The 144,179-nt window shown below is 41.8% G+C and overlaps 1 protein-coding gene across 3 annotated transcripts; it reads left to right on the forward strand.

Annotated features, from left to right (window-relative positions):
* The first annotated feature begins 5,349 nt into the window (after window positions 1-5,349).
* Window positions 5,350-97,291, forward strand: PAX3 (paired box 3). Of its 3 annotated transcripts, none has more exons than XM_084891397.1 (9): window positions 5,350-5,794; window positions 7,080-7,315; window positions 8,604-8,733; window positions 9,810-9,944; window positions 65,977-66,182; window positions 75,129-75,294; window positions 76,250-76,464; window positions 95,042-95,288; window positions 95,783-97,291. In XM_084891397.1, the coding sequence occupies exons 1-9, from the start codon at window positions 5,710-5,712 to the stop codon at window positions 95,815-95,817; spliced, it is 1,455 nt and encodes a 484-aa protein (XP_084747523.1). In that variant the 5' UTR covers window positions 5,350-5,709; the 3' UTR covers window positions 95,818-97,291. The 3 variants fall into 3 exon arrangements, with proteins under 3 accessions (XP_084747523.1, XP_084747524.1, XP_084747525.1); XM_084891398.1 differs by having other exon boundaries at window positions 8,607-8,733; XM_084891399.1 differs by lacking the exons at window positions 65,977-66,182; window positions 75,129-75,294; window positions 76,250-76,464; window positions 95,042-95,288; window positions 95,783-97,291 and adding an exon at window positions 15,495-15,583.
* The last annotated feature ends 46,888 nt before the right edge of the window (window positions 97,292-144,179 follow it).

A 144,179-nucleotide genomic window follows, 5' to 3' on the forward strand; every position in this document is an offset into this window, starting at 1 on the left:
TGAAGCTCTAGAAAGGAACTTTATGTCATTCAATTATAGAGATTGGAAGGGATGAAGCCTCTGTTTTGTGTGTGTGTGTGTGTGTGTGTGTGTGTGTGTGTGTTTTGAGCCCCCCCCCTCCCCTCTCTCCCCTTTACCTTCCGTTCTGAAAGGGTGGCGGGGTCACAGGAGGCAGACGGCCCCTCCTGGCTATGCACCGTGAGGTCCTGGGGCCGGCAGACAGGCTGGGCGCTCTTCCTACATCCTCCTCCAGCCCCACCTGCGCTCCTCCGGGCCCGGAGGAATCCCACCGGGTGGGCTGGCGACGACCCGACTCCTTCAACCCCCCCACCCCCGCCACACCTGCTGTGTTTGCTCCAGGGGTTTGGCCGCGCGCGTCTCCTGCTCTGAGCGCCTTTAAAAGGACGTGGGCGCTGCTGGTCCCGGCTCAGCCAGGCCTCTGCGGCCTCCCGCTCCGGGCCTCCATGCCGCGCCTGTCCAGGCCCAGCTTCAGACCCTGGGCTCCACCATCCTCCCAGATCTCTCTTTCCTGGTCCTTCTGCCCCCCGCCTCCTGAAACCCACCCACAGAGCGATTTCCCGCGGGATGGAAGGGATTCAGGCGGGGAGGCGGCGGCGGCGGCTCCGGCACCAGAAAACGCGGAGTCCCACAGAGACCTGGCCCAATCCAAGCCAACGGCCTCCACTCACTCTTCTTCTCCCCACCTCCACTCACTCTTCTTCTCCCACCTTTCCTGCCCCGCACTCCCCGGACCTCGGAGGGAGGGGGACCCAGTGTGTGTGTGTGTGTGTGTGTGTGTGTGTGTGTGTCCGAGAACGGCCCAAACACCTGCGTCAGAAGTTCAGCGTGGTCATTTGCCTTCCCTTTCACCCCAGACTTCAAGGAAACCCACAGACCCTCCGCTTCCCCCAGTGATCCTATCCATGTCCCCAAACTCCTCTCCCGCCTCCATTCGGATTCCTCTATTTCGCAAGTCCGAAACTCCCCCTAATACAGCCAACTCCCCCCTTCCCAGACCCCTCAATTTTTACCCTTCCCCACCTCCCCCTCCCCCCATGGGGCTCACACCACACCGCTTACACATGCTAGCAGGGCAGTTACTGAATTTCCCTCATGGGGTCTAACCAAGTTGGGCAGAACATTGTTTAAAGATTGGAGAGGGTTTATTTAAAATTTTTAATGAACCACTCCCCCCCCCCCCCCAGAGTCAGGCTGGGGCATCTTATCTTCCATATTTGCATAAAAGTAATTTTTGCAGAAACAAATGAGCGTCTGTAAGCAACAAGTTGTCCTGACACCCATTCTCTCCCTCCCTCTCTGCCTCTCGACAAATTTTCTTTTCCACCGCTCTTCCCCTCCCTTCCTTTCTCTCTCCCCTTCCTCCTCTTCTCTCCCCACAAACCACATGCTCTTTATGGAGAACTCGCTCAGATGCCGCCCCCCCCCTGCCCCCAGGGGCAGCGGCACCGCAGGGGCAAAACCAAGGCTGCCGCCTCGCAGCACATTTCGGTGGGGCGCCCAGATCCCCATCTCATCCCCAAATCCTCTCATCCCCACTGAGTTTCCAAAGGAGAACCTCGGCGCCAACGCTTTTGACAAATAGCTGCGGGGGTCCTAGGATGACCATGGCTGCGCCTGGCTAAGACGTGCGGATTGAAACCCAAGCAGTCACCAATCCGGTGTCACCGGGCATCATCGCGCCCAGCCCAGGAGCATGGGGTGCCGGACCGGGCGCCTTTATTTCCTCCGGTATACACGGGAAAGCCTTGAGAGTGATGCCTGTGACTTGGTGCTGGGCCAGGCGGGTCCCTGCCAGTCGGAGCCCCGCCTCCAGACAGGGGGGGGGGGAACAGGGGGGAAGGCCTGGGTGGCAGATGCCACCATCTCCAAGGTCAGGGATGTTATTTGACACGGATTATCATTTTCCCGTAAGGCCTGTGTCCGGCTACACACGATGTCATCTCTCAGAGGCTGGAGAAGTCCGTGGGCCGTGAAACGCCTGGGCTGGGGGTCCCACGATTGTGGGGGCTGCGTGTTGAAGGGTGACACGCAGCCCAAGCTGACGCCCCTCCCCCAGGGTTTGGACTGTAGGTCCGTGCAAGCAACCCCGCAGGGAAGGAGACCCTTCAAGTAAAGAGGCAGGACCCCCCTGTGCCCCCACCAAACTCGAGCAGGCTGCGGCTATCTGTTTCACCTGCGGTGCCAATGAAGCCGGGGCGGAGGAAGTCCTTTTAAAATCAAAGGATGCTATGAGTGCCTTCATTCTGCACGTGCGCAGACAGCGGGGTGGACGGCCCGGCTTGTCCACAGAACTGGCCCGGGGACTCTCCTGGCTGCTTTCCGGGTTCTGTGTCCGCACGGAGAACCGCTGCCTCCCAAACCTGGGCTCCGGGTGCAGGGCCAGGCGCTTGCCTTCCGAGCCGCATTACCGGGCAACACGGTGGTGGTGCCAATTAGCTCCAGATCCGGCTGGGGGACGCTGTGGTCCCCAGGCTCCGGGCGGGGAAGGTGGAGACCCCCTCCCTGCTTCGGGGGCCGGTGCCTTTGGCTCTGGAGAGGCTTGGAAAGAAGTAGGCGAGGCCCAACCTTCGGAGATCAGGAAGGATGGTCTGGAAAGTAGAAGCGGAGATGTGCTCTCCGAAGCAAATCTGGGAAATCTGGGACCACCCTGCCCTCCGCGACCTGTTGCGCGAGAAAGTGCCCCGCTGGCTCTGGGCCGGTCTGAGCCACCGGCCCGGAAGCCGCAGCCAGCATCGCCTCCCTGGCCCTCCTGGCCAGACCTCGAGGACGCCAGCCCCGGGGAATCTGGACTCCCGAGGACTTTGGAAGTGGCTCGGCAGCCGCACCGGCCCAGCTGCTGGGCCTCCGGGTCTTCTGGCCATTGTGGGGTGGGAAAGGGTCGAGCTAACCTTCTGGCTGCTGAAACCTCAGAGCGCTAGGGCTGGGGAGAGGCCGAAAAGGAGACAGCCCGGAGCTGCGGGTCCTCACCCCCTCCCCTCCCTCACACATACCCTCGGGGCCTATAGTTGCACGTTTTTATGGCAAGCAGTGGTGGTTTTGGATGCGCGTGATCCAGAACCGCACTAGAGATCCAGATCCACCGTCAGTACCTCGATTCAAAGGTCCTCCCGGCTCTGCCTCTGCGGCGAAGGGAAGGGCGCGCAACCCGGGAGGACGAGTCCGCAGCCAGCGCGCCCATTCCCCACCTCGGCTCTCCGCAGAGCGCAGGCTGTGTAGGGGAGAGAGGGCGCGGGTCTGCGCCAGGAGGGCCCCATAGGAACCGGGGGCTCAACAACAACAACAACAACAACAACAACAAAAACCCCAAAAAACAAAAAACCTGTGAGACTCGCCCCAGGACAGTTTTTAACCGCCCACCGCCGTCCTGGGTTCCTTTTCAGCGCAATTTGGAGTCCCTATTGCCTCTGGAAATACACTTTCAGTACCTCCCTCCCCCAACAATTACCGCTGACCCCAGAGAGTGCTCTGTCTGCTTCACCCAGCCTTTTGGAGACAGAAAACCCAGCTCCCGAGAGGCAATCCCCTGAGAAGGGGCTTGAGAAACAGGGACACAGACTTTGGTGGCCCCATGTGTGCACAAAGGAAATGAGAAAGTTTCCCCCTTGACAAATTGAATCATTTTTAATAAAACCGGGTTGAGCCGGGCCCCATACTCAACAGCATCTCTCCTTTGTACTATGAATGCACATGGGGCGCTATCACCCTTGGGTGGGTGTAGGGGTGTCCAGAAGTTTTCGGGTGCCTCCAGAGGCTTCTCGTAGCTGCTTCCAGGTCCACCAAGCCTTCTGACATTGGGCCCAGCCCAGAGCTGCCTGCTTTCCCGCTTGTGAGTGGATTTTTAAAGGGCCAACGTGCAGACGATTGAGCAGCTATTCTTCGAGACCCCCCGCCCCCCCTTCCAATCTTGCCTTCTGAGTTTGCCTTAATTAGGGGGTTGGGAGCCCGAGTTCACATAAAATCTGTCAAAGGAGTTGGGGGAAGGGAGGACCGGGAGAGAGGGGTGGAGAACTCCAGTGCAGGAAAAATTCAAAAATCGTAAAAAGAAAAGGGGGAACTTGAAGCCCAGAAGTCATTGTTTCCTTTATTTCAAAGGGAAAAACCTGCCCGATTCTCATCCTTTTGATTGATTAAGGCCCTGAATACCTCGCAGCCCCGGAGTGACAGTCCCTGAATAGACGGGAGCGCATAAAGCGCGGTGCAGAGCCCGGGGCTGGCACTGGGGGTGTAAAGGAGGCGAGTTCGCTGGCACTTACCAAGTTATAAATAAAAGGCTGTGCACAATGGTACCTTCTCTGGGGACAGACAGTCTTTACAACACTCCTGGCGTCATATCCTGCTGGGGACACTTCAGCTCCTAGCCAAGACTCCGCTCCTTTTATTTTTCCAGCAGTTTAGCCTGAATGCCATAATAAATTCCTGAGAACAAACGCGGCGGCCGGGCAAAACCTGAACGTATAGACGCGGGTCTGCCGGCGTGTTGGGAATCTATACATTGAGATTTAGAGCTGGGGCTTCGCAGTCCCGGTTTTTCAATAAAGAAGAGGAGACCCTTTTCTTCTCCTCCCCTCCCCAGACTTCAAGTAGCAGTCTTGCGGCCTCCTCCCCACCTCTGTCCGCCTGCACAATCCCCCCCCCTCTCCCCAGCGGAGAAGACAAAAGAACTGGTCAGCACAGCCTGGACTCCTCCTGAGAGAACCCCTTAACAAGCCTAGGCCAAGGGGCATTGACCAGAGGAAGGAAGGCCACGCATGTCTGGGGGTTCCCAATGCCTTCTTATGGAATTGAGCCCCCTCCAGTGGCAGCAAGCCAAGTAAAGTGTGTGTGTGTGTGTGTGTGTGTGAGAGAGAGAGAGAGAGAGAGAGAGAGAGAGAGAGAGAGAGAGAGAGAGAGAACATAGACATAGTCACGCAGAGAGAAATAGAGTCAGAGACAGAGAAAGACACAGAATACTGAGAGAGACAAAGAGATAGAGAAATAGACAGCCAAAGAGTGAAACCCATAGAGTGACAGACAGAGACGCAGAGGCTGGGACCCCTCCCTGCTCTCAGCAGCTGTCACCTCCCTCAGGCTCTCTCTCCCAGTTTCTATGAGTCTATCCTTCTCTCCTGGGGCTGGGGCGCAGCGCGGGTCCCTCTGGGGCCGGCCGAGGTCCCGGCACCTCCGGGGATGGGAAGAGAAAGTGGCCGCTGTCGCCCAATCAGCGCGTGTCTCCGCCACCCGGGACGGTCTCCCCGTCGGCCAATCGCAGCTCAGGGCTCTTGACCAAGCTTTGGGTGAAAGAACTAATAAATGCTCAAGAGCCAGGATCCCCGCACTCGGTGTCACGACAGGAAGAGACTCCGGCCGGCCTTGCTCCCGGCCCCACCCCCTTCCCTGGCTCGTCGCGGCGCGCAGAGACCCCTCCCCAGCGTCCCAGGCGCGGGGCCACTCGCCCGATTCCCAATAAACTTTCCCACCCTGGGCTCGAAATCCTGGACTCGGGCTTCCCAGCCTGGTTCCTTCTCGAGCCCCCCTCTCCCAGGACTAGAAGCGAGCAGTCCCCCTCCCCACGGCCCTCCCTCCGTCTCCAGCCTCTTTGGGGAGGGGCTCTCCGCGCTCCGGGGGAGTTCCCGAGGGTTACCAGCGCCTCGCTCGCCTCCCTATCTCGCCTTTACCTGGATATAATTTCCAAACGAAGCTGCCCCCAGGATGACCACGCTGGCCGGAGCTGTGCCCAGGATGATGCGGCCGGGCCCGGGGCAGAACTACCCGCGCAGCGGGTTCCCGCTGGAAGGTAAGCGAGGGCCTCAGCAGCGCGCGGGGTCCGGGTCTGGGCCAGGGCTGCTCCCGCTACCAGGGTCCCTGCAGGCTCCTTGAGCGATCCAGGGACCCCATTCCCTGGGCACCCCACCCCAGGGGGAAGGAAGGAACAGTTGGGGCGAGATCCGCACCCGGTTTCCTCTCTGTAAACGCAGCGCGATTCTCTCTGAGAGCTTTTGCACAGCTTGGCGGCCGGGCCTGCGCCAGGCGGGTCCCCTTTGCCCTGTTGTTTTGGAAAAGCCTTGGCGGGGAAGGGGCGAAGGGGCTTCTGAGCGCCAGAAAGCATCTTCTCCGTAGTTTGTTCAGGCAAAGGCGTCTCAACATTTGTCCCGGCTCTGCCCATATTTGCTAAGCTCTTTCTTGTTAAGTTCCGGAAAAAAATTTCTTTCCTACGCACAGTAGTGGCGGCGAGGCCCTGGGATTTTTAGTATTCATTATTTATTGAGTCTCACTCTTCTTAAGCGGCTTCTTGAAGTTTCCATAACCCGTTTGGGAAACTGACAAAGTCAGTTGGAAGGTGCTGGTCACTCCAGGGACACAGGAAGTTATGCAAGTCCCAGTCCTTCTGACAGTTTGAGAGGTTGGGGCGCCCCAGCGGGTCCGGTGGCTGCTACCTTAGGACCTCGGTCCAGAGTAGAATGTAATACCCAGGACATGGCTCGAGGCAAGGGGGGCCTGCGAGCAGATCGGGTTTGTCCCTGTCCCCAGATGTAACAGGTGACATGCCTGCCACCTGCAGCCTCCTTTTGGGTCCCTCTTTGATCCTTGGCTACCGCGTTCTTAGCTGGAAATCCCAAAGGCTGTCAGCTCCTCCAAGTCCCTCAGCAAGGGAGCAGGCCTGCTTGGGCAGGGTTTGGTGTGAGGAAGGTTCCAGAAAGCTGAAGCCTGGGTGAACTGCCTGCCAGGAGGCTGTTTCTTGAGCAAGACACACTCTGTGCCAGCTACAGGGTCGCCGGGTTCCCCAGAGTTGCCACCTTACCTGGGCCAAAAGGGAAGACGGTTTCGCTGGTCCAAGTTATTTGCCCTGGTTGCTCCTTCCGCACAAGATTAGGTGGCCCTGAATTGCTTAATAGTTTGAACTAACGTGATTGAAAAGGGGGCCTGGGGCTGGAAGCTGGACGGAGCCGGTTCATGGCAGAGGCTGTCGCGTTAGGATTGGCCCAAAGAGCGCTAAGTTAGAGGCTCAGCCTCCCGGTGGCTGCCCCCCACTCCCCTGAAATGACATTTCGCTTGCCTCTCTTTTCACCTTCTGTCTCCAGTGTCCACCCCCCTCGGCCAGGGTCGAGTCAACCAGCTGGGCGGTGTGTTTATCAACGGCAGGCCGCTGCCCAACCATATCCGCCACAAGATCGTGGAGATGGCCCACCACGGGATCCGGCCCTGCGTCATCTCCCGACAGCTGCGCGTGTCCCACGGCTGCGTCTCCAAGATCCTGTGCAGGTACCAGGAGACCGGCTCCATCCGGCCCGGCGCCATTGGCGGCAGCAAGCCCAAGGTGAGCTCTGGAGGCCTCGGGCCTGCCATCTCCCGGTTAGGGCAAGGGCAGGCTGGGGCAAGAAAGGGTGCCTTCTGGCACTTTCCAAGAAGAAGTTATTTTTCAAGTCTGGGGAGGTGTGTGTGTGTGTGTGTGTGTGTGTGTTGTATCAGGTGTGTGTGTGGGGGGACTTAGTTGCTGCCCAAGCCGAGATTCCTTGATAAACACTAAAAGAAAACCCCAGCGCTTCTGTAAAGAAAATATAGCATTTTTAAATGCCCAGAATCTCGTAATTCCTCAACACATTACTTTGACAGGCAACCGCCAAACTGTCCGCATCCACTTGTTGCTGGTTTCTTCCTCAAGCATCTCCCCAGCTCCCACCCGCTGCCCTGGCCTTCCCAAAACTAATCTAAGGAGCCTCTGCTTTTTTTAATGGCCGCTTTCCCAGCCCCTGTCCCCAATCTCTTCCAGTGCAAATTGTCTTCAAGGAGTCAAAAGCGGAGTGATGTGTTTTCATTGTAAGGAGCCCATGATTTGGCTTTTAAAAAAGCAGTTTGGCGCTCTCCTCAAGTGATTCTGGTTCCCTTTAAAAAAAGAAGAGAGAGAGAGAGTCTTCCTGGCGAGGGCTGAGTGGGAGGGGGTCGGTTCAGGGCTGCCTTTTCTTTTGGGTGTGGGGGAAATGCAATATAGTTTTCTGGTTGCCACGGGGCACCGTCAAAGGGAGCGTTCTGGTAAATGTAAGACTTCTGAACACCCTCCTCTCCTCCTGCCTTCTCAGTGCCCTTTGCACCCTTCCTAAGAAGCCCTGGGAACTCTTTTAATTGGAAAACAATTAAGAGCCAGTTGCCTCAATTATGCCTATTTGTTATCCACTCTCATTCTTGGAAACCTCATACTCACCTTTTGCATTTCACTCTGCTCTTTAGCTAAAATCCGGGGCTCCTTTGGGGAGGCGACAGTTGCGCATCTAATTTGATTGCTCTGCCCTTCTTTCAAGCGTTTCTTTTTGTTTAGTTTCATTTTCGTGTTGATTTTGTCTAAGGACTTCCCTCTCTGTATTTCCCGGGATCCAAACACCTCTTTTTCATTTATCCTGATTGTCGGAGCTTAGCTGGCTGGGGAGGAGGAGGGTACCCAGATGGCTTTGGGGTGGGTGACTTTCTGGCAGGCCCTCCCGCAGAGTAAACTGCCTTAGAGAGGGGGGGGGGGCTCTGCTAGCACCCCCCACCCTGCCTTAGAGAGGGGGAGGCTTCTCAGGGGGCCCAGAGGACTGGGTAGCAACACCTGCCCGCCTGTTCTCTTAAAGCAGGTGACAACGCCTGACGTGGAGAAGAAAATCGAGGAATACAAACGAGAGAACCCCGGCATGTTCAGCTGGGAAATCCGAGACAAATTACTCAAGGACGCGGTCTGCGACCGCAACACCGTGCCCTCAGGTACCCGGCCCGCTCGCGTCCCCTGCGGCGTCCTCAGCGCTGTTTCCCCGGCGGGTCCTTTCCCTGTATTCACCTCAATGATCGATCTGGGCCACGGGGACCCCAGCTCCTCCCTGGGCCCCTGAAATACTTAGGAACCACCGTTTTACGGTGGGAGCGGCGAACCGCTGGTCCTGAGGCTGAGACCAACCCAGGGGGCCCCCCAAAGACGATTTTTTTTTGTCGGGAAAACGCGGCAGGAAACCCGAGGCGGAGGCCAAGCATTTATTAATATTGATGTTCTCTTTTAAAGAGAAACAAATGTTTTGGTGAGCCCAGTGGAAGGGAGATGGGGCCGGGCCCGCGGAGGAGGCTTCGCGGTGTGTACGGGGGCTGCAGTGTCCCCCGGGGTCCCCGGCGGAGGGCGCGGAGAGGCCAGCGCAGCCCCAGCCCAGGGCGCGCGGGAAAGTTTGTTTTTAATTAAAAGGCAACTCCCTCCCACCCACCCCTCACTCCCCCTGCGAGAACGAGATGTTTCAGGGCACGGATTTGTTTACCACGCTGGGATCTGGAAAAAATAAATGGGGGGAGAGCGCGTTTTCTTTTGATTTTTACAATAGGAAACGGTCCTGCAGCTGAAATGGAAACCCTTTCTAGTCTAAAAACAGTTGAACTGCAGGGGAAGGGGCCGCTGCCGTTCTGCCTCCCTGGCCGGGAACCGCGGGGCCGCCCAGTGCCTGCAGGTGGTGGGGGTGGGGGTGCAGGGTGGGCTGCGGGAGGCTTCTCCCAGATCGGAGGCCTAGACCCCGCTATGGAATCCAGAAGGGAGGCAGAGAACAGCGGCTCAGGCCCTGGCTTGGAGGTGCAAGCTTCCCAGGCTCCAATCTCCCTTTCCCTAGATGGGAGTGGGGGTGGGGGGTGGTCGAATGGGTGGCTGAGAGGTGGAAGAAGAAGGTGGAGGCCCCAGGAGCCAGGAGGAGACAGAAGTTGGCTGTGCCGGGCCGCGGGTCCGGGGCGCAGACTGGGGGTGGGGGCTCCGTGCTGCCCAGCCCAGCACCAACTCAGCGGTCTGCGCTCCCCACTCCTCCCGCCCCCAGTGAGTTCCATCAGCCGCATCCTGAGGAGTAAATTCGGAAAGGGAGAGGAGGAGGAGGTCGACCTGGAGCGGAAGGAGGCAGAGGAGAGCGAGAAGAAGGCGAAACACAGCATCGACGGCATCCTGAGCGAGCGAGGTAAGCGCGCCTCGGGCCTGCACCGGGCGGGCGGACTGTGGCTCTGGCGCTGTGGCCAGAGGCGGCCGGCTCCCGCGGGGGTCCAGGCCTCCTGGCTCCTACCCCCCGCCCCCTAAGAGCTTTCCAGTGAGGGACGCACTTGCAATTAAAACGAACGTTTTCTCTTTTGCTTTCTCTATGTTAAAGATCTTTCTTTCGCACCCCCTCCCGCCTAAAACTATAAATTGTATTTTTGGTGCGGGGCCGCCCTCCTGCCTTTGGGCGGGGACTGGGCGCCTAGAGTGGCTGGGGATGAGGAGACAGTCTGTGATATCGAGGTTGAAGGGACTTTTGTGTCCTCAGGAAAGCCCCTGATCTCCAGAGTTTCTAACATCAGAGGAGGGAGGGAGGAGGAGGAGAGAGGAGGGAGCGAAGGAGGAAGGGAGGGAGGGAGAGAGAGAGAGAGAGAGAGAGAGAGAGAGAGAGAGAGAGAGAGAGACTCTCAATGCTTTGATAGGCAGTGAGCCTGAAAGTTGCCCCTCAGCGGCTACCCTATAAATATATATGTGTAAGCTGTCTGCTTTCTCTTGGTTTTAAATTGGTTTGCAAACGTGATGGGGTCTGGTTTGTGTGTGTCTGGGAAGTAAAACCGAGGGGACCTGGGCTTTGGACCCTTAGTGCCCACCCGTTCCTCCTTGGCTGCAAACTGGCAGCATCTGGAGAAAATCTCTCCCTGAGAACCACGAGTGCAGCCTGCCTGCCTGCCTTTCACTGGCTGCGGGTCCTCTTCAGACTTAAGGTGCCCACCCGCCCCCTCCCAAAGGGCCCAACCCCCTGGAGCCCAACCGGAAAGGGGTGACTGCATCGAGAAGTCTCAGAAGATTTGCACCTCAGTGGTTCTGGCCTTGGGGTTGGTTGTATGTCTTCAAATTGGAAAAGGTACTGAGTCCCCGCCCCCTCCCCTGGCGTCCTCTGCTCTGACCAGCTGGGTCCATGGCCCCCTCAGCCCCGGACTAATATATAAACCAAGGCAAAATCTGTACTCAGAAAGCACACTTAGATTTAGATGCTCCAAATCCAAATGGCTGCTTTTAGATGCTCTGGAACCATCAGGCAATGATGAAAAAGCACCGGAAGCCATGGCAGGTTGCTTCCCTCCCTTAGAAGCAGGGCTCTCACAGGGGCTCGGTCTGAGCTTCTCCTTTGAGAGCGGTGCTTCCCTTTTCAGTCTCTGAGAAGACATCTGAGCTTTTATTCTAGCCTATATACAGCGTGGAGGTGCTGGGGAGGGAAGACAGTGAGAAACCAGACACCCCCAAACCCATCGGGCCCCTTGGGGCAGGGTAGTGGGGCCCGGAGCCCAGAGCGTCCCAGAGGCTCCAGAAGGACTGGGAGGAGGCACAGCTTTGCTACTTGTTGCCAGAGGCGCCAAGCGAGGCCGATCCGAGGCTCCCTCACAGCACAGGCAACCGAGGCCCAGGAGACAAAACGCCCCAAATGAGCTGGTCAAACATTTGTACAACTTTTCCAGCTTTTACAAAGAAGGCCTTCTCTACACAAGCTACACTTGGAGATGAACTTGGGAGACAAAGCCCGGAGAGTCCATTGAAACTCACACTTTAGCTCGGCCCAGACAAAGCTCCGGCTCGCAGCAGCTTGATGTGAACAAAGGAAGGCAACCTTTTTATAATTCAAGGAGAAAAGAAGAGAAAACAGCCCCACAAAGGGCGGCGAATAGACATTATGGGCTTGCAATGAGGGATGAATTATTCAATGAGCCCCAATAGCTGCTGCGCCAGGAAGTTTTATGGACTCTCCAGCGTGAAAAAGTGGCCATTTCACCTACAAAATGTTTCTAGTCTTTTGGGCCAGCTAGCTGGAGCGGGCTGCCATTCAAGGGCAATTGCTACCGTTTTAAAAATCAGAGAATTCTCCCCAGCGGGGGTCGCACGGTTGCAAACACACACGCACACACCTCCGAGGCTGGAGCCTAATTTAATTTGGGGTTGTCAAGGATGAAGCAGCCACAGTCTCTCGCCAGCGCCTCTGGCTCCTTTGCCAGATGAACCCTGCAGGGCAAGAAGGGCCCAGGGAAAGGAGAGGGAAGTGTAGTTTGAAGGAAAGTTTAGAAACCTCAAACCATTCTCTCTGCTGTTCGGGTATCACACGCCACAGGCCGCCCGGCTTGTAAAATAGAAGGCAGCTGGCTCTGAGCGCCCAGGCGGAGGAGCGGGAGGCTGGCCGACAAGGGGCCTTTGGGTGCCCTGACCAGGGCGCTGTGCTCTCTGGAGGTTCCAGCTTCCTTGTGGGCCTGAGGGTGCCGCTGAGACTGGTTTTCCAGGGGACATCTTTCCAGGGGATATAACTTTCCCTGGCCCCTCGCCTAATCCAGGGGCAGCGCAGGGTGCCCACCCGGTGCCCCCTTGCTGGGTCCATCCTTCCAACATCTTTGCGGGTGGAAGGGGAGGAGTGGTCGGTCAGGGCACACCCAGCCCCACCACCCTGGCCCCTGATGGCACAGAGATCCGAGCTGATGCAGCCCGAGGAGCCAAGCCCTGGTCGCAGCATCAGGGGCTGTGGGGATGGCCTGCGCTGCGGCCACTCAATGGTAGCCTCTGTTCCTCCCCCAGCGCGGCCAGTGGGCCCCGCGGGCGCTGCCACAATGGGCCGCCCCTCCCCTGCGCCAAAGCTCCGCCGCCCCCTCCCCTGCGATCCGGGCTAGCAGCTTAGCTCTCCGGGCTGCAGCCGACTCAATTGCCTCCTTTATGTCCTTCTCACTTTCATCTAGACACAGCCCGCCCCCCCTTCTCTCTTTTTTTTTTTCTTCTCTCCCTTGCCTGAGGCTCACATTAGTGAAATTTCTGCAACCTCCCCCCATTTTTTTTCTTATTTTAAAGAAAGCCCTTAACACAAAAGCAGTGACTAATCAATAGAAACTGCTCCTTCATCATCATCTCCTCCTCCTCCTCCTCCTCCTCCTCCTCCTCCTCCTCCTCCCCCTCCTCCTCCTCCCTCCTTCCCTCCCCCCTCCTCCTCTTACTCCTCCTCCAGAAGGGTGACGCTTTTCCTGTTTGGGAGTTTTGGGAAACATTTTTGCTCCCTATCGTAATGGAATTAGAGGACAGATGAGGCCTGTAAATGGACACGCGACTGCAAGATTGTCGCTTAAATATTTAGATGCAACGTTACAATCACCGACTTGTTGCAGCGGCTTTGAAGTGGCGCTCGGGGGTTGGGGGTTGGGGGGAGAGGCCAGATCGCCACATGGATGTTTTGATTGGGGCTGCCGATGCGCTTCCACGGGGCTCTCCCCGTTTCCACAGCGCCAGCGAGCGAGCGTGGGAGGTTTGCAACGATCCCAAAGGTTGAGCTAAGAGACCCCAAGCGTAGGTCGGTTGGGGCTTCTCCTCCTTTCACGTCTCTCCCTTCCTTGTTGACCATTTTTGAAAAAACAGTGCTGCTTTTTTTCTTTCTTTCTTTGAGAAAGTCAAAGTGACAAAAGTTTTGCTGGAATCCTCGCCCGGCCCGTGTGCGCACTTGAGCTCTTCTAAAATGAACGAGATTCACGCCAGCTTTTTTTTGGGGGGGGCGTGAGATAAAGCAATCAACATGCCAAGGTTATAGGTCCTCGAAGCATTTCATTTCCAGGGGAATCATGAAAAGGCCACTTCCTGTTTGACGGCAGCGCCACTAAAACGGAGGGAAAGCGCCTCTTATCCGAGCTATCGCCCTATCCGTGTCCCCCCCCCCCCCCCAATAAGCAGAGAAGGACAATTTGGCGCGAGGCTAGGGGGTAGAGGACGAACTTTCCCACAGATTAAAATCACTAGGTTATCAGATCTTAGGTTTGTGGCATCGGAACCGTTCTTGGAGTGCACAGCCCACTCTCTTTTGTCAGAACCGCGAATCTGACCCCAGCGTCATCATCGAAGTCTTGGGCAGACAATTTCCTATTTCCCCAGAGATACACTGCATCTTAACACATGCATGAGAAATGTCAGAACTCGAATTAAATTACAACACCACACTGATCCCTCCCCCGAACCCCCTTAAGACCCTGGAGCGGATTTGCCCGTTGGAAAGACTGAAAAGGAAGCAGCCCAGTTCGGAGGTCGTTTTTTCTCACCCGCTGGTTTGTTTTCGTCCGGGGGGACTGCTGTATGTTTACTTTCTAACGTTATTGAAAGCATGCAGATTTCCCCATTAATGCTTGAAATCGTATGTTTATTTGGTGGCTTGATGGGATTGCCGATAGCACCGGAGCGGGGACGTGGGGCCTTCGCGTGCGTAATGATTGCTGGAGGTGATTTAAGAGTCCCCAGGGCTGCGCCATAAAGCCGCCGCTGCTGAGGCGGAACCGGCAAGTTCGCCTGGTCCAGGGGGGTGCCCGGTGCAGGATCCGTCAGGTGGATGGGAGCGTTGCCACTCGAACCAGTCTCAACATCCACGAATACATATATTTTTAGGACAAAAAAAAAAAAAAGTCCTCCCTAGCTAGGAGGTTAAGTGTTCCGCTCCTCCATAGGTAAATAACGGGTGAAAAGAAAAAAGAAAAAGCTTCGCAACACCAACCAACACACACAAAGGGTGTGAGAGCGAGAGAGAGGCCAGGGCTGGCGCTCAGAAGGTTCTGTTCGGTGGGGTTCCACCGCGGGTTACGTCTTTATGTGGGTAAATAAAGATTAAAGAACCATTAAGAATGTAGATATAGAACTAACAAGACCCTAAAAGGCAATCAAGCAGCCAGTCTAATGCCTTATCTCACTGGTTGCTCTGGGGTTGTTTTACAACTAGGAATTAAAATCTGAAAAGGAAGTTTTCAGCGGCTCTGGCCAAATATTGATTAAGTAGCTGTTTGTTGATGCCATTGTGGCGCATTAAAAGGCCCGGATTGCGGCCCCTCACTGGCCATCTTCTATTGTGAGGGATTCTTAACCACCGAGATCAAAGCGGGATCACTTCAACTTATCTGTCTTGGAAAATCCTCTTTTTCCTCTGAAACCTCTAAGGAGGATTGGCCAAATTCTCTTTCAGAAATAGGAACCGAAACCAGTACATGTCGTGGTTTTACAGAGAAGAAATTCGTGGGGTGTTTTTAATTATCCTATGGTGATTTCTTGTTTAGAACTTTGGTTACGATGGGGAATGTATCATCAAATAATTTTTTTTTTTTGGGAGGTGGTGGGAGGCATGGAAGCTACTGTCTGCATGTGCATACATTTCTAAACATGGGAGTTTCACTGAAGTTGCCTTCCCCGCTGAGTTGATGGAAAGGAAAGATGTCAGAGTTTTGCATAAATCTAAGTAGGGAATAATTAAATACACAGGACACGGAGAGTTATGTTGACTACATTTCTCTACTTGTGTTTCCATGGTTTTTGTGTTTATAGACTGTTAGATGTGTCTCGTGCATATTTTTAAACTCCCTATAATGAAGTAGATGTGTTTGTGTGTATAGTTTGTGCATCACTGGAGTTTATTTGTAAGTTGGTCACTAGGAATGATGCTGGCAGTAAACTCTATCCAGTTGCACAAATTAAAGGTTTATTTTCCTGTGGATTATACTTCTAGACTCATCAGGATCTGAGGTAACAGCACGGCACTCAGCACTGCTGTAGAATGCTAGGAATGATTTTACGATTTTTGTTGTTGATTATTAGAAGAGCAATTAAAAACTTTTTGGATAAAGAAATTCAATGTACTTGGAAAGACTTTTCTATTAATATGGGAGCTAAAATTCCTGCAAGGGCTTTTTTGGAAACACCACCTCTGTGCTTACTTAATTTGCGAATTCCAGTGAATCACTCTAAGTGAGTTTATTAAATGTATGCCAGATTCAGGCTTTGGGTACTCAGCTGTGCATCATGGGTCTGCCTGCGTGTGGGAGTTCTAGGATCTTCTTCACTGATTATGCTCATGTCAGCACTAAGTAATTGTGCATACGGTTTTATTTGTATTTCACTTTATTTTCTACTCTTTCTATTCATTCTTTAATAAGTTGTATTTTGACTCATCTCTAACTCATCTCTATTAAGTCAGACTCATTAGTGGATATTTTAAAAATATTTTCTATTATTATCTTCCAGTTAATGGATCATCTACCAATGCTCAGACGTTCTTTGAGACACTCCCCAGCATGGCAATGTAGAGCAAAGAGCAGCTGCCTGAAATAGGTTAAGCTGGAAGTTCGAGTAATCTGTTATGATTACCTTCTCCTGGGTCCAGAGGCAGTATTAGGCAGTTCTTTGTTGTATATTCCACACGTACATGTATATTGCATATACATACACAGTTAAAGTGACTTTTCTCTTGACACGCTTGGATGCCAGGCTATGTGTTCCTGTACTGCCCGGGGACAGCAGAATTGAGCTCTAAGTTTGGCCTGATCTCAGTACCAAGACAGAATTACTGGTTTTAGAACCAGTTTATGTCCATTATATCTTAATAATGATGGGGGAAAATAAAACTTTGATATCATGGCTCAAAAAAATAAAATAAAAAAATTGCCTGCCTTTAGCTGGGGGGACTGTGATCAGGGAAAGTGAAAGGGAATTTCAGAAGTTGCCAATCTCTTGGAAGATGCACACCAAAGATTTTCTCATCCTGTTCATGCCAGTCTCTGGTAGAGCATGGCTCTGCATTGCAGGGTTGGGTTAAGCACTGAGCTCCAACAGTGTTGTGCTTTTGCTGGAATCTGGATATGGATACCTCTCCCCACAAATTATCTGACTAGGATTATGCTCCCAAATGAACAGAAGTTATTTCATTTCCAGTTTGTAACTGGAATGTGCTCAGTTATCAACATGTCTGTTAACATTATAAAACATCTGCTTAATAAAGATGAGTTAGAAACTTTGCCATTACCAATGGGAGATATGAAAACCATGGAAACTATTTGTTGAAGACACTTGCAGAATACTAAGTTTTATGAATTCTTACCTTTAATGTCTATCTCCTTTTTTCCTGATAAATCATTTCTGCTATGGAAGTGGCCACTTCTCTTTAAAAACAAAATTGTATTTTAATAAAGGGCAATGGTATAAAATTTAGAGTTTCATTGGAGGCACATTTCTCCTAGAAAGAAAAGTCTTGAGAAAAGTCTTGCCTTATACATTACCTATAGCAAACTTTGTAGCATTTAATTTTTTGCTGCAGGATTTTAAGCAAATAACAACAACCACAAAGAACCTTTTTTTGGGGGGGGGGCTGAAGCGACTTGATCAAAGTAGTTTGAGTTTTCATGCTCTTGTTAGTGCAGTGATTGGGAAATGAATCTTCCCCCATATAACAAATCAGAACTCATGACAGGCAGCGACAAACTAGTGTATATTTGTCTCTCTAAACCCATTCAGTGATTTGCTGATTCTTATGTACTTTTCTTTGGCCATATTTAGTGCATCGACAACAGTTTATTATTATGAATTCTCAATTTGAGCAGTTAATTTCTCACTCATCCTGGATCTAATTCCAGTGACCAAAATAGCTGACCAAAAAAAATGCTTTGTGAGAAGAATGACAGGCTCTTGTTGGCTGACCAGTATAGGATTAAGTGAGAGGAAATAGCACTGATTTTCAGCATTTAAAAGTTTCCAGGATCACATCGAAACTTCAAATAGTTTAGTTTTATGGAGGCTTAAATGTAAATTTTCAAAAATGTTATAAGTGGATGGTAGGTTTATGGAAACAACTGCTGAATTTAATGTACTTTTCCTTATGTCATTAGATGGAAACATAAGTAAGTTAGGGTAGACTTATGTGAAAGGACAGTTATTACTGTGCATTTTATATTACAACATGGAGTTGCGCTAGTTTTTGTGACTTTCATAGTAAATGCGTACATAGTCACATACAAATTTGCATTTTTAACAGCCTATATTTGTAGGCTTGTGATATTTATAGGTACTGAAATATGTTAAAAATATAACCACCTAGCCTTATTATTATTATTTGCAAACCCTAGTGCAAAGCATAATTTACCCAGTCAACAGGCACTTATGAGGGTATTAATATTCTTTAAAAGAACACACTTTATTTTTAAACAATTAAAGACTCATAGAGTCTATCTCCAAACATGTATTTTAAAATTCTTATTTTCAATATATATTTTATTTAAAATTGTTATCTATTAATTTGAGAAAGAGAGAGAGAGAGAGAACGAACTATGGATTTGTTGTTCCACTTATTTATGTATTCATTGGTTGGTTTTTGTATGTGCCCTGCCTCGGGATCAAACCTGAAACCTTGGTGTATCAGAACAATGTTCTAACCAACTGAGCTACCCAGCCAGAATTTCTCCTAATATTTAAATATATTATTATGGTTAAGAAAATCTTGCCCAAAGGGTGTGTGCATGTGTGTATCTCTCAATTACCATGACTGAGATTAACCTGAACTAAAGAAAATTAATTGGTCCAATTCATTTTATTATAAGAAAAACAACAGGCTTCTTCTTTCTGAATCCCTGCTTGACCAATTCCCTGAGAGAAGTTCTCTAAAGCAACTGAGTGTTTCTTGTGTGCTCGGACTTAAACATGCCTTGCCTAGGAGAGCACAGGCAAGTGATATGTTCTTGACCAACAATTTTGCTTTAAAATTGGCACCAAGCGCACTTCAGATGTGACCCCTTGAACTTCAGTGTGGACACCTGTAAGGTGGGCACATCAGAACAACTTCCCAGGGTGATATGAGGATAAAACGAGAAGGTGCAAGTGATGTGCAAATTACACCTGTCCTGGGAAAACTCAAAATCTTGGGGGAAAAGAACCTCTGAACATGCAGAAAGCGACCTGATTACTGGCAGATGGGCTCTGCCCAAGGGCAGATCCAAGCTGAATCCAGGGCTTAGGAGCAACAATGAAGACCAACACACAGGCCCCGCAAAATCCACCCACTTTCACTGAGTCAAAAAAAAAAAAAAAAAAAGAGTTTATATACAACCATTTAATGTAATAGATCTTATTGATTTAATAGATATGAAAAATAATACAATTCTAAAACCATTCACTGAGATGTCAAAAGATATTTTTAAAGAACTTTTTATCCTAGTTCTAGGCAGAGCACTTTTCTCCCTGAGATGAACCTGGCTTTTAAAAACTCCCCCAAATCAACCTCATTATTTTCTTTTACACAAGTTCTCCCTCCCTCCCCACCCCCACAATCAGAGATTGACAAACAAGTAGTCTTTTGAGAAAAAAGTTTCATATGGACTTATGAAATCCTGCCACAATCTTGGCTTTGGGGAATTTTTCGGTATCATTTCTCATTATGTCCCTTCTTCAGCCTCCTTCACTGTTCTTTAATGTCCTCACAGCTCCCCACATGACATAGTGTGTGTTTTCTGTGTGTGCATGATTCTTCCTAATCCCCCTCCTTTAAAATTTGAGTTCAGAAATCTTAAGGAAATTTTCCAATTTGTTAAGCCGGGGGATCCATTTCAATGACCTTTGCATTCGGGTTCCCTCTATCCAGTTTCAATGGGGTATCTGTATTATTGGGGTACCAGGAGAGGACGAAAGAAAGAGCTTGGCTTTGGAGGGTTGGAGAGCCCCTGTCCCGTGCCCACCCCTGCTTTTCCCGCCGGAGCAGTTTGCCCGTGCAGCCACTGGAGGAAGGGAAGGTTGTTTTCTTATCCCCACATGCACTGCTCTGACCTGCCTCCGAAATAGGTCAGGCTGGGGCACAGCCAGTTTATGCAGCTGTTGTGGCTTAGGCGTCACAGCAGGCGGCCCGGGCCCCTTGGCCAGCCGGCCCCCGGTGAAAGGATAAAAATTCGCTGGCAAGTCCTCGGGCCTTCCTTCTGGACTGTGCTGGCCCCTGAAGGCTTTTAGATTCAAGGGGACTCCTGGATTATGGGGGCCAACTCTCAGCCCTGAAAGGGAAGCGTTCTTGATCCCAGGATGGCTCTCTTGTCTGTCCAAACATTCAAGTGAAGTACATGCTTTGTCAGATTTCATTTTAAACCATGTTTATTTTTGACTGCATAAGACATTCACTTTGTACATAATTCAAAAGCTATAAGATGGTGTACAGGGACAAGTTTTCTTCCATCGGTGTCTCCCCATCTCGGCTCTCTTTCTAGAGTGGCCATAAATAATCAAGCTCGTTTCCCTCTCTCCCTTTAAAAATATTTTCTTCTCCCCTTTTGCACAATGGTAGTCTCCGTGGAAACTGTTTTGTGCCTTTTTCCCCCCACCTTCCACTTGAGATTAAGTCTCAGCGATTACTCCATACAGGAGTCGGATGGTCTCCTCAGCCTGTTTGTATAGCTGCATAGTACTCTGTCTAATGGCAAGCAATGATTTCTTTAACAACATCAAGCTGTTTCCAACCTAACAGCACCATTTGGCACATGTGTGCGTTTATTTGTGAAATAATTCCTCCTTGGGAGGGACAAAGGGAATGGCATTTGTAATTTTGATAGCTCTGGTGGATTCGGGTTCTGTGTTGGGAACAAATGGTGGAGGCATGCCTGGTGAGCCTGGGGTGGGAGTGTGTTTGCCTGTGGTCACTTGGGCAGGAGAAAGAGACACCTTTCTCTGCCCCTGCTGTGTATAGAAGCATAGTGTGTGAAATTTTTCCTTCGGAAGATGTTCTACCAACAGTGACTGCCTTCTGCAGAATCCTCTAATAGTCACCTATTTCTGGAAAAACTATGGATAGTTTTAGTATAACAACGTAGAGGCAACGTGTTCTGATTACTTAGTTACAAGAGAGAAATTGTCTTTCAGGGTCACCAGGTTTGATCCAGTGAGAATCCTAAAACGTGGTCTTGCATTTCTAATTTTTGACAAGTGCTGGCCCGCTGCTCTAGAGCTTTCTTGAGTTTGGTAAAGGTTGATTTTGAATTTGATGAACTTTTGAGGGGTACTGTAGGCATTCCCTTTGGAGCACAAAAGACTATTTATGTCCTTGCACATACCTTGCCTCCCTCAAATCATTTCTGCCTATTTTTTCTTAAATCTGATGCTTGGGAATTCGGTCGTTGGTGCTGCAGACTACCTGGCTTTTTAAGCTGGAAGTTCGAGTCTGTGAAACGAGCCAGGAAGAACTGTGCTCCAACCACAGAGAAAAACAACCCACTCCAAACCCTCCTGAGAAAGCTAGAGATGCGAGCGCCGATAGCAAAAGGTTTTGAGTCATTCCTTCTTAGGAATGAGCCTTTCAGAAATAGGAGAATAAGTCAGGGGCTACAGATTTATTTTTGAAAGTAAAAATCTTGATTTGGTTTTAAGAACAAACAGAAAAATGAAAGCAGGTCTTTTTTTTCTGGACCGTTCTGGCTGCCGGGCGGGCCCCAGAGCAGGTCGCAGGCGGGAGGCAGGAGGCAAGAGGCAGTTCTAACGCTAGAACTTTGGTTTGTGCTCAGACGGGAGACAGTGGTTCTCTAACAGCCCCCCCCGCCCCCCCCACTTGCTTGTGGAAATCTGAAGGAGAATGTAAACAGACCTGGCATTTAGACCAGCTGCAAAGAGCTGAGAGGAATTAAATACAGCCCCCTCCCCCGGCCCCCACAGCTCTGTGCATAATTTGGATTGAATCAGGCCCATAATTTGCACCATCTGATTACTACCTGCAGAAGTATGCGGCTGTCCACATAGGAAGGAGGGTGCAGGGAGAGTCAATCCCAATGAGAAAAACATTGATTTGTCCGTCAGGTGCCTGTGATGTTCTCCACAGAAATGTAGAGCATGGAAACTCAATGGTTTGCAGGCCCGGAAGTGCAAGCAAACTCAATTCTGTGGCACGTTGTCACCGTGCTGTCACCCACACAGGTAAAGGGAAGTAGCAAGCACAGGCCTTCTCCTGACTCGATGTCGGAGAGCAGGGAACTTGGAGGGAAAGCTGCCCTTTCTCTCCTAGATTGGCAACTTTTCCAAATAAGAAGGGACCCATGAACGCATCGGGCAGAAATGCTTCACGTTCCATTCATTGCAAGATCCCCGAGCAAACGGGATCTCAGTGTCTGGATTTGTTGGTTATATTTTGGAAAAATTTTGGAGCTTCTCAGAGCCTTTCAGAGCATTTGTAAAGGGGACTGGGGGCCCTTCCACTTCAGAAAGTCGAGCATACCAATGGGGGTCTCCTCACAGCGCCTCGGGGAAGCCGGCAGAGCAGGACATGCTTCGGGCAGCTCTCCAGCGTGGAAGCTCTCCAGGTGGTGGACTCGCTTGTCTTCTGTGCAGACAGGGCACATCCGGGGCTTGTGTGGGCGCGACACACATTTATCAGGGGGCAGTAGGAAGTCGACTTCTACAGTTTCTCACCAGAAGCCAACGTCTGCTTGTGGTCACTGGCCCTGCCAAGCTCTGAATGCTTGCTGAATTTCTGTCTGAAAGAAGAGGGCACACGGAGGACCGGGCCCTTGGCATCAAGTTAGAACTGCAGAGCCAGGCTGTGAGCGCAGAGGCGGGATGGAGGGGTGGAGGTGGGATGGGGCAGGCAAAGCCCCCATCGTTGGGGGATCAGCTCCTGGTAGAAGGCCAGGGTGGACCCCCAAAGCCTGGCCTACGTTGGGTTCATCTTCTGGGCTTTTCTCAGTGACCTTCTGGGGCTTGACGCCTCTCTGTCTACTCCTTGCCGGAGGAAAATGTCAGCTGGGCCTCTCAGGGAGTTCCTGAGCATAAAACCACTCGGTCGCTGGAAAGGCCACCTCGTCTGGTTTGCACAGAGCCTCGCTGTGAGTGGGCAGCAGAGAGTGGGGACCTATAGATCTTCTGTAGGTCAAAGCAAAGGCCCCATTACTGGCCACACCCTTGTGCCTTGCTGTCCTTGGGAGGAAACTTGAAACTAAGCCCCAGCAGAGGCTTCTGTTCCTATTGGGGCCCAAGCATGTACCCTGGGAAGATAAGGAGAGTAACCATGTCCTTATTACAAAATAGCAACGGGATTAGAGAACCGGATTTGGTCTGATTCTTTGTTTGCTGGCTGACTTTTGTCATTTTATTGAATTACTATAATTTAATGTTTCTAGCTCAAGCTAACGATTTCCCCTGAAATGAATCCTTTCTGTTATTATTTTTTAAAATGCAAAACCCAAATTAAATTCATTAGGAGGGACAATGACAATCTTTTACATTCAAATTTATGGTTCTTGGAAAATCCTTTTGGCGAAACTTTAGGAAAAATAGAAAGAACTGTCACTCACGCTGTAGTTTATAGGAAATGATGTTACCAGAACAAGTTTGGGCTTTTTTATAGGGATGTTTGAAAATCTACCTCCAGTCCTCCTCCCCCAAACTGTTTGAAAGTGCCACCCCCCCTCTCCGCTTTCCTTTCACAAAGGTGACCTTATGTTAAAAGAGGGAGGTCAATCTTGAATGTTGACCCCCTATCCTTTTCTGTTCCCACCTTCCCCCCACCCCTCATCTAGCTTCCATCTGGCTCACCTTCCTCTTGCGCACCCCAGCTCCACACACAGATATAACATTGAGCTCTATCTCATTCTCATTGTGACTCAAACAGTTACCCTCCCAAAAGGACCCTGGGAGCTGACAGCTTAGTAAGAAAAATGAATCCCTATTGCAGAATTCCAGTATCTGTGTAGCCAAGGTTTCTGGTGGGGGCAATGGATAGTTTCTCCTGTCCCCACCCCCAGATGATGCCCCAGAGGATTGTATTTTCCCTGTGAACAGGCTGACTGGTTCTGTGATGAGGGAGCTCCTTGCTGGCTTGATCTGCATGGTACTCCATTGAGCTACCCGGAAGGAGGTGGGACCTAGGGCATCCTCAACCAAAGGCCTGGGCTTGTGTTCTTTGGGCTTCTTGGCAAAGAGCAGGCCCAGAAGAAAGACATGAAGGGTCTGGTGTGACCTAGAACCAGCAGATGGGGAGGGCTGTGTGGGGCACATTTTGCCTCAGAGCTCAAAACCCTCCCTAGGAACAAATGTCTGATCTGAATTCTTAGCTTCTAGTGGCCCCTGAACAGTTGTCAGAGGTCAGAAGAAGTGAGGCTGCCCTCCTTGAGAGGACCAGGGACAATTGGCATCTGTAGTGGATCCATAGGGAGGGCTTCTGGAAGGCCAGACTCTGGACTCTCAGGGCTGGGGCTGGGAGAGCCTCAGAAACGTACTGCCATGGAGGACGTAAGCCACGAGGGTCCCAGTGGAACAGCTGGGATTTATTCCATCTGTGACCTATGGGACTGGGAAACAGCTCGTGATGTCTGTGGACAATTGAATGATCTTAGAACCCTGCTCCACCCCAGCGTTGGCACTTAGACTTGATCAGTGTTTTCTAAGCATTAGGTAATGGTGGTGGGCACATCTGGAAGCAGCCCACTTCTTCCCAGACCCACTCAAGTGGAGGAGTCATTGTCAGAGGTGGGCTTACCAGGGAGCAAATGAACCTTAGGCTCCAGGGCCTCTCACCTGTGGGCCCTTGCAGGCTCTGGGAGGGTCCCTGACAGTGTCTTCATGTCATTGGGTTTTGGCAAATGTTGCAAAATTAAGATATGTTGAGGGGCTCCCTAAATTATAAAAGCCTTAGGCCTCTCTCTCTCTCTCTGTCTCTCTGTCTCTCTGTCTCTCTCTCTCTCTCTCTCTCTCTCTCTCTCTCTCTCTCTCTCTCTTTCATTTAGGGTAAAACAGGTAGAAGTGGGTTGAAGTGAACTCCTTATAAAAGGAGTGTGGGCCTAGCACAACCATGTGTGAGAGCAAAATAATAATAATAATAATAATAATAATAATAATAACAATGCTCAGTTACCCTTCATTTGTGCCTTGGACTTAGAATTTCCAGGATGCTTCCTCATTTTTCTGTCTTGTCTTGTGTACTTTGGAGCCAAAGTCTGGGTGTGGCGCAGCAGCCTCAGTTTTGCAGGGAGCTCCCCAGAAGGATCCTGGATCGACCCCTCCCAGAGGATGAGGAACGTCCATCCGTGCACTAGACATGGGAAGGAGGGCAAGACCTTCACATTCATTGGACTTTGTCAAGGTTGCGTCAGGCAATTCTGAGGTGTTTCTTGTAAGTCTCTGAAACTATTACTGCGATCAGGTTGCGTTCCCTCTCTGGACACCATTCTCCCTTCCTCTGCAAAAAGGGAAGCATCAGTGAGGTGAAGGCTACAGTCTCTCCCATCTTGGGCAGGCTGTGAGCCAGGCCACCTTCTGGTTAAGGAAACAGTGGGGCCTCCAGGCAGCGGGGGAATCAGGGCAACAATGGAGTGGCCCTTAGCCCCTTGAGGTCTTAGAAGGTGAGCAACTCCAGTGTTACTTCTGGGAGGAAGTATGCCCTGGTTCTGGAACAGAGAGGGTGGGAACGGGAGCTTGCTGAGCCATTGAACAGGGGAACATACTGGTTTTTCCCTATCCAGGTGGGGAAATGCATGCTTTTTTGGACCTCCTGTCCTAGCTGTGGCTTCCAGATGTGAATGGAAAGGCCTGGGGGTCTTATTTAGAGACCTTTCCCTTAAGTTAGAGTGCTTAAGCAAGACTGTAACATTCTCTCTTTCAAAACATCCGTGCCTAGACATTTTCCCCTGTGCCCAGAGATGAGCACAGGAGTAGCTGATCAAGTCAAAGCTAGAAACTGGGCTGGAGGAGAGAATCAGACAATGGTGCCTTCACTTCATGTGATTCTGCTGACAAACCTTAAATGTAAATCAGCTCCCTCACTAGTAGGTGTAAGAAACTGAATTGGACAAACCATATATATATCCCCCCGAGTTAAAATACACACATATATGTTCACAAATAAGAAAACAATATTTGAATCAATTAAATTGTTCCATGCAAAGCAGAAGTTGTGAGCAAACTTGTAAAGAGTAAAGAGTAAATAATATCAAATCTGAAGACTTTTGTTTTCACCAGGACTTTGCTGAACATTTTAGAAACTTGGAAAGAATGAGAAAAAAATATTTCTTGTTACATTAATAATTCAAGGCAAGCTGTCACAGCCTAGCAAGAGAATATTTAAATATTTTTTCCCTGCACTCTGTACTCTTTTATTTTTGTGGAGAAAAATTCTTTTAAAAATCCACATAGACTTCATATTGAGTTTTTAGGTATATATTCTCAAAACAGACAATGATTCATTCAAATGCTGCAATCCTTAATTGCAAAGATCAAATAATAAATTAACAATGTTAAATGCCTTGTGAGGATTTGTTTTTGTTTGAGGAAATTTTAGAGCATATACATTTTTTATGAATCTAATATCTGTGGCTCAAATTTTGTTGCAGTTTACCTTAAACAAATGGGTTTGTGGAAATGTAAGCAAATACTGCTACAAAATATCTACCACTCTTTTAAAATAGAAGCTGAACATTATAAAAGAAAACATCAGGCAAAGGAACGATACCCCTTTATACAGTCGGAATAATAAGTTTTGCTGTTTATCATATGAAAGAGTTTGTTTCTGTTTTCCTTAGTTATTATCCTGTACTCAGATCAAATGCGTTGCAACTTTGAAGCTTGAATGGCGAATAAAAAGTTTTATTCGATAAGAAAGTCACTACTTGACCTGTAGATTAAAGAAGAAATCTGATCTTAGCTACTATTAGTAAACATTTGAATTTTTGTTGAGTGACTGCATACAAATCAAAACAAATCAAATTATCCACTCCCCTCCCCGTACCCATAAGGAAACCTTTGAGTTTTACTACCACATGAATTGGCTTCCAACAGGTTGGAAGGATTTGAATTTGTGAGTGTTATAGCATAATTTATTTAATGAAGTTTGAATAGCTAGATTACTTTGTGACTTAGAACGACAAGCATTTATAAATGTTCTGCCAAGTTTGGGGTGGCGAGCAGTGCTGGACTTGAGTATTTGATTTCCTCTACTTATTTTGTTTTCATGTTATTTTAGGGAAGTGCTAGTCGAGATTCAAAGAAGAGTTGTTATTCTGTTTAACTATATGAAAACATTAAAACATTTTGGAGAATGCAAAAATACATATGTTTCAGGTTAGAATATTGAGGCATCTTGGATATTTGAATAACATTTCCACTCTCAAGTAGCGAAAGCAGACTTAGTTTTTAACTGCCGTCCTACAGGAGATTATGTTTGCTGGTTAAAGTAATTTGAACACTTTGGAAGAACACTTCAGCTCTCTGGTGGTGAGACAGTTATTGTTTTCCATACTGCTATTAAAAGAGGTGTCCGTTTAAAAATTTATTCGTAGACTACCAGTTTGTATGCATAAAAGAAAATGAAATGAACAAATGCTAAAACTCAACTCCAGAATGACATTCTATCAGGTAATATAATACAATATAGTGTGATATAATACATTCCATTGAAATTATGGATATTAATAATGTTTAAAGGCTTTGTTACACAATTCCTTTTGGATATTTGAGATTGAAAATATCCCTTACGAATTTGGAGAAAATGAAACTGTTGTTATTTGAAAGGAGGAGGGGCTGGCTGGGCAGATCACGTTCTGGGGCGTCCTTATTCCAAACATTCTCCAGCTGCTAAGGTTCTGTACATTTTATTTCACGAGTCCTCTGTGGAGTTGATGTCTCACATTAGGATGAAAAAAGTGATTTTCCTAGAAACCAAGTAAATCCCAAACCCCAAACTCACTTGTGGGGCAGATTATAATTTAGACTTGCTTTTATTCCAGTGATGGGAATTTTCTAAAGAAGGAAATGCATTGAGCAACCAATTAAAAAAAAAATCACAGCAACCACATTGTTATACTGTAGTTGGAATTTTTGGAATTTTATTTTATTATAGTCCCAAGAACTGTCAAATTACCCAAAGGTAACAATGAGTTTCTCAACAGAAAAAGAAAAAATAAAAGAAAAAAAAATAAAAGGAAAAGGAAAAGAAAAATACCCAGAGATGCTGAAACTTACAAAACAATTGTCCCCGCTAAGCTCTGTGCAGCTTAAAAACACAACTGAATATTAATTCTATCGGACCTAGTTGACTTAAAAGCTGGGATGGATCAGGAGCTGATTTTTGGCATTCCTTCATTTTCCCACTCTTTTGTTCACTTGACAAACAGCTTTTGTACACGGGCTTTGCGGCAACCACGGGCGTGATCTCTGAACAATCTGTTTGAGGAGGAAAGGGCTCCTCCAACCAGCAGCCAGAGTTTTAATTACATACGGTTCTTCCTGTCCGTCTCAAGCAGCTGAAGAAATAGCTGTTGGCGGAAAAGTACCAATGAACTTAAGTTCACTGGTGTTAATGCGTAAAGAAACTTCTTGGTGGCTAACACACACACACACACACACACACACACACACACACACACACACGTGAGACCCCGATATTATGATAATGATTCTTTTTAAAGTTAAGGAGAATCACAGTGAAGCGGCATTCCTCTCAGTGGAGCTAGACTCAGTGTGGTGTTATAAGGGACATGTAAGGTTGAAGAAATTATTTTGTTTATTAATTCAGGTTCCATGTCCTGCCAGACTGGCTGGGAGAGAAAGGAAGGAGAGGTGTAACTTCAAGCACACACTGATTTGTTCTTATTACATAACAAAAGTCTATTTCTTTATCATGTTATCATTCAGTTAATAAAAATTAGCTACAATAACAGCATCAACTTAAAAACCCCTCAAAGTCCAGGGGATTTTCTTTCACAATGAACATGAATACTGTTCAGAAATACAAACAGTCAAAGGATAACTTTAGGTCTGAAAGAGAAACCTGGCAAGGGTAATTGAATAAGCCTGGCTCCCTTGACTGTGTCATGGTGAGGGCAGTCAACATGTCATAATTAGGTTTATTGAGGGCCATTCCAACAATCTGCTTCTATTCTTCCTGCCTTATTGTCCACAGCTAGGCAAATAGCCAAGGGACAAAAGGAATCAAGTGCTGACAAAACATGAAAGAGGAAAAAGATTTAGCTGCTTTTATCAAAGAAACTGAGAAGGACTTTGTGTAAATAAAATAAGTGACTGGCCAGCCTGCATTTAGGCAATGCCGTTTTCATTAGAATTAATTCTTGACATATTGGAAGAGTTCCAAGGGAAGGATTTCTACTTCTGACAAGTTTAATTTGTAAATTAAAAACAGTTGGTTAAACATGAGCCTCCATCAACAAAACTTAACCAAAGCCATACACGGGCAAAGACCGAAGCAGGTGAAAAAGAGAATTACTTTGAAAACAAAGTCTTCCCCCAAATTATGCAAATTCTTATTACTTCATAACAAATGTTTCCCGGTGGAGCCTGCAGCAGGATGTCTGCTCCTAGAGGTCTGTTTAGATCACATTTTCTTCCCCCGTGAGCCTCTTCAGTTGACATATTAATACATGTACTCCGGGCTGGTTCTCCCGAGAAGTGGCGGCCAGCTCCGAAGAGGCTGCCTTATGTTTTATTCTGCAAAGTCAAGCTGATACAAGTTTTGGGAGTCTACAGAGTTCAGGACAGCCTGCTCTGCCTCTTCTCCACTGAAGGCGAGTGCTTCTTCCAAGTGTGCTTCTGACTCCTCACCGGGATACCAGGGGAGGCAGCTCTGCAGTGTTTCCTGAGCTGAACCCGAGACCCCAGGTCCATGTTGTCTGGTAGGAGATTGCATGCGACGCCGGCAGTTTGGCGGTTATGACGTGGTGACACAGAGAAAGTGAAAGCCTGCCTGCAGCAGCGAGATCCTCTGGCATCTGGACAAGGCTTCCCCTTCAGCCTGAACAGCTGTTTGTGAGGCTGGGACACCTTTTCTTGTCTCGTTTTTTGCAGCTTGCAGACTGAGTTTCCCAGAGGGGTCTTTTCCATGGGCCTGAGTTTCAGAGCACCTTTTTTTTTTTTTTTTCATGTTGCAAATTGGACGATGGCTAGAGAAAAGAATGCTCTCTGGAAGGATTTGTCCCTTGGGAATATAAACTGTATTTGCATATCAAATGCCCCTTAGTTCTATTGAGCGTTACATAGGAAATAAGAAACCTATTGCTCGGGTAGCATCAGTGGCTAGGCTGTTTAGATTTTATTTTATTTTAGTATGTTTTTAGAAAATCACTTCTTCAGGTCCTTTTTATTAATTTGATTTTGTTGTTGTTCGCTTATTTATGCATTTGTGTGCCCTGACTGGGAATCGAACCCACAACCTTCTTGGTGTATCGGATGACACTCCAACCAACTGAGCTACTAGGCCAAGGCCGGGCTGTTTAGATTTTAACACTTAACATTGCTTCACCCGGCATTAAGGTACATTAGAGATTTACATTACCTTCTTCCTTGGCACCTGAAATGAAAGTGAAAACAAATTTTCTCACCTCAAAGCATCATATTATCCTATCAGACAGTGGGTGTGAAAAGCACTTTTGGAAGTGTAAAGCCCTAGACAAATGCAAGATATAATCACTGGGGTCAGCATCAGATTATTGCTGTGTTTGAACGGTGTTTCTCAATGGCTGTATTCATATGACGGCCCCTTCTGGGGAAGCACTGGAGCATTTGGTGCAGACACTTTTCTTGTGGCTCATTAAGCTGGAATTGCAGTGCCTCGAAGTTTATGCCACTTGTGGATTTTGGTAAAGAAACCACAGCACATTGGGCTGCCCAAACCTAGCTCTGCAACCAGATACAAGTGTGGTTTTTGAAAGGTGTGGCAGCAGAAATACTTTGCTTTTTGTCCCAGGCCATTCTCCAATGAGCTGTGTGACCAAAGGAAGTTCAGTAGCCATGCTGATCTGGATTCCTCTGCGTGGGGGGCGGGGGGTGGGCGGGATAAATCTTGCTCCAGTCCCTCAGAGAATTCTGTCTCACTGGCTCTGAAGACATTCAAGGCTCTCAACAAATATAAAGTCTTATTTACTTTTGATCTGCTCATGGCTTTTGCAGTCACTGAAACAAGACTGGATAGCTGATCGATTGGTCTTAATACTCTCTCAGATTAAGAGGACTTAAAGTGGATCTTCCTGTGGTTAGAGCAACATACACTGAAATGATTCTGTATCCAGGACATATGGGACCTCGTTGCCAGGATGACATTGCTTTATTGCAAAGCAGCTCACTGGGCATATCTAGTAGAAGAGTGTGGTATGAGAGAAGCTGCTTTTAAGGGTTTGGATCTGGGCAAAATAAGTCTTTTGATTTCCACATTGTTCTGATGCCTGTTGGCTCATTTCACGGGTTGGAAGGCCCAGAGGGCCAGGAAGGACTTGCTCTGGAAGGGCTTTGGGATTTATGCAGACTGGCTGACTCTCTGACATTTATTCGCTGCCCTTTTTTTCACTCTGTTTTGGCAACCATGAACCAGATGGACAAGCTCATGGAAAACAGGGCCAGTGAAGAGAGCATGCTTTTGATTTCTTCAAAGATAAGGCAGAACTTCTCTCTTTTGAAACATTGGGGGCGATTTTGTGTGCACGAATTCAAAGCTGGCCACTCACTTCTGGAGCCCGATGGAAACCCTTGAACAAGGACCTTCCTTGTGACATCACGGAGAGTAACATAAGCCCTGTTTACCAAGGCATCCACCAAAGCAAGGTCCAGGCGATGGTCCCAATGTTATGTCTACCAGAGGCCAACCATCCACTTTGTAGCCGGGCAGCCGGGATGCTATCTGAGCTCTGGCTAAGATGATAATTCATCAGGACTGAAAGCCTTTCTTAATCACCAACCTCTCCAAAAGCAGGATGAGGGACGGGGGAAACATGGCTTACTATTTCACTCTGTAATCACTTATGATTTGAGCTCTATTTTTACCTTACTCTGACCTCTGGGGCTGTGGGTGTACTCATTCTGTGGTTTCAGCTACAGTCTTACAAGGGGACAAATGATGACAGAGCCACTACACAGGGATTTTTTTTTTTTTTTCTGGGAGAAATGGGAAATATGGCCTACATGTGGAGATAGAGAGAAAGATAGGAAGATGTGTTTATAGTTTTAGGCTCAACCTAAATTCTCAGCACTGCAAAGAGTTAGCGACACATCAATAATTTAAGCAGAAATATTCACATCAAAAGGTATCACGTCTTGAACGCTGGGACCTTTTTGGTGACAGTTACATTTTGCCCCTGCATCTTAAAAACCATCCCATTTTTTTTCCTCTGGTTTACCCCTGGCATAAAATTTCAGACTGAAAATACTTGCTCTCAGGCGCATTGTTGAACTCCGTCCTCAGATTTTTTAATGTTAAAATATGCGTTTAGAAATGGTGAATGAGTTTGCTCATAGAGGGCAGCTCTTTTTTTTTTTCTTCAAGGAAAGTGTAAGAGGGGGATGTGCTCACAGATTTGGCCCTATTATTTATTCTATGCTGTCTCTGTTTGTAGCCTTTTTTTTTTTTTTTTTTTTTAAATTTTGTTTACTCTTGTTTGTTTGAACTAATCACTACTTAGGGAAAAGTCCTCTCAGGACTGTCTCCCCTTCCGAAGCCTTCAGCCCGGGTGACCATTCAGGCATAAAAACGTGCTTATCTGCAAATGAATGGCAGCTCTTTGCTTCATTAAAGCCCCTTTCTCTTTTGGCACTCGCATTGTGACCCTTTGATATTAATTCAAAGGGCAATTAAAGAATGCGGCCCATCTTTGAAGTGAGGCATTCAGGGCAAGGGTAAGGATGAACCTGGGCCTCTGATGGACTGTGTGTATTCAACAGGCCTTTTCAAGGCAGTTTGAAGTGAGTCAAAGAAAATGGGCAGGAGAAGGTCAAAGAGAAAAAAGGGGCTAAAGAAACAGTCTGTATTTGTTCGGAGTATTAGCCAAGCAAACTGCAAATAGCAACAAAATGAAACAGTTAATAGAGCAGCCAGACAGAGCCATGTCAATCACTTAACTTGAACAGCGTTAGGCCTTCGGAGGCTCCCTCCACTGTGTTCCCTAATTATCTTGGGAAAGGCAGTAACTGGAAGTAATGGCATTGTATTTCTTTCTGCTTACTGCCCAGAAAAAGGTGATAAATACTCACTGCTCCGTAATTATGCAACATATATACATAAAGGAGGAGGAGGAGGGTCGGGGTGGGGGTGGGGTGGGGTGGGGGGCGGGGGCTGCATTGAAGTTGAGTTCCTAGTAAAAGGACCAAGTATGGCACAAATATGGCATTTTCAAACATTAGCATGCTGGAGGATCCCTTAACTCGATTCATCTGGAGCTGGCTGAAATATGCATGATTTTTCTTAACAACCCTTAAAGACAAACATGTTTGCCCATCTAGGAAAGTTCTTTTTTTTTTTTTTTTTTTGAAAAACATCAGCCTGCAAAAGCTGTGCTTGAATAATATGGAGGATTTGGCCAGAAGTCCCCTCTGCAGAGGAGATTCGGAATGAAGGCGGCCACTGGGCTCCTTGCGGTCCCCATTGTGCTTGGCTGTTGACACAGCCTTGGAGGGGGGGGGGGGGGGAGAGGTAACAGCCTTGGGGGGTGGGGGGAGGTGGCTGGGAGTTATAGACCTAGAGGGGTGAAGGGAGGAGGTGGGACAGGGGGGCTGGTTGGAGGCTGGAGAGTTTGGGATTCCACTTTTATTGGTCATTATAAAAAACAACAAAAGGACAAGATCAACCCAGCACTTCTTTTGAAAGTGTGAGCAGATTTAAAAAGAGATTTCCCAACTGTCCCAGGGGAACTAGGTGAGCGAGGGGAACACCCCAGGCACCCACGGGAATGTCTGCAGATAGGTCGACAGAGCAGAAACCCGTGGATTTTAAAGAAGCCCTTGAGGACTCTGTTCTGATTATTCACAACATGGGCTGTTGCAGATTTTTTCTTTGATGTCACTTTTGTGCATAATGGGTTTTGTTTGGAGGAACAGTGATAAATCTGAAGGATCTGTTATGCAGCTTTTTGACAAACTGTTCCAGAATGTAGCTATTAATATAAAAGTCTCTGCCTTTGTAAAAAGTGCATATTAAACCAAGTCTTCAATTGCTCTGCCTGTTAGCACAGCAACCATACCCTGGCACTGGAAAACTTTCTTTTCTTAAAAAAAAAAAATCCTGATTTTTTTGGGGGGAGAGAGGGGAGGCTCAATAGGGTGAATTGTATATAAAATTAGAGAAACAAATTATATAGTTAATTTTTAAACATATTGAGAACTTCAGCTAGTTAGTATGAGAGAGTCCATAAATTCTCTCTCCTGTCCTGCTGATGGCTGTGACAGGAAAATGTTTGTGGAGCCACAAGACATTTCTGCCACAGAAACAGTCAACAGAGCAGTAGCTGCTTAAACACCAGGAACCCACTATGTGACTTTGTAAACTTCCTTAGGCATCTTGGGAGAAAAGTGCCGCAAAATATCCCAAGTAATAAAAAATATATAATTTAATAATAATTGTTAACAAAGGGAAAATAGGCAGTAGAAATAGAACAAACTAGGACATTTTCACCGATAGTAACCATGCAACTTTAGAAAGAGGACATTTCTTTTTTCTTGGTAATTTTGAAAAGTTGTTTCACTTTAGCTTTAAAAAATACAAAGCTCATATTGACGTCCTTTTTTTTTAGGATGACCACCAATCAGTGTCCGAAAATCTTAGGGAATGTCCATGACCTCAAAATACTGACACATTGCTGTGACTTCCAGATCAAAAGCAACTGAAGGGGAAAGAACCCAGGGCTCTTGCTTTTCACTGCACCCTTCCCTCTCCTTCTGGGTGATTTGCAAAGTTCCACCAACTCTTACCTTTCCTAGCATCTTTTTTTCTTACTCTCTTTCCCGCATAAACCTCATTTGTTTGTTGCGAACAGTACAGATGAAGAACTGTTTGTTTTTCCTTTACGTTTTCCGTTTCAACTTTGCCCACCTACCTGAGCTATCAGAATCCCGCAGCAGCTCTAGGTGAGGCTATGGTTCTGAAGTCAAGGTCAGTTTTACCATTTGCTCTGCCTGGACCTTGGGCAATTTGGATTGAAGGGTCTGGATTTAGTGGTAGTTAGTACACTTGTACATGCAGGTTCGATGCCACATGTTTGCATAGGTTTACAAAGTGAACCCACTTCTAAGCTGCTCCTAGAGGTGCATGAAGAATCCCTGGAACCTGTCTGATCTTTAGGACCTCATGGTTTCGGTGGTTCTCAAAAATCAGGATTTATAATCAGCCCATTCAAGGGCCGGATAGATGACGACAAAGCAACAATCTAATTGTACTTCCTATTTTATAGTTAAGGACAGAAGTTTGGAGAGGCTGAGTAACACGGCTTGTGAAAGGCAGAGCATGGCTGGGAATCCAGGTTTGCCTGACTCCACAATTTGAACTCTTGACTGTCACACGGTGTAACCGTTTCATAGCTTCTGGGGAGACAAGTGGCATTAAGAAAGTATTTAGGCTGAAACCGGTTTGGCTCAGTGAATAGAGCCTCAGCCTGCGGACGGAAAGGTCCCAGGTTCGATTCCGTTCAAGGGCACATACCTTGGTTGCAGGCACATCTCTAGTAGGGGGTGTGCAGGAGGCAGCTGATCGATGTTTCTCTCTCATCGATGTTTCTAACTCTCTATTTCTCTCCCTTCCTCTCAGTAAAAAATCAATAACAAATATATTAAAAAAAAAGTATTTAGGAGGGAACCTATCTTCCTCCTAAATTATTATATAGTAAAAGTGTTCCTAGTGCCTGTGCAGCTGGTAGGCCTATGAAAATGAGACCAATAATACTATTTACCTTATAAAAAGGGGATAAAAATTAGATGAGAGAATCCACCAGGGCACAAGTGCCCCTCAATAATCACCAGGTATTCTCCTTGTTAAACTTATCTGTGGGGTGTGGTCCTAAGGTGGGCTTCCCAGGAAGCTAATAAAGCATAAATCTAGGGCTTTTATGTGCACAAACCCCTGAGAATGCTGGGAGTTCACTGAGTGCTGTAGAATGTTCTAGATGAGGAAACCAGGACGCAATCAGGGTGTTTCTATGTGAGTATTCCTAATAAGTAGCCTCAAGAGATGCACATAAAAGAGAGTACCAGTAACTTGCTGTCACTTTCTTCCCGTTCTAAACAAATATTCACTTTGTACCTGGATTTTGCACTTCTCAATTTATATTCGTTTTAAAAGAGAGGATCGTCCCCCCCCCCCCCCCCCCCCCGTCCCTCCCTCCATGTCAGCTACTGGCAACTGCCAACACTTAGAATGACTGGGAAAGCATAGAACATGGGAACAGGAATTCTTTGTAAAAAAAAAAAAAAAAAGCGTAACAGAACTTATATGAATAAGGAGAGACTAGAATTTGCTCAGAAATCAATTCAGACTATTAGGAGAAACACACCAGTCTGCACAAGCCAACTATACTTGAATCGAATGGCTACTCTGTGCCAGCTACTGGAGAGAATCACGATGAATAAGATACGCCCTCTCCTCCCCAGGGGCCTATAGTCTGGGGGAAAGGTGGTCACATGAGCAAATATGTGGATCTAATATGTGGAAGTGTTTTTAAAAGTCCAGGGCACTGTGGGAATGCAGGGGAAGGTCATCTGGTCAGGGAGGAGAAGGTCTCAGAGTGAGAGGAGAGGGTGCCTGGGAGTTGGCCAGCACAAGGAAGACTAACGAGGCAAGGCAATATATGCAGAGGGAACAGCATGGGCCAAGCACGGAGCAGTGGAGCACACAGTGTTTGTGGAAGTGGGCAAACAGCTGAAGACAACAGGGTGTCTTGCCATATGTTTTGCCAGAGTGGCTCAGTCTTTTAAGACAAAATAAGCCTTCCCCCATCTCTCTTATGTTCTGTTAAAAATGAACAAGCAATATACCCTAAAACACAACCACATTTTCAAAGGCTAGGTGGGACACTTTCCTGGCCCTACTCTACTGAGATATAATTCATGTATAACAATGTGTTAGTTTAAAATGTATTCATTTGATATGCTTATATATTGTAAAATGTTGTTGATTTGGTGCATTTATATATTGCAAAATGAATACCATCATAATGTTAGCTAACACCTATATCATGTCACATATTTCTTTTTTGTGGTGTGACTATTAAAGATCTGCCTTAGCAACTTGCAAGCATATAATATAGTCTTATTAATTATAGTCACTATGTTAGATCCCCAGAACTATTTGTACCCTTGACCAATAACCTCCCTTCTCCCCGCCTCCTTCTACCACCCAATCCCCAGTACTGGGTAGCACCATTCTGGCCTCCATTTCTAGGAGTTTGGCTTTTTTAGCTTTCATATGTAAGTGAGATCACACAGTATTTGTCTTTCTGTGTCTGACATACCTTAGCATAATGCCCTCAAGGCCCATCCATGCTGTTACAGTAGATAGGTCACTTTAATATTTGCTATTAAGTAAGTGTTGTTTGAAAAGAAAATGAATTTTATATCATTGAGTTCTTTTTTATAGCGAGACAAAAAGTTCTTGCCCCCTGAGAGACTGTTTTGCAAGAGCAGTTTTTTTGAAGAACAGAGCCTGATGCACAAAAATGGGAAGTCCTCTGGAATGTAGGAAGCTAGCTCTAACTCTTCCTTTATGCCTTGTTTAAGGAGGTAATCTGAGCATGGGTTACAAACTCTTACTAATTTTTTCTACTTTCCTTGTGACTATACATTTATTTTTGAAATTATCATACAGTAAAATTAACCATTTGAAATGACCATAACATAAAATTAACAATTTTAAAGTGAAAAAAAAATTCAGTCGCATTTAGCATATTCATGATATAATGCAACCACTAGGTCTATCTAGTTCTAAACCATTTTCACCAACCCCCTAAAGGAAACCCTGAACCCATTAAGCAACTGCTCCCCATTCTGCCATCTCAGAACCAATCTGTGCTTTGTTTCTATGGTTTATTCTGATTATTTTGTATAAATGAAATTATATAATATGTGACCTTTTATGACTAGCTTCTTTCACTTAGAATGATGTTTTAGAGGTTCATTCATGTTGTAGTGTCAGGACTTCATTTCTTTTTATGGCTGAACTACAGGTCCGGTGCATGAAATTCATGCACTCAGTGGGGAGGGGGTCCCTCAGCTCAGCCAGTGCTCCCTTGTGGTCCAGGAGCCCTTGGGGGATGTCTAACTGATGGCTTGGGCCTGCTCCCCATGACATCCTTAGAGTTGCTGTGGAGGTGGGAGATGCTCCCACCACCACTGCTGCACTAGCTAGCTGTGAGCCCGGCTCAGGGCTTCTGGCTGAGTGTCACTCCTCCTGTGGGAGCACACTGATCATCAGGGGGCATCTCCTGCCGGAGCATGTGTCCCCTGGTGGTCAGTGGTCGTCATAGCGACAGGTTGTTCAGCTGTTTGGTTGATTTGCATATTAGCCTTTTATTATACAGGATAATATTCCATAATATGCATATACTGTAAAGTATTCATTTATTCATTCATTCATTGTTGAACCTTTGAGCTGTTTCTACCTTCTAGCTATTATGAATAGTGTTGCTATGAATATGCATGTATATTTATATTTTTTGGAACAGCACATGTATAAATTTATGTAACCATTACAATCAGAGTACTTTGTAATTCCATCATTCCTCCCCAAAATCTCTTATGTTATTCTTTGGAAATCACACTCTCCTCCTCACCCTTAGATCCTGGAAGCCACTGATCTGTTCTCCGTCAATATAGTTTCATTCATATAAGCTGAATCAAATACTATATAGCTTTTTCAGACTGGCTTCTTTCACTCAGTATCTTTATCTTCAATTCATCCAAGTCATTGAATATGTCAATATTTTATTCCCTTTTGTTGCAGAAGAGTATTCTGTTGAATGGATGTACCACAATTAGTTTATATATTCACTGTTAAAGAGCAGTTAGGCTATTTTGTTTATTATGAATAAAATTGGTACAGATATCTATGTAAAGGTTTTTGTTTCAAACACAGATTTTTATTTCTCTAGAGTAAATGCCTGGGGATGGGAAGGTTGGGTCATATGTTAAGTGTATGTTTAACTTTTAAGAAGCTGCTAACTTTTTTTCTACAATAGCTGCGGCATTTTGCATTCCACCAGCAATGGAATGCTTTACATTGGTGTCAGTTCTTGGTATTGTCAGCATTATTACTTTAGCTGCTTTGAATAGATTGTGTAGTGATATCTACTCATTGTTTAATTCAATTCATATTTTCCTAATGGCTATTGAATATTAAACATATTTTTATGTGCTCATTTAGTATCCAAATATACTTTTTTTTTTCATCTTCACCTAAGGATGTTTTTTCCCCATTGTTTTTTTTAGAGAGAGTGAAAGGGATGGGGAGAGACACACAGAGAGAAATATCGATGTGAGAGAGACATCGATTTGTTGCCTCCCTAATGTGCCCTGGCTGGGGCCTGGGGCTGAGCTTGCAACTAAGATATGTGCCCTTGACTGGAATCGAACCAAGACACTTCAGTCCATGAGCCAATGTTCTAACCACTGAGCAAACTGGCTAAGCCCCAGATATCCTTTTGGAGGAAGTATCTGTTCAATTATTTTGCTCATTTTTAGTTATTTTGTTTTCTTATTGTTGAAGTTTGAGAATTCTTTTTATGTTCTAAATACAGCCCTTTGTCAGATATATGATTTGCAAATATTTTCTCAGTCTTTAGCTTATCTTTTTATTCCCCTAACAGTGACTTTTGCAGAACAAAAGGTTTTGATATCAATGAAATCCAATTTGTTAATTTTTATTTTATGCTTGTGTATTTTAGTATCACGTTTAAGAACTTTTTGTCTAGCCCTGGTCATGAAGATTTTCTCCTGTAGAAACATAGACTTTAATTTTATGATCAATCCATTTCAGTTAATTTCTGCATGTGGTTTTATGTTGAAGGCAGTGTTGGCTAATTTATTTTTTGCATATTTTTCACCCTCTGTTGAAAAGACTACCCTTGCTCCATTGAATTGCATTTGCACCTTTGTCAAAATCAACTGGGCATTTTTATGAGTCTCTTTAGTTTTGTAGTAATTCTTGAAATCCAGTAATGTCATTCCTCCAACCTTTTTCAAAATTGTTTATAGCTATTTTAATGTTTTTCCACATACATTTTAGAGTCTGTCTATAACTATAAAAATTCCTGCTGGGAGCTGTTTAGTTTTTGAAAGGTGTTTTGTTTTTATTTAAAGACTTTTGGAAATCAGAGAGCAAGAAAATGAATCTACTTTTCTTAGTTGTAAAACTAATAAAATCATCTACCCAATTGGGGATGCCACTCTCTTACAAATACTTCCTCTGTATTAACGCTCAGTATTAGTGAAGTGGATGGCTGTTGTCAGAGAGGTTGGACCAAGTCATGTCAACAAAGAGATAAACTTTGACTTGCCACACATGTTTCACCTGCTTTCCACATTTGTCCTCCAACCCTCAAAGTCAGTCTCAGAGAACAAGGAAGGCATACAGGAAATACCTGATGTATGGTCACGAAGAACAGGACAACCCACCCTTGGGCTTTATATCATTTATTGAATTTATATAGTTTTAAGCCTTTGGGTCCTTTCAAAAACATTTGCCAATGTGCAATATTACAGGGTTCCCAGGCCAATGTTCTGGGCCCTGATTTAAAAACTAGACTATTTGGGAACTCAGGGAGGGAATTTGAAGGCAGGAAGTTTAGTTTTCCTTTTCTGCTTTGAGTGAAGGAAGAAATCCACCCCCTGCTCTGCCTCAGAAGGGGGTGATTAGAAAGATATTAACAATCTTCTCGGTATCTTTCCCTCCTGGTCTAGAATTTCATTGCCAAGTTCCAGTGAACTTTGAATGTGGAGTCCTAATGTTTTATACAAATTGACATGCATGCCAGGTATTTAGCATGCTTTTCTCTACCCATTTTCAAACATTTAGAATAGAATTAACACTTAACACTTACACAGTCCGTGTGAGCACTGTGAAAATGAGCTTAAAGTATAATCGCGGATTCAACCAGTGAATCTAAATTTGGCAGTGACTGCCTGTGAAAGTCCTGCTTTTCTAGGCAGGCTGTTCAAGCCTGCCATCATGGACTTCTTGGCTGCTTGTTGTGTACATACTGGGCCTGTCAGGAGACTGCAGTTTGTCGATCTAATTTTGGAAACTTTGAGTTAGATAAAGTCTGTTTATTGCAGGTTACTCCTTAAGCACTGCCTACTGAAGTGACTACCCAAGGTTAAAGTTTATCAGTTAAATAATGTTGGGATTTTTGCATTGAGATTATACTGCATTGAAGGATGTGATGCTGAATGTTTGTGGCTGCTTGAGTTCATTTTAATTATTTATACATAGTCTAGGTAGCTCTAGGTAATTCTCCAGAGGTTCCAAGGTTCTAAGGAAAGCATTATTTTTAAATGTATTGCCAGAAATACTTTTTTTTTCTCATTCTTTATCCCAGACCTTATGGTGTTGAAATATAGCCATATGTAAAGAAAGGTAGTTATTTTATTTCTTAGTTAAGTAATAAATAGAAATATAGTTTAGTAGAACTATCACAATCCAGCAATGATATAAATTATTTATTTATTTATTGATTTTGAGAGAGAGAGAGATTTGTTGTCCCACTTATGCATTCATTGTTTCTTTCTTGTATGTGTTCTGACTGGGGCTCCAACCTGAAACCTTGGTGTATTGGCACGACACTCTAACCAAATGGGCTACCTGTCCAGAGCCCAGCATAGATAGAGTATTTTATTTTTCTATGTTCTTTTACATGTAGTCTTTATCTGCCACTTTAATGTGTTCAGCTGCAGAGGGCATTGCGCCTCCCAGAGATAGAGACAGCAAGGCTCAGAGAAGTTCAATGACTGATCCAAGGCCACCCAGCTGGTAGTAAGTGGCAGAACCAGGGAGAGAGCTCATTCTCTTGAGGTCAATCTGAAATGGCATTTTACTTTGAGATAAAACAAATCGCCACCCTATATCTATGAGGAAAGGGGAGGGATGACTCCAAAGTGCTGAACTTCAGATTCTAAGGCAAAACTTGTTAGATTTTAAAAATATTTTCCATTAAAACAAAAAGAAAACATACAGCAATGCTGAACTCCGTAGCACCAGCTCTGGCTTTGAAAACTTGCAAAAATCCTGGGCCCTTGCATTTTTCCTTCTCTAAATGCAGACCATGTGATTCTCCAGTGTAATTTCTCTGTTTGGACTAGAAGTTACAAGCCCTTTTCATGTTGACATTCTTAATAAATGTTGGTGGGCATAATGCTATGCCTAGGCTTTGTGTTTGATACATCGTATACTACCTGCAAAATGCTTATTTGCTTTGTACAACCTTTTCGTCTTACCTTTTGATCTAGATATAAAACAGGCAGAAGCAATGTGACTCCTGCCTTTAATGTAACATGATTCCCGGAATTAGGAATTTCCATCTCAGAATGTATCAGGAAGTGGAGAATGGGCTGTTCAATAATGATGTTCTGTTGGCTAAGTTGTGTTTGTTTGCTTCCAAAAATGTGTGTGTGTGTGTGTGTGTGTGTGTGTGTGTGTTCATTTTAGAAGCAGTAAGGGTAGGTTTTTTCTTTCCCAATAAACTACTACTCTTGGAAAGTAGAGTTTAGCTGCTGAAGGTGAGATAAAATAGAAAATAAATTTAATTTAGAGAATTAAAATTTTAAGATTACTTATTTTTAAAAGGAAGCCATAGATGGACAAATACGCAGGACTAAATTTTTTGATTCCAGTTCTCCTGCTGAGGCCAGGATAGTGTCTCCTCCCCAGCTCCCGCAGGGTTTGAGGTTTCTATAGTGTGTGTTAAATCAGCGCCATGCAGTCAATTCCAGATTTGCCCCAAGAGAATGAAACTCAGGGAGGAAAAACCCCAACCTGTCAGTGTTACCAATAAGAGAACTTTCTTTTTTTAAGAACCGAATTTTAGTCAGCACCCAACATAACTCAGATTAAAAAAAAAAAAAAATCCTCCATCTGTCCCAAATATTCTCTAATTGCAAACGATATACAAAGTTTAGGAATCAAGTCCAAAGGTTAAAGGTTCTTGCTCGTGAGCCAAGGAGGGAGGAAAGAGGTGTATTGATCCATGTCAATTTCCAGATTCCGGGGTCAAGCTGTCATTCCTCAAAGGAACAAGGCACCTTCAGAAAAAAGTGTGATTATCAAACAAGAGGTCAAAGTTTATCTCTAGGTCAGTGAAAAAGGGGGTGGGAGGGTTGTCATTTATGTTCTGAATATAAGCTTTGTATTTAAATAAGTCTGGAGCAAGGTATTCATTTTGTAGAAAAACTACCCTATGAGGTTTATTAAATATTATTTAAGGATAGAATCAGGAAAATGTTCTCACATAATTAATATAGAGAAATATCAATAATAGAACTTCACCTACATTTAAATGTAATCTTCAAAACAGTGCTGTGAGGCAAATATTATTCCCACTTTGCAAATGAGCTAAATCAGTTTAGGCACACGAACACCTCTTCAAAGGTCATAGGAAGGATTAGACAAATATACTATTATTCCTACTGGTATAGTTCCCCCCTCCCCCAAAGTTGGATAGTGTGATATAATTAATCCTAATTTGATTTAACAGCAAATGAAATGTGAGTCCATTTTAGGATGGAAGGGTGTCTCTCGAATATTCCTCTTCCTTGAAGAGGCTCTTTTCTTCTTCCGTTTTCCCCAGGAGGGTTTGCTGTCCTTCCTGTTACAAAGCTCCTTCTGTCCCGGTCTGGATGTCCCTGGGCAGAGCCAGGCCAAACGCTCCTAGCCAGGCAGGGGACTCAGTGGTGGCCAGGGACTGCTGCCGGGCATAAAGGGGGCCATTTCCTGCTCAGCCACAAGCCTGGAGAAGCCTTGAGCCTCAGGCAGCCCTGACTGGTCGCTGATCTCTGCAAAGAGCCCTCAAGTATTCACAAATCTTTTTTTTTAAGGATAATATTGCGGGAGGACATTTCAATCAGATGAACTGAGTCAGGTAGTTACAGTAATTCGATTACTTTCTCTATGTAAAACAAAGGATGTTTTTGAAACAAGGTCCAGAAAATAGTCAGTGTCTCAGTGGAAGTCATTGAGAACAGGAGTCTCCATAATCAGCCCTACAAAACCACCAAATAATGATCTTTTGAAAATTTACAAGCTATGGAGGTTTTGATTTGTCTGGTAGCCATGGAGGCAAAACATGTTTTAGCATATTTTTAAACATAAAAACATATTATTAAAACATAGTGTGATTATGAAAACAAACAGGATGACTTTAAAACATGTAAGTGTATTGTTAAACATATTAATCATGTTTGGCTGTATGAGTTAAAAGGAAAGGGAAACAAAATACTTCCTGAATTACTATGACGTGAAAATTTTAATTGTCAGGCAGAGTGTGAGGAATTAGATCAGATCTGAAAGCTAGAAAATGCGAAGCCATTTCTTCAACAAATATGTATCATGTCCCTATTAAAAAAAGGCACCTGAAGAAATGTAAGTGAAGTGTAGATAATTTAAAATGTATATCTATGTGACTAATTCCAGTCTACGGCCATACCACCCTGAACTTGCCTGATCTCAGAAGCTAAGCAGGGTCGGGCCTGGTTAGTACTTGGATGGGAGACTGCCTGGGAAAAAGAACTAAAATGTATATCTATGTGAAAGTTTTTACACACACACACACACACACACACACACGCCAGTGGCATGGTGTGCCTGCCTGCATGTGCCCATTTTGGGACTATTTTCTAGATTTTACCAGCATATTATACAGCATATAAATATTACTAATTGTATTTACATATCTTCTTTGCCTAATAATAAACAGAAGGATCTCACACATGTAGAATCTACACGAATGATGCATGTTGAGCCAGAGCTTAGTGTGGGTGGCCACATCTGTCCATTGGAAGAAGCGTCGGTCGGAGACCATGTACCATTTCAAAATGGAGAGCCATCTCATCAAATCCACTGCCCGAATTGGACGGAGTCAGGTTCCCCTCCCTCAAACAGGTTGTGTAGTGGAAGCGTAACTTAAACAATACCATCTTCCTAATCACTTTCTGATTTCAGGAAGAGGAAGTTTAAAGATTTTTAGTTTAAATGTTGCTGTTACGCACAGTATTTAATTTTGTATTCATGAGAAAATGAGCTTCCAGCCTACAAGTAAAGGCAAGTGAATTCCTTGCAGTAGGGAAATCAAAGAGCAGTTTCCCTGTCTCCAGGGCTGAGGGCCCGGAGGAGGTTCGGGGGTCTTTGTGCCTGGGGGATTGTCTCAGTGGGAGTGAAGCCAGAGAGGGAAAGATCAGGGAGGGATCAAGGAAGGGCTGCAGGGGGCTTGGAGAGGCAGGGATGGCATTATCCTACCGGGAGGAGGTCCAGCCGGGATCAAGGGAATGAGCACCGTCCTGGGGCTGGTTGGAGGGAAGAATAGCTTTCTATGAGCAGAGACAGTGCTTCAAGAAAACTCTGAAAATGCCTGAGAGGATGTGCCTGCCAGCCAGTTTGCCCCTTGGAATGTGAGTGATCCTGGCCCACTCCCAACCCCAGAAGGAAGAAAAGAATACATGGGCTCTGAGGCTTTACAAGGTCAGGGTCTGGCACAATCCATACGGAGTGCATTGCTCTTTCTCAAGGTAGGCTTCCCACATGCAAGTAAAGAGAATGAGTGAGTGTGTCATTACTGCTCAAGTGCGGACATTTCCTCAAATTCACTTCTGAGGCCACTGTGAGATGGCATCAACCCTGTCGGTTCACCAAGGAGTTCCTAGTGCCTGTCTACTAGGTTTATATGTATCAGAAATTTCATCATCGCAACACCATGAAACTGGGAATTACCACCCCTGTTTTGCGCAGGATTTCCCTGGGCTTGGGGAGGTTAAGTTCTCTGTCAATGGCCACACTGCTAGGAAAATGACAGGTCCAGGATTGGACTCTGTGCATCTTATTCCAGAATCTAGCCCAGTGATTCACCAACCTCACAGAACCAAGGAGGCACACGTAAGAGAACCCAGGCGTACAAGTAAAATTGACTGACATGGCAAATGCTAGGTAGGTATTAGTATTGTTACAGGTCATTTCTGGGTTTCTTGCATAAAGGAATATCTCTGGGATCAACATCAAGTGCTTTTGATTTTGCTGATGTTGGGTGGAGCTCAAAAATCATCATTTTAAACAAACACCTCAGGTGATCATGATGCAGCTGTTTCTAGAGGGTATTCCCATGGAGTAGTAATGCTAAAACTTAACACCTAATGGGGACTCTCCCCTAAGGAAGTCCTGATGCCCTCTTCCCATGTCCTTGACACCTTGACCATATGGAGGAGGGAGGCCATTTTCTACCACATACCTCTTGTGTGGGATTACACAGTCATTTTCAGGCTTAGAATCAGATCCCATGACCCATGTTTTTGAAGACTACTCATTTTCTCTTTTCCCACTGATGTCTGTAAATTCCCTATTTTTATTAATGCTGCAACTTGCCCAACTGAGAATAGAAACTTTCATAGTAAACCTTAGAGATAGGAGATTCTAGGATAAAATAAACCTTAAACATGTTATATTAACTGAAATTTGACATACTTATTTCTGTGGAGTGGTAAGAAAGTAAGATCTCTAAGAGATCGAGTGGTCTTAGCCAGCCACAGAACTCTCTTGCATCCATGGTATTTGATGGAAACATCGGTTTTGGGGTAGACTCAGAGATGCCGTTGTGATAAAATAATACTTAAAGACTCTGGGAAACCCAGTTTTCCAAAGGCCTTTCTGGACATCTAACAGACCCTGAATCTCAGGCCTTCAGGCTAACTTGGTATGTCTGAAGCATTGGACAGTCCTGCAGGAAGAGTCATGTGAGAGCAGACATGTTGTATTTCAGTACAACAAAACCAACCCAAGTATAGGCAAGAAAAGACTGACAGAATGTAAGTGGAAAAAAAAAAAAAAAAAAAAAAAAAAAGACTGTTAGAGCTGCTCCCCCTCACCTGCAGGCAAATAACATAGCCACTGAACACAAAATGGGATTAGAAATCCAACTGCTATCTGGTTGACCATCTACCATGTCTGACTGAAAACTTAAAGAGAAACGCTCCATTAAAAAAAAAAAAAAACAACATTTGCAATTGGCGTTTCTTGGAGATTGGATGTCAGATTTTTTTTCTTTTTAAAAATTGGATATTTGCTAGACTGAACTCTGTTCTGTTCACCTGTTTGAATATTCTGCTTTGCACAGAACTGGACATAGTGTGAACACTAAATAGGCATTTGGTTAATAAATGAATGTAGAATTAAAGACACATTTTGTGATGAGGTTATTACAAGCTTCCGTCTTTTTTCCTCCAGGAAAGAAAGCATATACCTAAACATATGTATGGTGTAAGTAATATACTCTGTAGCCTAGATTGTAAAGATACCTTTGACAACTGTTGTACTGCTGTTTCTGGTGGTGTGCCATGTAGGGTTTACTCATATAGACAGGGTCTTGCTTAGCATGAAGTTTTGGATCCTGATTCACACCCCAAAATGCCATTAGTGTTTGAAAAAGTTATCATACTAATGTCAAACCAGGATATACATTTTATAATTCACCACTCTATTTATTTTCATTTTATATTTCTAGTTCACATTCTCTAAAGTCTGTTCACATCCGGTGAATTCGTTCCTTACAACCACCTGTGGATTATTATTACTTCTTTACTGATGGGGAATCTGAGAACCATACAGTTTAAGTAACTTGCCTAACTGAATGTCTGGGTTGAAAAGAGAATCATGGGAATGGAATACCAGTTTTTTTTTGTTTTGTCCTGTTTCTAGCTTCCTTGTTTTCCAAATAGGTAAATTTGCTGCCAATGGTGGTGGCCATTTAGATGAAGGAGATTCGAATGGTGTTTGGGGCATCAGGGCCTAGGATTGAGGGCTAGATGATGCTATGGTTCTAGTATTTCTGTGGGGCGGTCAATGGTGATGTCAGAGGTCACCGAGATCCAAGGCAATTCAAGAATCTGAAATCAATGCAAGGGTCAATATTAAGCTAACACAACCACAGCATGAAGTCTTCAGGCCTCCTGGAAAACTATTGTCCAATTAAAAGACTGTCCTGGTTCTCTGTCTCCTTGTGTACTGAGCAGTAATTTGGTATTAGGTGTAATTAATCCATGGCGCCTATTGTAGGAAGTTGAGTAGCACCACAGAGATGTGGGCCCTCATGGGAAAAATCCCCCGTAACTCTGGCTTTCTTCATGTCTTGACATGGGGCAGTGACTGCAGCAGAGCCTGGACGAGGCTCCCCTCCTCACCCGGCACAGGGGTTAGGACTTCCATCATGCTATGGAAAAATGAGAGTCTTGCCTGCCCTCGGATGAGGATAGTTGTGATGGGCTTCGGAAATGTGGGGTTTATGAAATCTGGAATTCATAAACACGAATTTTAACAAGAGAAAGATATTATGCAAAATCCACCTCCATTCGGTACTAGCTATGTAACTCTCTCTGTGCCTCTGTTTTTCATCTGTAAAACGGGGATAATATAGTGTTAATTTGAAAATTAGATGAATGAGAGCAGGTAGAGATGCTCAATGAAGTACGTGGTGCATAATAAGTAGCCATAAAATGGTGACTGCTCTATAGACTAGGAAAAGTTTTTTTTCTGTAAAGGACTTTGCAGGAAAATTTTTAGTTTTACTCAACTTGCCTTTGTAACACATAGCCATAAATATATATAAATTAATGGGTATGACTATGTTCTAATTTATTTTTAGTTTTCATGTATTGATGTTATTCTTTTTTAAAAATGTTTTTTCAACTATTTAAAAATGTAGAAACCATTCTTAGGTCACAGGACATGGAAAGACAGACAGTGGGTAGTATTTAGCTGACTCTGGTACAGACCTTCATATCTTTAATTTGGAAGTATTGTATTTCTTAGCATTATGCTATGTTTGTGGTGATTCTGTTATTAGAATTCTGTTGGTAACTGCTGGTTATGCAGGCAAAAATATGAAGGTGTGTTAACCACCTTTCATATTCACCTGAGATGAGCTAGACCCACACATTGGAACACTTCTAGAAGGCAGTGATAGGGTAGGCGGTCCTTTAAAAGCAAATGTGCATTTTCAATTTTGTGGAGTTTTGGCAAAGTCAGTTCAACATTTCAAGTTTAATAAATATTTCTTAAATGATTATGTGTTAGAACTGCTAAGATAATTGAAATGTGTGAAGAAATATAAAGAAATTTAGTCCCACATGAGTCATTTGGGGTAAAACTGTGTAAGACCCTATGTCATATTCAGAATTTAAAAGATATCAGATGAGAATAAAGCCATTTTTCAGATACAAGTAAAGAATAAATGCGAGGAAATATTTCGGCAAATGAAACTGCAATGCCTTTTGCACGAATTTAAAAAAGCATTATTTCTTTCCTGTAACTTTGTAATTGCCCCATTTCTTCCACTTCAATTTTATCTGGTCTAAGTTTGGTACAAGACTCCCTTTTTATAATACTTCCCCCCCGCCCCAAGTTTCTGTGGTGCAAATATTTTCTATGTAAGATGTTATGAAGTTAATTAACATGCATGAACATTTAGTGGTATTCATGATTATTACTCTGATTTTTTTCCAATTTATGAAGGGTGCATCTTTTAGGTACAAAAAGATTTCACACACTGGCTAAAATGCTGACTTGACTGAAAGTTGTTTGCAAAATCCCATAAAAGTACCCAAGCTTGCTTGGGGGTATTTCTCAATTTTTATAAATATAATATATAATCATTGTAAGGAAAAAAAATCATATTTTAAAACAGGATTTCACAAGTTGTTTCAATTACATTCTTTTTGAGACCAAATGAATGTAAGGAATACACTTGTGGAGGAAATCATACTCATGGTGGTAATTTCATGAGAGTGTCACCACACACGTCCCAGGAATACCCAAGGTACTTTTTGAAGGTTAGAAAAACAAAGAAAAATGGCTTTCCACATTTATCATAAAGTTCTCTGAACCATCCATGACCTGTATGTCTCCATTATTATAATTTATAGAGAGGATTTTACTCAGAGACTGCCTCTGAGGGTTGAATTCAGTGGAATTGGTGAAGAAACCCCATGGCCCCATGAAATACTCTAGGGAATTTATAATCAAGAGTATTGGCTGACTTGTCTGTCCCTGCTATTTGGAGGGTAGAATGGGACATTATTGCCGTTGTTCAGGGCTGTTTGCATTGTCTTCATGGCAGGGAAGGTGAATATAGAGAGTGTCCTCTTCTTGTGCACTGCACTTAGGGACCCTGGTTCTACCAGAAGTTGATGAGCAGAAAAGCTAACCTTAGATTGCTCACCAGAAGGACTCTTTCCAAATCCCAGCTAAGGACCCCAACAGTGTGTCACATGGTCATGTGTTTTTGGTAGAATATGCAAAAGTAAGCTAGTTTTGTGTTTTTTTTTTTAATTAATTAATTAATTAATTAATATTATTTTTTAAGAACTTCCTCCCTCTAGACTGTAAAAGCTTCAGGTCCCACAGAACATGTATTTGCTTCTGGCTCTGTATTTTCAGGCTGGGACTTACTCATACCTTTTTGGAAGTGGAGAAAAAACACATCTTTGTTGATAGATGTGTACCATTCTGAAGCTGAGAGTAAATCTTCTGGAAGGCCTAAGACTGAAGAAGAAATTGTAAAGAGGACAGATTTTCTAAGGGAAAGGATGTGAAGCTGAGAATGGAATGGTTCTGTCGGTGACTTTCTGTATGCAAAGAAAATCAGGAAGTTTGAGAAAAAGAGGGGCAAGTGTCTTTAGTTTATCAGAGAAGAACCTCAAACACTTATAATTTTATTTTTTTGTAGAAAGTGAAAGGCATAATAGAATTCCTCTTTAATTTAATATTGTTTAATAAAGTTTATTCAATTAGTTTTCTATTATCTGCTATAAAAATAACTGCAATATGATGGTGGTGATGATGGTGATAAAAACATGTATGCTATGTGAATGTTATACTTTACTAAATATTTTCACATATTTTCTCTCATTAGTAACTACTAAAGCCAAGAAAGAATCTCTTTATCTATTGCCTATGGATGCCTCCCAAATTGAAATTTTCTGAAAAATCGAGGTAGAATGGATTCCATGCTCCTCTCAATTATTCTTCCCTTATTTTGTGATAAAGCCATAACACCATCAGCCAATTTCTCTTCTTTTCTGAATTCTTCAACATCACAGGAGTAATGTTAAACTTTGACTCACAAGGCCATTTCTCTTAGAATGGCCTCTATTTTTTTGCTTGCAAAACTACTCAACTGGCAGGCAGAGAACCAAGTCCCCTCAAAACCTGCTCTCAGAAGGCAGTGTTTGCATTTATTAGATTTGTCCATATGAACTTACTAGAGGCTTTGCTGACCTCTGACTGTTTGACCCTTTAAATGAAAGAGTAACACTGGGACACACAACTATACTTATATAAATTCAAGGAAGCACTCAATCAGAGAAATGAGTGTTGTAGCAAAAGAATTGACCTGAAAGTTTAGTCAATATTTCAATTAAGAGGGAAAATGCTGAATGTATGAAAAATATGAAGCGTTCCTACAGTACAGAGAGAGTGGACTACTTATGTCTATGAGATTCAGGGAAGGTTTTGTGCAACTGGGTTTGAGACCTAGGCATGGCATTATATAAGCATGGGCACACAGAACATGTGAAGTAGAACAGACAGTGAGTTAGGATGCCAGAGTTAAGATATGACTAATCCTTTGTCCATTTTGGCAAGCACATGGAATTCTGGGAAGGAGATTTGTTCCAGCCCAATGAAACCTTAAAATTCCACATGGTAGTCCTATCTGGTTTGGCTCAGTGGATAGAGCGTTGTCCTGTGGACTGAGGGGTCCTGCGTTCGGTTCTGGTCAAGGGCATATGCCTGGGTTGTGGGCTCGGTCCTCAGTGGGGAGCGTGCAGGAGGCGGCTAATCGGTGATTCTCTCTCATCATTGATGTTTCTATCTCTCCCTTCCCCTCTGAAATCAATAAAATATATATATATATATATATTAAAAAATTCCACATGGTGAACTCTTAGCAGGTTTTTGTTTACATGGTCAACTGCACATTAGTTGTTTCTATATCTTAAAGTTGATTTACTCAGATATGTTAATTATTATTTCTTATAAATATTGCTTACTAGTAATCAGTATTTGAATATTCAAATTTTGAGTGAAGAATCTTGTGAATGATATTCAGAAATAGATCTAGAAATAATTTTTATGAATTTTTAGAGTGAAGACTGGTAGTTAACTACTTAACTCTGACACCTAATTGGCTCGCAGAGACTGTGGCAAGTCCTTTTAAATACTCAAGTGTCAACTTCATTTTAAAAACAAGAACAACAACGTCTCACAGAGTTATTTTTAAATATATAATGAAGTAAATAATTTTAAAAGTAAAAAAAGAAAACAGCATCATACCATAGTTAGATGTACATAGAGTGGTTGAGATGCTAAACATTTATTTGTGTTGTTGGGCTCAATCTTGAGTCCAAGTTGCTTAATTAATTTTGTGATTCACTGGGTCTATCAGTGGAAGGAGAACTCTAGCTACCATAGCTGATTGGAAAACAGAAGTCAGTTCACTCATAGATACACAGAAAATTCAAAATTCAAGCAAATTGATAGTGTGATAAAGAGCAAAGAACCAAAATTCAGAAATTGAAGATCTAGGCTTGAAATTTAGCTCTGCTCCCAGCAAGCTAGGTGATGATTGAGATATCATTTTATCCATTTGAAACTCTGCTATTTTTTAATCTGTAAGGTCACGTGTGGTTTGATGATTTTTTAAATGATTTCCAGCTTTTAAAATTCTATGCTAAGTAGCGCATTTAACACAAAACATGAACATCAATAGCAAGTAGTGGAAAAATATTTTAAGCAGTGATATATTTCTAATTTTTCCTCCTGCAATTGCAGTACTTCACATGGTTTTCTTCTGTTGGTTTTCTTCTCCAGTACCCTCTCTACACACAGTCTTATGCTCAGACATTCACGCTCTGGCTTCTTCTATCAAGAAGAAAGCATTTGACATGCCCCTCTTTCTTAGTGGCAGCCTAGTTAGAAATGGATGAGGATTTGGGAGGAATAATCTGTAAGAGCAACTACCTCTGATGTCTCAGGCCTTTGACAAACTTTCTTAAAACAGTGGCTTAGTTATTGTGAGTACAGAGAAAGCTGTATGACAGTAGCTTTGATGCTCATTTGAATGAATTATATTTCTGTGTTATGGAACTGCAATGAGAATATATGTCTCTTATCTTGGTCCTCATATATAGAGATGGGCAAATGCTTATATTGGCACACTGAAATGTTTCCACAAGTATATGTTGAAAATTGGAAGAAGCAAGGCTACATAATTCATGCAGAAAACTGCTACTGAAGAAATTCTTGATATTTTTTTCTTGAGTTGGGTCCCCAGTATATCCTCATTGACTGTTGACACTAAACAAAGTGATCAGATAGTGAATTGCTCAAAACCGTACTTCATTCTGTCTATATTGATACATATCAGTAGTCATAAAAGAAGATAAGAATTTGCCTCCAAACAAACATATTCAAAGTTCTTCCCTAAGGAAACCAAAGTGAATGCTGGCATAAAGGAGAGGCCAAGTATTTTGAATTTCTTTTAGGCTTGTTGCCTGATTTTGTTAAGCTAAGCCTTCTTATCCAGGCTCGGAGGTATTTGGGAGCTCAGAATTTATTTACTGAATCATTGATTCCACAGTACTGACATGTGTCTGGGGCCAGGAGGAGTAGCGGACCCTGGCCCATATTTTTGATTTTTAAGGGAATTGATAAGGAGCAAAAGCTGAATATCCTTTGTAAGGGCATATGTTTCCACTGGCTGATTATGGGCAGGATTGTCAGAAGAAGATGCAGATGGGAAACTGGACAATGCCCTTATTTCACAAATTTGGGAACTTTTACAAACATCTTTAAAGCTTTGATGATCATTTTCTTCTCTTAGACTTAGACTATAGGGAACATTTTTTCATGCTATTCTTTTATGCCTATTAGGGTTGAATGATATGTAAATAGAGGGGACTACCTTTGCTGAGGATACATTCTGTGCTTCCCAAATTATCTCCTTTCCATAAAACCAGCCTTTGAAGCAGATGTTTTAAAGAAAATTTTACTAATGACAAAGTGGTTGAGAGGGGTAGGCATCTTGCCTCCAACCAGAGAGGGATGGGGTTATTTGGAGTAGATGCACCCGTTTCCAAGCTAACAGTCTCCACCATGACATACAACTTCATTTGGTGATACCAAACCTCTGGTATCACCTCATCAGTTCAATGGTGACTGATGTTTAGGCACAAAGAGGAAAAACAATCCTACACAATTTCAAAAAGCAGCTATCCCTATCCAAGGGCGGTGATAAATCATTCATATCATCTGATTGGTCATCTCGACCGGTTTGCCAATTACTCCCAGAATCATCTGGTGGGATATGACAATAATCAGAAAGCCAGCCTCCTGGACCAGAGCCTCATACCTTCGCAGGACAAAGGGGAGAAACCACACTCTCTTCTTTATTACCCTTGCCCTCCCAGCCTCTAGAGAAGCACTTCTCACACAGTAGGTATCCCATGAATGACTTCTGATGATGACCTTGACCTTGATGTTGCTGCTAATTCCTTTGCCAGTGAGAGTTAAGCTCAGCCGTCTCTGTTGCCTCCAGGGAGAGTTCTCTCTTTCATGTATGTTCAGTGATTACCTCTTTCTATATCTCCCAACAAGCAATAATTGAGCCAGATAAGATTTGGATTTTCAAAAACAAACTCCTTGCTCTGCCCCTTTTCTTCCTTATGGAACCCAACAGAACATGGAAAGCAAAGAACCGTTTTGAAATGCCAAGGGGGAGGTGTCAGTTAAAGCAATTCTGTATTAATTTGATCTCTATATTAGAGATCACAGGCTCACAGGATCTGTGGCTCTGTTAGTAAATAATGTATCTAGGTTTCTCAGCCTTGAGAGGCTATTTAATCTCTCTGTTGCTGCAGGGCATGGCCAGATTATCTTCCGTTTGGATGGATACAGTCCTTTGCTTCAGTGGAAAGAGCACTGGAATGGGAGTTGGGTGATATGAGTTTTACATCCTGAGTTTAAGCTCCATATCGTATTCGTAGTTGCATCCATGGCACCAAAGGCATTATCAGCCACATCTTTGGGACTGAACGATGAAATATTTGGGACAACCTCCCCTGCTCTCTCTGGGTTACGGTTGCTCCCCCCCCTCCCCCCATCATCTGCCATATTATAAATGTACTTTGTTCAGATCTCTTAATTGTGTATCTTTTTACCTCCTTACGTAGGTTTCTGGCACAAAAAAGGTGGTATTTAACTTTCTTCTTAAATCTGCCTTCTATTTTCCAAGCATCTCCAGTCACGCTAACCCTGGCAAAGTGTAATTGTGGATAGAGCTTTAGGTTTTGTGTGTTTTGGGCAGTCTTGTCTTAGCAAGGGTGGCAAAAGCATTCTTTTATTTCCACCCCTGAGAGGCTCTCTGTGTAACTTGTTACCTCTTTTATGTACTGAGCCTTGGTGTACTTGTTGGCTTTAAAAATGACTGATGCACACAATAGCGCAACATTCGATAGTGGAAAGTAAAGTTGAAGGCAGGGTGGTTCTTTGTCTGGCAATTGTGTCACGAGTCTAATTGTGTCGCACTTAAAGCTCGACAAACACAGCAAAGGCTTAGGTTTCACAGCCAGAGTTCGTTCTTAGTAACTGTAGGGAACCTAATTTTCATATTCACCAACCACCTTAATGGCCCTGTTTTTACAACTGATTCAGAGGGTTGGCTGTGGCATGTGAGTCCTGGTACTGTAGACCAGGAAGAAAAAGACGGGACAGTATTGGTCACAGTTTTTCTTCCAACCCATGTCAGTCCTGTTCCTCAAATGAATGTCTGTCAGATTGCCTGTTTGATATGTTCCATCTTGTATGTGAGTAGCCTCTCTGAGTTCTAATGGCTCAGGTACATTACATTACTCTCCAGGGGCAACAATACCCCTCCAAATAGGGTTTTGGTAAAAGATGAAAGAATAGGTGCTTAAGGGATGCAGAAGGTGGGGTTGGGTATCACAAGCTGTCAGGGGGCCAGCGAACAGCAGTTTTTCTTATGTCACCATTACTGTTATTGACTTAATTTTGCCCAGCATGTAAAAGGGACTGCCTTTTACAGGAAGGGCTTTGAAAGAGCTGTGTTCTGCCTCTGGTTAACCAGGTTCCGTAGAAAAATTTTCAGAGATAAGTTGTTCGCGGTGGATGCAGCACACTTACACCAAAAAGTGTGGTTTTAATTCAGATTCAGTAACAAAAACATAAGCTACATCTCCTCATAAAGGTAGTCTTTGGCAACCTGGGTTTCCTTTCCTTATTAAATAAATATTTTTCCAAAAGAGGAAGGTGAGTATGTTTGGGAAAGCGAAGTGGCCAGATACGATGATTCTTAAACTGCTTAGTTTTTCTTCTGATAGCCTTGAGGAAATGAATGAGACCAGCCTGGATGAGAGCATTTCAAATAATCTGCAGTTCTGAAGAAATATGGTAAACATGGAAGAAGATCCATAATTACCACATGGAACAGGATCTTCTGTTTTATTTCATCGTCCCCCTGATTCATAGCATCTTAGAAACACATATTGAATCATGAGCAATTAAAAATGCCTATTTGCTCTTTCAAACTGTTTGCACTGTGTTGATTCCCCACCCCCCCAACTCAATTCCACCGAATATCTATGAGTTGTCATGTTTTTAGTAAGTAATAACTGTGTCAAGCTGTGCTCACAAAATGTCCCTACATAACTGTTAATAGGCATTGTCATTTTCAGAATGAAACAGTTTGGCGAACGATTTATGCCTTCTAACACGGCGCTTGGGGCAGCTGTATGATTTGTCTCCTTAGCAAGTCAAGTAATTTCTTTAACAAAATGTTAAGCACAGATGGGCCATAAGCTGTCAGTTAACTATTATTGTGTCTGCATCTGCTTGCTTTCAATGCACTGCTTTATGTATTCAGTCAGTTACTTAGCCGCGGCTCCGTGAAAAGCCGAACCTACTCTGATTGGCAAATAAAATGTTCATTTGTCTCTTCTTCCTATTGTTTTGTTTTGGTAACACATGTCAGCAGCTCAATTACCCAGTTCATTAACAGCTCCCAGAGGACATGATGGCCAGCCCGAGATAAGAGGGGCAATTGTGGCGCATATGGTCAATAATAGCCTCTCTCTTGGCAATTGTAAATAAAAGTCACTTGGCCCTTTTCCTTTCAGGAGAACTACTGTTTTCCTGTTCCCCTTCAGTGTGCAAATTACCTCTCTCTGCCCCGTGCAAGCCAGTCCCACCCCGAGAAACCAGAACCCGGCTTACGCTCTCAGCCACATGGGGACCTCCCTCCCTTTAATTATGATGGACTTTTAAGCTTTGGAAGGGAGAAAGTTCTTATCATGGGAGTCTATTCTTAGAAAGCTGTTAGCTGATTAATTAGTGAGCTAATCAGTTTCCCTAATTGAATAGCAACACATTTTCTTGGGGGGTTTTCCTCTCTTTTTCTCTTTGAAATGCTCTGGTGGCGGTTACCATGGCGCGTAAAGAAGAAGCTCTTTCGGAAAGACGTGCGGGAGAAATTATCTGCAGGGGCGGGGGAAAGAAGCGGGACTTCAGCGTTACTCCAGGAGAGAGAGTCACGGGGTGAAAAGGGATCCTTGTGGCAAAGGAAGCCTCAGCAGGAAGGGTTTGGGAGGCCGCTGGGTTAACGTGGTCAGTGTCAGGGTCCTGGAGCCAGTACCGTTCCCCCTTCACTGCGAGAGCTTCGGAAGGAGGTGCTGACACAGAGTTTGCTTGGGATTCCGTGGCTCCTTAAGCAAAACCTTGTTGTGTCAGGGGGAAGGGAGAGGACACAGATCGCTTTTAGGTAAACAGACCAGTGAATGCTGCTACAAAAAAATAAAAATAATAATTAATAATAATCCCTCGCAGAACTGCCATGGAGGACGAAGGAGAAATACGTGTTGTTTTATTTATTATTATTTATTTTTACTTTTCACTTTGTTGTTACAGAGGAGGCCTTTTAAGTGACAGGTATAAGGCGAGGGCTGTTAGAGAAAGGCTTCCACTACAACGTGGATAGAAACCTCGCTCCCACCTCAAGGCCTGGTATTGGAACCTCGGGAGGCAGCCTGGGGTCCTGCCCGCCTGGGCTTGGCAGCGCTTATCTGAAATACACACCAGCGGCCCGCGTTCTGCATTGCAATCGCTCCCGGGGCAGGAGCGCCTTGGCGGGCTGGCCCTGCGGCCGGCATATTCATAACCAATCTGTACTCCCTCGCAGGGCAGCAGGCACTCGGGGAGTTGTTGAGTGTCAGGGTTTATTTGTGCTATTTTGATTAGCACCAACCTGGCAGGAGCTTATTTTCCTTCTAATGACCCCGTGCTGTGAGAAGGCGGTTTCCGAAGGGAAGGGCTTGGGTCGAGGGGAGGGGAATAGCGTTACATTTCTCCAGTCCCCAATGGGGCCTGCTGGGCAGGGACCGGAGTCCCTAACTGGCTGGAGGGCCTTCATTGGGTTTAGTGTTCTTAAAAGCACCTTTCGGGAGAAAGCCCAGAATTTCCTTGTCATACATTCTCTTCCCCCTCCTCCCTTGTATGGCATTTGCTAAAGGTTGTTGTGTAATCGCGTTTTCATAAGCAAATGCAGAGGCAATAAAAACAAACCAAAAAGGACCACGGATGGGGTTATAATTCATCTTCCCTATGTTATCAACGAAGAGAATAACAATCACTGAAATCCGTGTTCTGGCTGGGAATTCTGGGACGTTCAGTTGATTACGTGATAGATTGTTCTGCTGCACAGACTCGCTCACCTACCTGAGGATTTGGCTGTAACCCTTGGGGCTTGTTCCTGTCAGCGCGTATCTCTTTTCTGTTCTAGACACATATACAACTCTAAGCCCCAGAGAAACAGTGTCACCGGTCACTTCTCAGCCTGTAAATTAATGTGGAAGAGAAGCTTCCAGGTGCTGAAGTCTCTCAACTGGATTGGATTAACCCCTACTGTGCATCCATTTCAACCCACCCCCCTCCTCTGAAAAAAAAAAAAAAACCCACAAAAAAACCAACCAACCTCCCTTTTCTCATCCGCCCCGGCTTTCTTTGTGTCTGCTGCTCCCTGCCAGGCAGGTGTCAGAGCTCTGAATGAGGGTAAATGCCCCGTTGATGGATTCCACAGATGGAGCGTGGAAATCGGCAGAATAGGCTTCAGCCACAGGCCATTTCTTGGGATCCAACAAAAGCCTCCAAATAAGTCAACAAAAATCCCAAAGATCACAAAGGGAAAATGTCATTTGTCATTTACTCGGGGCCTGTGAGGGAATATCAGCCTGGCCTCACTCCTCCTGGCCTGCACCCGAGCAAACACGGCAGAGGTCATTCCCGTCTCTCCCCATGTAAATGGGCCACTTCAGAGCAGAACGCGGCGAGTGGGAACTGCCCAGCCCACAAGCACGGGGACCTTCTGCAGTCAGCCACGCAGGGGCCTCCCACTCCGAGGGGCCCCAGGCGGGACCTCGTGGGATATACCTGCGAATTACCTTAAAACCCAGACTCGGGGTGAAACAACCTCAGGGACCTCTCAGGAGCGATTTGGATTGTTTATGTATTTATTTTTGAATCAGTGGAACACAGCTTTGAGTACAAACGCTGACAGGTTTAGCTCGGAAAGAGGAGGACAGAGGGAAAGACCACTGATCTCCGAGGCCGCCTTAGAGGAGTAAATGACGGATGACTAAGGAAGTTCAGCCTGGACGCCCCACAGAGAGACCCCCCCCCCACCTCCTCCGTGTCTGTAAATCGCATTGTATCATATCTGGGGCAAGCACAGAGTTTAAATGGTTGTCATGTTTTGATTCTTTAATTATTCAAATGAAAGGTCTTGCTGGGAAGAAAGACAATGTGCCAGATTCATTGCTTGTGAATTATTTTGTTTCTCCATTTTTGGCCCGTCTCCCATCTCAGAATGATATTGGTCTGGAAACCAATAATTACAGAAGTCCACGTGACTAAATCCCTATAAAACGGAGGCAAGATCTCCTGTATGACAGCATTAACTAGGGTGAACACTTCCGGAGGCTACAGAAGAGGTCACCAAGGGTTAACGGACATAGACTCTCTAATTCTGTAATGCCTTCTTTAATTAAACGTCATGGTTGGTTCCGCTGGTGGTAACACTCTGCCTTCTCCTCCCAGTTTGATTTGTTTCTGACGGGAGAATTTGTAATTCTGTGGGGGTGTCATGGTTGCCTATGCTTGTTTTCCGCACCTCCCTCCCCACCTTTTAAACTGACAATGTTCATTTTCCCAAGGTTATCCCTGGGAGTTAATGCGAAGTCATTGGGAAAACTAAAGTTGTGGCTCCTAAGATCTAAAATTAGCCTGCGCTAGAAGAAACGAAATTGCTTACAGAGCAGAGGAGCACTCAGGCACCTGGTGGGAGTTGCCATTTCCCTGTCGTCACTCCGGGGTTCCTGCTGAATAAGTTGTGAATATTCAACAGACCTCAAGTGCCACATTCCTTCACTTTTATCTAAAACGAATTTGAAAGATGGATGTAAATACCCTAAACAAACATTGACTGTACACTTTAAAGTTTTGAAAGCACATCATGGTGACAAGGGAGAGAGGAGCGAATAGATGGAGCCAGCGTATTTTTAGGGCAGTGAAACTGCTTTGTAGCCAACTGTAAATAGAAATTAGTTAAAACCCACACAACTGTCCAACAAAAAGAGGGAATCCTGGTGTAAACTATGGACTTTTCGTTGATAATAATGTATAAATATTGGTGTATCAAGGGTAATAAAAGTACCACATTAATGCAAGAGGTTGATAATAAGGGAAAGAATGGGAGAGGGAGAGAAGAGAGGAGGAATATGCAAACTTTGTACTTTTTGCTCATTTTTTAAAATCTAAAACTACTGTGAAAATGTTATATTATTCAAAACACACATGGGGTTCTTTATAATTCTTGATGTTCACTAAGATGTTGCTAATACAGAGAGAGAGAGAGAGGGAGAGAGAGAGAGACAGAGAGAGAGAGACAGAGAGAGAGAGAGAGAGAGAGAGAGAGAGAGAGAGAGAGAGAGAGACTTTAATAAAATACAAAATGAGTGATCAATTCAACTGTTTTGTGAACAATAGTATGTTCTAGATTGCCCCTAGATCTTAGGACCTTATTGATTTTTATTAGAGACTGCTAATGATCAGATGGACTATTTTGATTTCTTAAATTCATTAATTATCTTGGCGAATGAATTCATCTCTTAGCACTTTATTGTTGTTTATTAAGTATATCTTGGATATATGGAGTTCTATATGTGTTTATTGGATTCAATGAGAAGAACTGCTTGATTTAGTATATAATACTGATCAAACTCTTATGTCTATAAATGTCATTTGATTCTAGGAAGGTTTTGGAAATTTGAGACAAATTAGAACAATGATGGCATCTAGCTAAATGATTTACATTGGAATTCCTGTTTTGGTTTGTTTCTGGTATTTCTTTTCAAAAGGACTGTGTGTGTGTGTGTGTGTGTGTGGTAAAGAAAATCCACACCTATTTAGGACACACCAGGTTGGAAGAGAGAAAAAGGATATGTTCTATGAAATCCCCTAGACCTGGATTAAATCTTAACTTCCCTTACTATGTGACCTGAATCGCTTCTTGGAGTCTCAGTTTCCTTTTCCTGTACAATGGGGTAAGCATTTACTTCACAGGGTTTTTGTTTAGTTAACCTGGGGAAGAGAGAGAAATCGTCACCCCCTTGGTATGGTTTGCTTCAGGTTCACTGGTGGCAGAGTTAAATTAATGTATAAATCAGAGGATGGATTATGAGGGGATTTTGGTAACAGTCAAAATGTTCAAAGTCTGATAACAATGTGGATTGCAGTTTGCAATTTAAAGCAATAAAATTTCTACTTGTATATTGATATGGATTTTCTAAAGAGAACTTCTCTGGAATTTGAAATTAGGAGACTAATATTTCTGTTTAATGGATAATAAAGCAAACTATCTGAGGACAGGTGTAGAATATGATTAAGCAATGTAAGTGTAATGAAAAATTTTCCTTAATATTAAGGGTGGACAGTAGAAATAGTCTCAAGGGATTATATTACTGAAGATATTATATTTAATTTAGTTGCCAGATTTTATCACTTTATTACTTACTCAGATAACTGTCTTTTTAAAAAAAATATATTTTATTGATTTTATACAGAGAGGAAGGGAGAGAGATAGAGAGTTAGAAACATCAATGAGAGAGAGTCATCGATCGGCTGCCTCTTGCACACCCCCTACTGGGGATGTGCCCGCAACCAATGTACATGCCCCTGACAGGAATCGAACCCGGGACCCTTCAGTTCCCAAGCCGACGCTCTATCCATTGAGCCAAACCAGTCCCGGCCAGATAACTGTCTTTAAAAAAATTATTTTTTAATTGATTTCAGAGAGGAAGGGAGAGAGATATAGAAACATCGATGATGAGAGAGAATCATTGATTGGCTGCCTCCTGCGCACCCCCTACTGGGGATTGAGCCCAGGACCTGGGCATATGCCCTTGGCCAGAATCGAACCTGGGACTCTTCAGTCTTCAGATTGACGCTCTATCCACTGAGCCAAATTGGCTAGGGCCAGATAATTATCTTGATAACACTTCTTGCAATTTCCATGTCATAGCGTTAGATATTCTGTACAGAAAAAAAATATGTAATTTCTTTCTGTTGAGTTATCTTTGGTCGATGTCTAGTAAGATAGGTTACTTTTTGTATAGTTTCTAATTTTTTTAATATTGAGTAAAATTGAATATGTGATATAGATGAAATTCAATGGAATGATTTCTTTTGTGCTATTAAATGGGATTTAAGTTTTAAGTTTGTTTTTGGTCAAAACTGAATGATTCAAATTCAGGGTATTATGGATCTTGTCCCTGGGAGTATGTGTAAATAAGGAATTCTACTTTTATTGAGTGTTGTAAGGAATTGTATTATTTTCATCTTTAGAAATAGCTAGTATTTCTTAGCTGGTAGATTAATCTTGGTTTGCTGACTTAACATATTTTAAAGCCCACATCCTTTTGGGGTTTACAGATAGGAAAAAGTTAGAATTAACTTCTAAAATTGTGGCTTCGTATTGCCAAAAACAACCAGTTGGTTCAGATAATTTCCACCAAAAAAATCAGGAAAATTATTTCCACCGAGTCTTTTGAAATGATGCGGTATGGGGGCTTTCCTAGTTAAATGCAACTTTTGGTTTGCTTTTGAGTAAACAGCCTCGAAAGAAAAGGAGTAATTAGTTAGCTCATTAAAAAAAAATATTTTTGGTGGTGTATATTGTCCTATTAAACTCTTAGATAGTCTGAATCATTTTAATCACCTGCTGTTGGTGGTTCTTCATCTTTTAAAATCACAACCTTTTTCTTTTTTTAAAGTTACTAATTCTCCAGAAAAATGTAGTTGTGCAAATACTTATAAGGATTTCCAAATAATTTTAGAGGATTCACAGACTCCTCAAAGCTCATATAAAAAGATGTTGGGAGACTCATATAAGCAGAATGTCCACCTAAGAATAGAAGGGTGGCAGAGAAATCAGTGTTAGCTCAAAACTTAACCTTTACCGGGCACATTTATTTATTCAATCCGTACTTATTGAGCACCTACTGTGTTCCCAGGCTTCCTGCAGTGAACAAGGTAGAGATGAGCCGTGAGCTCCCAGAGTTTGTATTCTGGGGGATGTTAATTGTGAAGGTGGAAGAGTGGTCTTGACCCTCAGAACGAGCTCTTGCTGGCACTAAGCAGCTCCGTTTTCTTCAGGAACCAGAGTCAATTTTGATTAATTGACCTGACAGTGCATGGCACATCATATTTACTTGTGAGGATTTAATAGCCCCAGAGACTCCCAAAGGAAACACGAAAATTTCCACATACTATTATCCTAATGGGGGTCACAGTAAGAGAAAGTACAAGCAAAGACGTAAGGTTCTCACAGGTGGAGGAAGCTTTTGGCCAGTCACTAAATGCTGTTGAATTTTCGCCTGCTTTCACATGGGAAAGGAAAGTCAGGACATCCTCACCCAGAACTTAAAAGGAAAACATTTTATGGAAATTTATTGTCCTCTGAGGGACATAAGTAGTTTGTTTCTTGGGGGCTTACATTATTTATAATTTTAAAATATGTATGTGAAAGCAAGTTTTGTGTTTGTAAATTGTGGCAGGCAATATTTTCTGTATTTGGGATTTTGAGAGGGAAGAGAATGATTAACCTAGAATATTCTATAAAGGTGGTTCTCAAAACGTCATCTAAGATCAGTAAAATTAGCATAAACCCCATGGGAGTATGTTAGAAATGCAAATTCTCAGTGCCCACCCCAGACGTACAGATCAGAAACTGTGGAAAGGGACAGCAATCTGTGCTAACCAGTCCGTCAGATGACTGTGATGCTCTGAAAGTCTGAGAGCCACTGCTCTACAATTGGGCACCAGTTATCGCTCTTTTAACTTGGCTCATATGTATCAAACCTATACACAAGCACGTTGTATTGGGAGCTTTGGAAGTTTGCAATTCAATGCATGGCATATTTCTTTGCATGTTAATACTCTTAAAATATCCCCATATTTTAGGAAAATCTGTTTTAAAAAAATATATATTTTATTGATTTTTTACAGAGAGGAAGAGAGAGGGAAAGAGAGTTAAAAACATCGATGAGAGAGAAACATCGACCGGCTGCCTCTTGCACACCCCCTACCTAGGATGTGCCCGCAGCCAATGCACATGCCCCTGACTGGAATCGAACCTGGGACCCCTCAGTCCGCAGACGGACGCTCTACCACTGAGCCAAGCCAGTTTTGGCTATTTATGGGTTATTTTAGATATGCACCTTTTTGAGCAGGATACAATTTATCCTAAAGTAGAATGAAAGTTTAGATTTCCATAGGACAGAGCTAAGTCTGAGCTGAAGACGAAAGAGAAGGACATAGGAGACATGGCATTTCACATTGCTTCTAACACCACCTGCATTTTCCCAGGTCCTACCTGACTGAGGGTGCAAATGCCTTACCCTGCCATTGACATCAATTATCTACAATTTTCTGGCTTTCCTTCCTCATTTGCTGAGAGCACACATCAATCCTTCCCCGGAGGAACCCCCAGTTATTCAGGGAGTTTTCAGAGCACGTTTGGCTGTGCCCTGGAGCAAGGAGGCTTCGGTTCCGTACTATACTTAGTGTCTATTGCCTGGAAGCCTCTGACAGCCCTCTGTCATTGCCCAAAGCCCAGGGCCTCTGGGTCAGGGCTGCTCTCCTGCCCAGAGCCCTGTGTCTGGTGCAACCTCAAACCTCAGATGCTTCATAGGCCAACAGGTGCTATGTCACAGCTCACAGACACCACATTGTATCATTAACTCGAATTCCTATCTAATTTCTCAACACCTTCTCCCCTTTCCTAGCACCTTCTCCCCTTTACTAGAAACCATACATAAATTTCTAAGGTCTCCTTCCCTGGCAAATTCAAGCTTTGGTGGGGAGGAGGCCGTAGCAGAGCTGGCTTTAGGAACTGACCTGTGCAGTTGCCCAAGGCCCCGCCTCCGGAAGGGCCCTGTGTTTGGTTTCATGCTCAGTTGTTGCTATCTTGAGCTCTGGGTCCCGGGCAGCCACCCACCATTCAGAGGCCCAGACTCTGAGCTTCAGTTAAGGGACAGATTACTAGATGATGCCTGCTTCTTCCTGAACTTATTCTTCAGATTTGTAGTCACAGTTTCTAAATTCTCCTTAAAGCATTTCCCAGGGGCAATGAGATATTTAAACGTGATTTTTCTTACAGGAGAGGTGGACCCTGTACATTTATAGGAATCCTGCAGTAGTTTACTGTTATTGTCTTTTTAGATATTAAGTTGATTATTTATTTAAAACAACAGAGTTCCTGTTGCAAGCATTGCTGAAAAGTTTATCAGGAACCAAATCAAATGTGACTCATTCATTAGACATAAATTAAGTGACCCATTAACTGCTAAGGAGGAAGGTCATAAAAAATGGAATAAGTCCTATCCCTGTTTGCTAAGAGCTCATAATGGACCTTGAATGACAGAAGCAGATTGCCATTATTTCTACCTGGGGGGCTCGAAGAGAGGGTAGTGGAAGAGATTAAATGCCATTTAATAATATAATACCTCAAGGAGGGGCTCAGTGTCCATGAACAACATTGGGAATGTATCTTAGGATCTGAATCATTATGGCTTGTGCAGACTTGAATTATGGTTCCCGTTTTATCATTCCCCCCCCCCCCTCCTGTGCTCTTTCGTAGCCTCAGCACCCCAGTCGGATGAAGGCTCAGACATTGACTCTGAACCCGATTTGCCACTAAAGAGGAAACAGCGCAGAAGCCGAACCACCTTCACAGCTGAGCAGCTGGAAGAACTGGAGCGTGCCTTTGAGAGAACCCACTACCCTGATATTTACACCAGGGAGGAGCTGGCACAGAGGGCAAAGCTCACCGAGGCCCGAGTGCAGGTACTGCCATCGCCATGCCCTCATCCTGCTTCAGTCCAGCAGGAAACAAAAAAGAGTCTTTTCTCCTTTTAAAGCAAATTTTAAATCAGGAAAATAGATATATTATCAATAGCAGTTTGTGAACTGCAGCCTAGAGCACTACCAAGTTCTCCCCTTTCTCTCTAATGACTTTTCTTCATAGTTTGCCTTATAACAGCATCATGACCTCTTTTTTCTTTTTATTTGAATTTGCCTGATTCACCCTTCCCCTCCTCCCCATCTCTTCTGTTTTAGGTATGTCTATTTAGCATGATTTTAGACAAAAAAAATTCTTAATAGGTAGGTGAGTCCAACTAAATTTGTGATGGACACACTTGACTTCTTTTGTATTGTTTGATACAATTATTTTTTCATATTTATTTTATAGATCATATTTTAAAATCTGATCTATTGAATTTGCTTCCTTTGAATTCTTAGTGTGTTTTTTTTTGGTATTTATGACAATGTGCATTTTTCTTTTAGAATTTGATTATTACTAGGAGAGTATGATTGTATCAGTTAAAACACACAGAAGTATATCAGTTTATGTTTCACACATCATTTCAGGAATCTTAATTATGTACCAGTCATTATCTGGACTTTGGAGGTGGTACACAGATAATAGCAGAACAATTTGAGTGTTTTATTTTCTTTCTTTTTTCTGTGTCAAGTACTGTTCTAAGTGTTTTTCTGTGTCAAGTACTGTTCTAAGTGTTTTACATGAATTAGCCCATGTACTCATTATTACAACCCTAGATTAGTACTATTATTACCCCCAAGTTATACACTTGTAAGTGGTAGGCATTTGGATTCTATATGCTTCCTCTCCACGGCCTTATAATTATGATGACATGCAAGGGTGTATAAGGTAAAATCCCTTCCTTTAAGGATTTTATTGTCTGGAAGCATCTCAAGCATCTATATTATCCTAAGAACAGTTTGAATTATCTTTTGAACTCTTAGATGTACAGTTGACCCTTGAACAACATCGGAGTTAGTGACGCTGACCCATGAGTAATTGAAAATCTGTAATAACTCTTGACTCCTGAAAAAATTAGTTATCCCTCAATATCCATGAAGCATTGGTTCCAAAACACTCCACAGATACCAAAATCAAACGATACATCTGAGGACTCGCAACTGTAGATCAAAAACACTACAGGCATTTACTGAGAAAAATCTGCCTCTAAGTGGACCCATGCAGTTCAAACCTGTGTTTTTCAAGAGTTAGCTATACAATTAACCCTCTGGAAAAGGCTTCTTTGGTGTAATAATGTTTCTATTGAATGATAGAATGTTTTCACCACTCATTAATGATGAACTTTCCCCTCATGGTAGTAAAGTACCATTTGAAAGATTACAAATGTTTTAGGGTATCCTGGAACTCTTTACTATCCCAGAAGTTAAGTTATCTTATTTGGAAATGTTGTATATTCCCAGATACTTAACTTTCATAGTCAAAGTGAGTCTTGGAACTTAGCAGTGAACTATAATAGTTAGCTGATATGGTCTCAAGTGATCAGTACTTCCTCATATGTACCTAATTCCCTCCGCTGTTACAGAATTTTACAGCAGTAACTTCTTCTAGGCTCAGAGTTGTCTTATTCAGTTTGACTTTTCATACAATCATCATTGTGCTAAAAAAGTTGAGGAATGCTGAGGTGAATTAAGACAAGTCTTTTTAAGGAGCTACAACCTATTTTACTTTATTACCCATATTAATATGGGTAATAAAGTAAACATACAAATAATTTTAAAGGTAAAGCCGATGCAATTAGTATCATAAGAGACAAAATGCAGTGGGAGCTGAGAAGAGGAAAAGATGAGATATTGTTGGAGTAAACAAGAGAGGCTCATGGAGAAGGGAGATTTAAGATGGTCTTTTGAGGTGATAGTTATTCATTAGACAGGGCAGGTGAGGATAGCATACCAGTAAGAAGGAGTAATATGAGCAAAAAGCAAGGAGAGTTGGAAGAACATAGGTTACATATCAGGTGATCTTTTGTTTTAACTCATGTTGAGGGAACAGAGAATAGTTCATTTTGATTGGAAGGTAAGGAGTGGTCAGTGGCAGGAAGGAATATGGCTGGAAATCTATTCTGAGAACATCTTGTGGAAGGCCTAAGTTTCAGGCTAGGACACTCAAACTTAATGTGATAGGTGGGGAGTCTGTGGGTATGAAACCATTAGTGGCAGTGTGCATAGAAAGGAGAGGATGGTGATGAAAGGTACTTAGAACTGAAATATAGGGAACTGACTGTGATAATGGAGGTGGGGGGAGTGAAGGTAAGAGTCGCAGATATACCAGGTGTATAGTATAGATTCCAATTGCTACTATTGAATCCCTCTACCTGTTACATTGGGATACAGAATTGCTTTCCAGAATTGACCACACATCATGATAATATCTATACGTAAGTATTATATCATTATATAATAATATATGGTATACTTAATATTACATGTACTAATGCCACAATTACTATATATATATATATATATATATATATATATATATATATATATCAAATACGTTTTGCTTTTAGTTTTAGGACTAAATAGTTAATCCTAGAATTACCCAGTTCTGGGATTACCCAGTTTAAATGTGAAGGTCAGTTCATCCAGTCTCTGTTCTTTCAGCAACCTTTATTGAGTGCCCACTGTATTCCAGGATTTGGTCCCCATAATCCATGGCTGGCCAAGCCCACATGCAGGGTCTATCCTTAAGATACTCAGACTCAAAAAATAAATATTGATTTTTAATGAAATCAAACAAAACTGAAAAGAGTGTTCAGCATTGCTCTATTTCATTCTTGCCTTTGCCAAAGAGGAGGACGGGGGGCAGAATCAATCTCAAGTCCATGCAGCTTGGACAGAGCCTGGTGTTCGCATCTGGCTCAGTGAATGTCAGAGAATAAGAATGGCCCATTAACTTCCAGAGGACATGGGATCAAACCAATAAACAGTGGTTCATATTTTTCTATACAGTGACCTCTTCTCCGAAGTAGGGCCCTCATTAACTTAACAGCTGTCCTAATGTGGCTTTAACCCGGTGACTCTTTACATTCCTTATGGCTTCATTAGTTCCCTTGAGACACATCCCGTCCTGCACCACAGCTATGATCTACGGCCTAACAAATTCCCTACAACACCCGGCATATGGATCTTACTTAGCCCAGCAGGAAAAAGAAGGGAGTAGTTAATCACTGATTAAAATGCCAGAACAAAATCCTGTAGTTTTTAGAAGGATCTGGGAAAGCAGTAGCAAAGTCAACTCCGTTTGAGTGATAGCCAGAAAGTGAGTTAGTTTAATTTAGGGCAACTGGGAAAACCAAACACCAAACCAAAAAAAACCCAAAAACAAAACACAACCCCCCCCCCCCCAAAAAAAAAAATACACACAATAAAAAACCTAAAACCCGAACACTTCCTATTCCATTTATTTTCCTGAGGAAAAATATTTCCAACGTAAGCCTTTGTCAGTATTTCATAAAAATTTGTTAGGGCAGTAGCTACATTGTATTTATCATTATTTATCATATATATATCATAGATAAATACAATGTAGCTACTGCCCAAACAAATCTAAGAATTGTACACCAAAGATTAATTTGCCTAGTTTACTTCCTGGGTAGCTGTTAGTTTGGAAATAATAGAAAGCATTAACGTTTTGTGGGAAGTATGTTGTGCAAATATTTATGATGTGCAAAAGTTTTAGTGAATATTTTATCTGAGAGCTCCATGAAGCAGGCAGGCATTATTCTTTACCACCAAGATAATAGCAGACAGGAAAGGAAGCTGCTTGTAGAAATAACACTTAACAAGGAGCCAGAAGATGTGAGTTTTGGTCTCAGCTTGTCAAAGGCGTTTTGTTGAGCAAGTCACTTAATTCTGCTATAATCCAAGTATGCCTCAGTTGTTTTTATGTTTTTGTGTCTATATTTTTTCTTTCTTTAAGTTTTGAAATTTGGAGTAGGTTAGTCTGGGTCTGTGGACGACCAGGAAAATCTTGAGTGATTTTTGGAGACTTGAGATTTGTACATAAAATGTGCCTTTGCTTCTCTTTGTCCACCCCTTGTCCTCGCACCGTGTGTATGTGTGTGTGTGTGTGTGTGTGTGTGTGTGTGTGTGTGTGTGTAGGGCATTAACTAGGAAGAGGGCTTCTGGCTTTATCATATTCTCAAATACCACCTCCTACTGTTCCATTCCTCAATTAGGAACTATTAGGATGCATGATATCTTAGGACCCTGCTAGCATCAGTAATTTGGGATTCTCAAGGAAACCCAGTGGTGATTTAGCACCATCAGATCCGAATAGTTTGAAGTTAAGATACATAAAGAATAGTTGACTCTAAACTCCATAATGAAGCAAAAATATTGTCATCCTGCAATTTGCTATAAGAGCTCACTCTTGGAAAGTATAGAGATGCAGTTTAGTATGCTTTCCTGCATGTCTGTGGTCCTCTGGACACTCATGGAGCATGGGGTTTCTCCCTCAGCCTCTCCCTGACCTGTGGGCCATACAGTTGTCAAAGCTAGATGGCTGAAATGATAGGGGCTGGGAGGGTGTGGTCTCAAAAGGGAGAGGGGGTGGAGTGAATGAGAAGGTCCAGGAAATGAGGAGTTTGTCCTGAATTCACCTACTTGGATAGTCATATATTTGGTATTGTAGCATTAGACATCACCAAATCCAATGTTTAATCAAGTTTTTTTTAAATATAAGGATTATATATTACATTCTTTTCTTTCTACATTTTTCTAAATTGCATGTGAAATAATCCATCTGGAATAATGTAAGTGAGATTGCCTTTGAGGTCCACACCAAAAATGTGAAGGAGTAATTTATGGATTTTATGGATTGGCAAAATTAGGCTTACACCCTGGGACAATTAGCACTAATCCATGAAACTTGGAAACAAATTTGACCTACATCTCCATTCAAGCCCAACTGGCTTTCAAAGATTTGAGGTGTTGTTTGGGCACTTTTCTGTTTGCTTATGAGCATAAAAAGCTTTGGCTGTAGACCATGGAGTTAAGGAAACAAAGCAAGGCTTTAGTTCTTGGGTTTCTTAGAGGTGGCAATGAGACATTTTTACTTATTAGCTAACATTTATTGAACACTTAATATCTTTTAGGAATTCTTTTAAGGTCTTTGATGGCAATGTTTCATCTGCGTATCACAGTAGTCTTATAAAATAGTGTTGTTTTTTTTTTATTTCTCCCATTTAACAGATTAGAGAAGAGTCTCACAGACATTAAGCAAATTGTTCAAGGTCACAGAGGTAATAAGTCAGGGAGCTGCAAGTCAACTTTTGCATGGCTTGTGTTGCACCCATGTGAATAAAAAGTATTACTATAGCCTTTAAAGTGCTAAGTTTTCCCTAACTTACATTGTTGAAGGTCTGAACAAATTGGTTGTCTATATTACTCATCAAGAGAAAAATTTATGAAAATCTTTTTCTTCTTTTGTAATTCATTATCTTCCCCCCTTAACCTCCCCCCGATCTTTCGTGCCCATCACAGTTACCATGATGTTATGGGGACCTTCCGGTCAATTTAAATGTTGCTTCATTGGACCTTGTATTACTTCAGTCATGGATATAAAGATGATTTCCAGAAGGCATGCATATAGCTTTGTGGAAGGGCTCTGTAGAGAGACAGACAAGTAGGGAGAAAACCAGGCACCAGACGAAAATGAACCAAGCTTCAGGTCATCAAATGAAGTAAGAACTTCAAGGGGATGTCTTTGAGTTAAAGATGGGGTGATAACAGTCCCCCAGGACAATTGTGTTGGCTGGTTTGGGTATTTAAAATGAGGGTTATTTCAAGGGTAACTTTTTCTTTCTGTTAAAAATATGTCTATTAAAGATATATCTTTTATGAGTTTCAAAGCATAAAGAAGGCAAAGACCACTTCCCAATTTGCAACTTCAGTATATTTTTCCTTTGATGATTCTTTTGGCAGACAGCTGGTTCTAGGAGAGCAGAAGGCCAGCAATGGCAAGATGATGACAAATTTGGCTGAGTGGCCAGAGTTAAGCCAGTCCTTAGTAAGCCCTGCTTCATTCAGGACTAGCCCTCTGGATTTATTTAAATTTAAGTACATTTAAATTCTTCCCTTTAGGAAATTCTTGAATCTCCCGTTGAAGGTTTATTTTTCAGTAAAGATTTTCTTCCCAGCGATTCCTCTTAATCTTTGATTGTACTGTAAATATAAGAATTTTAAAATCCAACTCCTGGTGGGTTTATTCAATGTCTTTAATATTTTTTTTGTATCATTTTGAAAAAATGAAAATAAGATCCCAGAGACCTTAAATCCCTTTTCTTTTGGATTTGATCATTTGAATGTAATTGTGGAAATTATGGTGTTTCTTCTAACTTATTATTTGAGGAAAGACTTTTTATTTATTAAAAATTGGGTTAAGGAGGAGTCAGAATAAGCATAAATTAAACGTAGGGTAAGTTGATGGAGTGATCAGGTATAACCATCCACTGCATAAATCACACTTGGTTTACTTACCTAAAGGTCACAGAAAGAAGTTGGCATAGAGAATTTGGCAACATTGCTCTGATAATGATGAAAGTGCAGGCTTCTGAGTTCTTTATAAAATATTTTATCAGCACAATTGAGACTAGTGTGTCTGAATGAATGAAGTCACATCACAACTTTTGGAAGTTCAACTCTCCTCCCAGCCTAGGACATAAGGCTGGAGATCTACCATATGTAGGTTTGTCTAGATAGGTGTGTGTGTGTGTGTGTGTGTGTGTGTGTGGATGGGTGGAGGGTTGTAAGGGAAACACCACATCACCTGAGTCAGGTGGACTTGTTAATCTCAAAGTTTTATATATAAAATAAAACCATGGTGTATGATATAGTACAGTGTACTCAGGCATGACTATACTACTCATTTCTTTTTTTAAAAATATGTTTTATTGATTTTTTTACAGAGAGGAAGGGAGAGAGATAGAGAGCTAGAAACGTGGATGAGAGAGAAACACAGACCAGCTGCCTCCTGCACACCCCCTACCGGGGATGTGCCCGCAACCAACGTACATGCCCCTCACCAGAATTGAATCTGGGGCCCTTCAGTCCACAGACCGACGCTCTACCACTGAGCCAAACAGGTTTCTGCTACTCATTTCTTATCATCAGCATCCCCAGGCTAACACAGCTTGTCCCAAACACTTCTCTGAAACACAGTTTTCTTGCCCTGATGCCTCTTGGGGTCACAGCAAATCTTTTGCTGTGAGAAACACAATTGACGCAGACCTCAAGTTGAGTGCCGTTCATGGTTCTATTATCCCAGGTCTAATTCAATTATGTATCAACATGGGAAAATATTGACTTACCTACCTTCTTTTTTGGTTGGAAACTTAAGGACTATTAAATATTAGTGTTTTGAGGATGGTCACACAGCTCTCCTTAACAATATCTTGCAACATGCCCAGAGGAGACCAAACTCTTTTTTCTGAGCTTAGGTGAGGAGCAAAAGTTTAAGCAGATGCCTTGGCAAAATATTTGTCAAATTGGGCTTTCTTGCTCTAGAAAGGAGAAATTCCACCCACCACTTTTTTTTTAAAAAAAGTTACAACTTAAAAAAAATGGCAAATAAGTTGTATAATTGTTAACTTTGTTCTATAAGGAAATCAGGTCTTATTTTTTCTTAGACGTGCTGTCTCCTGTATTATCACCTCCATTTGAGTCACCTCCTGTTGAAATCATACCCAAACTTTAAACTGAATTGAAACTCTGTCTCCACTCTAATTTTCAAGCTTCTCAGTATTTGGAGCTTTTAATTCCAGTGAGCAATTATTTTGGTTTCATTGATAACTCCGGATAAGCACAACATTATAAGCTACTAGAGTCCAGGGATCCTACCTTTTCCTATCATCTCATTCACCCTTCTATCCCTCTGACTCCAGGCACAGTACTTTCTCCATATTAAGTTTTCAGTGAACATTTGATAAAGGAATTAGCAAATACTTGATTGCTAGAAATCTTCTCTCATTTTGGGGGCAGCATTACATGTACACCTGGAAATATTAAAGTCCTACATTTGAACTCTGCAGGTGTAATAGTTGGGCAAGATCCGGTTGCCCATGAATAATTTCTCAATATTTTAGATGTTCAGTTACATTTCTTCCTCCTGTTATTGTCATTTCTCTCTAGCTGCTCATACAAAGTACTTATCTATTAAATTTCTCAAAGGCATTTTATTTTATTACATCAAGTTTTTCTGAATGTACCTGGTTAGCATAGTGCCTGGCACAGAATATTATAGATGATTAAAGCTGTTGTTGAAAGAAATAATAAAGTAAGTATTTAACGGATCTCCTTAGATAACATGCTCTCATTTCTTGAAATACCTCTTCAGCATTTATTTCCACTAAGATCAGGACAATGTCTCACACACTGAAAGGGATGGTAAGATGGCTTCATTTACTTCCGTGGTCAATTTATATGACTGTCCAGGAGCTATGACCATGATAATCATAGAAATACAGAGACAGACTGATAAGAATATAAAATACAAGGGTTAGTGTAATAGGCAGATCCAAATTAGGACATGGGTTATGTGGGGGTCAGAGGCTCATGGATCCTCCCTAGAATCCATCAGGGTGGGAGGGTGGTGGGGGTAACAGTGGGGGGGTCTCTGTTGTTCTGACTCCAGCTCAGCCCTTTCTACCCAGGCTCATCCCTGGATTTTGGGGGCTCTGCAAGACCACGGAGTGCCCTCGAAGCCCCTCTGTGACCCCTGACATTTAACTCTCTGCTGTCCCCTGCCAACACAACCCAGAGGGTGGAGAGCTCTTACTTCTTTTTGCCCTGTCAGTAAAGGGCCTTTAATCTGTCTTAGCATGAAAAATTCATTAAGAATGTAGTCTTATTTCATCAGCGAAGCCCTCGCATTTTAAATTAAATCCATAGGTCTGGTTTAGCAACCGCCGCGCAAGATGGAGGAAGCAAGCTGGGGCCAATCAACTGATGGCTTTCAACCATCTCATTCCGGGGGGATTCCCTCCCACCGCCATGCCCACCTTGCCAACATACCAGCTGTCGGAGACCTCGTACCAGCCCACTGCTATTCCACAAGGTATGGAGGAGTCAAGATGGTAGCATGTGACCCCCCCCCCCGCCCCCTACACACAATAGCTCTCCCTGCTGCTGATTCTGAGGAAGCCGTGGTGACACTGTTGCTGTTTGCATGTTAATGACATTACATCAGGTCATCTTGAAAGTCCCAGTCACATTTCAGAAACACAGTTTGTTTGGGGACATATCTAAGTCTCTCTACTAGATACATTGTGTTGTAATATTATCCCATTTCAGTATTTGGAAACAAAACAAAACAAGGAAACCAAACAATTTTTCTTTAAAAAAAAACAAAAACGATTTGTTTTTCTTTTGTTAAAAAATGTGCCTGGACAATTGTACTCCAGTGTGAAATTCACTGAAGTTCCATGATGGGTCCCAAGCACAGGGGTCACTGAGGGAAAGTAAACTTAGACAAAGGCACTATTTGTTTGCACCTAGAGGTGAAAGGGATAAATAAGAGGAAGTTATTTTGGATTATGAAAGATAGCATTCTAGGCAGTTGAAACTCTACTATTGCGCTGATTCTGAGGTGCTCTGAAAGTTTATTTGCTAAAGAAATTTGAGACTTGCAACTCTTACATCGCTTAATTCTTATGCTGATTAGTAACATTCGCTACCCACATAGGTTTGCTAGCCTTGTTAACATGGTTTCTGAATTCCTATTCTGGGCGAGTTTGCCATGAAAGGGCATGAACCAGCTGTGCACTTGCACACATGTGTGAAGGTATCCCCATGTTAAGAAATGGGACGGGCGGGTGTGGGGTGGAGAGGGGGGTCAATGGGAAAAAAAGGGGACATCTGTAATACTTTCAACAACAAAGAAACATTTAAAGAATGAAAGAATAGAAAAGGAGTTGGAAGTGAACCTGTGGCCCGATGGAGTGGTGCCTGTGAGCTTTGGCACTGCCCTTCCTACGAGGGACCTTGGTGGCTGACCATCTTCTTCATTGCAGCCGTGTCAGACCCCAGCAGCACCGTGCATAGACCTCAGCCGCTCCCCCCGAGCACCGTACACCAAAGCACTCTTCCTTCGAACCCGGACAGCAGCTCTGCCTACTGTCTCCCCAGCACCAGGCATGGATTTTCCAGCTACACAGACAGCTTTGTGCCTCCGTCCGGACCCTCCAACCCCATGAACCCCGCCATTGGCAATGGCCTTTCACCTCAGGTCAGTCCCGTGTTTCCAGACAGATGATTTGCTGTATACCAGAACCAAACAGCCAATTCCCTGAGGCGGTGGTATAATGAATTGCCAAATTTAAACCATAATGTATTCCTTATACGAGCCACATGATTTCAGTTTCCTAGCTTCCTTTCTCTCCAGCCTTCCTATGGGCTGTATCAAAAGTGGTAGCTTAGACTTAAAACTCAAGTAGTTTATGACGGAATCAGGGAGATTTTCCGTTTAGACATAGTTGTCAAGGGGTTTGTTGTTTCTACCCCTAGTTCTCGTCTTTGAAACATGCACATTTAAAATCAAGGTATTTGGCCAGCTGAGAGAGTTGTGAACAAAAGCAACTAATAAGGCACCAGAGTTTATAAAAAACAATCAGGAGGAAGCAGACAAGGTGCATGAGAAGAGACTCAGCTGATGATTACGGAATCTTGGTATAAAGCAGTCATAAATGCATGAATTAGGAGAATTACTGCTCTTTGGGAATATAGAGATATTTGAATGGTGTAATTGTTTTTCTAATTTGCATTGGACTATGAGCTTTTCTTGAGAGATCATATTAGTAAATTGCCTTGATAATTGCATGTCAGAGGGTTGGCTAAATTTCCTACATGTGGCATCTGTCGGGGGTTGACATTATTAGCAGTTGTTTAAATACAGATCGCTTGATTTTATTAGAGAGCTCTCAGCCCAGGTGGTGAGGAGAGCTGCCCACTAAACTTGGAGAAATGTCACAAAGGGGTGGCAATCTATAATTGCGATCGAGAATCTCTTCGGGGCTGAGTGTGAGAGTTTTAACAGCTTTATCTTTCCTTAACCGCCTCTTTCCTCTTGGTGGTTAGAAAAACAGAGAGAAGCTCAGAATGACACAAATGAAAAGTGAAAAGACAATTATAGTCAATTACACACTAATCAGGGACTATCACCGCTGCCTAAGCACCAAGAGGGCATTCTAATAGGCAGAAAATGAGATTTTAATGGCACAAAGGGTGGCCAAAATAACGACTCATATATCTTTGCCTCCTTCGTTCTCTTCAACTTGTGGTTTGCGTCTTGGGAGTGGAATTCCTGGGCTCTGCACAACAGTGATAACTCTGAGCAGCTAAAAAGTTCAAAGCCGTTGGAGTTGAAAAGAATGAATAGTAAAGGCAATGAAATAAACATTTCTGCCTGAAGGCAAAAGTTCATAAATCCTTTTTTGTAACAGTAAATGTAATTAAGTTTCATAGATTCCTATAGCATATTCTGGGGGGGAAAAAAGAAAAAGAGGTGGATTTAAACCTCAGCTGAAAATAACAACATGAAAACAATGAATGTGCTTCCTACTGAACTTTAGTGCATTTAATTGCCAAGTGCTGGCATTTATAAATGTGATTCTGCATGAACACCATGGACTGATGGATGCATCATTAAATGCCCAAGTTTATAGCATATAAGTGTCTCCCACAGTTTAGAAGTAATGTCAGAAAGAGTTATCTCTGTAGTTTTTAACGTAAGTGGTTTGGGGCCATGGAAAAGCTTTTTATGAATGTGATTTGATGGAAAGTTTTAATAAAAATAAACTTTAAGCCTAACTACTTCTGGAAGGTGAGACCCAGGATTGCCTCAGTATTTTTTAGTGTTCAACCATAGTAAATACAAGGACACAAATCTCTATTCTATCCGTGAAACTGCTAGCTTTTAATAAGTGTGTCACCTTGCACATTCTAACAAGGGTATTTTATTGCATTATATAAGCATTACAAAAGTGGAATTATTAGCACTTGACCTTGAAACTGTTAATCCTTGATTTTCAAGAAGGCTGGCTATGATTCCCGACTTGGCAGTAGGGTGGGACTCGTTCCAGTATCAAGCAGTGGAAAATTCCACAGGCAAATTTTCCTGTATTTCTTTACTATGCTCCTACATATCATGTTAATCCCTTCCTGAAAACACTGCAGATACTCAGGATATTTTGCATTGCTGCCATAACACGTCTGTCTCAAACCACCAATACGAATGCGTGTTGTCTTAGTTCTGATAGCATCCCCAAAGAATTAGGAAAGTAATATGAAGCTTCTTATTTCCTCACACAGAACTGAAAAATGAAAGACAGTGAGTGAATCAGCATCTCATCAAACATCTTTGCAAAATGAGGGAATAGAAAACTTGGGCATTAGAACTCATATTTCTACACTTTGGGGATTTATCACTCCTCGGGAATGCCTCTATTCAGGCAAGGGGGGGGGGTATCCTTGTTTGTGGTTATCTGGCTTTATTAAAAATATTATGAAGAAAATTTGAAGACAAAAGCCCACATCAAACAACCTGGTTTACCTGTAAGCTAAAGTAGAGAAAGGGTGGTGACCCTTGAGACTCATTGCTTATTTTATAGAAGAGCTTATTAATATATTAGACCACATAATATTAAAATAAAACTAATCTTATGATTAGCTTTCTTTTTTTCCTTTCACTCTTCCACTTCCTCCTCCTCTATCTGGACATCTAAGATGCAGACATATCCACTGGGGGTTCAGAGAGCTCATGGCTCACTGAAGGCCACAGGGCTAATAGTGAGAGAATTGGGACTAGAACCTGGGATTCTTGGCTTCTGGTCTAGATCTTGTCCATTTTAGTCCATTCACGATTGAATGGAGAGGAAATATGTTTTATGAAAAATAGAGGCAGGGGTCTTACATCATATTTTAAAATCATTTAATAGAAACTAGTTTTCTAAACTTTTTTGGGTTCAGGTTAATTTACACTCTTTGTGCTAATATACCCCTTTTTATTTTTTGCTTTACACATTTTTTCTATTAATCTTCAAATTTCCACTAATAATTTAGTATGCTTATTGTAGAAAATAGAAATCTTTTTTTTTTTTTTTAATTTCTTTAGAGTAGAAAAAATTTACCTCAGGCAACCACTGATAATATTTTTTCCTATTGCCTTCTAGCTCTTCCTTTTCGGTCTTATGCTCTTAAAAAATATGCCTAAGATAGTGGTGTATATAACTTCGCATTTTGTCTTTTCTCTAGCTTTGCGTTTCTTTATTGACCTTCCCCTACTTATGAATTTAAATTGAATCGGAGCTAAAGTTATTTGAGTCATTATGATCAATTCATTGTAGGATATTTGATCTATTAAAATATATGTGCCTTTTATTTGACTTTTTCCCCCTAGTGTCATTGAAATTGATGGGTCATTTGCCATTCAAACTTGAAAATCACGAGTTAGAAGGTGTGAAACTTTTGTTTGATGGGCTTTTTGTTTCTCTGTATGTGTTGACTATGGTTGCTTTTTTTGGGGGGTGGAGGGGTTGTTCCTAATCTATCTGTCCCCTCAAGCAAAGAATCTTCTAAAACTTGGAATCAAAATACATTATCCAAGTATTTGTTGGATGCCCTCAGTCCTTCACTCAGGGAAGGTCTCAGCTTCGAGAGGAGTAGTTTGTGAAGCAGGGACTCGGAAGGTCTCACCTGCTCCGATGCTGATGTTGGAGCAGCAATGGACGGACATGCACTTACGACATTATAAACCTCAGAATATTGGCCAAAATTCTTAGAAACTTTGTTCACATCTTTCCTCAAGTTCTGAAAGGGTCTGTGCATCACTGAATTGCTGGCAAGTTTATCTTGTTCTGAGGGAATCAGTAACTACATCTGGGAACAGTCCCACTTATCTTATGGGAAAACTGAGGCCAATGCACACAATTACAGAAACAACAGGGGCGTTATCACCAGAGCTAAAAGCCAAACCCACCTCTCTTCCCGGGGTGACTCATTCTTCTCTAAACAGACACTGCACGCTTCACTTGCCGAGGAAGCACAACATCCCAGAAAGTTTTCCACGGGCTCTGGCACCGATGCTCACCCCGATTTCCCCGGTGGCCAAGCTCAAAGGCTATGAATGGGAGTGTTTGGCCTCCCGTCCCCTCAAAGACTGGATCTGTCAGGGAACTTGAGGTGAGGTTCTCAGTGAGGGGTGAGGGAGAGCATAGGCTAATGACCTCAACACTTTCTGCTGTCTCTGAATTGTATTTTGTTTGAACTTCATATCCCTTTTAGGAGATGGGGGCTTATATAATGAAGGGCAAAATACCCTCTGAGAAGAAAACCATTCAACTCACTCTAGAGAGGTATTTCCCCACGGTACCTGCATTCTTTTGAAAGGTTGTGTTGTTGTTGTTGTTGTCCTTCTTCTTTTTTTTTTTTTTTTAATATATTTTATTGATTTTTTACAGAGAGGAAGGGAGAGGGATAGAGAGCTAGAAACATCGATGATGTGAGAAACATCGATCAGCTGCCTCCTGCACATCCCCCAGTGGGGATGTGCCCGTAACCAATGTACATGCCCTTGACCAGAATCGAACTTGGGACCTTTCAGTTCGCAGGCCAACGCTCTATCTACTGAGCCAAACTGGTTTCAGCAAGGCTGTGTTCTCTTGGTGCAAGACAATAGAGAAAGAACACAGGGAAGCAGAGACAAAGTATTTCCCCTCTGGAATGCTACCAGCACCTTCCTGCAAGTGCAGGAGAGAAAAGGAATGTTGACTTGGAATCTGGAGGGCCAAGGAAATGCTACCACATGCTCAAGACAGGAGACTAATTAACATGCTCTTCTAATTAACTTTCTTTGTGAGAAACACTACCCTCACCACTCCCCCACCTCCAAAACACACACAGCCAAACCCAAGAAACAAAACCTGTTACATCAACAGCCTTTTATTGTTTCCCACCCTACTCCCACCCCTCTTCTACAAGCTCCACAGTGTTTGGTGACAGCTTCTAATGATTTCTTGAGTGACATACAGTATCGGTGGGTTACGGGGAAGCTTTTTAAAAATTGTTATGTAGCATGCAAAAATGGGCCACTAGGCTGCACGTAGGGTTCACCAACCACTGCAAATGTTTTGGGTTTGGTAAAACCTAAAACACATTTTGCCAAGTACTTTTCCTCCTTAATTTTTCAAACTGCGTATTTTAGGGAAAATTTGACCCATATGGTTTTGATTCATTTACTCATATCATTGACTTTTTTTCCCCCCCCTCCCCTTATGGAGCCATTTGATATCCAAGAAGCTTTCTGAGCCGTTCTTATGTTCATTTTAAGCATTTCCCTTCTTAAAAAGAGGAAGTCCTCTTTGCAGCCTCAGAGGTCATAAATTCCGAGTACTCTCTCAATTCAGCAATACTTAGGCATACATTTGGTATAAATCTGGATTATTATGAACACATTTTATGTTTAGAGCAGAGGGGCAGATTTTTGTTTCTGGTTTATGAGTGAAACAAATGACAAAATAAGAAAATAGGCTTAAATTAAAAAAAAAAAAAAGGTTTTGTTTTAGAGAATGTTTAACTGTTATTAATGCATCCCCCTGGTCAGAGCTATGCTCAGAAGCCTCATTTCAAAGTTAGTCCAGGTCTTGGGTAAGATGTAATTGAATAACCAGTACACCTGTCCTATTTCATGGGTAATCTACTGAGGAAAGAGAAAACAATCTCATAAAGATTTGTGGACCAGGCTTGAAAATGCCCGAATGTTTGCTCACTACTCAGCAACTCAAGAACAAAGAGGAGGTCTGCAGATCTCATCAAGTTTGCCGGCCATTCATCTACTAAGTCTGGTTGAATCATCACAGCTCTGTGGGGATGAGACACGGTCTCAGGAATGAACTCAAGAAAGAGCGGAGAGATCTTTATATAGGATCGTGGTTAATGGTGGAAGATGCTAGGATCATCTTTTGTTCTTATTCACACAAGAAAACCTTTAACTCAGCCACCCCTCCGGTTGCCTTTAAAGAATAATATTAAAACAAGATTATTAGTGTGTAATGTATGTAAATTGCATATTTGGTGTCAGCTACGCTTATTAGGCGGTTTCTCCATTTCATGCATATATGTATTAGACGGTTGTGGTTCCATTTCAAATTAGATTTCAATTGCTCAGCACAGTTTCTTTGGGCAAACATTTGTTCATCCTGAAACTTATTAGGGAGAAGCCTTTATGTGCGAATATGTGTATACAAAGCGCAAGACTCCTTTCTGATTGTGCTTGTCGTTTATTGGACCACAGTGCTCACAAGGGTCTCAGATTCCTTAGCTGCCAGGCAAGATGGTGCTTCTTTGTCCATGGAAGGGGTCAGGGCTTACTGTGAATCCGCTTGCTGTGTGGGTGGGGTATAGTCATTAAGAATGGTTGCGATGAGTGCTTTCCAGTTTCATATCAGGAGACAATCATTTTCTCTGTGGCATAGTCATTCCTTGACCTTCTCTTGTGGGGCTGAAACATGTCAAAGCAGTAAGATTTTCTCTTGAGGCAGGGCCAGCTCCTGGGAATTTTTTGAGCATGCATCTAGACGCTACCTGATGTCAGGCCAATTGTTTTGTCCATTTCACATACAGATTGCAGGTCCTGTGCCCAGCCTACACTTACTTACTTATTTATTTATTTATTTATTTGTTTGTTTGTTTATCTATTTATCTATTTTATTTTTATTGATTTCAGAGAGGCAGGGAGAGGGAGAAAGGTAGAACCTCAATGATGAGAGAGAATCATTGATCTGCTGCCTATTGGGGATGAAGCCCACAACCTGGGCATGTGTCTTATCCAGCAGTTGAACCATGACCTCTGGGTTCATAGGTTGATGCTCAATCACTGAGCCACACTGGCTGGGCCCTCAGCCTACTTTTATCACCGTGCAGAAGCAGGTGGCCTGCTACCAATCATTTCCCAACAGAGCCACTTCCTTCCCTTCACACTTTCCAGAAATTCATCTGTGGAAGGAAAAGGAAAGGTTTTGATGAAAGAGATTGGTGTGGTGTGCATCAAAGCTTGACCAGCGAGACAGTGGCAGCCTCTCCAAAGCCTGAGTCTCTTTCTGTTTCATTTCTAAAGCAGCTCCTGAGCTCAAAGCCAGGGCCACAGGGGCCTGCCATGTTTATGAAGGCTCAAGGATGTTTATGACCATAAATGAGCCCATTTCAGCTTTACCGGAATAACCATGGGCCACTTGTGTGTTTCCATTCTGCCATATTAGGTTTCGAGATGTTCTCTCTGTGGTGAAAACAGTGCTGCTAATCCACTTGTTGAGTTGATGCAGACTGTAATTGACTTGGTGCCATTGGTTTTTCCCCGAAGGCAGTGGTTGCTACCCTTAAAGAATATGAGGAGAGCCCTGGTTTATGTCAGCTCCAGCCACAGCCTCTTGAGTTAGTTACAGATTTGGAGAATTCTGAGCGAAACAACTACTTGGCTAAAAATCTCCTTTTTAGAGAAAAGGAGGGAGCAGCAGCCAGTGATTGAATCTTACATCATGTCACTGAAATGAGCCACAAGAAAACCGTGCTTGCTGAATGAAAATTTCTTGGTGTCTGCTGAATTGATTTAAATAGAAATTCCATCAGCTACTTTCTCCTGTACACTGGACAAATCAAATGCAACAACCCCATCACTTTTAGGTCTATTTGAATTCCTCTAACCACTGAGGAAAGAAAAAATTAAGTGTGATTGCTTGGTCTATAACTAAGCTCCTAGAATAAAAGTTTTTCTTTGTCCTCAGTAATACACAGAAAAACTATGCTGGATTCTAGTGTGAGGCCAGCGGCCTGAATCAATCCTTTATTACAGAGTTGGAATGCAACGTAAAGCCTTTTAATTTATTACTGCATTTGCAAATGGCAATATCTACAGAAATCTGAATACTTGCATATTTATTCAATTAGGGGATGAATGTGTGCTTTGTACTACAGACCCAGAAGACTGGATTCAGTCCTTACTTGTGTACTATTTTTTTTGTTTGTTTTCTAAAGAATCTGTCTCTGCAGAACAGTCTGGGTTTCATCAGAGGTGTATATTTTTCAGTGTACAGTATAATATTTAAAAATTGCTCTTGACATTTCGCTAGAGTTCAGTAAACTAGGATTTTGGAGATCAGTGATCCTATTGTCCTTACTGATCAATGGCCAAGATGGCAAATTGGGAGAACCTTGGTACACTTTGTAGAACCACAGAGTAGCCTTTCTACCTTCAGGGAATATTTCTTAGCTGCGAGATGACAGTGTAGCTAGTCCTAAACATTGCACTAACGAGGGAGGCAAACATTATTTAAATAAATCATTATCATTTTTTTTCTCAGTTTTGTGCAGCTTGCATTAGAAAATTGAATTAAACTATTGCATCTGTTCTGAGATTTAAAACCCCTTCATAGAGCTTATCCTCTACTTACATGACTCCATGGGAAAATTTCTAGTTAAGTAACTCGTCCAGGCAGAATTTCTTGTTTTAGCCTCTGTTGATGTCACATTACTGTGCTTATACCTTGTTAAAACACATTCCACACTTTATTATAAAGTATCCATTTCGCCTTTGACTCTGAACTTCTAGAGAAATGGTACTAGGTCATAATCATCTTTGAACATCCAGAAACCAAACAGTGTCTCAGAATAAAGGCTTGCTCCCCAAAGCGGGCTCCCTGGAATAGTAGTTTTGGGGAAAGAAGATTCTGAGTCAACAATTTGGTAGATGTTACAAATTATATTCCCTTATCTTCCAGAGACTCAGTGTACATTTGCCTACTAAGGGCTCTGAGAAGACTTGCAGTGTGGAAACATGTTAGTCTAACTTGGAGGTTTCTAATGTAACTATGGAGCCCATTTGTTGAGTATCAAACTACCAAATTTTGAGGAACATTTCCTAGGAAATGCTGAATGAAGGAAAATACAGGTAGAGACCCAATTCATGGTTGGCCTATTTATAAAACAGTTTCCTTGATTTTTTTTTTCACAAGTGAATGTTTCTATTAAACTTCTGAAGTCATTGTCTGCTTCAACATATTGTCATACCTTTGTATAAAAACTTGGCGGGAAAGAGTAATTTTAAAGTAGATGCTACAAACTGCTTAATAATGTTTATTTAGGTAAGACAGATAAGGGAGTAAGGAAAGAAAGAGAATTCCTATTTAGTTAATTGGTTTCCATGTGGGTGTAACTCATCCATCCAAACAAGGAGCTCCAAGTCAAAGGCACTAGATTGCAATACTTATCAGCCCTTCGCTGGCTGTGGTATCTTCAGACAACTTGCTTCAACTATATCAGCTTCTGTTTCATCTTCCTGTGAAACTTGGAAGATATTAAAAAGAATTGTTCTATAGAGAACAATGTTGATAAACAGGAAGTTTAAATGCTGTTTGATCAAATAATAATACTATTTATTTTTATTTCATGTGAACTGAACCTCAGACAAAAACGTATACTTTTGTTTGTCCCTGATAAAGAGCAAATGTGGAAACTGAATAGTGTCAAAGAAAGGCAGTTTCTTGGTGACTGAAATATTTTCAGGTGCTATTCCACTTAAGCATTTAAAAGAACTACGGACTCAAATTTCAGGTACTATTCCACTTAGGCATTTAAAAGAACTACAGACTCAACTACTGTACATTCAGAATGTAGTGATTATACTATGCTTGGGATATGATAGTCCCCAGAAATACAATGTACAAAAATTCGTTTTGTCTGAGTAATTTTAGATCCCATTAACACGAGAATCCACTGCAATGAAAATAAGAGCCAACAATACTTATCCCAGAGGTCTAAGTGTGGGGAGGAGAGAGGGTGATCATATTTATTGTTTTCTTTTTCTTTTTCTTGTTTTGATTTATTGAAATACTAGAAGCCTGGTGCACGAATCCATGCACTGGTGGGATCTGGCTGGTCCAGCAGGGGGGAGGGGCTCAGGAGGTTGGCTGGCCAGCTGGGCATCATAGCAACCAGTGGGCATCATAGCGACCGGTCATTCTGGCATTCTGGTCACTGGCGCGCTCTCTCTCTCTCTCTCTCTCTCTCTCTCTCTCTCTCTATATATATATATATATATATATATATATATATATATATAAAACATGAATGTATTTTAAAAAACATACAGTCCAGGCCTGGCTGGTATAGCTCAGTGGTTGAGCATCAACCTATGAACCAGGAAGTCAGGATTTGATTCTCAGTCAGGCTCGAACCCCCAATGTGGGGTGCGCAGAAGGCAGCCAATCAATGATTTCTCTCATCACCCAATGTTTCTCCCTTCCTCTTCCTCTCCCTCCCTCTCTGAAATCAATAAAAATATATTAAAAAAAACAAAAACACCCACATACAGTCCAGCTTCTATGATACTAGATACAGGATACATTGGAAGCATGATACCTCAAAGGCAGAGGATTCTGATTTTCTAATCAGCAAAGGATAAAAGTAGCTAAAACTATAGGTACAATATAAATGTTTTAGAAGGTAAAGAACAATCTTAGTAATTTTGAGTTAATTGATTGGGAAATATCCTTTTTTTAAAGCTTATTTTTAATTTTTTATTGTTTAAAATATTACATATAGTATTACTTATGTCTCCTTTTGTTCCCCATTGGCTACCCCCCAGCACATGCCCGCCCCCTCCTACTGTCTGTGTACATTGGTTATGCTTATATGCATGCATACAAGTCCTTTGGTTGATCTCTTACCTCCCACCCCCACCCTCCTCTGCCTTCCTTCTGAAGATTGACGGACTGTTTGATGCTTCTATGTCTCTGAAAACATCTTTTTAATCACTAAATCACAAAGACTCTATTTTGTCTGATCTGTAGGAGCAGACAATTTCTGTATATCAGAGACCTATGTACGTGGCTTCCCTGTCTGTTGACAGCCTACAGAGAGTTGCCTGGGCAATAGGAGGCATAGCCACCACTCAATTTATGATGAAGGACACACGTACATTTTATTTTTTAAAAGAAAGGCTGATGGAGAGGGAGGGAGAGAGGGAGAGAAGAGAGAAGAGAGAGATATAAATATCAATCAGTTGCCTCCTGCATGCATCCGGACTGGGGATTGACCCCGAAACCTGGGTATGTGCTCTGACCGGGAATAGAACTATGACTTTCCGGTGCTTGGGATGACAATCAACCAACTGAGCCATACCAGCCAGGGCAACACAAGTACATTTTCAAGTAGAAAAGCAACATAATATCTTTACTGGTCCAGTGGCCCTGGAATTGGGTAAGGGAGGGAATTAAAGTAGATAGGATTTTAGATTAGTGGGTTGCAGCTTCTGGTTCTTGGAAGACTGTATGGTCAGATGTTGACCTAAATCTGTCAAGTTGCTGCACGTTTCCATGGGTCTGAAATGAATACTTATTCTTCTTTACCACAAAGCCCGTGAAACCGACCAGAAAGCATTCCCTAAAGGATATGTTCATTCTTGACATCTACTCATTAAATTAGTATTACTTGGTCTGTTCTGTTGCTCATTTCTCTATCCTAAGGAATATCTTCCTTCACATGAAGAGAAGGAAAGGAATTTAGTAGGTGGAATCATGACTCTGACTCTGGGCAGCCACAGATATATTTGCCTCCTTCCCACATGATCTGGAAGAAAGAAAAAAATACCCTGTTGAGCTGAGCAACTCTTCCTCCTTAGTAGGTTGAAATGTCTGCCCTTCATGTTGTTAGGGGTTTGGATGGAAGGGAAATTTTAGTGGTAAGAGAATACAGTAAAGCCTAATATCCCTCTGGTTTGGAGGGGGCAGAGTTGAGTCCCTTTTTCTGAAAGGCAATGTGGATTTCTTATTCATTATAAGGTGTTTTATTTGTGTGTTTGTTTGTGGTGAATATCAGACAGCTGGACAGTTAAAGTTCAGCAAGGTTTGTATTTATGAATGGTTATCAGTGGGAATAAGCCTTGGATTTTCTTGAATGCAGGTTTACTTTATGAGCAATGAGACATAAAGTTTTAAATACCATCTCATTGAAGCATTATGGGATGCCCAAACCCAGAGCTTTCCCTTTTTGAAATTTGTAATTTTAGGTCCCAAAGGATCAGTTAATATTTAGCAAATGTGTCCTGAAGTCGTCATGAAATTAAACCGAGATATATGTTCAATTTTCCACAGTCATGTTTTCAGACAGGTTTTTGAAACGATGAAAGGTTTTAGTGCTTACCCTTTAAGGGCGCTACTGTGGTTGTGAGACATTTTCTGAGGGGAGAAGAGTTAACAGCAGGTAATGTCATTCCTCCCAGAAAGAGTTGGAGACTCTCGGTGCTAAGTGATGAATGAGGGTATCTGACCCACATCTGTTTTACATTAGAATGGAACATTGCCCTGACATAGTTAGGAGCATTTGTCAAGATTCCCTGGACAGAGCTTCTGTAAATTACATGCTGCAAATGTGTCAGGGTCAGATAAGAGGATATCATTAACTCCCTCAAGTTTACTCAGGGCTCTGTCAGTCCATTCCACTATGCTAACAGCCAACCATTTTCCTTGAGCCGTTTTGTTATATTTTTCACTCATAGAAGAAAAAAAAAAGTATGCTGTCCCCTCCCCCTAATATTGCACATGTTCTTTTCTCATAAATCATATTAATTGTAGACATGGTCACAAAGCATATTAAATGCAGGCATGCGTAAATGAATTAAAACATGTGAGAATTTTATTACGGCCCATGGTGGGTCTAACATAGTCAAATACCAAATACTTTCTCATTTAGGTAGAATAAGCTTTTTATTTATTTATTTTTTTAATGGGCTCTGTTTTATTGATAATAGGTGGACATAATATGATTGTTCATTATTAGCTAGAGGTAAACTGTATTCATATATATATATATATATATATATATATATATATATATATGTTGTAAATCTTTTCTATGCTAATTCTTCGCCTATATTTATATTTCAAGCATCAGTCCCTAAAAAATATTGCTACCGATTTAACATCTTAGCTCTAGTGAGAAATAGGTATTTTAAAGAACTGATAAAGTAGAAGTGATTCACTAATTGGCCACAGGACTGGAGATTAAAGCATGTGTGTTACTTAGAGTTTAGTTGAGACAGTACTTACTGAGCTCTTCACAAACAAAATTTGCAAATATATGCAACATCTGAACCACACTTGTCCGGTACACACACTTTTTCATCATGCATTAAACATAGCTACTTGTAAAATGTGAGCTAATGATTAACATTTTAAAATAAGGATGTATTTAGCTGGACATTTGACAGGCGCTAGGTTTCTCTCTGGTTAGGTAAAGGTCAGCCATGCCCTTCCCATCACTCTGGTCTGGGTGAGAAGGTCACCATACCTACCTTCAGAGAAACTTCTGCCTTCAGGCAACTTCCCTCTCCTCGCTTTCAAACCGACAGGGTCCAAAATCTAATTATTTAGATGCTAATCAAATGCAGGATAATTCCTAAGGCATTTGAATCTGAAGACAACATTTCCTGGAAAGACTCTGCTGTTCAAATGTAAGCTTTTCAGCCTTGAAGATGCAGTCGCTGAGATTTAACCATTAGAAGACTTCGGTAGCACCCATATTGGCAAAAATCATCTGGATAAACATTTTACTGTATATATATTTTTTGGTTCTATAAATAAATCATATTCAGTTTAAAAATATATATAGTCAATAAATTTGGAGGGATGAATAAAAGTTTAAAAAAACCACCCTTTTCTATCATACAAAGCTGTAATTCACAATGGCTTCTAAAACACAAATAAATGTATACTATTAAATATTAACTCAGAAGAACATCTAGTGACTGAGGAACAAAAATAAATAAAGACACAAACCAGGATTTTAACTAACAAAAATAGAGGTGTCTGGATGTATACCATAGTTTGCTAAAGCATTTTAGATTTCTGATAAGCCCTGAGCATTTTCAACTGAAGGTAAAACTATAATGCTTATGCCAAGACAAATATTTTTCAGACACATTGTTTAAATGTAGACCTTAATTTGGCCCATAGTTTTTATCTTTTATATTTAATCTTAACTATAGGAAAATTAATTCAAGAGATATATGGCATGAAGCAATTCTAAAGAATTAGCTTTTCCTGAACCGTACAATCTTCCAATCAAGATATAAACAACCTATTTGGAATTCTGAAATTTGAGAATGAGTTTAAGAAGATCTTTAGAAACTGTCTCTAATAATGTGAATGATTTAATTTTTAAATTTTAAATGGCTTATGATTCTAAGGCTTTGGATTTGTTTATAAAGGTTATCCATATAACAATTTAGAAACGATATATAGGAAATGTTTTTGTAGGTAACAATTTAAAAATATCTTCAATAGATTTTTTTTAGATGCCTCCCCTAAGAGTTGTACTCAACTAAAAGTAAAAATTCAGTTCTCCTCACCTGGCTGGTGTTGCTCAGGGGTTTAGTGTCCACATATGAACCAGAAGGTCAAAGTTCAATTCCTAGTCAAGGCACATGTCTGGTTTGTAGGCTGCACACCGAGGCAGCCAATCAATGATTATCTTCATCATTGATGTTTCTTTCCTTCTCCTCCCCTTCCTTCCTCTCTAAAATCAACAAAAATATGTTTAAAATTAAAGACTAAGAAAAACTATTTTTTCCCCCCACATTCCTTTCCCAAAGGACAGAACCGAGATTTTCATTAAAAGACAATGCTTTTCCTGGTCCTTGTACTTCCTGGATTTACCTGGCATTTAACAACGTGGTCAGTGTTCTGCAGACAGAATTGAGTAGCCCTGAATTTATTTTCCTTTGAAATAATTTGTAAAAACCAGGCAACTTTATTCACTGCTCCCAAGATTAAAAAAAAAAAAATCAGGCAAAAAATGTCATCCCTTATAGTAGAAATAACTTACTAATGGCTTATGGGGGGGAAAAGAACACACTGTGCAACAAATTAAGATTTTATTTTATGTTTTTGAATTACAATTGCCATAGGAAAAGGATATATAAAAGAAATCCTGACAATATTCTAAAAGAGAAAAAAAAAATTATGACTGGAAGACATTCCAAAACCATATTGGGGGAATTCCAAGAAGTTCATTTACCCACTTCTTTGTGCAGCAAATAGAAATTTTCATAGCTTCCCTTGAACCACATGAAATACAAAATAGCTTTTAAAGCCACGTACATAAAAGTGAAATGGGACCCTTCCACAGAGATTTGAGGTTTTAAATTATGTTAGGGGAAAGCAATATATTTTGTGCCTATGTATTCACTATTTTTTTTTTCCAACAGAGATTTCATTTTTAGTTTTTAAATGTCAAGCTATTAAAAGATGTATATTTCTCAAGTCTTACCAATGTGAAATATTGAAGTGAATTGCATTAGTTACGATTATTTATTACTTTTAATTTCAGACCAAACTGTAGGAAAATATTAGTGCATCTTTCCCCATCCTCATACAGTTCGTGAGAAACAAATCACAATTACAATATGTGATAAGAGTTTGTGGGGGAATGTCTATCTCTCGGACTCTATCAGGGAAGTCAAAGGGACCAAAGACAGTTGATCTCTGGTCCTCTTAATTCCTGCACATTAGCCACTGCAAGGACTGGGCTGCTGGGCTCTGAGCTAATGCTAAAGCAGGGCTGTCACTGACTCCCCATGTGTGACAAGTGGCAGTACTGCTAGGCAGAGCCTACAAGCTGCTCTTTTTCCTTCATCAGGCACCCATCCGTTCTGATTGGGTCATGCTCCCGGATGTCTTAAAGACACCGTGACCTAGAATCTTTGAGGAATTATCTTTTTATTGCCCTAGAATATGATCCTGAAAGATATCTCTCTCCTTCAATAGGCATGTTTCAAGGTCATAGATGTAAATCCTATACACCATTTTCTTTTTTAATTTAGCAACTGCAAAAAGTTGCTCCCTGAACATCATAAGCTGGTTTTTGCTTACAGGAAGGACTCACTTCTTCTCTTAGAATCTTCATGGTCCCAACTCCCATGTCAAAGTTATTGCTGCTTTCGAAGTTATGCAAACAAGAAATGTATAGCAGAGGATTAAAAATAGTTTGTAAATATAGCTCATGGGAGAGTGTGCATGTTTTGAATAAAAGTCTGCTCTTACTCTCCAATTATAACTGTACATAGGGTATTCCATTTCTTCCTTAAAGGGACATACCATAAACTGAGTTTCAAGTATATATCTTCATGAAGGATGCATTAATTTAAAATATGCTCCCTTTTTATCTAGTACTACTGGATAATTTTCTTTACGGATTGATAGTTAAAAAATTGTTTTTTTTCCTAGTTTTTTATTTAACTTAGCACAGCTTATTTACAGTAAGATATTTGTACCCTGTGTCCTTACCCACCTTTCATGAAAAGAAAAAGTCACATTTTTTTTTTTTTTTGCATTTTTAATCCTATCTCTTCTTTCCCATTAGGTCAGTTCACAAAGAGGTACCTCTGATTTAAAAATGCATTTGGCATCGAACAACCTCTATTTTAAAGACTCTTTTATTCTAATAGACATACATAAATTCTGGCTTGAACTAAGATGTTAAATAAATTAGTATTATCCATTGAAGTCTATGAATTTCCAAGTATGCACTGTAAAATCATCTATATATGCTTAAAGAAAGGCAAAAAAAAAAGGGGGGGGGGAAACCCCCATACCATGTAGTTCGAAGAACACTCGGGAAATAACTTCAGTGCATTCTAGGTTACATTCAACTTTTAGAAATGAAGTAAACTCACTATAAGCTGTAGGGTAGGTCCCTGAGGGAGCCCAGGCTCCAGTGGCTTTCCAATCTCCGGGAGCTGTGAATCCTCTGGATTCTTACTTCATTCTGTGATTTTCACTTCCCCCCAAATCACCAATAAAACAAAACTATGCTCTGTTGCATATGATGGATTTTTAGGATATACATAATTTTTAGAGCTTGTTAAAAAGATATTTCAGCACGTAGCTCCAGAAAATCTAGGGATAGCTTTAAAAAGTTGGATATTATGACAAAGAAGTGGAGATGGGTGATCCACAGAAGACAGTTTCTCTCTCTCTCTTTCTCTTCCTCCTTCCCTCCCTCATCTCTTGGGGCTAATGGAAGGTGGGTCATTTTAAAGCTTTATTTCTAGAAGATTTTGTTGAGCTGCGAGGATTATGCACACCCTTCCCAAAGGGCATTGCGGCTCATTGTTTTTTGGAATGTAATTTCTGGGATGCTAGACCAGTCTCTCCGCCTGCCTTGCTGGAACCCCTAGATCCCAGCTCCTATGGCCTGAATTTCCTTGGAGGCCTGCACAGGGCCTGGATCAGGCATCAGGTTTTCTCACCGCCCCTCCTCCTGCTCTTCTGGGTACCCTGTAAGCTTCTTGTCCTTCAAACACCATAAAACACAGCAGAGCTGTTACGGCAATCCCAGGCCATTGTGGGCCCTGCATTTACATATAAGGGAAGCAGGTGATACTTCATAAGCACACGAGGCTCTACACCGGGCAGTTGATTTTTTTCCACATTTGCTTTTTGAGCCCTGCCACTGACTTGTATGAACTTGAGAAAAATCACTTCCTCTCTCGGGTGACAGGTTTCCAGCTGCAAAATTAATTATCCACTTACTTCTGAAGCAAGGTGTTGTAAGGGTCAGCGAGCTTGCGTTTGTGAACCTTGTCGCCCTGCTAATCTCAAAGTTGTTCTGTTATCACAGTTTGTTTGTTTTTTAAAGTTCTCTTCCTCTTTAGGGTTATTTACATCGGAGTGGACCTTTTATAACAGGCTTGCATTTCAGGCTTTTCATTGAGCACTTATTTATAGGGAGATGTTAGTCTAGAGAAGGGGCGGAAGACTAAGCAAGGGAAACAGTTACTTAGAGAATAATTTACACTCCCTTCCTCCTTCTCTTACCCTCTCCCTCCCTTCCTTTACTCCCTCCCTTCTAGGTGCTAAGCACTCTTGTTAGGCGAGGCTACTTCCCTCAAATCCCTCAGTTCAATGTAGGTGAAGTGAGGATTACAGGCTGGGAGGGGTGAGAAAAGCATAAGGAAGCCTCAGGGGTGGAGCAATTACTTCTAATTACTGAAGGACGTCCAAGACAGGGAGCAGCTTTCTTTTTAAAAAAAATATTTTTTATTTATTTCAGAAGGAAAGAGAGAGAAACATCAATGTTGAGAGAGAATCACTGATTGGCTACCTCCTGAACACCCCCCACTGGGGACTGAGCCAGCTACCCTTGACTGGAATCGAACCTGGGACCCTACAGTCCACAGGCCAAGGCTCTATCCACCGAGCCAAACCAGCTAGGTGAGAGCAACTTTCTTGAGAGAGAACACTTTGAAAAAAGCCACAGAGCTCTTGAAACAAAGGAAAAGAATTTGATTTGAATTCATTTAGCTTTTAAAAATATATATAAGCAAATGCCTTATTTTAAAATCACAGGTGAAACAGATATAATATATGGTTAGACATTATTCTATGTGAACAGATGTGATCTCCCCTTAGCTCTGTCCTTCCTTCCTTTCTCCTTCTTTGAAATGCAGGTCTGATTTTATCACAGGGGCATGGTGTAATCTCTCTCTCTTTTCTCCCTTCTTCCCCTTCCTTCTTTTTCTTTTCTCTTCCACCCCCTATGCCCTCCCCTTTCCTTTTTCTGGAAGGGCAGTCACATGTTATACTTGGGCATGATGTAATACCTCTGCTACTTTGAATTCAGGTCACCTTCTTCGGGATAGCTCTTTAACAGGAGATTTCCAAAGAAACCCAAAGGGGACTTTTCCAGTTATTCTGTCAGCGGTAGGCTATGGTCCTCCTCTCAGTCTCACGCCTTCCTAATCCACCTGTTTATTTTAGGTAATGGGACTCCTGACCAACCACGGTGGGGTACCCCATCAGCCCCAGACCGACTATGCTCTCTCTCCTCTCACTGGGGGCCTGGAACCTACCACCACGGTGTCGGCCAGCTGCAGTCAGAGACTAGACCACATGAAGAGCTTGGACAGTCTGCCAACATCTCAGTCCTATTGTCCACCCACCTACAGCACCACGGGCTACAGTATGGACCCTGTCACAGGCTACCAGTATGGGCAGTATGGACAAAGTAAGCCTTGGACTTTCTAGGGGGTATTTACGCCTGGAAGGGTAAAAAAAAATGCCATCTCTTCCTCAAGGAAGGGGAAGTGGCAGCCTGCCTCAGCCTTGCATCCCAGGATCAACTGGGGCTAAGCCGGCCGAGGTTCCAGCAAGGACTCGCCTGTGTAATTATTTTCTTAACAGATGTCAACAACATCTTGCGGTTATTAATTGCTGCGATGTGAAACCTGATTGCCACTAGGTAAAACACAGGGGTTGGCCAAAATGAACTAACCCTTGGCATTAGAAACACATGTTCTTAATGAGGTCAGCTCAAGGATCATGTGGAGTATAATCCCAAAGACACAGAGTTGTGTCACACTTGTCTCAGGAATAAAAATATTAGTCTCCATCCTTTGATACCACGGTATTAAATATGACAGTGTCAGCCTGTAGCTGATTTTGCCCCTCGCTGTGCATCGTCCCAGCATGACCTAAAGAGCTGTGTGTGTTTCCTTACAGGTGCCTTTCATTATCTCAAGCCAGATATCGCATAAGTGGACTGTCCACTTGGAGTAAAACTGGCCCTGTTTCCAGGCTCCACAGCCGAGACATGAAGAATCTCAGAAAAAAAAAAAAAAAACCACCCTCTCGGGGGGCAGTCTTGACAGGAGACAGAGGAGAATGATCGATTTTCTTTCTCCAGTAGTTGGTTTCAAATTCTTTTGAACATGCTGAACAAAAGCCGTGGAGAAAAGGAAGACCCAGATCAGTAAAGACAAATGCAACATTTTAAGGCAATGATTTAACATGGCTACATATCAAATATCCCAACATTTAGTGCTGATCATCAAGGAGCTAAAACATTCCATTTGTGTGTGTGTGTGTGTGTGTGTGTGTGTGTGTGTGTGTGAGAGAGAGAGAGAGAGAGAGAGATCTATCAGGCAAGCAGAATGTTCTAAAATATAGTCAGAGAATTCTCTAAAGTATAACCTTGATGTCCAATGCTGACACTTCTACAACTTTTTAAGCTGCTCCCTTCATGAAGCAGGCACGGAGGAATCCTTGACTTTTACACACTGGAAATTGATATACAAATAAATGCCACCGATTTTAGGAAGATAGACTAGCTATAAAGGACCTCCCAAGTAAATTATTTGTTCTTTTATCCTCACCGGTACTTCCGTTGTTATTAAATGTCCCAGAAGGACACGTCTTGCTCATAGGACCTGGGATAAGAGGAGGAAAAGCTGGTTTTCTTTCCCAGCACGGGAGAGGTGTGTGTGTGGTTTTCGCAATTCAGTTTCACGTGGAAGCCTACCTGGGCAGGGAGGGGGAGGAGGAGCGAGTGCATTCCCACAGCTGCTTATCAGTGTGCAATACTGTGTACCTCACGGACGCCTTGGCGATGCCAGGGTCATAGATACAGAATCAGAACTATATTTTTGCAGGTGCTTTATTTTCGCAGCCCGTGATTCCCTGTGGTCAAATGCAAAGATGTTCGCCACTTGCTGGACAACCGACACCGGCTGGCTCCTTTTGACTAGAGACCGTATTGGAGAACAATGCTTTTAAAATGACTACGTTTACATTCTTCTCTTTTCTAGGAAAGGCAGGGCAAGAGCAGAAATGTCCACGTGGCTCTCCTGTACTTTAAAACTATACAACGATAACCAATATGAAAAAGATTCTAGAAACTGAGGTTTACATATGTTATTGTGGTGACATTGTAGAATGTCAATAAATTTGTTTTTGGAGATGTTGAGACAAACAGTCAGGGGGAAGGCAGTGTTATTTATTTCTTTCTATGCTTGGAATCACGAACGAGGTAGGCACAAATACATTCCCTTTAGCGTTAAGAACTATGACATAGTGTGTTAGTGAGACTAGACATAGTCCCGAGTTTAGTTCATACATTGGTCTTAGTGGGTGATGGATGAAGAGAAGGTCTATCTTTGTGTTGCAGCCTCAACCAACAACAATGTGTTGTAAAAATGTCTTTCATGTAAAAAGTGCAGTAAATATTTACTATTTATAATGAATAAACAGTTATGAAAACTTGCCCCGAACTGCTTTTTGTGTGTGTGGGAACTGATGAATGTAGTATTAATAAAAACTTGGAAATGGGGAGCCAACAAAACATATACTTCACTCCTAACAGCACCTTCTAGATTAGATAATAACATAGACAAATAAAGTCACACAGCCCACAATAGTATTTTCTTGAAGAAGCGTGGTTAGACACACTTTTATGGATTGAAGTTTGTGTTTTCATAAATGTGGAACCAGGTCCAGCTTCCTCTCTCCTCCACTCTCTCAGAGCTCTCCCAGGCCATTACTGGGAAGCATGCTTCCCCCAGAGCACCTCACTTCTTCTTCACCTCCACCGGTCATCACTGAAATTTTGATCGAAAGCTGTCATATTTTATTTTGTTTTAGAAGCTTTCTTCAGTAATGTTTTTCCCCCCTCATAAAAAGCAATAATGAAATAGGCAGTAATGTTTTTTCTCATGAAAACCATTATTGCCTATTACATTCAATTTTCCCTTTCTTCTCCCCCCCTTTCCTGTCTTACTCTCTCTTTCCCTCCCTCCAACACTTATTTAAAAATACTTTTATTGATTTCAGAGAGGAAGGGAAAGAGATAGAAACATCAATGATGAGAGAGACTCATTGATTGGCTGCCTCTTGCACGCCCCACACTGGGGATCTAGCCCACAACCCGGGCATATGGCCTACTGAGAATTAAACCATCACCTCCTGGTTCATAGGTCAACGCTCAACCACAGAGTCACACTGGTGGCTGGGCCCTCCAACACTTATTTATTTTATGAGAGTCTAAATGTGCCATCATGGTTCTTGGCACTGGTGTTACAGCTGTGCTTATAACCTAGTGGTTAAGGCAGAGGAATAAATACATAGTTCTAATGAATTTGGAGGACTGTTTTCATCAGATGAATAACCATGAAGTTCTTGCTTGTAGTAACTTACTTATTTCCCCATCCTCTTATATGTAACAGGTGTTGACATTAGCTTTCCTCTTGTATAGATGAGGAACCTGAGGCACTTGGAGCTTATGTGAGATCACCCTGGGGCAGAGCTGGGATTTGAGTGCAGGCAGTCTGATTCCTGAGCCTCTCTGCTTAAACTCACCCTCATCTGCTTCCCCAAGACCAGACTGTGTGGGAGAAGCTTAGAGTCAGAAAGATCTCAAGGAGCACTCTTCAATTTGATAGCAACTAGCTATGTATGGCTATTTAAAGTCATTAAAAGTAAATGAAATGAAAGGGGATTCCTCAGTTGCACTAGCCACATCCTAAGCATGCAGTAGCCAAAAGCTACCACATTGGGGAGGAGAGAGATAAAACATTTCCATCATCATAGAAAGGTCAGCACTGCCCCAAAGCATGTGAGTTCATCTTTAAAAAACCCCAAGGACCTGAAGTGTAGTAGGTAAAATTTCCGAATTCCTTAAGTGCCTTAGGTCTTTTCAGCTCACACACTCATTCTTTCAGCCAACTATGTGGCCCTTTACCTGACAATTATTCTTCTAAAACTATTATAAAAAGGAGGAAAGGAAGGTAAGCCAACTTACTTTTGTTATCTTGTTAAATCCTTACAAAATCCCATAAGGCAGGCATATTTAGCCCCAATTTACAGGTGAGCGGACTGAGATCTACAATTGTTCATCAGTCTGGCCCCGGGCCCAAATAGCAACATATTATAGCAGAAGCAGGCTTTGCCTTCTACTTGGGCTAGTGGCAGAACATGGTTTTCTTTTTGCCTTTCTAAGTGCTGCCTGCAGTATCACCTCATTATGTCAACCTATCCTCATGCCCAATTCAAGTTGAAACCAGGCATTAAAAAAACTCACTCCCAGTACACGAGGAAAACTACCAGGATGTGGGATTACACAACAGCAACTGGATGTTACATATCACTTTCTTTACTGATCTTGGAACATGCCATGTGTAGCTCATATCTCTTTTTGATATACTTCTTTATGCCCTTTTATGTCCACATGCCTCTGAGATCTGTTGCTTTGCTCATATTTCTCCTGTTGAAAGTCTTTGTAGATTATTTGTTCCCTAATATATATATTTTTTGTATTTAATCCATTTCCAAAGGAATGTGGCTTTGACTTCCCTATCCTAACCCTGGCCAGGGTCCTTACTTTCATCTTCCTTAAGGACTTTGACCCTTGGCAGTCAATTAGGTTTCAACCTGAATGTCTGGAGAGGGTCCCCTTTATCCATATAGTTATGCAATTTAATTTGTAAAGTTAGAAGTCAAAACTGAAAATCAAATGGCTGCATTAATGTCAGCTGCTGAGTCATTCCTTGGCAGCAGTTTTCCTACGAATAGATATCAGACTTCACATCTGTGATGGAAACAAACATTGTTTTGGGCTTTTAATCAACCCAATTTGGAAATGTATTTTCACATACATTTGGATATCTGGGGAACATCCTGTGTTAGAAGGGATTTTCATTAGTGCTGGCATATAGAACCAATGTAATGGACAAAGTCACTGACTAAGAGGTTGTGAGTTTAGAAAGAATCTTAAATGAAGGAGGAAATGGATTAATTAATACCCTTTGTATGGACAAGCCATAGAAGAAACACTCCTCAAACTATGTAAATTACCACTTGTAATCAGAACCAACATCTTGATGGGAACAAAATCTACTTGGGGGATGAAGACTTGGGCCTCAACCATTCTGAGTAAACGATTTTTGGTGCTTCATAATTTATGAATAAGGAGAGCTTATATCAAATGTTGAAGAATGGAATAAGTGACAAGTGATAGTATTTGTGCAAAGAGATTCACAAAGACAGTCTTGGTCCTAGACATGCACTCATGAATCTGGAATTAGTTTTAGAGGATTTATGAGAGAAAAGGGAGAAATAGAGCTAGGCTCAGGCTTCTTGCCAAATGCTGGTGACATAAGCCAGTTCTGTCTTTTTTTATTTTTATTTTTATTTATTTATTTTTTTCCAGTTCTGTCTTTTTAATAGATCCACTCTTGGGTATTGCTGACCCATGATGGGTACTCAGTACTGCCTTTCAATAAAAGAATAAAGAAGTGAATGAAGAGTGACTCTCTTTTACCCTCTGTCTCTGTATGATCTTCTGAAGAAAAAGCTCAACCTCAAGTGTGTGTGAATTGAGGTGAACAAGGGTAATATTGCAATAATCTCTGGGGTGGAGGGGACTAGCCATTGGCTCATGAATCAGAGGTTAACAGATGGTCTTGAGATTGGATTGGTGCAAAGCCTTAGGAAAGAAGGGGGGGAGGGGGGTCTAACAAGTCACTTAAAAGTCATATTTCTGTATTTCTGACAGATGCAGCTGGCACAAGATCTTGATTTTTGGATTCACCACTGGCAGGATCAGAATAAAAAAGGGATATAGCTAGTTAGTATATTGCTTAGAGCTCTGGTTTTTAACTCTGGCTGTATAGCAATCTGAGGAGTTGATAACAACAATAACAAACAGACTAATTTTGGGGTGCACTCAGACTGCTGGACTCAGAATCCATAGAGATGGATGCAGGGAGGGTTGACAGAGAAGTCAGGGAGAAGTTTTTTAAATTTTTTTCTGTAGTATATAGAAATACAATTTATTTCTTTATTTTAAAAATATTTTTATTGGCTTCAGAGAGGCAGGGAGATGGAACATTAGATAGAAAAACCAATGATGAGAGAGAATCATTGACCGACTGCTTCCTGCACGGCCTCTGCTAGGGATCGAGCCCACAACTTATGCACGTGCCTTTGACTGGAATTGAACCCTGGACCTTTTGGTCCGCAGGCCGATGCTCTGTCCACTTAGCCAAACCAGCTAGGGCAGGGAGAAGTGCACTTGACCAGAAAACTGACTGATGAGTTTTTTGGGACCTGAAGGAGTATTTAGGGTCACTTACAAGCAGAGCTGAGAAATGGAAGTCACTTTGTAATATGGAGACACTTTAGCCTCATTTCCCCCCAAACTTTACCACCAGCTCTTGACCCAGAGCAAGAGAGGTAAAGAGGAGCAGTGATGCTGTGCCAGGGTGAGTTGAGGAAATTCTGTTCAGTTGGCGTGTGCCAGGATACTGTTGTATTTGCAGCAGGAGGTCTACAAAGCCCCACCACACAAACATCAGCAGGGCTGGGGTCTTTCCCCAAGAAGTGTGTTGACATCTTGTTCCTCAGGCTCTTATAATTCTGTGACATTCAGGAAAGTTTTAATCATGTAACTGCAAAAAACAAACAAACAAACAAAACCCCAAACACAAAACAAAAAAACTGCCCTTTGATCCTGCTCATCTGGCTCACCCCCCTCTGTGAAGCCAAGCATTTATACAGCTCCTGAGCTTTGAAAATAAGCCCCACATATCCACTGCTTGCAGAGTGGTAGAGTTAGGCAGTATTTTTAAAAATATATGTTTTATTGATTTTTTTTTTTTTTTTTTTTTTTTTTTACAGAGAGGACAGGAGAGGGATAGAGAGTTAGAAACATCAATGAGAGAGAAACATCAATCGGCTGCCTCCTGTACACCCGCAACTGGGATGTGCCCATAACCAAAGTACATGCCCTTGACCAGAATTGAACCTGGGACCCTTTAGTGCATAGTCCAATGCTCTATCTACTGAGCCAAACTTGTTAGGGCTAGATAATGGTTTTATTTCCTAATTAATGTATTCAATATCTTTCCAACTCCTATTGTGTGTTGGGCAGTGGGACTATCTCGATGAGTAAGACAGTTCTTGCTGTCAAAAGACCACAGCTCTGAGGGGGCTAGATCAGAGAATGAAGGCTTGGAACACAAAGTAACGTGTAAGGAAGATTGAGTGTGGGATCCCAAGGAGAGAGGACATTTTTCAGAGAGAGTGATCCTGGAGCTGAATCTCTAGGGATAAGAAGGAAGTTCCTGGGCAGATGCAAAGGGCATATCGGCTCCATTTTTATATGATACCAGCTGTGGCGTTGCCAGTCAAAAGAAGGCAGGGGATCAGACAGGAGCTGGACCTCCCAGATTCTCCAGTAAGACAGGCCAACAGCCAGAGCCTTGTGGGGCTCTCCAGCTTATAGGGTTCAGAGGATCTGAGATTTGGAAAAAATGGGACAATTCTTTTTTCTTTAAAAATGGATTGAGAGACTTCTAACCTTAGGGGCCCAATAAGAAACTCATGGAAGAAGGAACATGTGACTGCCATGATTGTCACCTTTCTAAGCTGTGCCCCCAAAAGCTTGGTGGGGGTGTAAATTAACTCTCAGTAGCCCAGTTGCATTTTCATCATGGAGAGCTCTAAACATGCAGTTCCCTTTGTTACAGGCTGACTGGGATGATCCATTCTTACTCATTATCCAAAGGTTTGTGACTGGGTGCTTTTTGGAGATGGGCCCCAGGATCTCTTTGGCAAAAATGGGAAGAACTGACTTTCTTCTTTTTCTAAGATCCAAGTTTAAATTATTTTTTGGGGCAAACTGTACCCCTTCCCCAAATACTCTAGTTGTCTCTTAGGTTATGTAAAGGGAGTACAAATATCCTATCTGGAATGGAGAGTAAAGAACGTATGTTCAGATGTTGAGAAATTGAGCAACTTTGCAGACGAATATCAAAGGCCATCTTTGCAGGTGGAGTTTTAAGCTAATATATCATATTTACTTGTAGGAAACCAATTCCTTCTTTCAGGGCTTGGAAAAGTAGAGACTGACTAAGGAAGTAAACTGTTCCCAGAAGCACAAAGGAGAACCTGGCGGGAACATCTGGGTGTGGGCCTCAGGCAATCATGGAGTGTATCAGTCAGGGTCAACAGGAAACATATGACACTCTTTAATTTGGAAATGTAGAGAAGGGTTTCTAATAAAGAGACTACTTATAAAGTTGGAGGGATTTAGGGGAATTGCAAGGGATTATGCAAGGGAGAGAGGGCTGCTGTGAGGTGGGTGGGAGAGCTTCCTGGAACCTGGCGAAAGAGTCCTGTAGAGCAGTTGGCCTTGAGATTGGACTGTGATGAAGATGTTCAGAGGCAGCTGCGAGGAGAGTGAGGGAGGGAAAGCTCTCCCAGCTCCTGATGGGACTCTCCATAGCTGAATCCAGTTAGAAGCTAAAGGACACAGGAGCCAAACATGTGGTCTGTACAGCAGTCCCTTATAGAGAGAGCATAATGGAGAATGGTGGAGAGGGTTTCAGAGGGCTCACAGATTATACCAAGGTTTAACTTTTCTGTTTCACAGTTTCTTCCTGTTATTCCTGACTTCAGAAAAACTTAGGCCTCAGCTACTGTCCTAAGCAATGAAGGAAGGATCCATGCTCAAGTTGGGTAGAAGTGGTGGAACACCAGCAGGTGCTGCCCAAAAAAGACTGACATGGGGAGGCTAAAAGATGTCATGTACAGCAGCCACCCAAAGTCAGATGGTTGACTGTAGACATTTACCCAACATTCCCACAGCTGTTTGGATGAGATGAATCTGGTCAAAGATTGGAGTTCTTTGAGATAAGAAGTGTGGGTATTTGCACTTTAAGGAGGTAAGAATGTTCTTTTATAGTTATAGGATGCTTTTTTAATAGTGCTGGGAGATCTGGAACATCAGATTTGTCCATATGAACAGTTTCATAACTATTTTCAACTTGTGTATCTCCTCCATAGTTTAAATTTCTGCAAGATGAGGACAGTCTCTTGGACATTTCTATGTTTCCAATTTTATTCTATTCATTGTTAACTCACTTGACATGTTTATTGAATGGAGTCAAATGTTTGTTTACCATTTACCCTTGGCTATTATGCACCACACAGGTAATTCTTTATACCTTAAATATAATGGATACACTTGTTTTCAGACCTACTTGTTAGAAATGCTGAAAGAAAAGTGAGAAAATATTTTTGAATTGGTGAAAAAATTTTAAAATGTTGAATAAAAATACATAAATATCTGTTTTTTTTCAATGTCACCTTTAAAATGCTCACCACAGTGATGCAATACAAGTTTAGATTTTGGGGTCCCTTTTTGCACTAGTCAGCCTTTCTGAGTCTCAAACATTGTTCCAATATTTGGGAGAAGAAGACAACTACAAGAATTTTGGTAGCTTATAAATTATTATCTAGCAGCTAAATAGATTTTACACCTTTTGAATATTCATTTAAGGAAAAGTATTGTTTTGGGAACCTGAGGATATAATGTCTTATGGCTGCAACAGTGAATTGGAACTAGTTGCTTCTTCTAATGATAAGCAATAAACTGTGTTTCTGACAGCTGGTAACTGGAAGATTTTCAAGTACAAAAAAAAAAAAAAAAAAAAAAAAAGAATTGGCCTAGTTCCTACACATACACAGCATTGTATAAAACCCCATTGTCTAAGTGACTAATAGCACACACAGGAAATCAGCACTTGAGTGTAAATGTCTTCCAGTCTTTGGAAATACAGTGTATATTATCCAGTCACTCAGTCTCTGGAGTGAAATATGAAAATAGATCAGGAAAGACACATCTCACTTGACCTTTGCAGAATAATTTAATAAAGTTAGTTTGATACAAAAATATAAAAGAGTAACTGCTGATAAAAGCGGAATTGTGGCTTCCTTCTTTCAGATCCTCCTTTTTTTTTTTTTTTTTTTTGGAAACACTTCACAAGCCTTATTAACTCTTTAATGTTGTTGTAATTGGTGGCATTTGTCCCTGAGGCCATGTTACCAGCCCTGGAGTAGGGTTCCATCGGAGCAGATTCCACATCGCCTAGGTTTACATCTCCTTTCAGCAAGGGTCTTGATACCTTTGTCTGTATAATTAGGCAAATATGTTTTCAATTGTTTTTATGTGTGTACGCATTTCACCCCTTTTACTGCTATCTTGATTGATGTTTCGGGGGGATACATTTTCAACTGGCGGCCTCCCCACTTAGAGAGGTGCCAACGTTTGCTTCTGTCTCCACTTAGGATTCTATCGGTTCCATCTGCAGGTGTAACTGAATATGGTCCCTCACGCGGTGAAAGCAGGACCTCCTGGGTTTCCTACTCTATTACTCCACACTTTATCCGCTGTGATCTCTTTATTTTATGGTGTTATTCGGATGTAAAAAGGAAACATAGGCATACTCACAAATATTTGGAGACTGTGGAGAAGTTTAAAGAAACTCTTCTGTGGTTTTAGAACTATCATTGTAATTGCAACCACCAGTTGAAGTGATTTCTTCCCAGAGGCCTCTCTGACCTCCCAAACTTGCTGCCCAGTCTCTCCTAAGACATCATGCGACTTTTATTTTCACCAGAGCACACATAATTACCTGATCTCTCCTTGCTCATTTATTTGTGTTAAAGAGTGGGGACCTTGTCTATCTTATTTAATGGTATTTCCCTCGTGCCTATAATTGCCTAGGACATATTTGTTCCTCAATAAATATTTACTCAAGAAGTGAATGAACCAACTTATTATTTTATTTCATTTTTTTAAATATATTTTTTTTTATTGATTTTGTACAGAGAGGAAGGGAGAGAGATAGAGAGCCAGAAACGTCGATGAGAGAGTCATCGATCAGCCGCCCCTTGCACACACACACCCCCCCCTCCCCCCACCAGGGATATGCCCGCAACCAAGGCACATGCCCTTGACCGGAATCGAACCAGGGTCCCCTCAGTCCCCGAGATGATGCTCCATCCACTGAGCCAAACCAATCCTGGCCCAACTTATTATTTTAAATCACATTTCCCCCCCCTTAACATTTTAAAATACTAAACAAGTTTGAATGTAATTGTTAGGTTTATGTTTCTTTGTTATTTGGGATTTCTTTTCTGTGCTGTGTCAGTTGGGATTGGTTGGGCAATGCTGCCATAATAAGCAATCTCAACTCTTAGTGGCTTAAGACAATGAAGGTGTATTTCTTGCTCTCTCTACATGTGCAGTGAGAACTCTGCTCATCACGGTCATTTGGGGACTCTGATTAATGGAGGTTTTATCTCTGCACATGCTTTCAGTTGAGATAGAAGGGTAAGTTGGGCACTAGCTTTTAACACTCAGGCATGACTCATTTTATATGTGCTCACATTTTATTGACCAAAGCAAGCCACACGACCTAATCTCAAAAAGGTTGGAAAAAATGCATTCCCACTCTGTGCCAAGGAAGGGATATGGAATGACTCTAAGTCTATATAGCACTCATGATGACCACATTGTTTAACAGCACACTTATAAGCCTTTCATGGTAATTTAATTTCTTACCATAGACCCCCTTTTCTGCAGGGACAGCTATTATTAAAAGGGCTCTAGTATATTGTGCTCAAAATAGGTAGACACATGTGGTGGGAATATCATATATATCTATATAGAGATAGATATATTTATGCATCCCTTCTTTGGTATTCAAATAAGAATATTCAATAAACATCATTCTGTCTTTTCTTAGCTGTTGGATTGTTTTATGTCTATATAATGTATATTGAAAACCTTTCTATATATATAATCTAGTTCTCCTGCATTAGTGGTCACTGTCAGATGTACCATAATTCATATAACCACTCTTCATTAACAACAATGCTAACTGTGTTTTTAGATGAAGCTGCTGTGATGTAGTGTAACAAGATCCAGAATGGCTTGGCTTTGGAAAGATCTGGTTTACAATTCCAAATCTCACTGATTAGCTGAATGGGCAACTCATGCAACCTCATGAGTTGTGGTTTTCCTAGCTATCACATAGAGATATTAGCTCATCCCTCACGGGTTGTCATAAGAAATAAACAAGACAATTTCCCTTCAACCTAATGACTGTTCAATAAATATTTGTTGGGTGAGTATTGCAAGAACTTTAATTTAAGGGCTTGTTCACATTGAATCTTATTACAATAATAGATAGCAGTTAGAAAGCATTCAAATGTATGAACATCATGGTGATTCTCTTGTTCTTTTTTTTTTGTATTTTCATGTATGAGTTGAAGATTGGATATAATTGCATAAAATGATACTATCATCCAGATTCTTGAGCATATGTAAAAATAACCATGAAAGGAGTGGCCTTTATGTCCTATTAATTTTTTTGTATCCCATCCTATCTAACAAAAGGGTAATATGCAAATTAACTGTCACTCAATCACAAAGATGGCAACACCCATAGCCACAGTCCCCTCAGTGTCCAGTCCCCTCAGCCTTGCCATAGTCCCCAGTCCTGGGGGGCCGCCACTGAGAGCAGGCAGTATGAGCAGCCTGGTGGGATGCTTGCTTCATTGCCTCAGTGATGGAGGGCCTCTGGGCAGTGAGCGTGGAGCGGCTGGGTTGGGATGCTTGCTTCGTCACTGCAGAGGGCTTCTGGGGGACATGGGGACTGGCCCGCAGCCTTTGTGGTGGTAGAGTGCAGGTCCAGACAGGAGACGGCGGGCCCACCTCCCGCAGAAGCTCCCACGTGGCCTACTGCACACGATATTGTACAATGGGCTACTAGTTTGAGTGATAAACTGCTGTAAACAAAGGCAGAAGAGGGTAAGGTTATGTGATCTGGGGGTTTTCTCTATTGATTTATTTTTACTTCCAATGTTCTGACTAAAAATTTGGACAAAATTAACTACACCATTATAGTGGATGGATGGTCAGGTTATTTTCTGGTAGTAAATATAGTGGGGTAAACTTTACATATATTCCCATCTTTGCACTTTTGTTTTCATAGGATGGATTTTCAAAAGTGGGATTGCTGTGGTCAGCAACTCTGATTAAAACCAACTTTGCACTGGCTTCCGTTTCCTGCTATCCTTCTTGTCTTAGCTTTAGCATTGACACCCACCCCAAAGTGCATGCAAGAGGGTGGTGGCAGGAGGTAAAGTATCTAGTGTGGCTCCTGACCTAAGTTGTTTGTTTCTCATGACCTGCCTCAGGAGTGACAGTCCATTCCTTTTGACCACTGACAAAGGGTCAATAAATATAAAATCCATGCACTTTTCTGGAATATATTCTATACTACCTGTCTTTAAGACAAATCTGAATAAAACTAAAAGCACCTAGGTGTTAGGAAAAGTTTTACATAGTTTATAAAAGAGGAGGAGGAAAAATAAGATGCTACTAAATGATGTTTAATATTCCATTAAATTGCCATTGTTTACCTACCGATCTATTATCTATCTATCATCTATCTATCTACCTATCACCTATCTATAACCTCAGTGTTTGAGAGAGAATATATTGAATATATCATTAGAGTATCAAAATGCCATAAATACATTTTAATATAATTTTATCACTTCTTTTTTGATTTAAATCTTTATTAGAATTCATCTGGTACTCATGTTATATTATAATTTTTAATTAGTTCCCTTCATTCTAGCTTCTCTTTCATGATTTACTATTGCCCTGCTTTATGTTTTAGAAATTCTAAGTTATTTAATTTTCTGATTTTAAGCAATTAATATTTAGCAATTAAAAAGATCTGTAGTTAAAAAAAAATAAACTCAAGCATGTTTAGTTTTAGGTTAGCTGGAGCACAGGCATCCGCACAGCAAAAAAATGCCAAACTTAAAAGGAAATATGTGGGCAAGAAAAAAATGGGGAAAAAATTGCTATAAATTCACTAGGAATAACATCTGGCATGTGTGTATGAGCATGCGTGCGTGCGCGCGCGCGCGCGCGCGCACGCGCGCGCGCACACACACACACACACACACACACAGTGTCTGTTCCTTTTAAGATGTGTAAGATCAATTTTATCAAATATATACAACCTGAAGCACTTTCTATATTTTATAGTGAATTTAAATGATCAATTCCCAATATCAAAATGATATAATAACAGCAACAAAGCCAAAAGGTGGTAACATACAAAGACCATTATTAGATGACTCTGCAAGGACAGTGTTGGCTACCTGGTTTGACTATATCAGAGAGCTAAACTCAGAACCTAGGGCATTGATCAAATAAAAATCAAGAAATGAAAGGGAATTTCATGACTTCATTATTGTTGACTATGTTCTTAGCCTGGAGTTGTTTTCCACGAGAAAATGAAGAATTTGACTTTAGAAAGCTGGGGGCGGGGGAGGGAGGAGAAGGGGGTACTGCAGAAAACATGCAGCTACAGTGCTATCGCTTCTATTCTGATCTTGCTCAAGTTCATCAGAGAAAATTAACCTTGGCAGCTTATTCAGTGACTAAATCTTGATATTTTTCTGGCTTAATTCATAACATAACTGTAAGCTATTGCTCCGTGTTTATATTTCCCATCCATTTCTCACATTTCCAAAGCATGCTGATATGTGATCCGGGCAGTTTAGCTACCATAATTGGCATTTTTCTTGGGCCAAAAGGAAACAAATTCCTTATCCTCCATACTTTTTTAATTTCTGAAAAACAACAAGTAACATGGTTAATCCTCTTTTTGATCTTTTTTTTTCCTTTTGAATTTTTCTTATTTCTTTCCCTCTTTTAATCTTTTACTCTCTTTTTAATCTTCTCATTTTGCCCCACCCCTTTTATTTGACTTCTCCTTATGTATTTCTTTAAAAGAACTAACTGGTCCAGTCTATGGAAATGGGTCTTTAGAGTCTGTTCAAAGAGCCATTATCCACATTTAGAGGCCCCACTATTTCTTTAAAGAATGTTGGTGCAGCAGTTGCCAAGATATCCCAACAGACTATCTTTCACAGTATTAATAGAACATAACTCTTGTGGACAAAATAATGCTTAATGAAGTTATTTCTTGTGATTAAAAGTTTTAAAAATTAGATTTGTCATCTGTATATATGTGTAAGACAACAGGTTACTTTAACAGCTCAGAAAAACTGGTAATTTATTTAATAAGACACTTAGCTTTTTCAAATAGAAGCATCCGTATACACCCTTTTCCTTAATTTCTGTAAAACTACTTTCGTGACAGTGATGGTGGTAGAAGGCCGCTAAATTTCAGGCACTGTTGAAGAATTAAGCTTTATTTTCTTATATGATGCCATTGTTCATGCGTAAGGTACACTTTCAACAGTAGCCAATAGTTTGGAAAGAAAGGAATAAAAGTCAGGGAAGTTAAAAACCAAAAACGTGTAGTCCTTCCATATAACTTGAAAGACTTATTTAAAATGAATTGCCTATTTCTCTTATAAGTCACATTTTCAAAACACACTCATAAGCTGTTTGGCTGCTGGTCTAATATTACACCTTTCTCTTTCATCTTTCTTTTTACTACAAACCCTTAATGACAAACGCAGGCAAGCCAGTGATACTGATATACCGCGAGCTTAGCATGTGAATTAGTCATCAGACAATCAGTTCAGGGGTCAGGCTTAGAGAAACAGTGCAAAGTTTGCAAAATGCAGGTCGGCAGAGGTGCTCTCCACTTCAAAGGGGGCGTGCTTGGCCATGGGAACTGGGATCCGAGGCAGAAACAGCTGGGATTGTCGTTTGCCCAGAGATGGAAGGTTTGTGTGTGTTTGAGCATGTTTGTGGCTGAGATAGGATTTCACGACTTTGTAAAACAACAATTTACTTTCGATGTCTGTGCTGGTAAAACACAATAGGCATTCTGAGTCCCCAGAAGCCTGGGCCACTAATATCTACCAAGGGGATCTGATCCAGGACGAACTACACCGAAGTTTGCCCCCGCCATTGACCTGCTCAGGACGGTTCAGGATTTCATTTTCTGAGAAACTCATGAAAGCATGTCCTTTTTTGGGAGAGTGAAGTTAGAACATGGTTTTGTTTGTTTGGGAACTACAATGATAATATTAAATTTGGAGTCCATGCTAAAGATTTGAGATTATGCATTTTCTTTCTCTTACTTTTTCAAAATCAAATACATGAAATGAGAGGAATGATTCAGATTATTATTTAAAAATACTAGACACCAAATCCATGTCTTTTTAAATTTCATTTATTTTTTCCTATAAGAAAAGAGAAATCAAGCTTGCATGTTACCCTAATAGTAAAACGTGCTTTGACTAAAGTTGCAAGGAACACTTATATTTGTATTCAGTCTGCTAGTGCATTTTAGTTTCAGTTTTAGAAATGAGTTTTCTTGTCAAGATACTTGGAGTTTTAGGGCAAATCACGTCAAGTGGCTGAAATCCAGCGAGAAGGGAAGTGGCTGCCTTACGAAGGAGGGGGTGCAGGAGGAGGTGAACAGGATGCCAGTTTGACCTGAAGTTGAAGTTACCCCTTTTGTGTTATTCTTGAGAAAGGCTGCAGTATGAATGAAGAGAGTTGGAGAGAGAACTGGGAAGCAGAGTAAAAATGCTGCAGAAGAGAAAAAAAAAAAAAATCCCAAATCTAAACCATATGACAATGCCTATTTCTTCATTTTCTTTGTCATGTTGTTTTGCTCTTTCCTGGCATTAACTGTCTTTTCCGGTTACAGTTGCTCCAAGAAAGCCATTTCAAAGAAAGATCTTTACCATTTCAGTGAGAATAAGCGTGAAATAAGAATGTGACCTGTCCATGGCGGAGAACTAATTCTTAGAAACAAGTCCACTGGGTTAAATAATTGTAGAGACTCTTCTCTCACAGGGGTTATAGATACCTCATTCAGTTAATTCCAGCCTGATAAGCCAAAATTATTGCCTAAACTCAGATAATCCCTATAGAAAAAAAGAAAGAAAGAAAGAAAAAAAGCCACTTCCTAAAATGCTGATTTACTTATGAAAGGACTTTCAAGAAGCAAAATAATTTATGATGACTTTTTGTCCTTTTACAAGTTGGTTATTCACATGCCACTAATTTATCATGGAGCATGAGTAATGGAATCTTTTTGGATTGTGCTCTTTTAAATTATGGGCAGAAAAAGAAGAAAAAACATTAGAATCAAATGGTAACTAGTTCCAAGGAATTTGTCACTTATGATGTTATCTGGCTGGAAGGACCATGGGCTTTTGCTTTTAAAGGGACTTAACTCCGGGAGTGTATGTGGTGCAGCAGAACATGCTTTCTTCTTGCTTATGAGCTAATCCCACTGAATATGGAAGTATATCACCCCCACCCCACCTGATTGAGTTCATATGCAATGGGAAAATTATTAGCATGACATCTGCAGGACATAATTACAATGCTGTTTTATATCCTTTCACTGGAAAGCCAGGAGTTGAAAGCTGACATTTTTCCTTTCCATGACTTGAAAACATTCATAAATCTTATAACACTAGTGTTTCTCTGATTTTCATTGGTGGCCATTAATAGTCATTTATTCCCACAGGTTATTTTCATGAATATAAAAATGTATATATTTTAATATTAATTAAGTTAAGGCAAAGGCACAGTATGTTTCATGTATATTTATTTACAATTACCAGATTGTCTGACTCTTTCTGTCAGTGATTTCTTTGACATTATAGACTATTTTCGAGACCCTTTGTATTTGTTTGATATCACAATTGCAAACATCCTATCTAATAAAAGAATAATATGCAAATTGACTGTCACATTCAATACAAAAGATGGCTGCCTCCATGTGGTCAAAGATGGCTGTCCCATGTGGACACAAGATGGCCACCACAAGATGGTCAGCAGGGGAGGGAAGTTGAGAGGGACCAGGCCTGTAAAGGAGGGCAGCTGGGGGTGATCAAGCCTGCAGGGAAGAGCAGTTGGGGGGACCTAGCCCTTCAGGGGAGAGCAGTTAGGGGTGACCAGGTCTGCAGGTGAGGGCAGTTAGGGGCAATCTAGCTGGCAGGGGAGCAGTTAGACATCAATCAGGCTGGCAGGGGAGTGGTTAGGAGGTGATGGCTGCCAGGCAAAAGCAGTTAGGGGCCTTCCTGGTTGCCCCTAACCACTGGCTCCCAACTGCTCACAGGCAGGCAGTGAGCAGTTGGGAGCCAGCAGTCCTGGATTGTGAGAGGGATGTCCAACTGCCTGTTTAGGCCCAATCCTACTGGGATCGGGCCTAAACGATCAATTAGACATCCCTTGAGGGGTCCCAGATTGGAGAGGGTGCAGGCTGGGCTGAGGGACCCCCCACCCCCCCCATGCATGAATTTTGTGCACTGAGTCTCTAGTTATTAATAAATAAAAATGGCTCACAATGCCTGTGAAAGCATCACAATTATTGTATTGTGTCCAACTTTTAACACTACATACATTCATTAATTGAGTGTCTACTATATGACAGATACAACTCTAGGAGCCAGGAATATAAAGGTGTGAAAACCAAAGTGTTTACCTTCATGGAGATCACATTCTAGTGGAAGAGACAGACAATAACAAGGTCCAGGTGAAGCTGTAAATGCTAAGAAGGAAAGTAAAGCAGGATAAGAGGATAGGGTTGGGTGTCGTTTTAGACCCAGTGTGTCTGGGCAAGTGATATTCAAGCAGCCTTGAGTGATGAGAAAGAGTTAGAAATGAGATAATCTGTGCCAAGAAGATTCTAGGCAGAGGGATTAGGAAGCATAGGTCAATGCCAAGGAAAGAGCATGAGATGTGGGAGGATAAATTCAGCTGGGGAGGCTGAGAGGAGAAATTGGGGGGACATGAGTCTGGAAGAGTGGGCCAGGTCCAGATCATGTAAGGCACATGTGTCAAACACAAGGCCCGCGGGCCAAATCCAGCCCGCCAGGCCTTGCAATGTGGCCCGCACCGCGCTGTCATCACTGCACTCCGCTGTCAGTTTATGACATTGTCAGTTTATGACTGTTCAGTAAACCATTCGGCCCGCGATTTAGGCTGGATTTTAGATTTTGGCCCCTTCTCTGATTGAGTTCGACACCCCTAATGTAAGGCCTTGTTGGTCACAGCCAGATCACTGGAGGGTTTTGATTTTTTTTTTTTTTCTCCTACAAATAGCTTTATTGTTTCATTTGGTCCAATGCATGGAAGAGGGCTTCAACGTTGTTAAAGAATGGCTAGTAGTTTCAGGGAGAGGTTCAGGTGAAAGCCAGACACCAGGGGAATGCAGAGGGGCCCCTCAAAGGCCTCTGGGCTCCAAAGGCTCCTAGTCATGCTTCAGGGTGAGCCTTTCAAAGAGATACTCCCCCAGGCCTGCCCGAGGGCCGGCTGCCTGCGGAGGTGAGTCAGGTGTTGCCCATCTTCTTGAAGAGTTTCACCTGCTCACCCCAGAAATGTTTTTCCCAGAAGTCAGGGAGCTGAGGTCCTGGGTAGGCAGAACCCAGAGCCTGCAGCTCCAAAAGGGCCTGGATCAGGATCCTCTCCAAGACCAGGGCGGCTTCCCTGGCATCCTGAGTTTTGCCCCCTCACATTGGGAAGGCTCAGTACGTCCTGGAAGAGAATGTGGCCACTGCACTGGTTTTGCATCTTTAAGAGACATTCTCAGCCTTCGTGCTGCTTCTCTGACAACTCGCGGAAAAAGCCACCAGAGCCCTTGAGAGCCCATCCTCGACGTGGAAATAGAAGCCCCGGAGAGGTAGGTGTGGGAGGCCCGCAGACTATTGACAGCAGCCTCCACCTCAGGGGAATAATTTTGATGAATTTGGGACTCATGATTTTTGGCAATAAGGAGTTAAACTAGAAAAAAATCCTGGTGTGTTGGCTGGGCCGGAGGTGGTTCTGAAGGTGGTGACTGGATAAGATGCAGGCGAGTGGCCGGAGGCTGGAAGAAGGGGCCTCACTGGATCTGTTCCATCCAAACACGGTTGAAGCGAGAGACAGATCCGGGACCGCCAAGGGCACTGCTGAGGGTTTTGATTTTTGATTTTAAAGAATTGCTTTGGCTGTTGTGTGAAAAATAGACCCTAGGGAGGCAGGAATGGAGGAAGCTACTGAAATGGTCCAGGTAAGACACGTTGTGTCTTGGACCTATGGCTGCTTGTATAACTGTGCAGGTTGTGCACAGGCTAAAATCGCCTAAGACAGTTCTGCTCCATCATTCTTCTGTGAATCAGTTCTGTTCATGATCCAAAATTTAATTTTGTTTAATTCTAGTGTGAATTTGAGCCACACATAATTAAGATGTGAAATCATCCATATTAATGAGAAGCATCATTTTAGATTATGAAATTGTTATTCATCCTTTTAGTGCAATAGCTATGATGGGTTGGATCCTTGGCATATCATGATACAAGTATTCATTTTTCAAATGTGATGAACTCATTTAGGGGAAAAGGAAACACATTAGATGGATAAAATTGAGATAGGGAATGATGGATTAATAGCCAAGTACTAATTTAGGAGGAGAGTTCCCAATAAATTTATTAAATCATTGTTATTACAGAAAAAAAATCTCCCAAACTTCAACAAGGACAGTTGTCCTGGCTGGACTAATCATAGTTCTATCCTGGGATTTTTTCCCCCTTAAGTTTTAAAATAAGATACAGTACAAAAAAGAACACAAAACAAAATGCACAGCTTAGACACCATCCCACCCCCAGTGTACTACTTGTGTTTCCTATACAATACCACCCTTGGTCTACTCCCTTCTTGAGAACAAAAGGAGAAATACCTTTCAGTGTGAGATTATCCTGCATTTGAAATATATATAATTTTTTTTAAACAAACTCCCAATGTAACAGATGGCTTTGCTTGTATGAACAACTACCCTTTCTCTTGATTTTGTATCTGGTGTTTTACTCTGCTGCTCCCTGGCTTGGGTTGGGTTCCTGAGATGCTGAGAGCCTGGGGCAGGGATTCTTGATCCACTGATTCCTGAGGCGATGCTGTCCAGTGAACACTGTCAGGAGGAAGAATGGCAGAGAGACAGAAATCAGGCAAAATGTGGCTTTAGCTGAAGCTCAGCTTCAGTCTGATCCCACAGGGAACTCTGGAGCATGAATGACACCTCGAGGAAAGGGAGAAGGCCTTTTGTGTTGGGTTCTAACAACCTGGCACCTTTGGCAGGGCATCTCTTCTAGCCCAGGAGAAGTGTAAAGTGAAGGGTACAGCTGTGAACTATTAGCATTGGGAACAACAGTTCAGTAGCCGGGGTTTAGGTGGGTACCATCTATGTTTCCTGCACTCAAGATCTGGCTTCCTGTGTTAAGTGTTTTCCCTGCACACACATTTACTTGTATCTATAAATTTCATGTGCACACAACACACATACAGGTATATAGGTGCATCTATGCATCTATGTACATATGTATATTTACAATGTATATGTGTTATGCACTTGTGTATTTGTATGATTATAACTACACTAGTGGCTTGGTGCATGGAATTTTTGCATGGGGAGGAGGGTCCCCTCAGCCCACCCTGGATCCTCTCCAACCCGGACCCTTTGGGGACCCTCTGGGATCCCAGAGATCGGGCTGAAACCAGCAGTTGGACATTCCCCCCATAATCTGGGACTGCTGGCTCCTAACTATTCATCTGCCTGCCTGCCTGATCACCCCTAACTGCCCCCCCCCTCGCTGGCCTGGTCATTCCTTAATGACCCCTCTGCCAGCTTAGTTACCCCCAACTACCCCCACTGTTAGCCTGGTTGCCCCCAACTGCACTCCCTACTGGCCTGGTCACCCCCAACTACCCACCAGCCTGGTCATCCCCAAATGCCCCTCTTACCCCCTGCTGGCCTGGTCGCCTCAAACAGCCTCCCCCCACCAGCCTGGTTGCCCTTCACTGTCCCCTCTGTTGACTTGGTTGCCCCTTACTTCCCCCCTACCAGCTTGGTCTCCCTTACTGCCCCTCATTCTGGCCTGCTTGCCCCTCACTGCCCCCCCTCTGCCATCCTGGTCATCCCTCACTACCCCCCTTTGCTAGCCTAGTCACCCCTCTCTGCCCCCCCTGCTGGTCTGGTGGCCCATGTAGCCTGCTGGCCAGTCATTTGGTCATCCCTCTCAAAACCCCCTGCCGGCCTTGTCACCCTACACAGCCTGCCATTTGGTTGTTGCTGAGAGGGTGTTGTGACCAATTTGCATATTACCCTTTTATTAGTATAGATGCCTTTCATTTTTGTGCTTTTTCCATTCTACTTTTGTTCTATTGTATTTAGACAAAGTTGTGGTGTAGGTAGGTAGTCAGCATGAAAAAGGAGCATGGTAGAGACTTGGCTACTGGAGATGGGTCTGGGGGTCTGAGCGCTCCTGCGACTTCTACTAGGAAGATCCTCCTATGAGAACTAGTACATTTATGACTGGGATGGATGGTGTGTTGAGGGTCTTTCCAGGAAGGCTGAAGGGGCTGCTGGTTCCCTACAAAGGTATAGCTATGGCACCTGTGACTGGGGAATCAAAAGGAGCAGGAAGTAGCCATTCATCTGTATGGGTCACTTCTAAGGCAAATGTTCTCTAAGAGGCAATTGCTTATTTTAGAAATTTGTGGTATCTCATATTTTGAGGCTTAAAGTGAGAACTATTCCTTGGGTTGTGGTGTGGGGTAAACGTGGAGGCAACAGGAGTAGCTGAGTGATGGAGTAATTAATGTCTCAAGGTCAATTTAATTTTTAAGATTTGCGGATCTGTGGTCTCTCTTTGATTTTTTTTCTTCTGTAGTAAAACTTGCTATAGAAGTGTTGGAGCTATATGGACCTTTTTATGAGACCTTCAAGTCAATAAAAAAGTACCATCTAAGGTCCTTTGACGGTTTACATTAATTACTTAGATCAAATGTGTATTTAAAATTTCTGTGGTGAGAAATTACGGATATTTGCCCCTTTAAAGAAATGTGGTATGGCTGTTTGTGACATCCAAAGCTCCCAAACTGTTTTAATATTTGGATGTAATAATTTATTATAACTTGCTATGTATGGAATCCATGTTCCCTATCCAAATGGGTGAAAAGAAAAAACCGGCAAAGGCGTCACTTCTTTGGTTTTCTACTTTTCTCAGAATTGTCAAAACCTCTTTGTTCCCTTCCCCAGTGTGGGCCCTGCAGGCAGAAGTGATGGTAATTTTAGAAATGGGCAATACATAAAGAGGCCAAATCCAGAAGGTCACTGACCTCTGGTTTCTATAAGTGAAGAGTGTCTATTTTGAGAAAGCAGTGTTTGTGATGATGCATGATTATCTGCAGATCTGACAGCATGAGGTGTCACAATTGGCCTCCAGCCTCATTCTCTTGTCCTAGTTCTGAAGACCTAACACAGCAAGGTCCACCCATAACTGACGTTCTTTATCTCTACTTCTGCATTCCTGTTTATGTCACATTCTCACATTTTAGCATATTTTGTGGAAAAAAAAAATATATATATATATATATATATATATATATATATATATACACACACACACACGCACACACACACCCACCTCCTCACTGAAGATTGCTGAAAATTTCTAGCTCATTTTGGTGTTTGTGTTTTATTTTTTTCCCATTTGACACAGATCCTGATTTTTGAATTGGTTGAGAGACCTTTGTTGGAATCTCCATAAAGGGCATTGTCTCTATAATTTCCTTTCCCTTCAGGCTTTAAAGCCAGAGTTTGAACTTTCTGGCTATTGGGTAAGAGCTGTTCCCCCAGTGAAGGATCAGCTCATGTTTAATACACTCTTAGTGCTTGAAGCTATTTGAAATTATAAGCTGTCATCACTTAAGAAATGTCAACAGCCCCAACTGTCTTAATCTAGCATGAAACTGAGGGCTCTTGGAAAAAGGTGATATTTTAAACAAACAAGTGAAATGAATGAGAAGATGGCAGCTTCCAGAACGTAGAAGTTAGCTTTTAATCATGTGATATGAGATAATGTCTTTCCAAAGAATGGGTCCATTGAGGCAAGGAAATGACCCTTTTTCCCACGATCAGAAAACACTACACAATGTTGCCGGTCACATGGCTTTATAAATATATTTTATGGCTAAGCGTGTGGGACTGGAATTGTACTTTAAAGCTGCCAAGGCATAGAACTTGTTTTCTCCTGTGGTTTAAGAAGTGTTTTCACCACACATGAATATACTCCTTCTCAAAGCAAATGTGCTCATCAGCGAAGGGCTTGTAGTTCACAGGAGCCTGGGAAAGAAAGTCACAAGTTAGATTTTTCTAAGATAGAAAATGGGAGACTTTTCTCTGTGAAAGGCCAGAGAATAACTATTATATATATATATTTATACTGGAGGACCGATGCACAAAATTCACACAAGAATAGGCCTTTGCAGTCACGGCTGCCTGGATCCCTGGTCTAATTAACATATTATGCTTTTATTATTATAGATAATTGATTTGAGAGACAGAGGAAACACATCAATTGGTTGCTTCCCCCATGGGCTCAAACCCCAAATCTGGGTTATGCTCTGACTGGGAATCATACCCATCACCTTTTAGTGTATGGATGATGCTCCAACCAGCTAGGGCCAGAGAATAAACATTTTAAGTTTTGTACTCTAAGAGGCAAAATTGAAGGTATGTAATTACTTATATGACTAGAGAGAAAACATTTTCCACAAATTTTTATTGATGAGATAAATAAAATAAAAATAATAATTCATACAATTTTTTGTAATGCGGGCCTACTAAAGAGAAAAAAATGATTTTTTGGGGGGTAATGTTGCACTTAATTTTAAATCAAGTGTAATTGTTCACCTGAAAAAGCCATGTTTAGCTGGTGGCCCATATACAGACAGGGGTAGTCTGGATTTGGCTCACCAGCCATATGCCAAGAGATCCCATGCTAAGCTCCATTCTCTGGGTGTTGAGTCTGGGTTTATTTCTGTTGTTTGAGGAGGATTAACAGCAGTAGAGAAATATATTTAAGAATGCATATTTATGAAGCATTTATGAAGTGGTTTATGTCTATGATTTGTTTTTAAAATTTGAGAAGTATGATGCTCTCTCTGTGTGCTCATAGTGATAGATTCTAGCTCCCTTCTTTTCCAACAAGTGAGTCAATCCTAGGATGCTATTCTCCTAGGCATGGCATTTGGCTATACACGATTGTGCATTTCTTAAAATTTTAAATTATCTACCACAGATCAGGTGGTGGAAATACAGTGGTGAGGAGGAGTGACAGATCTTACCCTTAGGAGCTGGTAACTGAGTGGACAGTTGGACAGGTAATATTTCCTGAACATCTACCAGGAGCCATGACTAGGCTAAGCATTCCGTGCTTATTGTTTGTAGTTCCCATGATAGCCCCTGATGTCCTGTTTTTTCTCTTCATTTACAGAAGGGAAGTAAAATTTAGAGTAATAGCTAATGGTAACTAGGTACTTGCTCTGTGCAAAACTCAGCTCTAAGTGCTTTACATGGATTTCTCATTTAACCTCAACTCTAATGCAGTTGGCACCATTGTCATCATTTTCCAGATGTGCAAACTGAGGCATAAAGAGGTAAAGAGCTTTCTGGTACAAGGCAGAGCTGGGATTCAAACCCAGGCAGCCTGTTCTTCAGCACCTGGGTACTTAACATTATGCTTTTTTATTATTTGAAAGATTGTCACTTGCCCAAGAGCATGCAGGTGGTAAATGGCAAAATGGAGAGTTGAACTTCAGGAGTATGGCTCCAGAACCTTCTTCATTTATTGCCTGTACTCAGTGGTCCCATTCCCCCCCCCCCCCCCACTAGGATTGATCCCTCATTCATGAATGCATTGGGTTGAGGGTAAGGGAGGGAAGTGGGGCTTGGTCACCGGTTGATAAACTCAGGAAGCTGGGATGACCCAATCTGCATCATTTCTCAATAGACAGAGGAGAGGGAGGGAGTCACACAGGATGGGTGTGCACCGTGGATCGCGAGCTTGAATCAGGGGGGCTTGGTTGACCAGCTTATTACCTCACTGGTATTGGATGAATCACAACCCCTGTAATCCTCACTTTTCTTATCTGTAAAATGGAGCTAATAAACTTCCTGGAAGGAAATTTAACGTGAAAATGTTTAAAACATCCTTGTCCTCGCGATGCTCTGTTTTCTGGGTCAGTTAGGATAGGCTACAGTCCTGTGAGTTAATCAAATAATCGAAATGTTGGCGTGAGATGTGAAGCTATTTTCTAGATGTAGCTAACATCTGCAATCAGTTGATTTTAAGTAAAGAAGTTCACCCTTGATACTTTGGGTGGACTTCTTCCAACCAGCTGAAAGCCTTGAGAAGAAAACTGAGGTTCCCCAAAGAAGAAATTGCCCCTCAAGATTGCACCATAGAAATCCTGTCTGAGTTTCCAGCCGGCCCATCTGAACCTCCAACCCATATGTCTTCCAATAGGCACCTCACACAGAGTCAGTAGGTAACTACAGCCATAGATGTCCCGAGGCCCACAGAAAACCTTTGAATCTTGGTACAAACGATCACAGTATCCACATTTACTTTCATTTGGCTTACACATCTCAGGCCTGCAAAATAAAAGCACTCCTACCTTTGAATTTCATTCCAATTACGAAGTGTATTGGCAGCACAATTTTCTTTGAGCAGGTCTGCTGTGGTGAAAATACAGATATGGTTCCATCATCAGAAAGCCTGATGTGCTGATTAAAGGAGAATGCCATGGTGAATTGAAAGACGTTTTAACTACTATATCTAATTACAAAGAAGAACATGTTACTTACCAAAATTCGAATGCGTTCTATAATAAAAAACAAGGGCAATTAACAATCAAACAAGCAACTGCTCTCTTGACAGGCAGATGACACAGAACAGGACTAAGAAAATGCAGAAAGGTTTTACTTGACGAGGAAAGCTGAGATGTCCCTTTAAATTGGAAGGTAAGATCCCCAAAAGCATATGACTTTGTGGTTATAAGGCCAGGGAGGGCCTCAGGAAGTACTGGAATTGCTAAGCTTGGTTCTGAATTACTGAAGCCAAGTTCTATTTATCTTCAAAATGCAGGAGGGCGGACGTGTAGTTACAAGTTCTCAGAAATTTTAATATAAAAATACTTTCCTCCCTTCTGTGTACTTTTACTTAGAGAGAAATTAGTATGTATTTTAAATGCCTATTTAAGTTTGGATTTTTTTTTTAACTGTATTATCCTTTAGATATTTTGTTTTATATTCAGAATTTCATAGTCTGGCCTCCTGACTATCTCATAGGGATTTGCATGATTAAAGAATATTTATAAATTATCATGAGCTGTAGATAAAAAGTCCTAACCAATTTTAAATATTCTTGGTAAATATAATTTTTTCCTTTTACAGGAAGGACTATGTGATGTGCTACTTCCCCCCACAATTATTCCTAGTAAGTCTGAGAATAGGCGAATGGTCCATCATTGCCAACCAAGGGGGATAGATCTTTATGCTCAGTCCAAGGTCTCTGGGAACAAGGAGTACATATGGCTCAGAGTCAGCCATGATTTTCCTGGCTAGACGCTCTGGTTTGCAAACTGTAGCATGCAGAAGATTCACCTTAAGAGCTTGCTAAAAATGCAAAACCTTTGGCTACATTGCCAGAGATTCTGAATCGGTAGTTTTGGGTAGGGTCTGCCTGGCTGGCCCACCCCAATGTGTGTCACTCAGGCCAGGCCAGTGAAGGGGGGGGTGAGGGGGGAAGGAGGGGCCAGCTGTCCCTGACCATAATTGGGGAGGGGTCGATCGGGGGCCAGGGCTGGCTAGGAAGATGGGCTGTGGGAGGTTGCCCAGCCTCCAGATCAGGCCAGTTGGCTGTCCACAGTATGCATTATTGCGACCAATCATTCCAGTCATTCCGGTTGCTTGGCTTTTATATATATAAATTTTAATAAGAGCAGTGTGATCAACCATGCCCCATTATTTTGGAAATATGGGTTAAATTTACTATGTAGTAGTTATTTAAATATCTCTCTAAGTTCAATTTATCTTGATCTTTGGTTATAACAGATTTATAGCTAAAAAAAACCCTCCCAACCTTTCAATATGCAAAGATTCAAATGAAAGACACATACCCATGGCTGGGTTTAAAACTATGATACTCATTTTTAAATTCTGTTCATCAATCATGCAACATATTTATTGAAATTTGGCTGATACATTTTTGAATTCTCTGGTTTCATTTAGTTTTTTTTATTTTTCAAGGTAATCAGAATATGCGAAATTTTCATATTAAAAATTAAAAAAAACTCTAAAATTCCTTATTTGGAAAATTTCAAAACAGGTTAGAAAGTTCTTTTTTCAGGTTTGAGTGCATAGCTCTAAATTTTTATAATGACATACTACATTTTTTCCTTCCTCAAGTCAGATGTTTCTAAACTTCTGTTTTCAAATGCTTAGCATTCATAGCTTAAATTACCCTCTAAAAGCAATATCATTTTTCAGTTATTATTAAACTGCCACCTTTATTTTGAAGGGATAGATGACATTTAAATATATAGATCTGACATTGATTTTCCTGCAATTGAGAACTACTAGTCATCACAGAAAATGTTGGCAAATTTGGAACACTTGTGTTCAGAAAAAAAAGAAAAAAAAAGAAAAAGTGTAACTTTTTTTTTAAAGTTGGAAAATTTTTACAATTCCTTGACTAAGGGATAACAGGGAATCTCTGGTACCAAAGATTTTCATGATTATTCTTTCTCATGACAAAGCTTGAGCAACATCCTGCTATAGAAAAGTGCTATTTGTTAGAGAAGTAAGCATGTCAATGGCCACTGAGTTCTCTGGTTTTCACTTCCCTGTTGCCATAGCTCTGAGTGGAGCAGTGTATGAGTTTCAAGTGTGATAATATCTTAGTAATCTTAGCTCAGCATTTTTGTTTGTGCCAGACAAACATTTTTAGTTTCTCATTATTATGCAAGAAACCTCAAAAATTATTTCAAAACATCACCCATTAAGTTTCAGAGAAATTTTTTTCCAGCCATGACTTCAAAAATTGCTTGAAAACATCACAGTTTGAATTTCGTGTCCTTGATGCTGATGTTTAAATGCCTTGCTGGTCATGATGACTGAAACCATTTTAAAAATAATATCTCTAGGCTCATTCTTCAAATTAGGCAAGGTCATTGTTGTAGTGGGGGATACAATCTGATAATGTCTAATTTGGCTGGTCATTCTTCTGTCAGATTTGATTAGATTGCCATTATTCTTCACCACTACCTCCAAAGAGCTTGTATTTGGGGTATGGAGAAATTTCAACTCTGTCCCCTCTTTTAAATTGTTCACTTATACTCCCATTGTTTGCGTTATCTTCAATACGTATTATTTTTGTCCAACTTTGTAATTCATATTCATTTGTCCATTTTATTTCTTAGCTCTGTTAAAATCAGATAATAACACTTCTAAAACTATTCAGTCTGGCACTTGTAAACTAGAATTTTCCAGTATGCTGCCCATGAATGTAAGAGAACTGGTGTCACTCTCAGGCCCTCAGGGTGTTAGGAAGTTTCTGCTCCTCGGTCAGGTTATCCCAGGTACCAAGAATAGGTGGCATGTAGGCCAAGTCGGGGCACTGGCCCCAACCCATGGATTAAATATTAAGAATGCATAATTTACCTTTTTCACTATTATAAAACATTAGAGGCCCAGTGCACAAAAATTTGTACACTTGGTGGGGGGGGGGGGGGTCCCCTCAGCCTGGCTTGCACCCTCTCACAGTCTGGGACCCCTCAGGGGATGTCTGACTGTGGTTTAGGCCCACTCCTCTGCAGAAGGCACGGTTTTGGGATTGGGACTGGGACTGGGTCCTGCGCTGCAGCCTCTCTCGCTGCCTCTGTGAAAGGGTAAGGGGTAATAGGACACCATGGCTGGAGTGGCAGTGCAGGCTTGCTGCCTCCCCCCCCCCCGCCCCACTGGTCGTTCTAGCAGGTTGTTCCCGAAGGTTGTCCCACTATCTGCTCTAATTGGCATATTAGCTCTTTATTATACATGATAAGTAGAATGTCTGAAATTGTCTTCTTCCACCCCAGTAATCACTCTGAGCATCCCTGTGCTGTGTTCTACCACTCATTAGAGAGGACAGCTGTAGAGGATCACTGGGATGCTGTTCACAGATGCAGGATGGAAGTATGCAGATGCCCAGCCCCGACCCTCTAGCTCTATCCCTGGGGCTGTGTGCATGCTGAGACAGCACAGAGCACTCTACACTCACTCCAATGAGCTTTGTGTGTGTGTGTGTGTGTGTGTGTGTGTGTGTGCGCGCACGTTCTCATATGTGCTTCCATTGTCCTATGAAGTGGAAGATGCTGGTAGAGGATGCACCACAATCTACATTTCTCACAATGTTGCAGATCATTATAAATTATCCAAGTTAAAAATTCATTCTAAGAAAGTATATATTGAGCTATTTGTGATTTGAAGATAACATAACAAAAATTTGAAGGTGACTGGTAACATCGTATTAGAGATGATAGTTTATAGATCTCTCATCTTTCCCAAATATACAGGACTGTATGTTCTCTGGACACAGGATCATGTGTCTTGTTCACTGCACTGTTCCACTACACAGAGATGAGCGCATGGTAGGCATTTGGTAAATATTTGTTGATTGAATGAATGAAAGAATAAGCAGGTGATTACTTACCTCTTTCCTAGCCTCTTATTATTTTCTTACCTTTGCTTTCCCTTTGCATTGATTTACTTGTGTATTTCTGTTCTCTTGTATTTCATGTATATTTGCAAGCTGCTTTAAATTAAATAGTAGTAACATGATTTATAGTATTATAATTACAGGTCTCTCTCAGTGTTATTGAGTGCTAGGTGTTTTGCTAAGTACTTCATACACACTTGCTTATTTAATTTTCACACAACCCCACGAGGTAGATATGACTAGTTCTATTTTATAGCAAAAATGAGGCTTGGAAAAGTTAAATAACTTGCTCAGTCGCACTGAAGGAGTTGCAGTGTTGGCATTTTTATTCTGATTAACCTCTTTTCATAGCTTGTGCTTTTATTTATTTATTTATTTTTAATATATTTTATTGATTTTTTTGCCCCCCTCCCTCCCTCCCACACATCCCCTCCCTCCCCAGAGTTTTGTGTCCATTGGTTGTACTTATATGCATGTATAAAAGTCCTTCGGTTGATCTATTATCTCCCCCAGATCTTCTTCCCCTCCCTGCTGTAATTTGACAGTCTACTTGTTGATATACTGTCTCTATATCTATCTTTTGGTTCATCAGTTTATAATGCTCTTTATTATCCACAAATGAGTGAGGTCATGTGGTGTTTCTTTTTCATTGATTGGCTTATTTCACTCAGCATGATGTTCTCCAATTCCATCCAGGTTGCTGCAAATGATGAGAATTCCTTCTTTTTTATGGCAGCATAGTATGTTCATAGCTTGTGCTTTTAGAGTGTTTGCTACTGACTCACCAGGAGATTGCTTAAAAGTTTTGGGGGAGGATAAAATAGGAAAGCTCTTTTTATTGTTTTGCCAATACATTTTTTCCCTAACAGCAATGTCTTCTTGGATTTATTGTTTTGAAATGTCCTTTTTGATTTTTCTCTGCATTTGGACCAAATTGCAATGCCACATCTTATGTAGGCTACCTACATTATATCTGGTCTGATATCATCACTTGAAATTTTATACTTCTGTCAAAACAACTCATTTATTTTTTCTTAGAAAATATTTCAAAATTAGCCTTGGTTATATAGTTAGGATTGTCATGGTATGGGAAAATGAAAACTTCATCCTTGATTTAATATGTGAATTAAATGGTGACACCATAGACCTGGAAGGAAGTGATCACAAAGCCGGATGATAGCTTTCAGAGAGACATTAGTGGTGTCTTATTTTGGGTTCTCTATGTCAGAACACGTGTAGTTGGATATTCCAAATCCAAGTGCAAAGAATCTTTCAGCTTCTGAGCATGAACTTTTATTAATAAGATTATTTTTAGTGCTATAAGAGTCTCATGGAAACAATTTGTCGTTTTCTCTTTCAAAAGTGTGCCATTCACCCAGTTTTCTTCCATATAATAAACTCCTTATTTCGAAAAAAAAAGAATCTGCATCTTCTCTCTGTCTTCCACCTCCTCAAAATGAGAACTAATCCATAAACTGTAAGATTGTCCTTGTGGAGATTACTCACTCTTAGAGCATTCCATGGTAATAACCGCAGCCACATTCCAGATCAATTAGGTGTGCATGAATTACTGCAACCCCAATGCTCCACTCATTCTGCCCTCCCATCACTGCTGTGTGTCATCAGCATATCGGATGTCACAATCTTCCTTAATCCCGTGAGACACACCTCCACCCAAGGCCTAGGCGATTTCAAGGCAAACCCTATTTTTTGTGTGTTTAGATGAAACTCTAAGCCTTTGCAAACAAGCTTATAATCTCTCCTAGTAGGTGCTGTAGGGTTTTAAAATGGAAATTAACTAGTTCTTTTTTTTTGGTGTGTGTACATGTGTTTGAAAACATGAAGAAGATATCAAAGCTAATATCATCTGACTTGTCCCAAATGTTCAGACCGGATCTCCTAGGAAGGTATGTGAGATCAAAAAACATCTAAGTCGAAGCAAGTATGGTTCTTTGAAAAGGCAATTGTTATATAATTATAGATATGTAACTGTGTGAGTGATAGAAATGAGTCTCATTGGGGAGCAACTGTTCTAAGAACATGTCTTATGTAAAATTTGCTTGAGGCTGTAACCATTCTTACTTATTTTAAATTGTGAAGTACTTGAAATAGCACTGCTTCCTTGTGTTAAGATTCATGTGACTTATCACATGAAAAACAAAAAGGACAGAGATGAGTTTTGTTGGGGAATCCCCATTTCCCTAGTCATTCCTTAAAAAACGTTTCAGATGGCTAGCGGGGCAAACCGACATACATAGAAATTGTTAACTTCCTCTTTGGAATTCCATGGGAATTAGCAGTCTGCAGACCAAGGCTCGGGCTGAAAAGGTCATGCTTGGACCATGACTTCCTATGTGCCCGCTGTTCATGGTCAGTTACTTGTTTTTCTTTCTTCAATGTGTGCTTAGGCCCAGAGGCTCTTTATAATGGGAGGATTTAAAGAAATCCATAAATTTAAAACACCCCACATATACAAAATTCTTTCTGAGTGCATCATCCTAAAATTTGCTTCCCAAATTCACATAAAATAAAAGAGCATAATAGTCCTCTCTTTGAAATAGTCTGTTATGTTTAATTTTTATTAATCTTTACCACCATCCTAGGTAACATTACAGTAGAGCAATATAAATTGGTCTTCTGAGTTTAAATGGCCAAAAGTCGTTTTTTTTTAATGTTTATTTCTTTGAAATAAATAACCTAAAATTTAATTTAAGAGCAAACGTAGTCTAAAGAATTTGTAAGCCTTGACGAGGAAGTTTTAACATGGACCTTTTAGAAAGTGTTTATGTGATATGAATTAACTTGCTTTGTATACGGAACAAACATAACTCTTCAAAGAGCTAGCATCTGATCCTCCAGAACTGAGTTCATTGAGGTTAAATTGTGTCCAGAGAGTTTAAGGTAAGAAGTAAAAAGGAGATTATACTTCTCCACATTGCAGGAAGAAGCTCATTTCCAGGGTAGAAACCCCTGAAACTCTTAAAATACGTTCCAGATCCAAGATCTGATAAGTTCATGCATTCTGTCTGGACACCATTTCTGCTGGAGAGAAATTTGGGACCAGTTTCATTTACTGGGTAGGATGCCCAAACTATATGTGAGAGACATATTTTTAAAGTTAAAGCAATTAAAATTTTGTTCTGTTTAACACTAATGATCTCCTTTTATAAAGTAAACATTTCAAACATTGTATGATACACCAAAAATTGAAATGTCGGGTAAACCCAGAAGGACAGAGCATTGATGAATATCTGCTAAGCCAATAGCAAAACAGTCCTTAAAATTCAAGAAGAGAGTGAAAATACCTGATCCAGGCATTCTCAAGCTTTTTCTTTTCCATGAACCCTTTAGCAATCAGGTAAATGGTCCCTGTTTCAGAGTGCCATAAAACAAAGTACATAGGATTGCAAAGAAAACCAATTATATTGAGATAAAGATAAAAATATAAAAAAACACCAAATTTAGTAATACATTAAATTAATGCATTAAATACCAAGAGTTAGCAAAAGGTTTGATAACAACTATCACTTTGAAGTGGATATAAATGGCACATTCAGATATTTGCAGTTATAATATGTTATTTCTATTGGTGACAATGTCATAGAATCTGCTAATAATACTGTAGTTTGTTGAAGGAATGCTAGATTTTAGTTAGAGGTTACTGACTCTGAAGATATAATCTCTTTCCATTCAACTTCACAGACTTTTCTGTGATCTATTGAAGAACCTCTTCAAGATCTCAGACCCCAGGGTTGGAAGCCTTGTTTTAAATTTAAAGTGTAAGCCATGGCCACAAATACATTGCTCAAGGGGCTTGGTTTTAGTCAAGAGGTAGCCTAATATTTTGGTTATCTTAGTAAATGAGCTGTGTTTACCACATGGACATTTACTCCAAGGATGTAAAAAGCAGAAAGCCAACAACTGGCAAATGGCTTATTAGTTTGGCTCAAAGTTATTTCTTTAAAAGTACAAGAAGAAAGCCATCTCTCCTTTAAAGACCCAGACCACTGAAGTTTTTACCCCATTTTGCCTATAATTATAAAGAATGGGGCAAAAGCAGGTTTGCAGCTGTGAGTAGATGAAACACAGAGTTTATTCTTGTATTATTATTTACTAGAGGCCCCTGTGCATGGATTTGTGCACTGGTAGGGGGCATGGCCTTCAGGAATCGGCCTGCTGTGAGAGCACTGCTCATCCCAGCCAGCTGAGCAGCTGTGGATCCATCCTCTGATCAGCTGCTGAATGAGAAAATTAGTTTGAGCTGGTATTTTGGGGTAATGTCTTGGATATAGGTGTGTTCTGTGTCCTGGAGGAACCTGGCAGAAAGCTTTGCACCCCAAAGCCACTCGGTGAACGTCCTTGATGTGTGATGTCAGGTCGGTGACACCATCTGGGAAGTTCAGGGCAGCTGTGCTCCAGGATCCTCAGCCATCAGGACAGCCTCCCTAGGGTCCACAGTCACATCCCCTCTTGCCATCTGCCTATGCCAGCTCCCCACACTCTTTCTAGAACACACCTTAGAGGGCCTGCATCAGTTAGTGGGGTCAGGCCAAAGTCTGGATTGTCTTAGGTATTTGATAGGTGCACAGACTTGGCCTCACCCTGGGCCTGCTAGTGACTGCTCCTGGAGCAGCCACTCATCCCAGTCAGCGAGCAGTGCTCCCAGTGTGGGAGTGCACTGACCACTAGGGGACAGCTCCTGCATTGAGTGTCTTCCCCTGGTGGTCAATGCACATCATAGTGACTGGTCGACTGGTCGTTCTGGTCATTCCATTTGGTTGCTGGGCTTTTATAGATATAGATTAATTATTCTATTATTTTATATATGAACAACTGTAAACCTATTTTGGTCCTACCCATTATTCTGTCAAACAGCACCCCTTGCTTTGTATTTTTGGTTAACTTTTTATGTGCAAGATATTGTTGCATATTCTTCAAGATATACTTTTACTTGTTTGTTTATTTTTAAATTTAGAAAATATCTAGCAAAGAGATATACACAGAACAGAAACATTGAAAGGAATGACAGGCTATAAAATACCCATATTCATAGTGCACCTTTTAAAAACATTTCTCTAGAGGTGTTAGGCATTATTTACTTTTTTTGTTTGTTTACCCCATTCATCTTTTCACTCTTTTGAGAAATGAAGAAGTAAAAAAAAGAAAAAGACAAAAAATGCAATGGGCACAGGTAAGTTATTTAAAGAAGAGCTGTGAGTTTCACGAAACCTTATCACTGAAGATTAAGAACAGAATATATTGCCCAGTGACTAGTCATATCAATGCCACATCTTTCTAATGGCCACCCAACATCTATTTTAAAACCCATATGATGGGGACTGGCTACTTCCTAAGGCAATTAATTCATTTTTGGAGTAATTATCTTACTGTTAGGGAGCACTTCCTCAGAATGAGGAGTATTTGTCTTCCCTTTCCTTTTATGCAATCTTTATGTTTTTCAGAGTATCAGAAGGCAAGAATTTTGCCCTGAAGGGCCCTGTCTGAGCGTTGGAGAAAAGAGAAAAAGACATTGATTCTCGCTGTAACCACAACTAAAATGATGACAACAAAATAACTTTGAATGATCCCATGTGACTGAGCCACCTGTTGTAAAGTTTATCATGTGACATGTCTGGAGTCAGGCATGGTAGATGTGAACTCTAGTTATAACTTCATGAACTGGTGTAAGTTACTAGATGCTTTTTGAAACTTTAAGTCTTCTTCTGAACAGTGACAATATATGTCTCATACAATTTCTAATGAAAATGAAATATAATAATTGAAGAAAATGATCAGTTCAGTATTTTCTATTAGTAAGAATTCTTTCAACTACAGTTAATTGAGAGATCCAAATCAAAATATCTCAAACTATAGGGGAATCTATGATCCCATATAATAAGAGGTTTGGAAGTAGGGAATTTCAAGGTTTGACTTATAGGATACAACCATTTTATCAGAGATCAAGGTTTGTTTTTTTTTTCATTTTTCTGCTTTCTCCTACAGTTCTTTGCAGTATATGGTCTTAGACAAGTCATCTACCCTTTCATACCTCAGTTTTTCCATCTGCAAAATGGAGGTGAATAATTATGCCTTTCTCACCACGTTGCTTTTATCCTCAGGATTGTCGAGATGTCCAGCCAGCTTCAAACATTAGGTATCTACATAATAAGCCTCACAGCAAATCTCCTCTTGTATCTCATTGGTCAAAATGGATCACATGTACATTTCAAGAGCCAATCATTGGAAAGGGGATAGGATTACAATGATTGGTTTAAGTAAATCAGGTATTATTTTCTGGACTTGGAAGTATTATTTCTTCTCCTTCCAGGAGATGGCCAACTTATCACTGGGTGCAATTCAGGTTCTATGAACAAGAAAAAAGTGGGGAGATGGGTGCTTGAAGATAACCAACTGTGCATCCTGAACATAACCACATGTGTCTGCTAGATTACCCTTGACATACCACTTTATAGGATTGTAGTGCAGTGGTTGTAACATGACTCCACCAATTCTCTATATGATCATGGACATGACATTTGAACTTTCAAACCTCAGTTTTCCCATCTGCAACATGTAGGTGAATAATTATGCCTATTCCTCAAGGTCAGAAGAAAATGTATGTGAAAGCCTTTTATCAAAAGAGCTCTCTTCAATTTTTATTTCAATTTAAAAATAGACAGTTCATTATGTCTTCTGAAGAAAATAATCACTCAGCTTTTCAGTTAAAGCTAACAACTGAACCTAGCTCTCTTGTGGTTTCTCATATAATCTTAAAAACTTTTATATTGTGTACTATAATAAACATACAAAATTTGCATAAAATATAAAGGATAGCTTAACAGGTTTATTTACAATGAACATTTGTGTAATCCAGGCTAAGAAATAATATTATAAGTGCCCCAGAAGTCCTATATCTTCATTGTATCATCTATCTATCTATCTATCTATCTATCTATCTATCTATCTATCATCTATCTATCTATCTATCTATCTATCTATCTATCTATCTATCATCTATCTACCTGGGATAGGAATCTTTTTTCTACCAAGGGCCATTTGGATATTTATAACATCATTCATGGGCCATACAAAATTGTAAACTAGCCATATTTGATCAAGCATTTAATTAACTCACCCTTAATGCCTTGGCAGGGCCAGACCAAATGATTTCATGGGCTTTATACAGCCCGCAGGCTGGCTGTTTCCCACCCCTGATATGTCATCTGTCTCTCTCTTGCATAATAATATACCCAGTAGTTTTACACTGTCTCATACTTATTTCAAACTCTTTTATGTTCTTGTATTGATCATTCTTTTTTGTATTCTCCTGCAGTAACCATTATCAATGCACAAACATTTATTGTGTGTACGTTAGACACCGTGCCAAGAATAGTTTTCCCTCTCCATGAAAGCATTTCTTTTTTAAATATATTTTATTGATATTTTTACAGAGAGGAAGGGAGAGAGAGAGTTAGAAACATCGATGAGAGAGAGTCATCGATCAGCTGCCTCTTGCACACCCCCTACTGGGGATATGCCCGCAACCAAGGTACATGCCCTTGACCGGAATCGAACCCGGGACCCTTCAGTCCCCAAGCCAACGCTCTATCCATTGAGCCAAACTAATTTCGGCACTTTTTTTTTTAATGTAATATATTTTATTGATTTTCTACAGAGAGGAAGAGAGAGGGATAGAGAATTAGAAACATCGATGAGAGAGAATCATCGATCAGCTGCCTCTTGCACACCCTCTACTGGGGATGTGCCCACAAACAAGGTATGTGCCCTTGACCTGAATCAAACCTGGGACCTTTCACTCCTCAGGCCTAAGCTCTATCCACTGAGCCAAACCGGTTTCGGCTCCATGAAAGCATTTCTAAGTGTAACGTTCTTCCCAGAAGAAGAAGATCAAATTTTTGTTAACGTGATTTCTTATGTTAAATGCCAAGGCTCAGAATGTCAGATTATTATGAATTTAAGCAAATCTTTCCCAACATTTGCAGAATGATGCACCTTTAGAAAGTTTGAAGTTATTTTTAACCACAAAGATTTGTCAGTTGTTGACAAATTTTTTAGAAGATTTAAGTTTTTTAGTATACTTTATTCATTTCTCTCTCTCTTTTTCCTTCAGGATGCTGCCTCTAAATTCTGCATTATGCCTTGATATTTGTGGCTTTATAAAATTTTAAGTAGTTTAATAATGAGTGGATTTGAGGGGTTCTACTTCCAATCAAGATGGAGTAATAAGAACTGGATTTACCTTCTCACTTGAAATAACTGAAAAACTGGACAATAAAATGACAACATTCAACATATTGGACATTGGGCAACCAAGGCTACCAGTCCCCAGTAAATAGGAAACAAATAAGGTGACCCTTAGGACTGCCCCAGTTTATTTTGTTTATGAAGTTTCTAGACTACAGTACACAAAACAGAGCATAGTATGTTTGAATTGAGAAGACAGTCTCTGGAAAACAAGGCAGCTAGAGTGAGCTGGGCAGAACACCTAACAGGAAAGAGTTGTACAGAGGTCTGCAGAACGTTTCCCCTCCCCTAAATATTCGAGTGCTGATAAGTACATGTGCATGGGGAAACTCTCTCAGGCTGGGAAAGAACCACTCAAAAGGATTGGAGAGAATGGTGCCTGAACATCACACAGGGCCAGGAATAGTGCTTGTTTCAATGGCCATAGTGGAGAATCCATAGGGTATTGCTTATAGGTACTAAGAAGGGCCTTTCCACAGAATCAGGGAAAACTAGACTAAATACTGCTCTGGTTCTACCTAATCAAGCAAGATCTGAAAGGCTCAAATTATTTCTGAGTAATTTAATTGTGTCACAGAATTAAAATACAAGAATATTTACAGGAAAATAAAAATAATTAGAACCCAACAAGGGAAGTTCCAATTGTCTGGCATCCAATAAAAAATTACCAGGCATGCAAATAAGCAGAAAAATACTACCAATAATAAAGAGAAAAATTAACCATAGCTGAGCCAGAAATGACAGATGATAGAATTAGCAACTATTATCAAAATAGTTATTACTGTATTATTGAACCTGCTAATTAGAGACATGAATGATATAGAATGACTCCAGTCAGCCTTCTAGGGAAAAATCCATAGTAACTGAAATAAAAAAAGAAAGAAAAAAAACTCTATGGGATTAACCATAGACTAAACATTACAGAAGAAAATATTAATGAATTTGAAGATGTAGTAATAGAAATTGCTCAAAATGACACACAGAGGGGGAAAAAATGGAAAAAACAGAAAGGACAGAACAGCAGTGAGCTCTGGGAAAAGCTCAAATGGACAAGCACATATGTATTAATAACTGCAGTGCCCCTAGGAGAGGATGTGAGATGAGGGAGGGCAGAAAATGTATTTGAAGGAATAATGGTTGGAAATTTTCCAAATTTGATGAAACCTATTAATTTACAAATATAATATAAAAAAGCTCAACAAACCCCAAGTACAAGAAACATGAAAAAAACTACATCAAAACACATCATAATCAACTTGCTTAAAGCCAGTGATAAAGAGAAAATGTTAAAAGTAACAATTGCGTTTGAGACTTTACTGTTTACTCACCTAAAACCACACAGGTACACCTATGTTCCCTCTCTCTCTCTCTCTCTCTCTCTCTCTCTCTCTCTCTCTCTCTCTCTCTCTCTCTCTCTCTCTCTCTCTCTCTCTCTCTCTCTCTGTCTCACTCTCTCTGTCTCACTCTGTCTCTCTCTCTCATCTCTCCTTTCATAAGAAGTTTGAGTGAGGTCTTTCTGTCCCCAGCATTTGGTTTGATTGAAACTGAGCATTTGCTTTGTGTAACTACAGAAGGACAACTTTTATTTTAAAAGCTAATTCATGTGATTTGGAAATTGCATATCCCCTTAATCATAAGAACTTAAACTCAAATGAGACAGCTGTTTCCATGTTCTTGCCTGGGAATCCATCCCCCAGCAAATGTTTCGCATAAACGTACAACGCCTTTAAGCTCTTGGTGATTATCTATAGCAATTAGGATGCTATGGCATCTGGTGTCTTCTTGATTAGATCTTTCATGAAAGTTCTAAGTGTTAAAAAATAAAATGGTGAGGATGAGTTGCCTCTTTCCTGGAACAAAAGGCCTTTCTTTAGATGAGACAACCGCCTAGGAGTCGGACAGACATTTTCCACCATGGATGATACGGGGCAGCACTGTGGAATCACGGAAGGAATCCTAGAGATCAGCTTGCCTTCCCCTCTACAATTACAAAAGAATAACAGAAGTCCCAGGGGTATTTGATGGCTTGCCTTGTTTCCAGATTAGAAACCACTGACTTCTAGGCATTCTGATGTAATGAAATTCCAATTAACCAAATAATTTGATCATCCCCTTCTTATTGGTTGCAGTAGAGCTTGCTCCAAATGTTATTGCCAGGAGGGAGATTTCAACATTAAACCTTGGCCTTTTTAAGGCCAAAGTCCCTAACAATGGCTCCAAGTAACCAATTCTGAGATTTCAGGCTCCTTTTAAATGCTTTGGTTATCCCCAACTCCCATTCTCTTTATTTTCCTTCTTAATTTATCTTTTCATTTATTCTCTCTGTGTCTTTATATTTCTTTAATATCTGTTTTCATAAAACCAAATAACATACCAAAAATTCCTTATAATGTGAAAATGCCATTTTGTCATTGAACAATACTCATCTGTTCCTTAGCTTTGTTGCTTCATAATTTCTAATGAGGCTGGATATCTGCTAGGTAATTGGAGTGCCACTCTTTCATTTGTGGTAAGACTATCCATCAGGCAAGAATGCCACAGAACCTATGCCTATGTCTAATGGTATAAAATTCAAGGATAATTAAACTGAAATACTGATACTACTTACAATGTGTGAAATCACAACTAAATAGTTCTGGTATTTGGAATCCTTGATTACAAAAGCACCATCTATATGCATCTTATTGAAATAAATGGAAATTCTCACCATACCAGAAATGTTAATGCTCAATGATCATCTATACTTTTTTACTGGAATCTTCTTAAACTAATAGATTATTATCAAAGCATATTTGAATGTATTAAGCTCTCAAAAGTTAAAAAAATCTTTAAGTCTATCTATATAAAAACCTAAGTGACTGTCGCAACTGAAACAACTGAATGGATGACCGAACAGGCTGTGTGGAGTGACCAGGCCAGCAGGGGGGCTACTGAGGGCTGACCAAATGACTGAGCAGTGGGGCTGTGTGGAGCAACCAGGTCGGCAGAGGGGTTAGTGAGGGAAGACCAAATGACTGAACAGCAGGCTGTGTGGAGTGACCTGGCTTGCAAGGGGGACAGTTAGGGGTGACCAGGCTGGCAGAGGGGGCAATGAGGGTCAACCAGGCCAGCAGAGGGGGGTGACCAAGCTGGTGGAGGGGGGGGGGGAGTTGGGGTCGACCAGACTGGCAGGGGGGCAGTTAGGGGCAACCATGCAGGTGGTGGTGGTGGGGCAGTTGGGGAAAACCAGGCTGGCGGGGGGGACAGTTGTGACCAGCCCATGGGGGGGGGCAGTTAGGGGTGATCAGGTAGGCTAGCAGGAAGCACTTAGGAGCCAGTGGTCCTGGATTGTGAGAGGGATGTCTGACTGCCGGCAGTTGGACATTCCCTGAGGGGTCCCGGATTGAAGATGGTGCAGGCTGGGCCGAGGGGACCCCCTTCTCCCACCCCTGTGCATGAATTTCATGCACCGGGCCTCTAGTGTTTATATAAAAGAAAACAAATTAAAGAAACACACTTTTTCATAAAGTTGCAGGTAGTATTTTTCAGAAAGAAATTCTGTACATCTGCCTATAAGAAATTTCCTCTACTAAAGCTTATTCTGTCTTTTTTTAGTGCATTTTGGTGTACCTCTTGGAACTACCCACATGGTTGGGAAACCCATTAGCAATTGTGATGAGTCTTCCAGCTTTGCTCTTTCTCCCTCTGCTTGGTTACTCTACTCCCTCCTCCCCCCATCCCTGAGGGGTAACATGGCTTCTGCTTTTGGTTCTGTTTTATACTGAACCACTTGGTTTATGTGTGTGTATTGTGGGACTTATTTGCTCTGTGTGCTGTAATCTTGTGTAAGAAATGGTCTCCTATGCCTTACCCATTACCCAGTTCCTTGACAGGAGAAGAAGGCTGCCCAGGTCTGTCATGGTAAATGCTTCAAAATATCTGGAAATGAGTCAACACTTATATATCTATCTCAATTGTCTAGAAATATTTTTAAGAACTCTGGTTGATATGGAATATATTAAATGCAGATGCACAAAACAGAAATCAGTTCTCTGCTGAGCCAACCTGTGTTCATTCACTCATATACTCATTCATTCATTCATCATGGGAAAACATCTTGAGCATGTCTGAGGTGTTGTGCTTATTGCTGTGTAATTATGCTTTTAAAAAAATAACAATTACTTTGTTAAGCCATGCTATTTGTGCAGTGGTACCTCTGCTCATCTCTGAACTCTTCAAGTGTTGGGATTGCACAAAGATGAATTATATGGATTTCCTGAGTCAGAAATCTGATATCCACTGTTCTTCCCAAGGTTCCATTATGTCACAGGTAATTAATTACCATGATTTTTAAAACCTCCACTTATATCAAAGTATAATTTTTAGACAACCATGCTATTCCTTCATTGAGAGAACTTGCAATATGCCCTGCAGAGTTTCTGTCAATCCAGATTCCATTTGGACAAAATTGTGGAAATGCAGGTGGGGCTTCTCAACTAACTTTATGGAACACCCTGCTGATATTCTATATACCATCATCATCTCTTAACTTAAATAATTGCTGTGTCCTAACTTCCTGTTTTTGATACTCACTGTCCTCACAGTTACCCTGAAGGAAAGACTCCAGGTCATCTCTATGCTTCCTTTTCCACTACTTCCCATTGAGCCAAATACTTCCACGTTATGGTCTATTTATGCCCTTTCTTTCCATCGTCACCTCTTTAGCTCATTGATTCATTAATTAGTTCACTCATATTTACTCATTCATTCTGAAAACCTTTATGGAGTGTTTAGTGTGTGATATTTAAAGATATCTTGTCACTGAGATTTAAAGATGAGTAAGATGTCATTTTTATTCTTTAGGAGTTTATAGACTAGCTTGTAGAGGCAGGACAGGTAAGGGTATCATAGAAATTCAAACAGGCATCACCTAACTTTCTAAGTTTGCCTTCCACTTTTTCTGGGTATGTAATATGTAGTACCCTATGCTCCAGCCAAATTTGCCTTTTCTGATCCCTGAAAATATTTCAAGTGTTCTGCTCTTTACCTCTCCTGTCCCCCCTTTCTGCCTCTTCTGTAAAAATCCTCTTATACATCAGTGCCCACTTGTAATGCTACCTCCTGACTTTCCTGCCTACCTGATACGATCTTTTTCTCCTTTCAACACACAGAACATATTTTTTTTTTTGCATTTTCCTTATGTTATTATGTCACCTCACATTATAATTATGTACATACTGCATTATAGATCTTTCAGGATAAATGTGAATGACTTATCTTTGTTGACCAGATTCTCAAGAATATTGTTAAATTGAATTATGCAAGTGACAAGAAAGAGTTATTATATGGAAAGAAGGTTGAAGAGAGAATCAGGGTGCTAGAGTCAATTTTCTCACCAATTTGTGGTTAAGCCCCCTACCCCCAAATCACTTAATCTCAAAGTCCTCACGTCTGCACCAACAAAATGGAAATATCAATTAATATTAATGCCTTATTTATATTATAGCATGGTGATAAATAAAAGATTAAAACATGGATATAAAAATACTGAGAGCCACAGAAATATGTTATTGATGACAGAACGAAAGAAATTAAGGGTTTCTATGGAAAGTTCTAAGATGTGTCCAATACAAAAAAATACATATTTACTAGTTTTTAACTAAGTCTATAATTCAAACTCTTTGAACATCCAGGAGCTGTCATAGAGATTCTAAAAGATTTTTCCAAATAAATTTTTACCTGAGAACATCTGCAACCAGTTCTTAGTTTCCACTTAGATGTAAGTATCAAGTTCTTTGTCAAAGTCCAGGCCATGTCTTGTTTTATTGAAATAACATAAATTATACTATGTTCATGACTAGTGTCCCTTTCAACTGGGGATGCTCTATCATTAACAGACTTCTAAATCTTCTGAGATTTGTCATCAGTATGGCAATAACCAAATTTCCAGGTTGCTCTATTACCTCTTTGTTTCATAATAGTTTTTTTTTGAGATAAGGATCTTTGTTTTTGTTTTGAGTTAGCTTTTTCTATATAAACTAAACAAGTCAACATTTCTATAACACCTGAAGAGACCTCCCCTTTCATCTCAATTAACCATGATTACTTAGGTATAGTTAAGATGAAAACACTAATTGGGGGATTAAGAAGCAAGGCACTGGCATGTATTGAGTAACCACCGTAGCTAAGGCACCATGCTAGGCAATTTGCATATATAACCACACATAATCCTCACAATCACCCCACTGAGTGGGTGCTATTGTCCCCATTTTATAGATGAGAAATCTAAGGGATTAAGAGGCTCTCCCCAGGGCAAGTCTTGATTCAAATCCTGGTTTGTTCTTTGATGATTCCAAAGCCAGGATTCTTATTTTCTATGGTGCAATGCCTCCCAGGTTTTCTTTAATTACAGAGATATTTCTTCAAGGTCTACCTTACCTTCAGTCTACAGTGAATTTGCTGATGATAACATTGGGAATTTTTTACTTTTACATCTCCAATGTCTCTGGTACAGCCTTTTGGGGTCTAAAGATTCCATGAGTTAATATTGAATAAAGTGTGTCAAGGAAAGTCTTTCATCCTTGTAAACATTGCCTCAGTTACATTAAGCATTTTGTCTGTATTGTTCTTTTCCTTGATCAATTCTTCTAGATTAATGGTTATCCCTAAGTTTAAAAGGGTAATATTCAAATAGACCCAACAGCTGAACCACTGATCGCTATGACATGCACTGAACAGCAGGGGGCAAATGCTCAGTGCAGGAGTTACCCTCTGGTGGTCTGTGGGCTTCCATGGGGGAGCACCACTCACCCAGAAGCTGGGCTCACAGCTGGCGAGTGAAGCTGTGGTAGTGGGAACCTCTACCCATCCTCTGGGGGATGTCTGCCTGCCACCTGCAGGGAGTGGGCCTAAGCCAGCAAGTGGACATCCCCTGAGGGGTCCTGGACTGAGAGAGGGTGCAGGCTGGGCTGAACAGGAATGTCATGCACCCAGCCTCTAGTGAGTTATAAAGAGTTAACTTGTTGCTTCCTTAGCTTTGTAATCATGCATTGTTGATTGCCTGAGGCCATCAAAGATGTGCCCAACTTCATTTGATCTTTTCTTATATGGAGCAAAAGCATGTTTAAAAACATTCAGGAGCCCTATACAGTTTGGCTCAGTTGCAGTAGCACCCTCAGTCTACATGATGATCAAATGTTCCCACACATTGCCAGATGTCCCTGGGGAGCAAAATTACCCTTCTCCCCCAGTGGAGAACCACTGCTTTAAATTTCTTTATTGATTATGGTATCACGTAATTGTCCTCATCCCCCCATCCCCACCCCAAACTCCTCCCCACGTAAGCCCCCACACCCCTGTTGTCCGTGACCACTGGTTAGGCTTATATGCATGCATACAAGTCCTTTGGTTGATCTCTCCTCCTTTCCCTCACTCTTCCCTACCTTTCCTCTGAGGTTTGACAGTCTGATCGATGCTTGCTTGTCTCTGGGTCTGTTTTTGTTCATCAGTTTATGTTGTTCATTATTTCTCCTAGATGTGTGAGATCATGTTATACAAGAAATACACTTATAAGAACCAAAAATGAGAAAAGCCATAATGTGGAGAACCATTGCTTTAAAGTATGACAAACATACTAACCAAGAGAGAATAAAGAACAAAGACTTATATATCTACAGCAAAACCCAGACTTTCAATATAAAGGCATCTTTTAAAGAAGTTGGATATGTTAATGTTTAAGAATGAGTTCTGTTTGATTAAATTGGGAGCATGAAATTAGATCACTGTTCACCTTATCCTTAACTTTATATGATATCCATTGGATTGCAAATTAGGTAAAATTAAAAAATATATTTTTATTGGTTTCAGAGAGGAAGGGAGATGAAGAGAGAGACAGAAACATCAATGGTGAGAGAGAATCATTGATTGGCTGCCTCCTACCCACCTCCTACTAGGGATTGAGCCCCAAACCCATGTCCCCTACTGGGGGTTGAGCCCACAACCTGGGCATGTGCCCTGACCCATGAGAATGGACCCAGTGACTTCTTGGTTGTTGGGTTGATGCTCAACCATTGATCTACACCCAGTTGGGCCAAATTAGGTAAATTTTTATTTCCCTTAAACACTTATATTTGAATCACTTGTTCTGTGATAAAACAAACAAACAAAAAAAACTTGGAATATTTTGGTTCTGCTTTCCCCCCTAAGTTGTTAATTTCAATTTTATTAGTGAGAGTTGAGGAAATGATTTTTACTGATAGACATTCAAGGAAACCTAGGTTAAAGTGGCTGTGATTTTCCTAAGTTGATTTGCTTCTTCCTGAATTAAGTTGATTTTTCCCCCATTCATTGTCTTACTTTATTTTTCAGTTTGAAGCTATTGTAAAATGTACTTTTCCAAATCAAATGGTTAGTTACCCAAAAAGGAAATACCTTACCAAAGCTGAAGTATAAAATGCAAAGGAATTAGGCATTCATGTTTTCCTACTGAGCTGTCATAGAAATCTCTTCTAGCCCCGTATCCCTGCTTTAGCAGAAGGCGTGCAGAGGCCTGACATACCCTGTTCTTTAGCATCCTCACCACAGCAGGGAGAGGTGGGGCTTGGCAAACCTTGTGCAGTGAATTCTTCTGCTTGTACTTCTTTCCTCTTTACTTAGATGGTCCTCTCCCCACAGCCTCCATGTCTTTTGTTTGTTGCGGGGGGTAGGGGGGTGCCCCTCTGACTGAATTCCTTAACATGGGCATAGACTCATACTTGTCTAGTTTCTGGCAAAGTCTAGGCTGGAATAGCACAAAAAAAATGCATGAATAGTTGGGCCATTCCAATAAAAACTAAGAAACTTCTAATAAAATACTTGGATTGAATGTGAGAGAGAGGGGAGCAGGAGCCACCCCTTCCCCAGCCTCTCTTTTCTCTCCCAATATTGAGCATGCCATTGACTTTGAACTCACTCTGGAATAGCCTCACTAGAATATCCATTTTTACAAGGCCTTATGAAGCCCATGTCTTCACACCACTTAGGTAGATATTGTCAACATCCAGCAGATCTTTTTGGGTACTCCTGGCACATACCAAGTCACACATTATGGGCTGAGTTGTTGTGCCAGATACTCAAGCTGGGCAGACAGCAAGCCACTGGTGCCACAACTGGTGGATCAGGCTGTGGTTCTTGTTTTCCTTAGTAGGAATAGCTGGTTTGGCTTCGCAAAGGGTAGACTTACATGGCAGCTTCTCTTTCAGGCACACCTGTGTCCAATTAGAAGCAGGACTACTTCCAAGTCTCAGGAAGGTGCCAGCATTCCTGAAGGGTCTTCATGTTGGTCTTCAATTTGTTTACACTCTCAGCTACCAGCCTGCAGTATTTTCAAGGTTGCTGAGAAAAGCCATTGAATGACATAGGTTTCTGGCTATGAGAAACAGACCTGTCTTTATAAATGTTTTAAGATCCTATCACTCCCAGGTAGACTGTATATATATGTGTGTGTGTGTGTGTGTGTGTGTGTGTGTGTATACTCTGGAAGGGGTCATCTGTGCTGACTGGTCACCCAGTTTTCACCTCCATGGACCCCCTTTTTATTTTCATATGGAGTGCATGCTTGAAAGGTTTGCCAAACAAACAAACAAACAAACAACCCTTGAATTTATTAAGGAATTAAAAGAATCACAACACAATTCATACTCATTGTCCAAATTCAAACCATATAAAAGTTTAGAGTAGAATGTGAAAAAAGGTGTCCATCTGTTCCCATCTGCCCTCTTCCCCTTCCTGGCAGTAACTGCTGTTACAATTCAGACAACCTCTCCCCATTTCCTTTTCTATTAATGTACTTAGAAGGTATATTGAGAAAATATATATATATATAAAATCTGTCCACATTTTCTGAACCTAGACAAGAGTGTAAGGTGCATGTATCTATGTAATACATGTTTTTCTGTGACTTTCATGTTTTATTCTATAACATATCTTGAAATGGTGCTTGCCCTCTTTCTAGTTTCATAGAATTCTATTACATAAATAAGCTATAATTTATTTAGTTATTCCATTATTATTGAGCATCCAGTTTCTTCTCCCACCTCTTGGTACCATAACCACAATGCTGCAATAAGCTGGTATAATACATATACATTTACTAGAGGCCCAGTGCACAAAATTTGTGCACTCAGGTAAATCCCTCAGCCCAGCCTGCACCCTCTCACAGTCTGGGAGCCCTTGGAGAATGTCTGACCAATGGAGTGGGTCTAATCCATCAGTCGGACATCAATAGCACTGCCACGGAGGTGGAAGAGGCTCCAGCCATCACTGCTGTGCTCACCAGCTGTGAGCCTGGCTTCTGGCTGAGCAATGCTCCCCCTGTGGGAGCACACTGACCTCTAGGGGGTAGCTCCATTAGCCTTTTATTATATAGGATGACATTAGGTAATTCTTATATTTTTTGAAAATGTTTTATTAACCAAAGACACATGAATCTGCCAATCAGTCTTCCCAGTCAGGATGA

The sequence above is a fragment of the Pipistrellus hanaki genome (genome assembly GCF_964339955.1).
Source record: "Pipistrellus hanaki genome assembly, chromosome: 8".
Lineage (NCBI taxonomy): Eukaryota > Metazoa > Chordata > Mammalia > Chiroptera > Vespertilionidae > Pipistrellus > Pipistrellus hanaki.

Coding starts and splice junctions, on each gene's coding strand:
- PAX3 (XM_084891397.1), top strand. CDS start 5,710: ATGACCACGCTGGCCGGAGCTGTGCCCAGGATGATGCGGCCGGGCCCG. Junction 66,183..75,128: donor TCACCGAGGCCCGAGTGCAG/GTACTGCCATCG, acceptor TTAAATCCATAG/GTCTGGTTTAGCAACCGCCG. Junction 75,295..76,249: donor GCCCACTGCTATTCCACAAG/GTATGGAGGAGT, acceptor TCTTCATTGCAG/CCGTGTCAGACCCCAGCAGC.